Source organism: Euprymna scolopes, chromosome 28 (assembly GCF_053919585.1).
Source record: "Euprymna scolopes isolate OS-2025 chromosome 28, ASM5391958v1, whole genome shotgun sequence".
Lineage (NCBI taxonomy): Eukaryota > Metazoa > Mollusca > Cephalopoda > Sepiida > Sepiolidae > Euprymna > Euprymna scolopes.
The window spans coordinates 3,018,781-3,162,959 of NC_136509.1; the positions used below are offsets into that span (position 1 = coordinate 3,018,781).

The 144,179-nt window shown below is 33.9% G+C and overlaps 1 protein-coding gene across 1 annotated transcript; it reads left to right on the plus strand.

Moving 5' to 3' along the window:
* The first annotated feature begins 55,722 nt into the window (after window positions 1-55,722).
* Window positions 55,723-112,913, plus strand: LOC145249434 (uncharacterized). The gene is made up of 5 exons (XM_080110994.1): window positions 55,723-55,900; window positions 66,585-66,721; window positions 91,945-92,074; window positions 107,320-107,466; window positions 112,712-112,913. The coding sequence occupies exons 1-5, from the start codon at window positions 55,749-55,751 to the stop codon at window positions 112,791-112,793; spliced, it is 648 nt and encodes a 215-aa protein (XP_079967120.1). The 5' UTR covers window positions 55,723-55,748; the 3' UTR covers window positions 112,794-112,913.
* Window positions 112,914-144,179: the final 31,266 nt, after the last annotated feature.

Below are 144,179 nucleotides of genomic sequence, written 5' to 3' on the forward strand. Positions count from 1 at the left end.
AATTATCACATTTTATAATTGAGCACCCATACACTGTATTAACAAAAACCAAGACTTCAAAGAATGGGTTTTTGTTGCTATCAACCCATTCCTTGAAGTCTTGGTTTTTGTTAAAACAGTATATATATATATATATATATATATATATATATATATATATATATATATATGCATGAAATAAGTTATTTTACTCTTTTTTGCAGGCATTTAAAATTGTCGTAGACTTTTTAAAATTCAGTAGGTTTTTAATATACTTTTTTTTTTTAAATATACGTCTTTTTAATATACATCTTCTGAGATGATAGAGAATTTTTGTATTTCAGGTTAAAATAAATAGCTTCAGGATGAATTAGCTCACACCCTACTCAAGCTATATTGTAACAGCTGGTGAATTTCAATCTGGACGTGAGGACATTTTAGAAGAACGATATGCAATAAAATTCTTTTCCAAACTCGGGAAAGATTCCACAGAAACGTATGGAATGTTTCAGATTACTTTGGATCATCTTACATGAAACGAGTATCGATTTCTTTGAGACATAAGAGAGTCAAGGAAGGCGGAAAGTCTGTGGGGAATAAATCCCGAGACAACTGAGAATCTCAGCACGTGAATTGGGGGGAAAATTCATGGGTATAAACAGTCGTGTGCCAAGAAAGACAATATGTGCACAGTTTGATGTCAGTGTGGTAACTGTGCACACAGAAAAAATCCGTACGAACTGATGTTTGTCCATAAATGTTTTGTCAAATACACACACACAAACACACACACATATACGTGTTGATAACCAATTATTTGTAGGGGTTATTCAATTATACGTTATAGACTTTTATATACACACAAACTTATTATCACCTGGAAATTTAATTGAGTAATAAAGCAATTGACTACAGATCGAATGATCGTCTGTTTAAGCCTCACCATTTTATTATATTTTTCTTATTAATTAATGAGTTCAGTTCACGATAAAAGAAGAGGAACCATTTAAAATCGCCACAATTCTATGTTTGCATATTTAAAAATAAAACATTAACAAGAAGTTTCTTTTCCAAGGCATACCTCATCAAACAAACAGAGCCATTTGATGAACGGCATTGTTATTAACCTTCTTCTTCTTCTTCTTCTTCTTCTTCTTCTTCTTCTCCCCCTCCCCTTCTTCTTCTTCTTCTTCTTCTTATTATTATTATTATTATTATCTCACAAGGAGCTTTCACACAGGTTGTCGAAGATTTCTCTTGAAGCTGAGTGTCAACAAATTTCCCCTAGTTTCCAGTACTCTCCACCTTTTTCAATAACATTTGCAAATAAATTTGCATTATCGCAAAAGCTGTTTACCATTGATTTCTCGTTGGTAGCGGCTATTGGTCTTCACTGGAAATTGAGTGGCAACAAGCCTCCCCGAGGTTCCAGTTCACTTCTCACTCATCGGGAGGAGGCCTGGTCAATCCATCGGTCTTACATTCCTCCTTGAGTCTACTTCGTTAGTGGGTTTCACGTTTTTTTTTTGGGGGGGGCAGTGATGTGGCAATGGAAGGTTTGGAGTGGGGTTGTGGTTAGAGAACTTATATATATATGCGGCTTCAGTGTTCTAGGTTCCATGTAGTGTTTCATGTTTTGCCTTTGCAGCAGTTTGTCTGACCAGCGCTAGTTGCTCCTGTCTGTTAGTTTCCACATTCAAGAGTTTTTCTTAATATGTCAGCTGCTTTCATTGTTGTTGCTCGTTGTGGTTTTGCAGTCATCCTTTTGATTCCAATTTCTCCCATTTTTTTTTTCAAAGTTATTCGGGATTGTTCCTATTGCTCCTACTATTATAGAAATTATTTTCATTTTCTTCATCTTCCATATCCCTTTCAGTTCTCTGGCTAGCTCTGTGTACTTGCGCAGTTTCTCCTTTTCTTTGATATTTATCCTGTGGTCAGCCGGAAAAGCAAAGTCTACGATTTGACAGATGTTTTTTTTATTATTAATTATTACGACATCTGGTCTTCTTGCTTGGATGGATCTATCAGTTTGTATGTTCATGATCCATAGGACTTGGTGATTCTCGTTTTAAAGTACTGTTGCCGCTTATGTTTGTACCACTTGTCTGTTCGCTCGAGATGCAGTTGTTTGCCTAATGTCCAGTGTGCTAGCCTTCCTACTTGGTCGTGTCTGTTCTTGCATTCCTTTTGGATCAGTTTGCTGCATTCACTTATTATACGGTATATCGTTTCGTCTCTTGGTCCACAGAGTCTGCATTTGCTGTTTTCTTGTTTTGCCGATCTTTGCTTTGCTGTGGTTGGTGCTTATCGAATTGCCTTGTGCTGCAGTTATTAGGGATTCATTTTCTCGGCTTATGCGTCATTTTCGCATTCATGTCCAAATGTTTCCGTTATTTTAATTCTTTGTCATCCTTATGAATCTTCCATGTAGTTGTTTCTCTTTCAACTTTTCTTTTCTTGTCTTGTCCTTTGTCTCTCTATTTTCTGTTTTATTGATTTTTCAGTGTCTCTCGCTGCTATGATTATTTCTTCAATGTTTTGCATTATCTATTTTTCTAGTTCTTTTTTGTCATTTACACAGTCTACGATACTAATCAGTTCCCTCCTGCCGTCTTCTCTTTTTACGTAGAGTCGACCAACATCGTCCTTCGGGTATAGTACGTTGTACATGGTCATGAGTTTCCTGGTCTTCTGATCAAGCTACTTCAGTTCTTCTTTAGTCCACCCTATGAACGGTCCGGAGTATCTTATTGGCGATAATGGCAATGTATTTATGTCTTTTATTAGGTTTCTGCTATATAATTTGGTCGCCAGAAGTTTGCTTGTTCTCCTGAGGTATTTATTTCCAATTCTGTCTTTCATGTCTGTTGCTTTGATGGGATGTGCTTCCAGTATCTTTGGTATTTATAGGCGTCTTGTTCCCCTAGTGCCATCATCTCCGTTTGGTCGGGTAGTTCCATGCCTTCTGTCGTCTCTAGTTTTCACTTTCTTATAACTAGTAGTGCGTACTTTTCCATAAAAAATCCACTTGAATATCTTGCTAAAGATCCTGTTGGTATTTATTAATGTCTCTAGTTAATTTTGGGTTCTTCCGAAAAGTTTCAAATCGTCTATTATTATTATTATTATTATTATTATTATTATTATTATTATTATTATTATTATTATTATTGTTGTTGTTATTATTATCATTATTACTATTATTATTATTATTATTATTAATATTATTAATTTTATTATTATTATTATTATTATTATTATTATTATTCTTATTATTATTCTTCTTATTATTATTATGATTCTTCTTCTTCTTCTTCTTCTTCTTCTTATTATTATTATTATTATTAGTAGTAGTAGTAGTCGTAGTTTGCTAATTAGGTCACCGGGCAAATTATTTCTCGTAACTTATAATACTCAAGAGATGATTAATTTTATAATAATGCATACGCAATCTGCATAAATTAAAATGTCCTGTGTTAGCGTATTGTACGAGCAGACGACTCCGGGCGGTCAGCTCGTATATATATATATATATATATATATATATATATATATATATATATGTGTGTGTGTGTGTGTGTGTGTGTGTGTGTGTGTGTGTGTGTGTGTATATTAGAATTTTTTGTGTAATAAGAAAAAATACGTAAACTATCTCGATTACCAGCCATAGGAATGTGCGAATTTTACTTATTGTATGATGGATAATTGAAATTTCATGAAACTTGATTCATGAAATTGAGATTCTTAGTAACTTTATGAAAACGCGTTTAAGTATTTTCTAATGTGCTTTAGAAACTCGTTGGCGAAAACATTTAAAATAATATTGGGGGACCACTTGTTCCTGAGAAAGGTATTCTTTAAAATTTATTTTAACATACTTGCATCTTTTGTAACATTAAAAAAAACATTAAATGAAAGGCAGGTAGTTCCCATTATTTTATAATACCACATCTGTTCAAACTGAAACATGCTTATCACAATATTCTAATGTCGATCCTTATTTAAAAAAAAAAAAAAAAAAAAAAAAAACTTGTTCAACTTTGTGACATATTCGATTCTATGGAGGTCAGAAGCGAAGGTAGACACCATAATTTTATTATATCATCCTCGTTGCAGCTGAAACATATTATCAAATTATTCTTATGCGCATATATATAAAATGCCATTTTAATTTTTTTTATTGTTTTTAATTTGTATTCTTTGGAGAGCAGGTGCGTACGCAGACCCCCAAATTGTAATAACTGACAATTGTTAAAAATGTTATATACCCATTTTTACTCCGTGATACCTATTCTATCATTGTATATGGTCAGTTTTGTATAATAGCATAACATATTGTAGCCTATTCGTGTACAGACGCACACACATACACGCATATACATTCAGCTTTATTATATACAAGCGTGCGTGCCTGGCGTGCCTGGCGTGCCCGGGTGTTTGGAGGTGTGTGTTGAGCAAAATAAAAGTGGTAGTAGGCAGCAGACAGGCTGGAACCCGTACCGCGAAGGAGGAAAAGAACAGGGAAAAATAGGACGTCTTTGCTGTTACGACCACCGTCACACTGGAAGTGGCGCGGGTTAAAATAAAGGCTAGACAATCGAAAAGAGGGATTACTTTCGAAAATATCGGTTAAAAAATGGACCCCTCCCTGTAGAAAAGTGCCAAGTTGAGGGGTAAGTAATTAATGTTTTTAGCCAATTTTTCGGTATTTGTCGTCTGAAGGGTCGAGCTTCAAAACGATACTGATCTTGGACAAATCCGTCGTCTCTGTCAAAAGTTTTAGGCAGACATGCAAACATAAATATATACATACATTTATATATTTGTAGCTCAAATTTTCGACCCAAATCGATTAAAAAGCTTGCCCTATCTCTGAATACCGTTTATGTAAAATTTCAAATGTTTACATTAGAAATTGTCTGAGTAATTTGGTAGAGATCGCAGAGGTCATTTTTTTTAATTTTGACCCCTATTATGACCCCTTGTTTTGGGTTCAAATCAACTTATTATATTAGCTCCATGTCCACGGAACCTATATCTAAAATTCGAAGTGTTTAGACCCAAAATTGACGAAGAAGCTTGGTAGTGTTCTCAAAGGTTAAATCGTTGAACGTTGACCCCTTAACACATGAAAATATGTATGAACAAAAAGTCAATACGAAAAATATATAAATGCTTATATCTTTTCTGTATTTTTTTACTATGTGTTGACGTGTAGGAATACAAAAAGTATTTTCAATAAAAAACAAGAGTGTGTGAATGATGAAAATGTGAGTGTAGGGTGGGCAGGGTTATCAGCAGGCGGAGCACTGACATAGCCAATATGGTTAAGATCTTTTTGAATATGACCCTTTCAATATTTTTGAGTTGAGATGGTCAACAACTTGTGTAGCCTCTCCTCAAACCCAAGTCTTTCATAAAATTTGGAATTGGACACCCACGCATCCCACGAATACACTCGCATATGTGAACACACATATGACAGAAAGACACGTAGAAATTTCCAGGCTAGTATCTGGAGGCGCGTTTGATTAACTTCGTTAAGACCTGCATCTAGGAGAAGGAAAAACTCTGAATTACAACCTTGGATCTAACGTCTAATCTGCCTTGTGACAGTTATCTTCATCGACAAGATAGGCAGTTGTATCAAAATTGTTGTTCGTTCTGTACAAAGCGTTCGCCACTATAAGCAATTTATCCGCGCGACTTTCCAAGCTACTTTGTTGTTGTAGCCGAGCTACCAAACACACACACACACACACACACACACACACACACACACACACACACACATATATATATATATATATATATATATATATATATATATATATAGGAATGCTTAAATTTTCGCACAAGAAAAGACGACATTATTCCATTTCCGTTTGATAAAACCGGTTTTCCTTTTTTCGTGCCGACTATCTAGTAGTTTGCAAGTTGTGTACAAATCCGGGGAGCGATAGGAGCTTATATGATGCTATGAAAGTAACACAATGTTCAACGGACAAGATCGGAGATGCGCCGCTGCACAACTCATTCTCTCGCCGATTCATGTTATGACAGCAGGACTATTGACAGTATCTTCAAAATTCAAATCAGAACGGTTAAACGCTTTAGGGTACGGCTTAACGAAGTTTTGGGCAACAGTTATGGTTTTTGTGTGGTTTCAGGTGAAGGCCACATCATGCCGCTTCATAATTTCAAGCCGGCTTGAAATCAAAACCAAAGTGTTTCCGGATGGTTGGAAGAGTATGGTGATCCCCTGATGAAACCAGATGGCTATTGGAAGACCTTGGATTTGGCAGCAGGACTCGGCGCCGGCCTACACGTCCAACGAGACCCAGGTATGCCTTCAGAAGGAGTGCTAACGACTGTACTTTTATATCACGACCCCACCTACCTCCGACCTGAACCCTCTCCACTACTTCGTTTGATCATACGTCGAGAACATCACCAACATGACCTTTCACAACATAAAAGCCAGATTGATCGTCGCTATCCGCCGAGTATTCGCCGAGCTCCCATCAGCGCTTGTGAAAAAGGCATGTTCTCAGTTCCGGACCCTATCAAGGCAGTGATTTATACGGAAGGCAGCTACATTACATAGATATCAGCTCTAATACATAATTAAGGTACTTGAATTAGATTTTTCAATAAATGTTTTACAATAAACCTGTAGTTTTCGGTAGGGCGAAACATTTACCGTTCACCTCTAGGACACTGCTCAACCTATATACTTAACGGAATTTTTATCTACAAACTTATAATTTAGTATATAGGGTATGCGGACATATATAAAACATTTTAATTGGTTTCCATCCGGAAAAAGGGGTGAAAATTAAAAATCGGTCCTGAAGGGGAATATCATAGTTTTAGCTGTTTGCCAACTGTTTTATGACTACGCATGCGCAAATCCTTCACATAATATTAACAATGAGTAGGTTTAAAACACTTTTAAATGTCAAGCTTGCCTAAGGGTCATCGAACTTTACTTATTATTCTTATGTTTATGGTTTCGAACTCGTCTCGGATTACAATGATTTCCCCACATCTCAGTACCCTATATATCAAATCTCGAGTCTGTAGACTGAAAATTGACAGAGTTATTGCATAGAAAAATGTACACAGACACGCAGACACGTTCACTTTTATAGGCATATATATATATATATATATATATATATATATATATATATATATATATATATTCATATCTGTGCTTCTTGTGTGTACATCTATCGCTCACTATTTTTTATTATCTTTTTACAACGCAATGTGCATACATGTATTCATGCATGCAATTATGCAGTCTTCTCAGTAGAATATCTTCATAAATTTCTTATTTTATTCATATGTATACGCAAATCTCATTCATATATGCAAAACGGGATCATGAGTTTCCTCCCTTCTAAGGGATTCTCAGCTTGAATATAACTTTATATGTTATTTAAAGCAGAACAAACTCTATATGTTTCACGCGTTCTCATTTTATTATAAAGCAAATGTGGAAGTAAATCTCACTTGAATATTATATACACATGCATACAGCTCAGATATACATTCAATATTTTAGTATTTAAGGCGTACATAATTTATGGAGAAATGTCTTCACATGCAAACAATATTCAAATAACATGATAATAATAGCCATATTGGATCACTTTGCGATTTTAACTTAAAAATTTATCGGGGGGGGGGAGATCCACCGTTGATAAAACTGAAGAATAATAACCTTGGGCGTTTATTGAAGTGGTTTATTTAACCTGGTAAAGCCACCTATTTTTACCAACATATTATTTCAAATTTATTCTAAAAAGAAAAATCACACAATCCAGTATAGGTGTATATCATTATTATTTTAGTCACTAAGAATAGTCACACTAGCCATCATCAAAGATTTCTAATTGAGGACTTGTGGCGTTCTGACAAGTCTGAGTGAAACAAGTCTCCTCAGATTTTCAGAACTCTCCACATCTTTCGATACCATTTACCATTGATTTCTCATTGGAAGTGATCATTGATCCTCACAGGAATTTCGGTGGCAATAAGGCTCCCCAAGTCTCAGTTCTCATTGCACTCAACCAGTTCCATCTTCCTTAACCAACCTCACTTATTTGGTGTGGCAGTATTCATGGAAACACACATACGCACAACTATCGGGGGGGGCAGGGGCGCAGGTTATTTAAGTTACAATAATATAGTTTTAATTTTCATCATTCTATATGATATAGCTTTGTGTTTGAAATTTGTAGCAGTTTCTGTATATCCATTTTGTGCATGTAAATCATTTCGCATTCAAGAGTTTTTCTTAATATTTCATCTGTTTTCATTATTGTTATCCGTTGTAGCATCTCAGTCAACCTTCCCATTCTAAGGTCCTGGATATGACCTTAAACTATATCCAGTGGTGAGGCCCCAGCTTGCGGGCTTAGGGGAGTGTGGATCCACCCTTTAATTGCCTTTGCTCCCAGGTCCACTCTGACCCGGAGTGGTAGTACCTGTTAGGGTCTCAACTTAAACAGAAACCGACTTGAAAACAACAAAAGTATTCTATTAAATTTTTTTCTTCATAATCTTTGGATTCGGCATTAAATAATCAACCAATCAACCAACCAATTCTAATCTCACTCATTCTTTTTTCAAAGTTTTTCGGTATTGTCTCTAGCTCTTATACACTAAGTGGTATTATCTTGACTTCCTTCATTCCCCATATACCTTTGATATCACCGGCCAGTTCCATATATTTGTTCCGCTTCTCCGTCTCCTAGATCTTTACTCTATGGTCTGCTGGTCCGGCAAAATCTACAATCTGTCAGGGTTTTTCTTCTTGTCAACTATTATGATTTTCACTATTCTTATTTTGATGTGTTAATCCGTGTGTATATCCATGCCCCATAGGATCTCGTGACTTTCATTTTTAACTAATGCTGGTTTGTATTTGTACCATTTATCTGGGTGTTCAAGATGCAATCGTCTGCATAATCCACTTGATTGTGTCTATGTTTATATTCTTTTTTGGACTAGTTTGTTGTATTCACTTAATATGCGGTTCATTGATTCGTCTCTTTGTCAGCAGCGTCTGCATTTGCTGTTTTCCCATGTCTTGACAACTCTTCATTTGATGTGACTGGTTCTGATCGCATTATCTTGTGCGGCTGTTATCAGGGATTCAGTTTCTCCGTTTAAGTTTTCTTTTTGTAGCTAATTCGAAGTCTGTACGTAAGTCTCATATTTCCCATCCTTGTGAATCGTCAGTGTAGCTGTTTCTCTTCCCATTTTCCTTTTCTTTTCTGATCCCTACATTTTTTCTCTCTTACTTGTTTCTGTAATGTATCTTGCTATGGTAAGTATTCTTTCGGTGTTCTCCATTATGTGTTATTTATCAGACAATTGGATAATTACAAAGAGGATTGTGGTTAAACGAGTCTTATTGTAACCCAAATTTCAATTAATACCAATGCTCATTGCGGAGAAAAGTCAATCGTAAGCAGTTGTGGCGATGGTGCAAATTCATTTGCACAAATTATCGAAAGAAGTGGAGAGTATAGGAAATGAATGTTGCCAAGGACTTGGAACTGCCTGCCTGTGGCAGACTGTTCCGCTGGCCTGCTTCCATGTTGAATACAATATAATTGCTTTAAAATCCAACGTAAACAAGTTATTATCCCCATAAATAATCAAATTCTACTGGACTGCCACTTTACATCCATTAACCTAATCCTCGAGTGACCTTCAGGCCTTTACAATGTATTACTTCCAAGTAAAAAAAAATCCGGTGATGACTAATGGTCATTGAAAAAGAGAAGTCAATCGCAAGCGACCTTTTGATAACGCAAATTTCTGGGGATCGCTACTGCGTAGGGGTGGGATTTTGCTGATTGTCGAGTTTTTCAGGGTATATATATATATATATATATATATATGTAGCGGTGCAAAGGCTTTTAATTTATCGGAGCAATTACCATTAAAATACTTGTAAAACAGGCGTAGTGATACAACATTTCGTCGATGGGATAGAGGTTGAAGCCTAGCTGACACTTCGGGACTTATTATGTTGCCGACTCTCTTTCTAACCCCTGTCTAAGGATGGGAGACTAGTAACAGATGCACTAGTATATATGTGGCACAATACTCTATACATGAGCGAATGGTGTCTTTCTAAAAGTACACGATACTCTCACAATTTTAAGAACAATATATGTCGATTGTAATTCTATGAGTTAAATATATATTCATCATTATGTTTCTCAATGCGTGTTTATTGCAAAATCTGAGGCTTCGTAAGAATCTGAACGCTTTTCACTAATTTTACGTTTTTTTAAATTAAATTTCCAGCGTTTCTGTTAAATAAGTAAAAACTTGAACAATGTTATAAAATCATATTTAACTTAAAAATATTAATAACATGTCTCTATCGTATACGATAATTTTTATTTGTCTTTTTAAAATAACATTTTGGATTACATTTTTCATTATCTTGTCTCAAACAAATTTGACCACATTAAAAAAAGAGACGTTTATAATTTTATATCATATTAGTAGGCGTATATATTATAATGATGATGTCAGGGATTTCCAATCGTTGTTTCTCACGGATTAAAACAAAAATAACCCAAATATTTTTATCAACTTTATTTCAAGTTTTTTTATAAGCAAAATGTCATTTTAAGAATAAATTATAGAATTGTTGTTTGACATTGTAGGAATTTGCAACTCACAGATAGAGACGAGGTAGAAAACGAGCGAAAGTTGTCATAACAACCAAAAAATGATCACTTTTTTCGGTTTACGTTTCAAATAAATTGTCTAGCGTGCAAAGATTTCTGTAAATTTAGTGATTATTTAATAACAGAACAAAAAAATAAATTTATTGAAAAGATTTCCATGGTACCGGATGTATAAAATATTTCATACCTAGATATACGCTGTGGTAAATGCTGATGTAGAGACTGCAAAGCAGACTTTCACACGCACTATATATATATATATATATATATATATATATATATATATATATATATATATATATATTTCGCACGCAATATATATATATATTTATATATAGCCTGTGAAACACCATGTATATATATGTACCTATATATGTATACTTTTATTATATATATATATTGTATATGTGTATACATATATATATATATATATATATATATATGTATGTACATGTATATACGTGTATATATATGTATATATATAAGTATATAAAAATGTATATATGTATATAATCATATGTATATATGCATATATATTTATGTATACGTATATATATATATGTATATACATATGTATATATATATATATGTGTACATATATACTTGTATACGTGTATATATATGAATAGATAAATGTATATATATGTATAAATATATTAAAAAACGTTTAAAATAAAGTTATCGAGGTGAAGAGAATAAAAACGCAAAGAAAAAATGGCGGAGTCAGCTGATCGGTTTCGCCCTCGCTTTATCAATGCTGTATCGAGGGATTTGAGAGAAAAAAAAACATAAAGGGGAATTGAAAATATGTACAAATAAAAATAACGTTGCGTTACGTTATGTATAAGGTAAACGCAGATATACCGGAGATTTATTAACCGTTTGAATTTTAGTTACAGAGAACGCTGCTATTTTCCTTTGCATAATTGACCTAATAACATCCAACGGTTACCCATTTTTGGATAGGGTATCAGTAATTATTTTTAATTCCTCATCCAATTTTGATTTTGAGCAGATCATAAGGGCACGATGTCTTAGGGCCCAAAGTAAATTTATCTTACGCTGTCTGGGGCAAAATGAATCCAAGCGTGTATAGTCCCTTAAATTTTCCCTATTGACTCGGAAACTGCTGGGAAGATTTTTGTTTTAAATTTTACAATAAGGTACGTGATTTGGCCGGGAGTGTTCTTACGTCGGTTTTGTATCGGAATGCAGAGTATAAGTATTAAAAATCTATGATAAAAAACTGTTAAAGAAGTCAGTTCGATTTCGATCAAAGTTAACACTCTTATACAACCTAACATCTCAAGATGATTTGGGAAGTGTTATCACAGCACAAGCTGGAATATGCCAGTCAATAAACTCAACACTAGATACTTTTTATAAGACATGGGTTCGTTCAACTTGAATGTTTTTGTATAGCATAATTGAACCATGATATTTGACTTCTGTGCGTTTAACTTTCATAAAATCAAGAGTATGTTCTTTGACAAGGGTAGGTTCAAAATGAATATTTCTGCTTAGAGCACAATTGAACCATGATAATAGACTTCTGCATTTTAAACTTTTTAAAAACAATATTTATAGATAAATTTATAACAACAACAATAGATCTATTATTTATCTTTTTCATTAGCAGTTAGTATTTAATTGTTACGTTCACTATGCTCACTTTGTCTATTTACGTCACCCTTTTTGGGGACGTATTTTTTTGTCATAATTATCAATTTTATTTATGAAATGTTTTGATATTGTTTCATTCAAATATCTCGTAAATATTTTTTCATGCATAAAAGTAATCCATGTACACGTGTTTCTTTTGCCAACATGGCTAACCTTTTACAGTGATCGCATTCGTAACAGTACAATCGGCACTCTGATGTTAATTTCCGAGTAACCACACCTCCTCCAATTATATGCAAATTAGGACGTGGGCGGGACTAAAAGATAGACCAAAAGACACCATGTGCTCAAAGAAAGCAAAGTGGGCGTTGAAGAAAATTGACATATAAAGTTCAGTACGAGAATGGGCCGCCTGCATGTGGCCAGAGGAAAGAGAAACGCGTTTGAGAATAAATGGACATGTGGAAGCAAGAGACTTTTTAAAGTGGTAATAAATTCTTTGGTTAAAAAGAAAAAAAAATCGACCCAGATTTTTTTTATTTATGTTATATTTGTTTGTTCCTTCGACGCTGCGACGTTATATATGTTTATTTAACACACCATGACCAGATCTATTCTCATAAAAGGGCCAATATGAAGAAAAAAGCGAAAGAAAAATAAACGTTACTACGGATCAATGCAGTCGACAAATCAGTAAAGAAAAAGAATCACCGAAATTGTCTTGACAAACAGTTCCACGCGAATAATTGTTTGTGCAGTTTTCATCAAACTATGAAAGTTTCACACGACAGTCCTTTTTCATATTTTCATATTTTGTGTATTGATTTACACAACCAACTTATTTATTGAGATTGTCAGACTGACTTCCTCATCTTGGTTGTTATAGTCACAACGTTTCGGCCATATTGCCCTCCGGCCTTCATCGTAATAATAATAAAGGGTTGGGTTCGAGACTCCTAACAAACGGTTCCCCAGTTCAATACAAAACACGTGATGAAGGCCGGAGGGCAATATGGCCGAAACGTTGTGACTATAACAACCAAGATGAGGAAGTCAGTCCGACAATCTCAATAAATGAAAACACCTCATCTCAAAAATACAGACAATTACAACTAACTTATCTATTCAAATATTAATTTACACAACCAACTTATCTATTCAAATATTAATTTACACAACCAACTTATCTATTCAAATATTAATTTACACAACCAACTTATCTAGTCAAATATTAATTTACACAACCAACTTATCTATTCAAATATTAATTTACACAACCAACTTATCTATTCAATTATTAATTTACACAACCAACTTATCTATTCAATTATTAATTTACACAACCAACTTATCTATTCAAATAATTATTTACACAACCAACTTTGGTGTTCTTAGCCCTTCCCTCTCCTACACCTCTCATCATCTTTCACAGTCTCTCTATCTTCTATGTATATGTTATGCCACTTAAAAACTGATGCTCAATTTATGCAACATGATCCAAAAGTAGTCCAATAATTTCATATGTTTCTGTGGTGTTTTTTTCGATGTTTAAAAATATTTTTATTATATATCCTTATTCTAAAGTGGCCTCACTTCCAGATTGCATTATTGAAATTCAGCAGCTGTGACAATCAGACCTTAGTAGGGTGTAATCCAATTTCTACTCTTTCTGTTCATTTAACCTGAAATTATAAAAATTGGCCCGTCATCTAATAAGATGAATAGCAATAACATACTGAAAATTTTTAAGAGTCTACGCCATATTTAATTGCCTGTACAAAATAGAAGGAAACATTGAATGCACGTCATACTTGTCTATTATATTCGTAAATCAAATTAATGGAAATGTAAACTTTGAAAGTTTATGTAACTCAGTTGCTTTAATCTAAAATGGCTCATACAACGAAGCATCTATTAATGACCTCATCTGTTCAAACCAGATACATTTGTGAAAAAGCAGAAGAATGGAAACGGTTTTCTTTGCCTTACCCAAAAGAATATTTGAGCAAACCATTGATTTCTGAATAAACGAAATACCAGGAAAGTTGAGGAATTCAGACGAACAATGATCATTTAACAATCTTACATTGTTTAAAATAACGTTATTGGAAAAAAGTTGAATACGCATCTTCCGATTTGCCAATCTTTGAAAGGTGTGACAATTGTTGCAGCCTAAAGATTACCGATGATTTGCCTGGTAATGACCAGCTGCGTAAAATCGATTTCACTTCATGAAGAGAAAGAAAGGTAAGAAAGAGATAACATATTTATTATGATATTATATGCTCTGATTAAATCTCAGACTATTTTACAATGAAAGAATCTGTATGTTTGTGTTGTGAAAGGGAAGAAAGAGAGAACATATAATTTGCCCTATTGTCAATACAACATCGGATTTATTATCCTTAAGTGCAAAAGTGAGAAGATTGACCAAATTCTATCAGCTCGTCCTTCGGTTAACATTCACGTCTGTGGAGAATTCAATTTTCACAATATGGAATGGTTAATCCATTCAAACAAGACAAATGACGAGGGGAGGTTCTGTCCCGATTTCTCCATTGCCTATGATCTCACTCAGATTGTTCGCAAACCTTGATCACGGACGTCAATATAACCTTTGCTCGTTTCTCGCAGGGGACTCAGTCGATCTGGTCGGAATAAGTTCACCTTTGGGTTGGAAGGTCGCTGCTTCGTCGGTCTATCACACTGGAAATGAATTAATTTTCATGCAGGCAAAAAAAGACAGATACCTATTCTGGTTAATTCAAGTTATATATATATACAAAATATAACTCATATACAATTTTTTAGATGTTAATTTTGACAAAACACTTCTAAGTCCTAATTAGATTTAATTATTCTCAGTTGTGCGGTGGTGATTGTCGGGATAAATGGGGTGGCGACGACTCGTCAATTAATATAAGATTCGTTCAAAATTCAATTCCAACTGACGATTTTTGCGCGGGTACACGTTTATGTAATACGATGAGGTTAGGTTGTGTGTGTGTGTGTGTGTGTACCCGTAAACCTGTAAGCTCTCAGGCCCGTTTCTCACGATCGGAAAAGGTCAGCCCCGTGACCTCTCGGTCTGGTATTTTACTCAGTGGCCAGCCGTCCTTGACTTGGGGCACGCTGGCACCGGAAACGAAATTATATTACGTTATTTCTCTCCAAATGACATAAAATTGTCACTTTCACCAAACAATTAGATTTATATGTCAGTTTCATAAAAATAATACAATTTGTGACTTAATTCTTCCTTTCAACAGGGCCGGCTGCTGTTACCCGGGCATACACTAATACTTAACAAATAAAACAAGCATATCTGCCCGCATTCTCTAGTATCTCGGGAGTCTCAACCTCCTCTCCCAATGGAGAGCCCCACCGCTACCGGAGACGGTCAAGTTACATAAAGATACTCTATGGCTTACTGGGATAGCTTTCGTTCATTAATATCTGATCTACCTCTGCATGCGATTTTTAAAAAGGATGTGTCCTCTATAGTATCAAACCTTACGGAATGGTTACTTGTAAGTATAGACCGTTTCATACCCTTGAAAAAATTCTAGCAAAAATCTAACAACCAGTCGTGGTTCTGGCCGGAATGTGCTGCTGATAATGCAGCCAGAAATCACTTTTTCCATTGGTTCCAGCGAAAAAGATGTACTGAGACTTAAGTCGCTTTCAGGACTGTCAACAACAACTGTAAAAGAGTAATGAAGAACGCAAGAGAGTTATACGTTCAAGTCCAAAGTTTCTGAGCAGCGGCTTGGTTGCCACTAGTTTTGGCAAATAGAAACAGGATCCTGAACAGAAGCGTGCGCTCAATCGCATTCTCATTAATGGACTTGAGGTAATTCAGACAAAGCCAAACTCTTTGCCACGAATTTTGCAGCTATCCCTGTCCTTAGCGATGAAGGCCGCCAACCCTCAGTATGTCCTCTTGTATCAGAACAAACGCTATGCGACAAACAAATATATGTACATGATGTTGCACCGCTAATCAAAAACCTAGATTCTAGTAAAGAAACTGGCCCTGGTGGTATTCAAATTATAGTGCTCAAAATCTTCAACCAGAACTAACTCCCATACTTATAAAGCTGTTTAAGCGTTGTATTAAGAAGACTTGTTTCCCAACACTATGGAAACTCTCATCAGTATGCCCTGTATTTAAGAATTCAGGTGATCGGTCATCTCCCTCTAAGTACAGACCAATAAGTCTCCTGTGCGTCATTAGTAAGTTACTTGAATATGTGTTAAATAGAGAAATAGTTCACCACCTATGCAAAAATGACCTTTTTAGTGACATGCAATATGGATTCCGTTCTGCAAGATCTATAGAGGATGTGCTTACGGTTATTTCTCATAGGATTACGAAACCTTTGACGAGGTTTCCTTTCTAAGGCAATTACTCTTGATATATCAAAAGTCTTTGATAGGGTATAGCATAAATGTCTACTTCACAAGATTTCCAGCTATGGTATAGCTGGGAATATCTTTATAATTATTAAATCATTTCTCTCTTATAGGTTCATAAGCGTTGATGGGCAGAAATCAGAATATCATAGTAGTAATGCTGGAGTAACTCAGGGGGTCAATCCTGGGTCCAACTATCTATTTAATTTACATTACTTATCTTCCAAATCACATCCTTACATCATTCGTAGACATTTATGCTGATGACACTACCATCTATGTCAGCATATCAAAGACCGTAAACGACCAAGTTCCCCATGATTCTCTCTCCTATGATCTTGAGCATGTGATACAATAGGGAAAACGTGGTTGGTTACTTTTAAGGCACCTCAAACTAAGCTTCTATATTTACATCATCAACGTTCTAATCCCCATCTGGCATCAATTGAAATGAATGGCTCTCATCCTGGAGAGGCCTCATGTTTTGACAAGCTTCTAGATTAGACTTTTACTCATGATCTGAAATGGTGCACTTACATCAAATCCGCTGGGAAAAATGGTGGGATCTTTCTAGCAATTCTAGCTACCTACTGATGCAATTATCTACCTATATAAAAGCCTGTACGTCCAAGGATGGAGTATTGCTGCCACATCTGGTCAGGAGCTACTAGGAAGACTTATCATTCCTTGAAAATTTTCAGAATAGATTTTGTAGCCTAGAAGGAGATGTCCTTTTCTCTTCCTTGCAACCTTTTCCTCACAAAAGAGACGTTGCGAACCTGTCTCTGTTTTATCGTTCTTTTCATAGTAAGTGCTCGTCTGAGCTTCAATCTATGGTCACCCCTCACTAAACATTCACGAGAAGTACTGATCTGGCTGAAAATATTATCAATAATTTCCCCCTCTCTTTATCTGTGCCTAAACCTAAACGTAGATATCATGAACAAAGCTTCTGTTTTAGAACTCCTCACCTGTTGAACTCTATTCTATTTACCTGCTTTTCAGCTGACTACAATGTGGCCGTTTTCAAGTCTAACGTAAGCAACTTCTTGATGAGCCCTTTCCATTAAGTAATTTAATTTACCAAATTTACACTTCTAACGATCATATAGTGTCCTTGTACCACTGTACACTCTTTAACCTTTAACCTCAAGTGGACTCTAGGCCTTGATAAATGGTGATTTCCTTGTAAAACAAACATAGTCATCATGATATTATATGCAATGATGAAATTTTAGATTATTTTACAAAGAAAGAAGTTGTATATTTGTGTTATAAAAATTATTTTAGTTGTGATCGAATTTCGATTACGTGTTTAAAAATTCTTGAGAAGGATTTTCTGGATTTAGAATGGTTTATCGAATCTGTGCCGAACATATTGTTACTTATTGTAATTATTACCTATAGCTATATCCACCTGCAAAATCCTTTCTGGGGGAAATACAAAGTTTTTTTGGTTAGGTTTTCGTGTTATTTGATTTGATTATAGATCTTTGATCTCAGTCGACAAGTGGGATAAATGCGAAACACACAGAAGATGACGGAATATATTTCCTAAATCCAATCTCTATTTGGAGTAAATTAATATAATAATTTTGGAGACCCACGCATCCATCTACAAATACCAATGCTAGGATTTAACTTTCGTTGTTTATATAGCCATACAAATACAACGTTTATCGGGGGGACATTCTCCTAGAAATAAAGTTTTTTTTTAATGCAAAGCACTTAGGGGCCACTCTCTCTCTCTCTCTCTCTCTCTCTCTCTCTAGCTATATATATATATATATATATATATATATACATATATATATATATATATATATATATATATATATATATATATATATATATATATATGAGGTATAGGTTGTTTAAACAGTTACATAAAATTTAGCTTAAATTTGCAGTTTTTGAAAAAAAATACGAGTGTGGACGTTCTTTTTGCCTCCTGTGGTTATATATATATATATATATATATATATATATATATATATATATATATATATATATATATATATATATATATATATATATATATTATACATAACCACATATATATATAACCACAGGTTATATATATATATATATATATATATATATATATATATATATATATATATATATATAACCACAGGAGGCAAAAAGAACGCCCACACTCGTATTTTTTTCAAAAACTGCAAATTTAAGCTATATTTAATGTAACTGTTTAAACAACCTATACCTTATTTGATTCACCTTTTATTCTATAATTTTACCTGTTCATATTTGACTTTTAACAGAAAGTCCACACAATGGGCAATTGTTATTTAAATGTAACTTTAGGAAATTAATGCAACACAAATACAACAGAAACACAATGAACTAATTAATATTAAGTAAAATTGTCTTTCTGCAATTTGACAGACTGCAATCTTTTGAGAATTCCTTGAATTAGAACGCAGCAATACTCCGGGGAAAGGGCATCCCACTTTTCTTTAATTTTGAAATTGAACTTGCTTTCGTCGCTAAAAAGCACTTTTGACCAATATGAAGTCATTGCATGTGACGAAGTCCAGACGCCACTTTCTATTGTCTACAGAAATCATTGGTTTGCGTCTTGCAATATATCCTCGAACATTAAATTCTTTTAATCTGTTCTTGACAGTAGAAAGAGATACTTTTTTTCGAAAGATTGTACTGTTGTTGGATTTGGGGAGCGGTTTAAAATCTGTTTCTTAGGATGCGGATTTTGATAGCATTGTCTTCGCTTTTAGAAGTAACTCTAGTACAACCAGATTTAGGGGCATCACGAGCACTGCCGGTGTTTTAGTGCTTTTGCAGTCTTTCGTTCCGTTTTCTAATCATATTTCAATCTGCGTCCGATTTATCGATTGGATAAACCAGAAAAATGGAGATTAATGAACTCCTGACTATCACTGAGACAGTCGTTGCATATTGACTAAATGTTACGTTGTATAACCTGGAACAACAACAGTTACGATTAGAGATGCTTTGTTGCCTGTTGGTGGATATTTTAAACTTATTTAGGGGCGATAATTTAAGCTGGTTTTAAGTGAATTTATAGTTACGGACTTTCTTTTTGGCTCCTGAATTTGAAGTTGTTTTTCAAACTAGCACTAAATATTTCAATTTGAAGTAAAATAGGAACAGGAAAATTATAGAGGAATAAAAATGACTCAAATGAGGTATAGGTTGTTTAAACAGTCACATTAAATTTAGCTTAAATTTGTAGTTTTCTTTAATTACGGGTGCGTGTTTTCTTTTAAACGACACTGCATATATATTTCGCATGCCGCACAGCGTTGCCCCGTTTTAAAATACGCTTAACTATGATATTTGAATGTGCGCTGATTTTGTACATAGTATTATGAAACGAAAACGAATTATTTTGTATCTAATATATAGTCGTTAGCGTCCGGCGTGGCCTGGCCCTAGAATATACTTTAATTTATGAAGATTTCATATTTATTATCATAGACACATTGGTCTCTTAATAATTTTATTTTGTTAATAATATATGATAGTAATGATTTCAAATGTAAAAAAATATAATTTCTTTCTATCAGCTAAAATGGAATCCAAAACTCCAGCCTTATTCGTTAGAACACCATCTCAACACAGATAGATATAAAGACTGTAAAAAAAAATTACATACAAATATATTTATTTGTTCATAAGTAAATAAGTAATTTAAGTCGACTTACGCCTACCAAGTTTACTTTTTTAAAAGATTTGATCGGTTAATATCTATTTATACCAGATTAAAATAAAACCAGATTTGTTGCACATGTCCAAACCACATATGTCTCAAGTTTCAAGTGTGTAGATTATAAATTGAGAGAGTAGTTTCATAGAGACGGTTATTCACACACCGACAATGGTGTATATATATATATATATATATATATATATATATATATATATATATATATATATATATATGGTGCTCATGGATTGGTGTGTGTGTGTTAAAAGCACTCATACGCTCTAACGTCATATATAGCTTCTCCCAGTCTAATCATACTCGCGTGCATTTCGTGAGTTCTGCTATGGTATCGGGGCTCTGGTGAATGGCGAGTGTTCAGCGCCAGAAAACTGGATCCCCACTGCCTTGTGGGATAAGGTTTTTTAACCAAAGGTTAAGGGTGAGGTAACCCTGACAGAAACCTCCAGAGGAGCTTAGATCCTGTTTACTGCGGCATTCATGTCCCACTCGCATGTGGACCAGGCTCTGCTTCCCAGCTTCCTAAGTCCCAGTCATGGGTAAATAATATTAGCGAGGTAGAAAGAGCTCCTGTAAGCCGTGGCGAAGGCAATCGTTCTCGAATAGGACAAGTCTTATAAGAAATCTGCTGTCAAAGCAATTACCAGTCATCTTGCAATGGCTTGTCACTGGGCTATTATTACGGAGAGTTGGAGAGTGGCACTCGTATCGTACAAGCGCTTGCCACTTTAATACAACGACGTTCAGATGTTACTTGAGATATATCTTTTATCTTTAATCTTTTCGTATCTTATCTTTTTCTGTCGTTCATTTCTATAGCAACTCCTATGGCGATGGAGGGGTGGCAACGTGTACAAACCTGACCAGTTGGAGGTACACAGTCACAAATCTGAACAGAGGCCACAGGAACCCTATCTCAACATCGTTGTCTGCCTTTACATGACAGAGGCCAACTCCGGTGGGGGTTCCTGTGACTGAGCAGCCCTATTCAGGGAGGGCACTGTTCACCCAATGTCTTGGGAAAGTGCTAGAAAAGGTGCACCAAAAATTGTCTGTCATACTATCACTGCGGCTAAGCAGTGATAGAAGCAGGAAAAAAACAGAAATGTATCTCCAAAAAGGGTCATCAAACCGTCCAGAGCGCAGGACAGCGCTTATCACTTCAGGGCTACGAAGACTTCTTGATATATTATTGATGCTCTACAGAAACTCGTCTCTCGGGAAAGGATCAAATGACAGAGCTATCATCAGGCTACACCCTCTTCTGGATTTGTAAACTGAAGGGTATCCGTAGAAATGGTGAAGTAGGTTTCGCGATCAAAACATATTTCCATTATCTGTGACCGCATCATGAAACTTCGTGTTCCTCTCTCACATAACAGATTCATCACTATTCTTCGGTCTATCCACAAACCCTTCAAGCGAATGAAGATGACATCTTATGTTTCTACGGGTCTCTGCTACACCAATTAATGAAAAACTTGTTATACCCGTGTTAGGAAATACTATGAGACCTGGAGTGATCTTGGCCGCTATGGTATTGGTACCATGTATGCTAATGGCCTTAAGTTATTAGAGCTGTGTTCAGAAATAAACCTTGCTATCTCTAACACGTTTTCGCTATAAACTGAAGCACAAGGTACTTGGATACATCCACGTTCAAAGCATGGTCATCTAATTGACTTCATCATAACTTGAAACGCGACCTTCGAGATGCATATATTGTTGGTGTCTTACGCTATGATCAACGATCACAAGTTTGTAAGAGGAAAATTTAATCTATGAATCCGTAAGAAAGTTCGTCATAGTGGCGTTAAGGTGCCTAACCGTATTGCTTGAACGTCAACTGAGTATGGCGGAAAAGCTTTTTTTTTTGCTGGTGCTGAAGTTCTTAGCTTCAAGAGAGATAAGAACAAGGGCTTGTTTGACGACAGCAATCTGGAAATTAATCAGTTGCTGGTGAATAAAAAGACAATTTATGAATCTTTACTTCGTGATGATCACTCTAATCATACAACTAATTTGCGACAATACAAAGAGGTCAAAGCCACATTGAAACATGGGCTAATAAAAATTAAAAACCAATGGTGGATGAATATAACGGAACAGATCCAAAAGGCGTTTCATACAAAAAAATCGAAGGAATTTTATGGACTTCCGCGCAAAGTATTTGGTCATCCTACCTCTTCAATATCTCCCCTGATGTCGATAGATGGTTCTGCTGTCATTAAGTATCCAGAAAATATCTTTAAAAGATGGCAAGAGCACTTTACTGATGTGTTTCAAAATCCCTCAGCAGTAAATAATGATGCAATTGATAGCCTGCCACATTGTGATATCATATTCAGAATGGGTCGTTTGCCTAGTCGCACAAGTCAGCGGTGGCAAGGCACCTAGTTTGGATTGTGTTCCGGTGGAACTTCTTAAGATGGGTATTGCTCATGCTGTCCTTAGTTTTATTGGGGAAATATGGGCTGGTGCCCCTGTCCTACAGGATTGGATTGATGGAGTCTTGGTGACCCTGTTTAAAGGAAAGGGACGGAAAATGTTTGTGACCACTATCCTGGGATTACGCGTTTGTGAGCTGCTGGAAATTATCGCACGACTTATCTTAAATAGGTTAATGGAAGATTGTTTGTCCTAATGCTATTCCAGAGTCACACAGTGGTTTTAGGTCTTGCAGACGAATTATGGATATGGTATATTCAGCCCCGCAATCCAGGAGAAATGCATTGAACAACTGATATCGCTGTAGCAAGTGTTTGCAGATCTGACCAAAGTATTTCACACCGTGAACAGGGATGCTCTCTGGTTGATCTTAGTAGGGTGTCGTCCAACCTTTGTTAGAATATTCAAGGAACTGCATAAGGACATGAAATCTCGAGTCTCGTTTAACGGAAAATTGTCTGATGAAATCTCAGTTGACAATAGTGTCAAACAAGGTGATATTCCTGCCCCTACTCTGTCCTCTATATATTTTGCTGCTCTACTTGCTCATGCGTTTCGGGATTTCGATAAGGATGTCCTGTTAAAGTTTCGAACTGCGAGTCACATTTTTAATCTTAGAAAATTTAATGTCAGTACCATCATGCCTTAGTCAAGGAGTTACTGTATGCAGACGATGCTGCTTTTTGTCGCACTCTGAAACTGATATGCAGCATATAATGGATAGCTTTGCTGACTCTTGCACTGACATTGGTCTGAGGATCAATCAGTCTAAAACAAAGGTGATGTTTACTTCTGCACCGGACCAATCATACCTGGAGCCGAACATCATGGTCTGTGGTGCTAGACTATGAGTAGTTGATTCGTTTGTCTATCTTGGTTGCTCTTTGTCAAGGGATGTGCATCTCGACACTGAAATCCGCAGACGAATTCAGAAGGCATCTGTAGCTTTAAAAGGTTGGAGGATAGAGTGTGGTCTGATCGTGGCATCACAGACAGGACTAGGATTTGCGTTTACATGACATTTGTGCTAACTACACTGCCGTACTTGTAATCAGATCTCACATGCGTTTGGTGGGCCACTTGGTTCGAATGAAAGATTGTAGGCTGCCAATACAATTTTTTTTTACGGGGAGTTGAAATCGACTCATGGGAAGAACTTACTCTGCAAAGGCCGAAGTGGCGAAGGCTTGTACGGGAAAGTTGTGATGCTCTAGAGAAAAGAAAGCAGGCCCACAGCAGTCTGAAGCGAGAACTTTTCAAAGATATAATTTATGGTCATAATCATGCCACACAGAGCTGGAATTGCGACATTTGTGAACGAGTGCTTTTGTCAAAAGCTTGCTACGTCAACCAACTTAAGTCGCATAACACTCCCGTTCAGCTCAACTTTGCACCAATTAGTCCGAACCCAAGATCTGTCTAATATGCAGGAAAGTTTGCAAGTCTACTGCTTGCTTGTGAAGACATGTAATTGTTCATAGGAATACCCTTCAACCTCCAGAGGAAATTGTTCAATTCGTATGTCACGCATGTTTCAAGATGTGCAAATATGTGGCGGTAGTGCGGAGTCATCTGAGATGGCATGTACGACAACATTGGGAGTACTACGCTAATTCGAATGTGGAATATAACAAACATTGCTAACACATTTCTTGTTTTGATATCCATGACATGTAACTCCTTGTCAGACCATTCTAAAATTCCTGCACTGTATCTCAAAACAATGACTGCCCATGCATTCACTGCTTCATTAGGTATCCTACATACAGTTTCTACTTTGCAATTAGTTTCACTCTTCAAAGATACTCCTTCCTGACTTTCTCCTTCATGTCTCTGTTCATGATGCCTACACCCTCTAACACTCCCAAATATCTTATATTTTCTATTTGGCAGCACTATTCCATTCGAATGAAGCTTTACTCCTCTTTTCATCACCAGCACCGCGCATTTACTAATCCCAAACTCCATCCTTATGTCCCCAGAAGTTCTACCAGTCTCTCGATTTCCTTTTTATTTCTACCGAATATCTTCAAATCATCCATAAACAGCAGATGGTTGAAACGTCTGTCAGCAGATCCAAAATTATACCTCAGTTTTTCTCTCTTCAAGAGGATGCTCAGTGGCATCATTATCATTACATAAAGAAGTGGCGATAAGGAATCTCCTTGAAATATTTAATGTTTAATGCCAACCTGACCCATCTCCTCTCTGTTTGCTGTCAGCATCGTTTTGCATTGAGCCATACTTGTCTCCAAAAACCCTACCACATCAACCTTCATCATCAATAATGTTTAACGTATCCAGAAATGAGGAACCATGTCATTAGCTATTCTGTAATCGATCCATACTACCCTCAGAGTCCTCTTCTTCATCGCATCCTGCATTAATGCTTTATCAATTAGTAGTTGCTCTTTGGTACCTCTCGCGTCTCTCCAGCACCCCTTCTGTTCGTCAGAAAAAACACCATTACTCTCACGATGTTCATAAATTTTCTTCGCAAATATTCCAGTCAATAGTTTCCACATCAGTAGCAGAAATGTATTTGGTCTATAATTATTGGCTTCTGTTCCCTTTGCAGGATCTTTCCTAATCAGTGTTGTCCTTCCTTTCACAAGCCAATCAGGAATATCTCCAGATTCTACAACCTTTGCAGGGCAGCAGCTATAGGTGGATGAAGACATGGAGCCTGTTTAAGCCAGAGGCCCATTTTTAATGCATCTAAAACCAAGCTTCTCTCTGTACATAATCAACATTTTGATCTACATCTGGCATCAATTGAAATGAATGGATCTCGTCTACAGGAGGCCTCAAGTTTTGACAAGCGTCTGGGCTTAACCGTTACTCCTGATCTTAAATGGAACACGTTCATCAAATCTGTTGCCAAGGCCGCTGGAAAAATGGTGGGATCTTTCTATTGATCCAGTAGATATCTCACTGCTGATGCAATTTTCTATCTATATAAGAGCCAGGTACGTCCAAGTATGGAGTACAGTTGCCACATCTGGACAGGAGCTGCTAGAAAGGACTTGTCCTGCCTTGATAGAGTTCAAAATAGACTTCGTAGCCTCGTAGGAGATGTCCTTTTCTCTTCTCTGCAACCTCTATCTCACAGAAGAGATGTTGCGAGTTTGTCTTTGATGTATCGTTATTTTCATGGAAAGTGTTCGCCAAACTTTCACAAGAAACACCCGTCTAGCTGAAAACACTATCAATAATTTCCCCCCACTCTTTATTTGTGCCTAAACCTAAACGTAGATTCCATGAACAAAGCTTCTTTCTTAGAACTGCACGCCTGTGGAATTGTCTTCCGTTTTCCTGCTTTCCGGCTGACTACAATATGGTTGTCTTCAAACCTAACGTAAACAAGTTCTTGATGAACCATTCCATATAAGTTAACACATTTACCGAATTTCCATTACTAATGATTACTATATTGTCCAATTTCTACTGTACACTCTTTAACCCTTATCCTCGAGTGACCTCTTGGCCTTGATAATGTGGTGATGCATGTGTAAAAAAACGCAGGTGCCTTCTACTTTGTCATCCTTCATATGTCAACCTTAAGATCATCGATGGTTATCGCAACGTTCTTCATCTGCTGCATTTCTGATAGCCTTTCTCTGATCTCTCCCAACCAGCTAGCTTTCTTTTTATATCGCCCTTCGACAGACCAAATTCCACTCCAGAACTTCCTGGCATCTTTTGCATTTGGACTGTTGTTTTCCCCGCATGTTTACTACCATTTAATTCTTTATGCAGCTGAGACTGATTGTTTCGGAAAATGTTGTTCTGCTGAAACGCAACAAATTTTCCAACAAAGTTCTGAATTTTCATACCACCAGTGTGGATCTTCCATTTCAACATTGTTAGAACGCTCAGGGTTCCCTTTTTCCAGCAATCTATACCTCCTTTCAAGCTCGTCCTAAGCTTTCTGTCCTTGTTTAACTCCTTTTCTTATTTCTTTGATTCTACCAATGTCTTTCCGCCACCGTTTAATATTTTCTTCAAGCCGTTATTATTTATGATGTTGTGAATTACTCCTTGAACAATTTTTACCTCTCTTTTCACCTTCCGCCTATCACTACTCTTCATACTTGGAATCTCTATAATCTCGTCCCTAATAAAAACCTCGGTTAACTTCTGAAATACTTCTTTTCTACAGAAGTTCGAACTTCATCACAACTTCTTCATACATATGCTCCTTCCACTGGTTCCATTCTGCCTTAGATCCTTCAAACTCATTCTCATCACCTCCCATAACCAGAGGATTCCATTCCTCCTCAGTTGCCCGTCTCCCATCATCGCTTACATTTCCTTTCTGCACTGTCACTCTATCAGTTCTTTCATCAGATCTAGTTTCATCAATTTTACTTATTATCATTTCATTCCTAACCATTCGTTCAATCTCTTCTCTTGCACTCACAGAAAGTCGATTGTTATTTTTAATTTGTTTTAACTGGGATACCTAACTCGTGACGCTTCTAGCTCCTCCTCCTCCTCCTCCTCTCGATTCCCATTCTTCCTTCACTTTTCTACCAGATTCAGTACTTTCACGTACAAAGCATTCCCACAGTACTCTTTTTTCCTCATCCGTTCACGTTTTTTTTTTTTTTTTTTTTTTTTTACATTTCCTGTTCAAACTCCTTTTCTGTCATGGGACCTTGTCTGGCAATTATCACTTCCTCTATATCCTGCCACATCCTCAGAATTTCGAACAGTTGTATTATGACGAAAGGGCCCACCTTGTTGATCAGTGGGACACCTACCGGACGTGAGACCATCGCAATATGTTCCAGCCTCATTCACGTCGTTATTTTCAATATTTTGATTTGACATTCTCCCATAAATTGGGTTAGTGAATTTTAGGTTACACCACTATGGATAGTTTATCGAGACATCATCTCACAGTGCCCCCCTCACCGAAGTTAAAGATCCCCTCCCGACCTTTCTCCTCCACCACCACCACTATTACCATTACCACCACCAACAGCAATAGAAATAAAATAATAATAAATAAAATGATAATAGTAGCACTAATATCGGTAAAAATAATAATAACAACAATAACATCAACAATAGCAATAGCAGCAACAATAGCACCTACAATTACAACTACAGTAATAATAAAACATACCACCACTAATAATAATAATAATAATAATAATAATAATAATAATAATAATAATAATAATAATAATAATAATAATAGGAAAAACCAATAACATATTTTTTTTCGTTCGGTTATTAATAAATATACAAAAAATAAAACAAATAAATAAATAAATAAATAAATAATAATAATAATAATAATAATAATAATAATAATAATAATAATAATAATAATAATAATAATAACTAGCAGGACCCGTGGAAATTCCACGGTATTTAAAATCTTTTAAAACACATCAGTAAGAAATTCCTTATTGTTATATTACAAAAATGAATGTATGGAAGCAAGCAGAACAAACAAAGAACTTTAGTTTAAACTTTTATTGAAGGTCAATGTGATCGTAACTGATGCTGTCGATATAGTCAGGAAGAGCTGGTGATGATTGAGGCGGTGACAGGGACGTCGATCAGCTGCTTGGAGTGAGAATAGTGGTCAGTCAGCAGGTTCTTGGGAGTCAGACTGTGAATTAAAAAAAAAAACTGTGTGACATTGTTGACATCGATTTTGTGAAAGTTCCGATGACCCCAAGTTGTTTAATATTTCAGGACATTTTGGATTACACGTGTAAGTAATGAATAGGTCACAGAAAACTGCCATTGCATCTTGATAAAGCTGTTGTAGATTCCTAGGACTTCCTGTAAATATAGATGGTAGAATAATTGGTACACCAGAATAACCATCTTCATTCCTTGCTAAATGATCCAATAAGCCAGAATATTGAGCAGCTCTTGGTTGACTTTGATAGCTTTTAATGAAGTTAAATAAGCAACCGTCAACTTTTACATATGCAATAGACTTTTCTATTTATTTTGAATTTTATTCAATGAAGATTTGGAAATTCACAAATATTTTGTAAGTCGAATTATTGAAATAGATTTCAATTAAATAAAATATACTGTAAATCTTTTAATAAGGAATAAATATTTATTTAAACCATAATTATTGAAACAAAGTATTTTACTGTATAAAAAAACGGTTATGGGGAGAAGGGTTAACTATTTTGAACCTTCACCTAAATAACGATTTAATGAAAAAAATGTTTAAAAGGTTCTTGTATCTGTTTTATAATTTTTGTTAAATAAGAAAATTCAATAAACTTTGATAGCACTATTGTAAGAATCATGCTGAAAGCTATTCTTAATATGGGGAGGGGGGTTAACTATTCTGAAACTACACTTAACAATGTAAAAAAATAAGGGAAAATATATGTATGAACAATAAATATTTCTTCAGTTAAATAAAACATACTGTAAATATTTTAATAAGGAATAAATATTTATTTAAACCATAATTATTGAAACAAAGTATTTTACTGCATAAAAACGGTTATGGGGAGAAGGGTTAAATATTTTGAACCTTCACCTAAATAACGATTTAATGAAAGAAAATTTAATTGTCTTGTATCTTTTTTTAATAATTTGTTTTAAAATAAGAAAAAAAATCTTTGATACCGCTATTGTAAGAATCATGCTGAAAGCCATTCTTAATATGGGGAGGGGGGTAAATATTCTGAAACTTCACCTAACAATGTAATAAAAATAATGGAAAAATTCTTTAGTTAAATAAAATATATTGAAAATCTTTAAATAGGAAATAAATATTTCTTTAAATAAATTAAATCGTAAGTAATGAAACAAAGTGTTTTATTTCATATTAAAAAAATTGTTGTATCCATTTTTTATACTATTATGTCGGTGGGCATTAGAAGATGATGACTGCCTGTAAAAGAAGCAAAATAAAACGAACAAACCATAAGTAATAACTATGTAAACAACGTGAAGTTGTATAAATGTTACAAAATTACTCGATTCGGCATTAAATAACACGAAAAAGGATTGATATGCCGTAAAACAAAAGCAAAACAAAACAGAACAAGACATAAAATATGTTTTGACTCTGTGTTACTCAGTGTATTTGCGAATGGTGACTGGTGATTTATTTAATAAATTTATTCTTGACTTTTGTAACATTTATTTCTAAACATATTTTTTGTTATGTAAGGCTCACTCAAAAGTAAATAAAAAAAATTAAAAGATAAAGTGGCACAGTAAAAAAAAATGAACTCGTAGTGTTAAATGTAAAAAAATATATTTATTACTGAATAAAATAGAATAAGCATTCCGTACTACAGAAGACATCCTTAAAAATGTAAGTAAAATACTATACTATTTAAACTATGGAACGATACCTTCTATGCATAATTGTCTTTAAAATGATCCGGAACCATAAATACACAGTTCATATATATATATATATATATATATATATATATATATATATATATATATATATATATATATATATATATATATATATATATATATATATTTTTGTTCGGGAAGTTTTGGGAAATAAAAAGGTTTAATGATTTTTAACTAATAAAGATTGAACAATAAAGGGAGATAATTCACATTATGACGCGTTTCATTATTAATGTTTGCGATGATGATGACGTGACACCGTACGGACAAGCATATTAATATATAGATAATAATAATAATAATAATAATAATAATAATAATAATAATAATAATAATAATAATAATAATAATAATAATAATAATAAGTATTACATTAACTTCCCTCAAATGAAAATTAAAAAAAAAACACCACTTTGACTCCTAAATAGAGATAAATTATTGTAAAGATATCCTTTTGATAACCGAAATTGGTACTAAGTGTGGATGCCTGGAAATATTTCTCATCATTACAGACGAAATACTTAATTATTTCCAAGAAATTAAGGTTTAATACCTTGTAGAAGTATAGAATCATGATAACAGTACGGTTATTACTAGGGCTAGGACAACAGTATATTTTTTCATCGTTTTCACTCTCGAGTGTGTATTCATTGATATCTTATATACTTTTATATAGAGTGATGTAGTTCTCGGTTGATGTACTTCTGTGTCGGAAATATACTCTAGTCAAAACGATGATAAGAATATGCTGTTGTCATAGCCCTAGGTATCGCACTACTATCCACGCTGAATCAACAATTAAAATTTAGTACACTAGTACATTGCTAAAAGTAATGGCAAATAAGTATCGGTTAGTAATAAATATACATAAAAAATTATGTGTCAAGATAACATCCACAAAACAACATCTTAGATTCTGACATGAACTTTTAAACAATTATCAATAAGAAAAAAATTGTAAACTGACAAGCAAATTCACACTTGATAACGACTTTACCCTCTCGTGTGCCAGATTTAACACATTCTCCTACGTAATTAGCTGCTCGCATAATCTCACCAGCAGTGAGATGGAATTACAAGCCTCACAAGAGAAGATTAAACAAACAACATGATGTGTGCAAAATGTACGACTTAATCAAATCCAGCCTCGACTGAACTGTTAAACGATTTGAAACGAGTTATATCCAATATGGCGTCATACTAAAAAATGTAAGTCTTGAAGAAAACAAAATAAATTATCACACGCAAAGATAAGGACTGAACCAAATAATCTTTTAAAATATTTTAACGTAAACGTTACAAACAAAGAAACAAAGGAAAGAAATCAATTAAAATCAGCGTTTATTTCTTTTTTTAACATAATCATAAATAACCATTACTTTCCCGTATCGACACTATGTAAAAAGTCTCTCGCATATAACTAAACGGGCGTTTCTTTTTTTTTTTCCAATTGCCTGCTGGCCCCAGTCGAACCATTTTCGCTTTTACTTTACACGTCCGGCTTCTTCGGCGTCGACTTTTTCTTTTCGACCACGTGGTGTTCTTTTTTTTTCCCTTTCCTTTTCGCGCCATCTCGCGCACACTTCTTAATTTACATACGCGTTTAAAATTTTCTCCTGCTGCAAATACATCGCTTGCCATACATCCTTCGCAACTGCTGATATTTTCATACGCTCTCATACGCGCTCTGTTTCAAATATTATCAAAATAAATTGAACTAAAATATTTACAAGTCTAAATTGATAGAAAAAAATGTTTCTCTAGTGTTCGCATTTTTATACACTTAAATCATAGATTTGCGAAAATAGTTTCACTTTTCATATACGAATTATTGTTATTTCTGATGACATAAAGAAAAACAAACTATACTATAAATAAAGCTCTATAGACATGCTACAAGGAGGACTGACCAACTTTGATCAGGCGAAAGTTATAATAGCTGTCCAATATTAAGATTTGATGATTATTGTTTTCAAAATAAACAACTCATGTTCTGCCACACGGGAGTAGAGAGTGTAAGCCATTTGACATTCATCTGTAAGATTCCCTCTTTATTTATTCTATTTTATTCAATTTTCACCCCAAACAAGTCACAGTGCCACTTTGATGTAGGGGGCTACTATCAGGGACATAAGCTACAGGAGTACTATGTAAGGGGTTGAGCAGCAAGATGTCTGTTCACATTACACTTGAACTTCTGCATATCAGTACAGTTGGGGAAGCAGGGACCCGGAAGGGAGTTACAAAGTCTAGCACTTCTAGAGAAGAAACTACTGTAGTAGAAGATTCTCTTACATCTAGGCATCTCTATTGTGTAGTGGTGGAATGTAGCTGCTTGTCGGGTTTGTGGGGTATACTTATGTCGATGGTGAAACAAGTGCTTGCAGTTCGTCAGAGAATTCACCATGTAAAGACTTGTAGAACGGGCAGAGGGATTAAACATTTTGTCGATGAGACAGAGGCTGAAGCTTAGATGACAGTTCAGGACCTATCAGGGTGGCGTCTCTTCTTTGAACCCTGTGTAGGAGCCAGAGACTAGTAGCAGATGCGTTAGTCCAAATGTGACAACAATACTCCATGCATGGAGTATGATGGTCTTATAGAGGTACAGGATTCTTTCAGGCTTTAGTTGTCTTCTAGCACAGTTGAGAGAGAGAGAGAGAGAGAGAGAGAGAGAGAGAGAGAGAGAGAGAGAGAGAGAGAGAGAGAGAGAGGCTACCTTCTTTGCAGCGGTCCTGGCAATACTATCAATGTAGCTGTTCAAATTTATGTCCCCTGTGAACGGTAGGCCGATTAGTTTAAAGGAAATACTTTCAGTAAGAACTCTATGACGCGACGCGGTGGAGTGAGTAAACACCTTGACTTGAAAATTTGTAAAAAGGCGAATAACAAATCCTGAGAAAACAAAACAAAAAGAACAGTTGTAAATAAGTCATACACCATCATAAAGATGCAAGTCATACAGTTGAAAACCAAAACTATTAAACCTGCCATAGAGATATGGGACCGAAAGGAGAAAGAAGCAACATTAGTAAAAGTTAGTGTCCCTAATGATGCGGAGTTAAACAGAAGTGAGAGAGAAAAGAAAACGAAACATGAAGGTGTAATATACGACATGATAGAAACTAGAATCTTAGGAAGATGTTTATTTCAAATATACCCAGTGAACCATATGAAAGAAAGATCTAACCAATTAAACTTAAAATGATAGGCACACTTTTAAATATATCTCCCGATTAGATTAAATGATATATCGGTAGGATGCCCCAAATGAACTGAAGAGACTGATAATAAAATTGAAAAATATTTGACGGATTTATATAAACAACTCGCAAGTAACCCGGCATTGCCCGTTCGTAAACTAGGCTTAAATATGATAGTTTGATTAATTCAAATGTCGTATTTATTATCATATTATATTGGGCCAGATATATAGTAATGATTTAAAAAGATTGACAAAAAAATGCCATGTGCGTCGCATCCGAGAATCCAAACAAAAACGTTTAGCTCATGATTGACTTATTCATTTAAAGATAATACCTGAGCTATGAAGATATATTTGCGGCGAGGCTAAAAATTAAAACATGAACCAATATGGTTCAAATTAGTTGCAAATCTTTTACATTGAATTTCTAGGGCATCCTAAACATATTTTAGTGTATAAAAAAATTGTTAAATAATTTAAAATTTATGTCTTATATATTTCTAAACGTTTCATAATATATCGTAATAGCTGGCTTTTCCCGAAAGGCTTTCGGGCCTATTTTCGCCTCGTGGCATAAGTCTTAATAAAACCCCATTATAATTAAGATTAAGACCTCGAACACAAACCATATGTGTTTTTTTAAGTTAATAATAAACCGATAATAAGTTTGGAAATAAATAACTAACAGATAATATATAAATATATAAACATAACTGGATATAAACATGAATTTAAAAATTTCTCCAATCAACGATAACTAACTTTTTGGCTCGTCTTTGTTCGCTATTTATGCAGTCCACCCGTGTGATTTCTTGTTATATTTTTAGATTCAATAAAAAAGAAATAGTGATATGGAGAAGAAGAAACAAGAATAGATCAACGCTGACACACTTACATATATCATCCAGCTAAAATAATTCTGTAAAGATTTTGGAATTGATTCGGGATTCATTCTACAGAGGAAATTAAGAATTCTAAAACAAAAAGATGAGATTAAAAAAAACTGCGTAAAAGTAGAGGTGAATATGCTAAAAAATCAAAGGTAATAGCACGAGTGTAGAATTGAAATGATTTGAAGAGATGAAGTTGAAAGATGAGATAATAAACAAATGCAAAAATTCAAATGAACAGATAAAATTAGATTTTTTTCAGAAAAATCCATTCACTATAAAAGATAAAGTATAAACACTTATGAAAAATACGAGAACCAAAGTATGCTATGCATTTATTTTCTTAAGAAGCGATACGCAGATGTTTCTGTGTAACTCCTCACAATAATGGCAAATACTTTATTAAAATACTCAACGAAGCTTAAGGTATTTCGCGTTCATAACTGTACATACATACATACATATATATATATATATATATATATATATATATATATATATATATATATATATATATAAATATATGCACTAGCATTTCAGCCCGGCGTTGCCCGGGTGTTTGGAGGTGTATGCTGAGCAAAAAAAAAAAAAGAGTAATTTTTTTTTTTAATTTGACCCCTATTATGACCCCTTAAAATTAATAGTTTCGGGCTCAAATCACTTTATTAAGTTAGATCGAGGTTCAAGGAACCTATATCTAAAATTTCAAGTGTCTAGACCCAAAATTGTCGGAGGAGTTTGGTAGAGTTCTTAAAGGTCAAATCGTTGAAATTTGACCCCTTAACAGCCAAATTTCTGGCTGACACCCGTCACATCGATTTTCCCAAATCTCAGTACCCGGTATTTCAAATTTCGAGTCTATAGACTAAAAATTGACAGAGTTATTGCGTAGGGAAATGTACACAGACAGACAGACACGTTCACTTTTATAGATATATATATATATATATATATATATACATATATATACATATATATATATCACAAAAAATGATTCATAGACATGTATACGTTTCATGCTTCACGAGCTCATTGTTTTCCATTACTAAGTTTTAAAGAGCGAAGCACACACATCTATTTTCAACAACCTTTTTTCGTAGATAAATCCTTTTGAGATATTCTTATGTACTTAATACAACGAAAAATATGTGCAAAACAGTTATGAATTGATCACAAATATAAACATTTCATTCGTTGACTTTTTTTATCGTAAAAACGAAAGGCTTGTTAAAATGCTGCTTAAAGGGGAAACAACTCGTCTACACCAGTTGTATTTCTTACAAACGATAGCAACTTTCTATGTTAAAGTCTAAATCCTGGATTTTATATAAATCTTCTAACGATGATTATCGAGAAAACTTTATTTTATATTATAAAAATAAAATGTTAATTTTACTTTTAAACTCTAAATTTTATTTCTAATGTAAAATATATTTTAATTATGATTTAAAACATGTACATTTTATGTGCATTATTTGGATTCATTAGACCACTGTTCTCATCTTGAACCATTTTCACAATGTTTCGGTATGTGTAGCTTTTGTCCTTCGTCAAGTTTATCTTGCCAAAATCGGGAATATTTCTGCCTAATTCAGGAATGCATACGGAACTCTTTGACTTGGCCTTCGGGACAAGATCAAAGTGTAGTATCTGTTCTTCAGATGCTGCACTTCTATTTCTTGTTCTCTTTCGGTGAAGGAGAAATCCTTCACGACTGAGACAATTTTTATTTTTGTACCTTTTCTCCACGTTAAAAAACGACCCTGGTGTCTAACTCTGTCCCGTGGGGAGGCATAGTAAATAGGTACAATGTACAGTCGGTCATTGTTGTTGACTAATGCTGGGTGTGGTTGTCGAAGTTTCTGATACATTTCATCCATTTGTTAACAGTATTTCCCCGCCCTAATGGTTTTGCCTGCATTAAAACAGCTGTAATGGATGAGACCAGTTGCAGACCACCAAACAATCAGCAGGACCTTCGTCTGGTGCAACTCTGACTTCGAGAGGTTTTGTGGAGTTTATTTGGCATCTAATCACTAAGTTGAGCGTTGCCGGCTGTCTTAAAGGACACTCTTTTAATCGCAAGGCACAACCCAATCGAGAAACGGGTCGGTCACGTTGGGTAAAAGAAGAGATTATGACACTTCATAATGGAGTTTATTTTGATTCTCCTCCAATTCGTCACGCACGCATTTATCAAGTTTTTTTCTTTCCAATATATCTATTAAAGTCGATACTTTAACCACATAACACAATATTGAGAATCTTTTAATAAAGGAATCATTACTAATATCCAAATTACGGCCGGAACTCACCAACAGACTGGAGCTAGGATCATAATTCATAGTCTAACTTTACAGACGGCTTCTACCAAAGACTTATCACTACACTGTAAGCCCCTAACCCATTAGAACAGGTATACCAGTGCACACCACTCATACATCAACTCACAGTCCAGGGCCTTAGTACAAGCTAATATATATAAAGAAATAATAAAAAATAGTTAACTTAAATAACATAAACCAATATAAAGAATTGTTTTTTAAATTTAATCTAACACACCTAGTCAAACCCAAATAAACACTAACAAACACAATTAAACATACATAAATATAACCCCACAATAAAAAGCCCAAATAAATTTTAATCAAAAAGAAACAACAATACTTATCATAAGTGTGCATGAGTACATGTACGAGTGTACATATGTATATTTTATGTGAACGTATGCGTGAGTGTGTGAGTGTGTGTATGTACAAGTGCACACATGGGTGGGTATACATGTGTGTAAGTGTAAACACGTATATGTGTATGTGCATGTGTGCAGGTGAATGCGAGTGTATGTGTACGTATATGTATATGCTTGTGCGTAAGTATGCGTGTATAAAAGTGCGTGTGCGCATATATATATATATATATATATATATGTTGTGTAGGTGTATGTATGCACATAAGCGTGCATGTGAGTGTATATTCGTGTAAACGTGTATGCATGGGTGTGTGTATATATGTATATGTATATGTATGTGTGTGTATGTGTATATATGTACATGTGTGTGTATGTATGTATGTATGTGCATATATGTATATAACAAATATAATTAAATAAATCAACTAAAACCAAACACTAAATATCAAAACTGAAATAAAATATAGAGATACTTCCACTTCCATTACCCTAACTCTAACCCTAACCCTAACCCCCCGTATATATATATATATATATATATATATATATATATATATATATATATATATATATATATATAACAACAGCAAAAAAAAAAAAAACCCGAAAACTAATTAGTAGACAAACCTAGGATCAATTATCAAACACACCAAGCTAGCATCTAAAGGGCCACTTAAGAAAACAAATAAATTAAATTATGATAGCCCTTTTACTTGGAATACTCAATATATACACATATCGTAAATTTACTATCCCTAACCGTTATATATGGACAATAAATAAATAAATAATAATAAAAATAAAATAGAAAAAAGTAATATATATATATATATATATATATATATATATATATATATATATATATAATCACTTAAAGTTCTAATAAAATAAATAAAATAACATATTTCCAAAGGAAAGTCAATCCAGTGCCCCCTTCCCACCTGTCTTCCTACACCTGAAAACCACACCCACCTAACCGAAACACCCCAACAGTCGGCTTAGTGCACCTCATCCCGCACCCCATTCTCTTTCACACCCTCCTTCTACTTTTCTCTTTCAAAAGTTAACTCATGCAAGCCAGCTAGCGACCCGTGTGACCTAGATGGATCAGGTCATCCCACACAACAACCAAGGACGTAAATTAATTAAACAAATAAATGAATAACACATAGCAGCAGAAAAAAAATCAAGACAACGAAATAGCCATAGAATATAACAAAATAAAGTAAAGGTTGGACAAAAACAAGAAGTTATAAGCTAATATATATATATATATATATATATATATATATATATATATATATGTAGAACAAATTTAAAAAGGAACAAAAATATGTTTATTACTTAAACACATATATAAATCCCCTCCTTACATTTGCTGCGTGGCTCCACACAGCAATTCAATTCTTTTTCCGCTCCATCACCTAGCATATTTTGAATCGATCTGTCTCGTCCACCATTTGAAAAGGGGAATTTTTTTCCCCCGAAATATATTATTGATATTGTCACAGACATAACAAGTAAGACATTTATACTTAATACAACTGAATAAATATATGTATATATAGACATATATGTATGTACTTATTGATTTGTAAATCGCCACTTGTTTTCGTCTTCTCTCATCAACACCGACTATATCTCATTACTCGCATTGAGATAGGCTTCTAAATCTCTACTATATATATATATATATATATTTATATATATATATATATAAATATTTACTATAATAATTATTAAATACTTACAGACACTAGTGTTTCATCCGTTTGGGAATCTTCAGTGTAGGGTGTTACGTCACGAGTAACACTAATATATATATATATATATATATATATATATATATATATATATATATATATACATAGTAACATAGACTAACAATAATTAGCAATAAAATTGTGATAGTTACGATTATAAATAAAATAGGTTTAAGTTCATCAAAATTCGTATGAGAACTGTATGCAAAGGCCCATATAGCAGTCGTTAAAAATCAGTGGTAAAAGTGATAATCTCCTGAAGATTGAAAATTCAATTTTTGGTGCGAACGACCGAAAAATGCAATTGCAAATTACTTAGGACCTCTATCCAATTATGGCTGACGGAACAAGAGCATCCTACTCAGGTGAAATAAATAAAGATTCTCGTTCAAAAATCCGTCCAAATGTCCGAGATCGACAGAAACATTACCAAGTTCGACAAGATACATCTAACCGAAACGTTATGAAAATCACACTTGAGATGAGAATAGTAGTCCGATGATACCAAATAATACGAATAACCAAATCATCATCTCAAAATTTGAAAACCTAATTTTATTTTTACTTTAAAAACATTGATTGACGTTAATAGTAAAATAAATAAAACAATGGTTAGAAAATTAATCTAAACTTAAAAAGAAACAAACTATCCATGCTTGGTAAAACTGCTTTATCTATATATACGCTAAGAATCCCTTTTATTTTTGAATGTGTAGTGAGAATTGTATCTTACTTGGACTCCATATTTATTACCGTAATCTTTATTTAAACTAATAAATCTAACATACTGCATATAAATATGAATTTTAAATCTACATTTATATAAAGTATGGTACATATATTAGTTTTACATTCAATGCCAATTTTTTTTTAACTACTGTTGATTCTTTCTTTAGAATATATAAGATCCCTTGTTTGCTAGTTGCTATTTTTAAGTAATTAAACGATCCCAGCATGCGTTAAGTATTTAAAGACCCTAGGTTAAACTGTTCAAGACACTTTTAATAATTTTGGTAAAATCAGTTGACAAAATAAGAGATTACGATGATACGTTATTTGTTCACACTACATAATTCTATTCTTATGCATAATCTCTCCTTTCTTCTTTAAAAATTATACAGTAACACACTATATATATATATATATATATATATATATATATATATATAAATCTTAATACATTTTTAACATTTAATTTAAGCGTTACATGATAAGGGCTGTCCCCTGTTCATATAAGTATAAAATAGAGAGATTAGTTAAAATGAAAATAAGAGAAAGCAGAAATCGAACCCTGGACATAAGTTTTAAAGAACAATAGGTTTAAATGGAATGTCCAGTAAATTGTTAATTCGGATGAAATAAATAATAAATAAACTATTCAATTGTTAAAAGAATGTGGATAATAAAATATTGGTTAAATAAATTAGATATGTAGGTTAAATTCCTTTGTGGAAATAACACAAGAAAAATAGGTTATTGGGAAATCAATGTCGGAAACGTGCAAAGTCGCGCATGTTGAAACACGTGAATTTTGCTCACGTGGCCGGGATGCATGGATTTCTCAATATAGGAAGTGGGAGTTAGTTGGTCGCGGAGACAGTCAGAGAGACAGTCAGGAGAGACAGTCAGGGGAGACGGTCAGTGAGAAAACCCAGAGACAGGCGGACGTCTGAAGCGAGACGTCACTTCAGAAACTAAAATGTGAAACTTTGAGTTCTTAATGAGGAAATCCCGACCGGTCGTAAGGAAATAAATTCATCATGTGTTTGTGATAAAGCTCATCTTTGTGTTTGTGATTTCTACAAAAAGGTAAATTGTATTGTTATTATATGTCTGTGTTTAAAATGTCATTATATACACGTTTCGACATCTCATATCCACAATGTGAATCTACATCATATCTACACTAAGACTGCTGAACACTATCTCATCATTCTAAGAGCTTTCTTCATATCTACACGTCTAAGTTAATGAACATTTAAAATATAGGAATAGTTATAAACGAACAATCTCTCTTACAACAACATCTCTCTCTCTCTAAGATACAACATCATATGTAATAAGATAAGAACTCTCACTAAGACTCATATCTTACTAATAAGAACTCACGTAACATACGCGCACAAGTGGTATCGTCTAATAATACTACTAATAATAACTATATAACATAAGTACATGTAAAATATGTGTGTTTTATTCTGGCGACAGAAAAGAGGATAAAGCCTGGCATATAGTGCGGACTTGAGATTCCTTTCTGGATCTTGTTTATAACCAATAACATAGTGTTGGATTCACTACTCAGATGTGGCCAACCTTTTTTATAATCAATTTTCACCCCAAACAAGGCACGGTGGCACTTTGATGTAGGGGTCTACTATCGGGGACATAAGTTGCAGGTTCATTATGAAGGGAGATGAGTGGCAAGATGTTTGTTCACATTACACTTGAATTTCCGCATTTCAGTATAGTTGGGAAAGCAGAATCCGGGAAGGTAGTTCCAAAGTCTAGCAGTTTTGAGGAAGACACTATTGGAGTAAAACGCTTTCTTACACCTAGGGAACTCCACTATGAAGGGGTGGGACTTAGCTACATGTCGGATTCGTCGGGGGTAGTCACCTCGAGGAGGTACAAGTGCTTGGAGCTCGTTAGAAATTCATCGTTAAAGTATTTGTAGAACGGGCAGATGGATGCAATATTTCGTCGACGGGATAGAGGCTGAAGCTTAGATGACAGTTCAGGACCTATCAGGTTGGCGACTCTCTTTTGAACCCTGTCCAAGCATGAGAGACAAGCAGCAGATGCATCATCCCAAATATGATAACAGTACTCCATACATGGGCGACTGGTGGCCTTATAAAGGTGCAGGATACTTCCAGGCGTAAGTAGATTTCTAGCAAGGTAGAGAGAGAGAGAGAGAGAGAGAGAGAGAAAGAGAAAGACCACCACCTTCTTTCAGCAGCCTTGGCAATGCTCTCAATGTATCTATTCCAGTTCATATTCCCTGTAAACGTTAGGCCGAGAGGTTTAAAGGAAGTACTTTCAGGTAATGTGTTCTTGGTCATTGCTTTTAGTGGGAAAGAAGGTTTCTTGTAATTATTGAAGGAAACAAGCTTAAGCCATACATGGGTGAATTGTTACTTTGTATGTATATAAAATACCCTCTGATGTGAATAATTGTTTAGCACAGCAGAAAGAAGAACCTTTCTTTACAGCAGTTTTTACTTTATAACTACTCCTACGATACAGCATATAATAGTATTACATTAAGGTAAAAAATTAGCAAAGGAAAAAACTAGATTAATATACTGCAGTGTAAACACACCACAAACTATATTGTCCTCCGACTGAGGCCTTGAATTTTATGAGAAAAAAATATCCCCAAAAGTTGTGCTTTTACTCCTAAACCCTTTCCAGATGCATATGCATGTGATCTTCTTTTTGTTAATTTTAAACAAAATTTAATGGTCGGAAAAGATTCCATGCTCCGAAATGTGCTATTTTGGGGCGTTTTGACCTCTTTCGACCCCGTTGTGATGTAACCAGAATATTTTTCAAAAATCTGATAATTTTACATTTCCTTCCTTGGATAGTTGTAACTTCATGCAAAATTTCCAAATAGATGTAATGAATTTTCGGAACGAACGGACGAACGACCGAATGGACCAGGGTGAAGTCTAAGGTCCAAATAAGATTAAATCGGTGGACCAATAAATACCATGTCATGGAAACAACGTTTAAAAATTTATAAAACAATCATTAACTTCAGACAGTCTGTCATGTGATGGTGAAATTTTGATTATATGACGCATCTGCAAATCTGAAGATATGATATTCAGAAGAGAACCGGGGAATTTTTTTCTTTTTTTTTTACATTACATTACTATAAATCTCTGTAGGCCAAAACCTCAAGGAAATGTTAAAACTATTTAAATATAATATATCAGGATCTTTTTAGTATTATAGAAAAACATTTAAAAACGAAATACATATAGGGGATATCAACTTTTTTGATTCGCATATAAAAACGATTATAAGAATGCGAAAAGTAAATGTATGATAAAAATATATTATGAAGGTATAATAAAAGGTAAATTATATATATATATATATATATATATATATATATATATATATATATATATATATATATATATATATAAGGAAAAATGTGTGTGTTTGTATGTCTCGCAAAAACTTTTCGCACAGGCCACGGATTTTCGCTAGATTTGAACTCGAAACTTCCGACGACAAATATCGAAAAAAATGGCCAAAACATTTATCCTAAACTGGGCTCTTTTTTTTTTAAGGAGGGGTGGAAAAATCTTTCCTTCATGACAAGATAGCTTCTATGCATGCGCAAAAAGACGTTGTATCTTAAATTAATTTAAATATTATAAAAACAACCTACACACACACCCAAATAGCCGGGCAACGCCGGGCAACGCCGGGCACCCCCGCTAGTATATAATGAATCTCAGCTGTCTGTTTAAATGTATGCATGTATTATGTTTGTAAGTCTGCCTAAAACTCTCGACAGAGGCCATAGATTTTCACGAGATTAGTATCATTTTGAAGCCGGACCCTTCGGACGACAAATATAAAATAAAAAATGTCACAAATATTAATTTTTTTACCCCCAACTCGGCTTTTTTCTACAGGGAGGGAGTCGCTTTATTTCGCCGATATTTTCAAAAGTCATCCCCACTTTTTGATTGTCTAGTCTTAATTTAAACCTACGTCACATCCGGTTTGGCGATGCGCGCAACATCTAACACGTCACATTTTTCACTTTCTTTTTCATCCTTTGCAATACGTGTTCGATCCTGTCTTCCTACTACTTCTTTTTTTTTGCTCCTCGAAACACCCGGGCAACACCGGTCACCCAGGGCAGTATATATATATATAAAAATATATATATATATATATATATATATGTATATATATATATATATATATATATATATATATATATATATATATATATAAAGCATATGGTAAGAATAGGAAAATAAGAGGTTTAATAAAACAAAAACATTCCTTTAATATTTGTTTAAATGAAAAAATGCTGCAAACAGACATATAAACAAATATTATATGTATAGATTTAATTTTATATATATTATATGTATATGATTTAATTTTACATCCTGAATAAATGTTTGATAAGTTTACTTTGAATATAACAATCTTAAGTAAGTCCGTATATATGCGTTTGTGTTTAATTAAGTGGCTGTTCTCTTATGGGTATCGGTAGGATGGGGATACGAAGATATTCGGAAAATAGCAATTAACTAGACAATAGAAATTCGAGACGATGCACGGTACCGTTGAATAAGAATCTGATGTATTTGATATCAATACATCAAAGCAGTACATTTAAAGTAGGTTCGACGTCTATATTTTTATGAGGACTCTTATGAAAATGTCATTGGCTTCCAAGTATATTCTAAAAATATGATTAAAATGAGAAAAAATAAAACATACTCCAGGTTTTCAGCGCGTTATTCCTAAACAACCCCTTTTAAATTCATTCATTCAGAATTTTCTTTTATTGTAAATTTTACGCCGGAAATAAACTTTAAGATTTGATATAGATCGTTTAAGTTTTTGTTGATAAACAATATACAATAATAACACACGTAAACATAGATATCAAGTTATATACATAGATTTATATGCATTATAGAAACATATAATATATGCATATACTTAGATGAATAACGAGCAATTAAGAGCAAAAGAGAGAAAGAACGGGTTAGAGACACACAAAGAAATACTACGTATGTAACATAAGAACTACATATACCAAAATGTTTCAATTATTTTCTTCTTGATATTATTCATAAAATTTTCGTCAAAACAACATAAACCACATACGCTCTCACATGCAGTAAGTTATATATATATATATATATATATATGTATATATATATACACACATTTTTATATATATTTTATATATATACATATATATATACGTATATATATATATATATATAATTATTCCATGTAAAGAATATTCGGAGCATGAATTATAACGAAAATTATAGAATAGTGTTCAATACAAAGTAGGGCCAAATATACTTTTTATTTGTTTTTGCATAATATTTTAAGTATCGAACACATAAGAATGTTTAAATCCACTAGTCATAAAAAACTAAACACTTCCTCAAAAGATGCTTTCTTTCGAGAAGTTATTTAAAATAAAGTTTAGGGAAGTTCTAGTCAGAGAAACAGTCACATGATATCCTGTATATATAAAATAGGCTCATTTTTCCCCTAGGATTTTGAACTTAATAGGATTAAAAATCAAGAAATTTCATGCAAATGTACTTTACATAAAGTTCAGCATAATATCTGAGGTGTGTTACAGGAACATCACCTCTCCACTTCGTCGATAATCCTATTTTTTTCTGCTGAGAGTTAACTGCTACAATAGGTTAAAATCAATGGAAGTTGTACATTTTTTCTCTCTAATTAATTCCCCCCGCCACCACTTACACCGTCTCCGGGATCATTTACAAGGGACAGTTCCGAAGGAACACCGGTTTAGGTTTTCTTTACTTCATAGTTGCTTAAAAAACTAGAATGGCCGTGCCTTTCCGTTCTATGCTTTCTACTGAGCGAAACGCACCATAGACTTAACCAAATCGAAGGGTTATTTATGATATTTTTTCGTTTGTTTAATTTTGTAATTACTTATAAAAAACTGGAATGGAATTTTAACGTTGCTTTTCGTTCTATGCTTTCTACTGGGTGAAACGAACCATGGACTACACCGAATCGTAGTGTTATTTATGCCACTTGTTTCGCTTTTTGCTGTGCTCTTTTTTTTTGTTTTTCCGAACACGTTCATCCTTTTTTGCCTTATTTTCGCTTTTTGTTTTTCCGATTTCTTATTTAAAGGAGTTTTAAGTTTTTTCGATGTATTTTTTGTTTTAGTTTTTCCGATTTTTTAAGGAAGTTTAACATCGTTTTTTATATTTAAACAGTGTTATTACTTCGCTTATTCTTTACTTTAGCCCCCCCCCCTTACACACACCTCTAAATACCCGTGCAACGCCGGGTACCACCGATAGTTAAAAATAAAAATAAAATAAAAATAGCTGAGATAAATGAGTAATATATAACACAAAATAATAACACAACAAATAAAATATGAAACACACAAGAAGCAAATGTACAGTGTCTGGCAGGTAGCACGAGTTAGGATAGAAAAAAGGAAGGGTTAGATGAAGGATCCAAAGTTATAATTAAACTTTACATTAAACTTACCAATGACGTGTTTTGATTATTACTACAACTATAGCTTTGTTTGATCATGTTTTTGAAACAATATGATGAAGACTTAAATTAAAGGAAACCGGGGGTAAATATGTTTTAGAATGTTTTCACAAGTGGTTATAATTAATTAAAAGGAGGTGTAAACCACATGATTTTTCTTTAAATTTTATTTTAATGATATGAGGTAGGTTCGGTGTAGTCTAGTAAGATGTTCTTGTAACCGTTACCTTTCGGGGCTTTATTATTAAAGGTTTTGTTAGTGTCAACATTTCTTTTATTGTGGAGTTATTACAATTTTTACTGATTTGTTTGAGGATATTTTGGTTGGTTCGAATGAGTATAGGACTAAATAGGATTTGTAATCTCTTTTTTATCAGGTAAATATGAGATTTAAAAAGATGTTCTTTTACTAAGGTTTAATATTACATAAAAATTAAGTATTTTTACATTTGAGGTTAATACTATTTTATGATTTATTATTTTCATTTCTTTTTTGATTACTTCTTTAAAATTCTAACACATTTGGAACCTTTCGAATTTAATACTACTAGAAGCCATCGTCCATATAAAAGCAAATAGTTTCAACTTTTATATACGAAGAGTATATTTTATATATAGACAAACTCAGCCAGCAATTTCAGGTAATCCAGAGTGTGCATATAAACTTCAAATGGTTAAGCCCGATTTGTTTTATGTATTGTTCAGTTCTGCTAATAAGTATTTCTGCACTTACGAATAATGCACTTTTCAATATTTTATATATAAAAAAATAAAGTTGCAAAATCCATAACATAACAAAAATGTTCATTGGGCAAAGTTTACAAAGTCGAATTAAATAAAAGAACACTTATCCTTATTTTCTATGTTAGAGAATCAGTTGATTGCTTGAGCAGTGTTAAACTATTTATTAAGTTTATGCATATATTTAAACTGGGAATTAAATATTTGTAAGATTTATTTGCTGGTCTTACTGATTTTTTAGATATTAGGTTTAAAAACTTAGAAATGGGTTGAATAGGGAAATCTGGTTTGTGGGTTTTCGTATGCAGTACAGTGTTTACGTAAATATTATACACCAATGATAGAAATTAATATGGGGAAATTCGAAAAACAAAAGAATCTCTTAAATTAAACATCACGTAAAAAATTATTTTACCTAAATGAACGTCAAAATGCTCAAAAAATAAACCTACGATTAATGAAATATGACACGTATTGTAAAAACCTACGATTAATGAAATATGACATGTATTGTAAAAACCTACGATTAATGAAATATGACATGTATTCTAAAAATCTACGATTAATGAAATATGACATGTATTGTAAAAAACTACGATTAATGAAATATGATATGTATTGTAAAACCCTACGATTAATGAAATATTACATGTATTGTAAAAACCTACGATTATTGAAATATGACATGTATTCTAAAAACCTACGATTAATGAAATATGACATGTATTGTAAAAACCTACGATTAATGAAATATGAAATGTATTGTAAAAACCTACGATTAATGAAATATGACATGTATTGTAAAAACCTACGATTAATGAAATATGAAATGTATTGTAAAAACCTACGATTAATGAAATATGGTATGTATTGTAAAAACCTACGATTAATGAAATATGAAATGTATTGTAAAAACCTACGATTAATGAAATATGATATGTATTGTAAAAACCTACGATTAAAGAAATATGATATGTATTGTAAAAACCTACGATTAATGAAATATGAAATGTATTGTAAAAACCTACGATTAATGAAATATGAAATGTATTGTAAAAACCTACGATTAAAGAAATATGACATGTATTGTAAAAACAGTTATTGAATCAAGCTAATCACACACACCCACACAGAACGAAACTCATATACATACAAGTAAAGTACTTGCAAACATACACTTACCTGCTTACATGTGGAATATCAGCAATACATTCACAAGACATGTATATATAAAGCGTGTATGTTTTTGGTCTTTAGATTTCTGATTAATATTTCCGCTCTTTCTTTCCTTTTGCTTCTGCAAGATTTTAATGTAACCAATGGTCATAACAAATATGTATTCATTATTTGCCATTAAACATGAGAGAAAAAAAACAGATATTAATTTTAGGTTGATGATATAGATAAATTAATGAAATAAATTTGAAATTAAACTTGGATCTTAATAGATTATCACCCAGAATTTGTATCAATTTGATATAAAAAAAAACAGATATTAATTTTATTCTGAGGTTGATGATATAGATAAATTAATGAAATAAATTTGAAATTAAACTTGGATCATAATAAATTATCACCCAGCATTTGTATCAATTGTATATATAAAAAAAAAATATTCCGACACTGTCTCCACATTCATATCAAGTGGAACAAAAATTAAATAATCTTTATGTAGAAAACGGTCAGCAAAAAGTGATATGAATTCATTTCGAAAATTCTGGATTACATTACTCTGGTTGTTTTTCCTGTCATGATGGGAAACAGATATAATATTTCTAAAATTATGTTCTTGCAGCGCACGTTTCTTTTAAAGGCAACACTATATTTCTCTGACCTTATTTATAAGCTGAGTTTTACTTTGAAGTAGTGAATTTTCATGATTCAAATGCGTCACTATAGCCACAATGAATTTTAAATTTGGGAGCCGATTAGGATCTCATATATGTTTACTTTCGAAAATAACGTTGTATACATGCCGCCTTAATGTACAAAGTAATATTTTTTAAAACATGATTAACAAATATAGAACTTCTAAAACTGACAAACCGTACCGTTTTATATGCTTTTATTATTTGAAATATAAAATTCAATGCCCGCTTTTTAAATAAAAATGTATAAAACTTAATACGTACTCATGATAGATAGTAATTAGACGCCGGGGATTTTTGTTGTTGTTGTTGTTGATTTACTTTTATTCGTATTATTTGAAATCTTCAGACTGTCATCATCTTGCGTATCATTTTCTTCTTCAGGTTATTTTTCAGAATGACTTGTAAGCTAGAGAAGTACCTATTATAAGGAGTGTGGCAAAACTTTTATATTATACTGAATTAAAATAGTTCGTGCGTATATGTTTGCAGTCAGACAATATGTTTATTCTCGTAATTTGGGTGAGGTTCTACAACTTTATTAATCATGACCTTGGTTTCAACAACAACGTTTTAGATATTCGATGAACAGAGAAAAATATCCATTAAAGCAGACATGGTAATAAAGAAAAGATAATTTCCAACGACAACTGAGAATTCGCACAAAACTCGTGCAGCTGTACAGGAGCCGCTCCTTGACTCAACGGCAGGAAATAAGTCGAAGGAGAACCGGGAAATTAATTCCGTTTAAAACCGGAGAAATACGCCCCAAAGTATTTTGCCATTCAGTTTGTGTCCATAAATCATATATCAGTGGTTTTTGCACAGGAAACGAAGTCAGACGTAGATTTCTTATCTCGACCACCAATACGTATGATTACTTTATATATATATATATATATATATATATATATATATATATATATATATATATATATATATATATATATATATACGCATATTATTGCACATATTTATAGATACATATATATTTAATATATATATATATATGCATATATACATACATTTATATATGCATAGATATATACAATTCCACATATTTGTATATATGTACATGTTTTATATATATATGTAAATACAAATTTATATATACATATACATACAGACCTATAAATATATACATACATGCATACATGTATGTAATACATATACATATATATATACATATTATACATATGAACTCATACATATATATGTATATACATATATATCTTTACACAGTCACACGCGCACACATAGACAGAGAAGATTTGCATGCACAAAATATAAAAATATTCGCAAAAGCGTAATTTTCAACAACACTATACATATATATATATGTGTATATATATATATATATATATATATATATATATATATATTTATATATATACTTAGTTATAGTTTTTGAAAAAAAATTCCAGCACACTGCTTTTTAATAATGAAAAAGTTCCGAAAATAAGAGCGTATTATATTTTTTTAACAAAATTTAGATAAGTCACTGATACCGTCAGTTTCAAACTTCATAATAGGGGACCATTTTTAGGTTCCATACTAAGCCATATTCTTGATTATCACCTGAGGAGAGCTATATATTGATATCAAAAACGATCCCTATTATCAGTTTTGAAAGCGACGGTACCAGTGACTTAATTCATCTAAACTTACTAAAAATAATATATATATATATATATATATATATATATATATATATATATATATATATATATATATATATATATATATTCTTTTCGCTCTGAACGTTCTGTCATATATATGAGAGTCGGCTGAAGAGAGCCTGAGGCGGACATTAAGAGCAGTCGTCAACTACCGGGCTTGAAACCATCGGTACCGACTACCGATATAAATGTAATTTCCTGTATATATTATACAAAAAATATATTGCTCTTATTTCGAGAAAGGTTTTTTCCCTAATAATAGAGCACTGTATGGGATTTCTTTTTCTACAAAAAAGTACAAGTATATATATATATGTATATATATATGTATATGTATATATACATATATATAATTATTTTTTATTCTTTTTTAGGGGCAAAAGAACTATTATATTGTAAAAAAAGTTATTTCAGTCAGTAACAAGGGAGATGTACTTCTTCGCATTTTCTTCACGTCTTCACGTCGATTGCGATTTTCAGCGGTTTTGTCAATTATTTACTTGTTGGCGATAGCAGTATAGCAGTCACCGTTTCCTTGTCTTTGGTAAGATTACTGACTTCGTGATCTGTCTAACGGTAACCATTGCCAAAAACAGAAAATAAAAACATTATAAAAAAACAGAACGTTCAGAGCGAAAAGAAAAAGAAAAAAATCAGTAAAAATTAACAATAAAATAAGAATAACGAATATGTAAGGTAGTGGAGCGTAATAGACGATAATAACAACAAGCAAAAGTAGTTGTAGCTTTTGTTGTTCTTTATTAAGTTTTGTGTGCATTTATAAGTAATTTCACTTAATTTATATTAGTTATATTTATAGTTAATTTTATTTATATTGGTTTTATGGGTACGTGTTGGTAGTGGTGAGAAATTCTGATTCTGATTTTCTTAGTATATTTTATTTTTTTATTGATGTTTTTGATTTTATATTTTCTTTCTTTCTTTATTATTATTAATTGTTAATTATAGTTAGTGTATTTGTCCCCCTATAAATACGGTTCAGTGAATAAGAGGCTGTTGTTATTTAATTACTATAGGTCGAGTTATTTAAGTCGCCCGGTGCAGTCGTTAAAATACCTAATTTTAGTATTGGTAGTTAGAATATTTCTTATTTCTGATGATTATAGGTTTTTGTTGTGAGTGGTACGTTGTTGTTTGATAGCACTATTGTCTGCTGTCGAGAGAGTGATTTGATGGTCTATGCAACTAATATAAAATAAAATAAAATAAACTATAAATACACTCAAGCCTTGATAAAGAACAACGACAACAACAATCAATCCTGAAGATGATCGATAGTACCAATATATATATATATATATATATATATATATATATATATATATATATATATATATATATATATATATGGCAACGAAACAGTACAGTATAATGTTCCCTAGTTTGAGTTGAACATATTGGGAAGTGATAAACAAACTGCCATTAGCGTATTAAGCGATGCTCTTTGGGTAAACAAATAGAGCTTAGGTGTTTGGATATTTGAACATTGTAAATTCACATGCCTGTCATAGCAGTAGCCGAATAACGTTAGAAGCGCCAGCTGTCGTCTAGGCAGTAGAGTTTATAATCTGAGATGAGTTAGTTTCTTGTCCAGCTGCACTGATGAGCTGTGATATAGTGAAACATTATTGTAAATGGGGTACTATATATATATATATATATATATATATATATATATATATATATATATACATATATAGAGTCCTCCACATACAGTACTGTTTCGCTGTTTCACAGGTCATCAGTGCGGCTAGACAGGCAACTACCTCATATATATATATGTGTGTATGTGTGTGTATGTGTGTGTGTGTAGGGTCTGTACTCGGTCACGCGTTGCTCTGGATCAGTGTGTTTAAATAGAAAACTAAGTATACAAAGACCCTTAAGGTATAACTTTTATAATAAAGAACGTAGTTATCGAAGAAATTTGAAATGTTTACAATTTTCCTGGATTTGCGGTACATGCCACGTGACTAAAACAAACATATTTGAAGACGTAATTCATTTTTGTTGCAATATTTTGCGGTACATGCCACGTGACTAAAACAAACATATTTGAAGACGTAATTCATTTTTTTGCAATATTTTGCGGTACATGCCACGTGACTAAAACAAACATATTTGAAGACGTAATTCATTTTTTTGCAATATTTTGCGGTACATGCCACGTGACTAAAACAAACATATTTGAAGACGTAATTCATTTTTTTGCAATATTTTGCGGTACATGCCACGTGACCAAAACAAACATTTTTGAAGGCGTAATTCATTTTTTTGCAATATTTTTATCAACAAAACCTTTTTGTTTTTTTGTAAGACCGAACACACGGACACAAACACACGCAAGAGAAATAGTCACAGTCACATTAATGTAAATAGAGTACCTAATAAAAAAGTTAAGATCTATATTTATAGAAGTAAGTAAATGCGAAATGACAATTATGTAGATAACATTGTAGATTCATACACACAAACGACAATAATTACCTAATTAGCGAATGTAATGGACTGCGGGCGTAATAATATGTATAGTTGTGACGCCATGCTTTAATTATAGTAACCGTTTGTTTATAAAGGGAATAATTCAATTTTGGAATATGAGAATTTTCAAGGGGAACTATGTTTTCTGGAGATAGTTACGGTCGATATAAAAACAGAATCAGTGGAAAGTTGAGAATTCTCTATCTATATAAAAGCCAAGCAAGTCTAAAGATGGAGTACTGCTGCCACATCTGGGAAGGGGCTGCTAAAATTAGCCTATCCTGCAATGACAGAGTACAAAATAGACTTCGTGGCTTAGTGGGGGTGCCCTTTTCTCTTCCCTGCAACCGCTCTCCCACAGAAGAGACGTTGCGAGCCTGTCTTTGTTTTATCGTTATTTCCATGGCGAGTCCTCGTCTGAGCTCCAATCTCTGGTCTCTCCTCGCCCATCTCACGATAAACACCCATCTACCTGAAACAACTGTCAATAATTTTCCCCACTCTTTATCTGTGCCTAAATCAAAACGTAGATTCCATGAACAAAGCTTATTTCTTAGAAGTGCAAAACTGTTGAACTCTCTTCCGTTTTCCTGTTTCCCACCTGACTACAACTTGGATGTCTTAAAGTACAACATAAGAAAGTTCCTGATTAACCGCCCGCTTAAGTAAGACACTTTATCAAATCTCCAATACTAACGATTACTACGATACTATCCCATGTGTTACTGTACACGGAAAAACCCTTATCCCCCAGTAACTTCCGGGCCTTGATAAGTGATGATCTCCATAAAAAATTCCTTTCGGTGAACATTGGTGGCAGTTTTTGTACTAAATATACATAGGAAAAATAGCGACTTTTTCCTCTATAGAGATTGTGATTATGGCAGTGTTGCTCGTAGGATGTGATGTAGTATTTTAATTTCACCGCTTCTTCTCATTTACAAACGCATTTCGCCTGTATTGCTTCTTGACGTGACGGCATTTCTATGTAATGTTATTCAACACTTGCCTTACTCGCACTTTCTTTCCTACAAGGGTAATATTTGACCCCTGAACGTCATACCAGTTAAAATAATCTTTACTTAATGGCGCAGAATCCCAATATCAAACATATAGACATACAGATATACAGATGCACACACATGCACATATACAGATTTACATTTACAGCTATATGCATATACTTATATGCATTGTAAAGCAATCTTTAAACTTGGGTTATATTAAAAATAAAAAATTGCCGAATGAAAATACATTCTCTTATGAATTTTACTAGGACGATGAACCGATGTTGTCCGGGATTGATCAGGGATCACGGAATGTTTCATACTTCCTCTACTTTTATTGTGATCGAAATTGGTGAAATCGATCAGTTTTCAATCAAACTGCGGTGCGGCGTCAGAAAGCTTCACATGCATCACCCCAATGACTTCGTCCACAATATTTTGTAGCTTACATAACAGTATAGGAAACTACTGTTTATTTTTTTAAATTATTTTTCATATAACTTTGAGTAAACTTTTTAATGCAACGGTCCAATACCATAGTTTTATTGTGCTCTAAACAATAATATTCATTCCGAACGCACACATGTCTTATCAAACGACTTAATGTTGATTTTACACGCTTCACCTTTCTACTTGTGCGATAATAAAACTTATCAAATACAGGCTGTATAAGGGTGTACACAATATTCAAAATAAGAAAAAAATACCATCAAAACTATTCTAAGAACAGTTGCAGGCACACGAGGTACAACCGTTTCGGGGTTCATAGGGGTAGAACCTACATATACATGCACACAGGTAATGCACCTCTATGTATGAGTAGCAATTAATTTCTTAGTTTTTGATTATTAAGAAAGAAAGCGAGAACGAACGTCGTTGCGAAGATTATATAGACACATCGACAAATCTTCATGCATTGCTAGTGTGGCGATTGAGAGATGAATTAACGTAAGTCAGTTGTGTCTTATGCCCTGCAAGAAACAAGATAGACATGTATATGAAACAATCTCTGCTAAGCAGAACAGAAGTGGAAATGTCGTCGCTTTCAAAAACAACAGAAAATCTAAAGAATGATTGTATGGTGATAAAGTGAAATATCCGCTAATATATCAGTGAGGAAAACGACGAAAATCTTACATAAACGAAATTATTAAATGTAACTTGTTCAACAGAAAAAAAGGTAGGAGCTCATTGTGATGAAGGGTATACTGAAGTTGATTGCTGACATAGTCTTGACGAGTTCGAATCTTATCATTTCATGACGTAATTTGTAATATTAGTGTCCGCAAGTTTCACGTTAGTACATTGTTCTACTAATAAATAGGGAAACCCTAACCGAACAATAGAATCTAGCTGGCCAAATGTCATACAATACCGATTCACACAAAGCTACGTTTGTTAAAAATATATATTCTTTTAATATAACAGACATTCTAAAGCCTTTCAAGAAAGATAGTATAAACTATTCGCTTTATAAATAAAGCCAGATAGATTACAACGAAAAAGAATTGTATTATTAAGTAATATATAACGAGGAAAATGCCAGCTGCTGGGGATATACATTTCTTTCATGCGTTTTGTATATCTACTTGTAAATATAATCAATACTTTTATTTCTTCCTATTTCACTGAATCTAATCACTACTTCATAAAAGCAATCATTCATGCAAACAATTCGAGTAATTCCTTTTATGGACTATTAATCCTTTTTCGTTGAAGTGCATTAAACGACCATATTTTTGGGCGTGAGCCCTTTGTGCTTTTTTTTATCAAGTTTCTATATAAAATGAATATATGAAACTCCAACGTCATTTCATTACTGTCTCATGTCCAGAATGAAGCATTTTGTTTACTTTAGCTTTGTAATTATTTTATCGATTTTCCATTCAACAACAGCCAAGCTTCAGATCTTTAGCGGAGGAGGGCTTTTACTGTTGACGTCTACTACATGCAAAAAATGTCAGGCGTTACCTTTCAGGTCAGTCTTTGGATAATATCTTTGTCCTGTTTGTATATGATATTATCTTTATCGATTTTATCAACAGTTATAAGGTCCAAGTAGGGAATCCAACGTTTTCCGCGATTGAATGAAACTTAACTAATACTCTTCACTTCTAATACTATTAGTGTTATTATAATCGGAGTAACCTTCTATTTTAAAATCAGATCAATTGATTGCCTGCTTAAGTCGAGGAGCCACCGTGGTTGAAGCGGGAAGAAACTTCATATATTCTCTCGAAGTGAATAAATACACAATACATTGTATTTTACATTGCACTGTAAATAATTAAAGTTGACTGTATAAAAATATTTTTATGCAATAACTTAAACCAAAGTTTAACATGTAAAAGTATCATGCTTCAGTTTGGCTTTAAACAGAAAATATCCCTTACGCACGCGCTCCTGTCATATAAAAAAACACTGTGTATTTTATACGACACGCTTTTCTGCACTAGCGGATATAAAACCTAAATATTACATTGCACTTTATATATAAGACTAGTTTGAAAAGATTAAATCCATTACTTGGGTGTCATCAGCTAAACTCGAAACCAACACATTTATCGGTACAACCCCGGTCTCTACTGTTTAAGTTAGCGACAGATAGACAGGAGAAAATTAAATTGAATCCATTTTTGCCAAAGGTCGCTGGAAAGATGGTGGGATCCTTCTACCGCTCCAGAAGATATCTCACTACTGATGCAATTCTCTATCTATATAAAAGCCAAGTACGCCCAAGGATGGAATACTGTTGCCATATCTGGGCAGGAGCTGCTAAAAACAGCCTATCATGCCTTGACAGAGTACAAAATAGACTTCGTGGTTTAGTGGGGGATGCCCTTTTCTCTACCTTGCAGCCCCTCTCCCACAGAAGAGACGTTGCGAGCCTACCCTTGTTTTATCGTTATTTTCATGGCAGGTGCTCGTCTGAACTCCAATCCCTGGTCCACCCTCGCCAATCTTTCACGAAAAACACCAGTCTAGCTGAATCCACTGTGAAAAATTTCCCCCACTCTATATCTGTGCCTGAATCAAAACGCGGATTTCATGAACAAAGCTTCTTTCTTAGAACTGCACGCCTGTGGAACTCTGTTCCGTCTGCCTGCTTCCCTCCGGACTACAACTTGGATGTCTTCAAGTCTAATGTTAACAAATTCCTAATGAACCGCCCCCTTAAGTAAACACTTCATCAAATCTCCTCACTAACGTAATGTACTTGCAATAACCCTTATCCCTGAGTGGCTTCCGGGCCTTGATGTGGTGATCTCTGTGTAAAAAAAAAAAAATTAAGCTATAAATGGATTTGAGCATGCGCAAAACTAATAGAAATATGTCGGAAAGTAATAAACATTTTGCATTTCAAATTGCCTACACATCTATATATACGCGTTATATATTCATCTAAACAAAATATTTTATTGTTATAAACCATTCTTGGTGTATGATTACTATTTCTTGTTAATTTCAGTGTTTAATGATTAGTAGTCTGAGAAATTAACGGTTAAATATCTCCACACATACGCACGCACATACCAGCTACGGTTATATTTATATAGCTTAATATGAAATCGCATTAAATATTAGCATATATATACGCGAACATATATATAACTACTTAATTTACTCACATAAAATTAATATACAAAAGTATACATTTCTGCGTAAACTTTAAGTATTTACTTCAAAAGTGCTCAATACGTACGTAGAGCTAGTTAATAAGTTATAAAATGTATATGGCGATTAAGCTACACTGAATATTCCGCGTTTCATCCACTCTAGGACTCTTCAGGCTTATGCGCCTATATATATATATATATATATATATATATATATATATATATATATGTGTGTGTGTGTGTGTGTGTGTGTGTATAGTATGATGATTGCAACGTCTTGTCGGATGAGTGCCACTCTCTCAGACATTTAAAGTGCATGAGCCCCAAAATGACTCTTTTTTAGTCCTACTAATGAATTAACACGCTCAAGCAGGCATGGCCCTGAAGACGGCCATTGAGATCAGTTATTACGTGTGTCCAGCATTTCAAGCCTTCACGCGTCACAACTTTTCCATCGCCACAGGATCACTTTTATAGACAAATGCCTGACGGAGTATCTATACACAGATGATGTTACAGAGTCTTAGGTTTGTACGACAGCTAAGTCTCTCTCTCGGTTCAAAATGTTGAGATCTAGCAACAAGAAAGAGCAAGATAGCTAGCAACAAGTTAAACTGCAGACCAGCTTAATGCAGGCACTGGTCTCTTGCTTTATGGCTTTTTAAAATCAGAGATTTGCTTCTCCTAGAAATGTTTCCTTCACCACGGCTTACGGGAGCCTTCTCCACCCAACACAAACACACACGGTGCTTGTTGGCCGTTGACCCCGAAAAAGGGTTCATTCGCCCTTTGGAAGTTATTTTTTTAATCCTTCAGGGAGACTAGCCACCTTCGACACCAAATAAGTCTGGTGAGGAACCAGCTTAGTCGCCGGTGACCCGACAATTAGGCAGGTAGTACAAGGTTACATGGTACCAGTAGCATATGACATGACTGACATAATGTCTATATATATATATATATATATATATATATATATATATATATCTCAGTCTTTTGTTTTACCGATAGTTTGAATAATTAAAAGAAAGAAATACTTTAATCATGTATGCATACAACTGAAAATAAAGTTTTAAGCACGAAACAAAACAGACGAAAAACAAGAAAACCACATAAACAATAGCTTTTGGCAGCGGCAAAGGCACACACACGTTTTCTCATTCCCATGTTGATTCCGATGCACCAAATTATTTCTTTTTTGTCAGATTCCCGATTCCGATTCTGATTAAGTGTATCATCACTAATATATATATATATATATATATATATATATATATATATATGTATATATATATATATATATATGAAGAGAGAGAGAGAGATAGAAAGAGAGGGAGAGTAAAAAAAAGGAACAAACGGAGTTATGTGTTCATAAGCGTTTCGTCTTTATTGTGAGAGTTCCTCCGGATGTTAAAGTTAGGAAAACAAAGAGAGTAAGTTTTATTTTTATAACGTTATATATATTTTTATAACGTTATATATATATATATATATATATATATATATATATATATATATAGAGAGAGAGAGAGAGAGAGAGAGAGAGAGAGAAAGAAAGAGAAAGAGAAATAAAAAGGAACAAACCGTATTATGTGTTCATCAACGCTTCGTCTTTATTTCGAGACTTCCTTTATACGGTTCGTTCCTTTTTATTTCTCTATTTTGTCGGAATACTATTTCCATTATTTTCATCATATTTATATATATATATATATATATATATATATATATATATATGTGTGTGTGTGTGTGTGTGTGGGTGTGTGTGTTCATGCAGATACTGTATTTAATTTTATAGCGACGGTTCTTTATTTTACCTACTATATAGTAGTAGTACTATAGCGATTTAAAAAGTTAACAAAAAATATGATTGGTTTCATCAACAACCAATCGAAGCTGAAACATTTAGTACTCCAGCGGTATTCAATACAATTTGACCTTAGAAGGCATGCATATATCGTTTTAAAAATTAACGCAGGAATGTACCATAGTGCATAAGTAGTGAAGACACGGCAAGCTATAGATTCGTTAAATTGTTAATATCCTTGGATTGAATACACTCTTGTAGAACATAAAGAACAATAATTTTACATAAACGGAAATGCTTTGAATTGGAATTGAAACTGTTGTGGAGACGCCTACTAATTAGCACACGGGGATGAAAAGATATAGATAAACGTATCAAGTCAGCAAGACCAGGGAGCTGTGTTCGAACGCCGGATAGGCAAGACGCATGTGCCGGTTGCTCCATGAAAGATTTTAACACGCCCTCTGCCGGACAATCTTTCAACTGCAGTACAACGGCACCTTTGTAAATATGTATTATCTTTTCGTCTTAATATATTTGTTTTACCTTTACTTTCTGCGTTCGTGTTGTTATTGATAAAGACACAACAAAAACAAAACCTATTTTTATGAAAACATAATCTAGAAAGTATTTATCTTCATGTAGCGGCCATTTCAAAATTTTGTATAATAAATAATAGTTAGGAGATCAGACGTTGTTTGGGATTGAGTGATTATTTAGGGCTATGACAACAACATATTCTTTTCGTTGTTTTTACTCTCGAGTATATATCTTATAAAGACACAGTTAATCAACCGGGAACCACTACACTCTATATGAAAGCATATAAGATACATGTGGATACACACTCGAAAGTAAAAAAAAATTGAAAAGAATATGCATTTGTCCTCATCTTAGTGATGATCAACGAACGTTTCACATTTTTATTGTGATCGAAATCGGTGAAATCGTCCATTTTATAGTCATATCTATTGATGGCTAGCTCAAATTGGGGACACATCGCGGTGCACTAGAAGGACGCTTCGCATGCATTAACGCAGGTACTTAGTTCACAATAAAATATTGACTATATTGCACTGTAGAGAATTTACGGCTGATTTTATAAATGTTATTGTGTTAGTTGTTGAATGATTGTCGAGGCAGACACAATAACAAGTTAAAAAAATACGTATGAAACAAATGCATAAAAAGAAGTAATTAAGAAATATCTTTACTCACTGCTGGACTAGTCGTGACGATCATAGTCTCCCCGTGTCTCTTACTGGTTTTAAAATAGTGGGGGGCGTCCTCAACAGCCACCTCCGAGGATTTTTTTATATAAAAAGTATTAATACTAATTAGGTGTAGGATGGGTCATTAATTAATCGGTTACCTTTTTTTCCGAACCAACCGTCTTAGTTCAGGTTGTTTGGGGAGGCTTGAGATTGAATTTTCGAAAATAGTGTCGATCAATTCTTCCTCCAACAGTAGTGTACAGCTGATATCATCCGCATGGCATCTTCTCAATTGGTGTTGATGACATTTGGTGGGTCTGCTTCGGTCCTTGACGTCTTCAAACACCACTTGACCTTCAACCGTCCAATCCCAGGCTTTTTTCTTTCTTAAGTAACTTGTTCAGTAAGGCGCGCAAGTCATGCCTAGTATTTATGACGCCTTAGTAGTAGTTAGACAGTCCTAGATAACTTTGGAGTGCTTACACATTATCGGGACTAGGCATGTTCTTTAGGGCTTCTACCCCCTCAGGGTCAGAGTGACTACCGTTTATAAATTATGTTATCGTGGTATTTTATCTCGTTTATGAAGAAGTCGCACTTAGCTTCTTTCATTTTAAATCCAAAGTTTTGAATTCTTTCAAAAATCCTATGTACGTGTTTGCGATGTACGACTGTGGATTTACGGGCAATGAAGATGTCGTCCACATAAGCACGAGTTAGTCGATGCCGCCAAGCATGGTGTCTATGACCTATAGAAAAATCTCAGGTGCTATCTTGACCCCAGAAATTTACCTCTTAAACTTGTAGAGTCCCCTGTGCATATTTATGCAGAGAAATTTAGACATTCTTACCCGACGGGAAACTGTAAGTACGCGTCGCTTAAATTAAAAAAAAAAATATTTTACCATCGTTTAGTTCGTTTAATATCTACTCTGATATGGGTAAGGGATAGTGGTTATCCTTTTGAGCTGGATTTGGACCGTTGAGAAATCCGCGCATACACGAATCTGATTGTTTTTTTTTTGTCACATATACCAAAACTCTGCTCGATGACTGGTGCTCAATTCAATTGTATTTTGGCCTTTTGTAGACGATCCACTTCCTTATCGATTTCCTCAATTTCCGCAAACGGAAGGTTTCGTTTCTTGAAAACAAGTAGTGCGTTTTTGTTTCAGTACATATCTGTCTATAGCCTTGGTACATCTTCTGAGATTCGATAAGAAAACTTATGGAAAAGTTTCCTCTAACTCCTGCTTCAGTCGTTGTGTCCCCGTAGACACGTCACTATCGGATGACAGAATTTGGTCATAATTTGGTCCCAGAATTATAATCGCTCCATCCAATCCGTTCCGAAAACGTTTTCGGATGTCTTATGCACATAAATTCACTTTTTTGTTGTGCCATTTGAAGCCATATGGAGTGTGAGTACTTCCTATAATTTTACTTTATCGTTAATGACTTATTCCTCTTACGCATAGTTGATTTCTTCAACCTTTTCCATGTCTGTGATAATAGACAGGTCTGAGCCAGAGCCGAACTGCAACTCCACTATCTTATTAGGGATTTTTACAGTCGCGTATTTCCGCGACTTTTTTCCACTTTCCTGTCGGATCTTGTTTGTCAGACCTTGTTGCTTTTGTTTCTTTTCCAATGCGTCGATCTGTGGCTTTTCCCCGCACACTCATAGCATATTTTGTTTTTATAAAAACATCTACCCGACCAACGTTGTCCGCCGCAACGGTTTCAAAGTCTTGTGGACGAATCCGGTTTGGCGATTGGATGGCCGTTCTTTGTTTGCACCTGGTTTATCTATTCGTTCGTTTTTTTTTTCATGAGAGTAATCATTTCATCTGAAACTATTTTTCGGGAGTTGTTCTTTGTACTAACTACACGCTGACAATCCTCGGCCAACTTCTGAATAGTGAGCTTTTGTTCACCTTCGAGCCTAGATAGGACTCGTCGTCTTATCTCTGCGTTTTTTTTTTGCTAAGACGAGATCCTGTGCAAACCTTAAACATTTGAAATCGTCCGCTGATAATTCAGCTACCCGAAAATCGTCACAGTCTTTGTTAACAAAAGACGCAGAGGTGATATAGTAATTTTGAGGTTTAAGCACTTCTATCTCTTGTGAAAAAGCGTTTCGGTCAGACTGAAATGTTCAAATAAGAGCTTGACCGTTTCGGAGAATTCCACCACGCTCGTCTTTCTGGGTAAAATATAGTCAATGAACATTCTGTGTTCCGTAGAAATTGGCGGGCATTTTTAGCGTTGCTCCACTCTTGTCAACAATGAATACGTCGTCGTATCTCCTATTAAAGGTGTCAAACGTCATATCCTGCTCGGGTTGGTATTTAAATATATCGATGAAATTCCATATGATGTTTAATAGAAAATGCGGTGCTGTCATTACTGTGTTTCGTCTTAAAAATAACTTCACGTTTTGTTCCTTCTGTTGAAGTAACATTTTTCCTCCAACATAGATTAGCGCTGTGTTTTTTGGTGGGTTTTATCTTTAAAAATTCCCCCCAACTTTCGTAAGTTATCAATCTTAGCCGTTAATAATTATATAATTATGGCCGTAAAGCCTTCCATATTGGATACTTTTCGCGGGCGAACGACAAAATATTTTTTTCTGAAACTGGAAAAGAAAAATCTCGAAGAGGACCCCAAAAAGTGTCTTTTATTTTTTAAGTGTGTGTAAATGAGGAGAGGGGGAAAACCTTTTCCAAACTTTACTGCAAAAAATAGCTTCTTTGCCTGCTAGCAAAGTACATCTATAACTATAAAAGCGAAAATGCATGTATGTTTGTATGTGTGTTCGCCTTTTCTGTATGTCTACAAAAGGCTTTTTTCAAAGAAGCGGCCGGTCGCCTAACAACATTTTAAAACTTTCTATATCACATATAAATCGTAATATCTCATGGTTAACAACGAAGCTCGCATGTCTATTTAATTTGTTCGACTTTGGGAAGATAAATATTATATTCAACATTTGTCGCTCGCCGCATGTGGGTTAGTCTTTTTCCTATAACATCTTGAGACGCGTTCCCGCAGTAAGTGAAATACTATCCCGCAGTGAAACTTTACCCCATTAAATCATTAAAACGGGCACCTGCCAAATCAAAGTAATTAAATAAATTCAAACGTGTTTCCATTAGCATCTCGCGGCGGGGCAATCGTTAACGTCGCACGTTTTTTTTTTCACACTTTAATTTACAACTTTTCCTCAGTGGTTCGGGTTCGATCCTCATACTTACCTACCAAAACATTTTTACCCCACCCCCACCCCTGGAGTTTCCACACACACCTCCAAACACCCGGGCAACGCCGGGTAACCCTCGCTAGTAAACTAATAAAATAAAAACGTTCACTTCCAATCACATTCAGGACACCCAAAATATATACAAACCTCAAGGCAAGAAAAACTTGAAAAAAAATCAATTTTCCAGTTTATAGATCGTTAGAAAAAATAAAAAAAGTATTCAACAATTTAGAAGTTTTAGTTTACAATGCATTTCTTTATCAACAAGTCAACTCCGACACACGTGTGAACGTCATTTTTTTTATTCGTTCAAAGACAAAAATAATTTTTTCTTTCGACAACAAGCAAGAAATCAAAAATACATTTTCAAAAAAGTCTGTTTTACAGTATATTTCGTATAGAATGGGCGTTACTTACAACTTCGTTCAACTTTATTGCATCTAAGGCAGAGATTATTTGCGAGTTTTCATCTTTTATTCTTTTAAAAGTCCTCACGAAAACTGTTTTAAAAAGTCGCTGACACGTGATTTTTTTAAAGACTTATTTTTTCGTCACCAAACGTTTTTTTTTTGTTTTGGTTCATCATGTAAGTTTGTATCCTTGCTAGTCATGTTGTGATGTTAGTTGTTGAATAACTGACAGGGAAGAGACACAGGAACAATTAAATGTGTATAAAAACATACATAAAAGAGGCAATTGAACAATATCTTGCTCATTGCTAGACTAGTGATGGCATCCATACTTTCTGTGTCATTCTCTCTGACTTCTTTGCTAAAACGTAATGGAATACTTCATTATTCCGGGTAGGAAGAGTGCGTCCCCAACAATAAAATTACATTTTTATATATAATGACTTAAATTACAGTTTAACATTAAAAATTCAGGTACCAGCTTCAATTATACTCTTAATGGAGCATTTATTTCGGACGATCTCCTCTCAACTCAATAAACCTTCTGTATATCTTATACGACGGGTCTTTCGACCTGTGTTGTAATAAAATCTGTTAACTTAACTTGCGGTGGAAGGATGTGTAAGGTATTAACTCCTGCTCGTTCTTTAATCGGATTATTTAGATTATCAATAATCGATAATTATTAAAGATATTATTATACAAAACTTCTCTTAGAAAACTACTAGCTACATTAAGTGCCTTCGTGTAAAAGTTAATATAAATTTGCTTATCTGTCAATAGAAAACACACTCACACACATACAGACACACATACACAAATTTCTTTTTTAACAATATGATACAATCCACTCAAAATATGTCCGAAATAGAAAATATTATTAATAACTATGTACTAGGAAAATGTTATTTTCTGAATTGAAATATTGATTCATAGAAGTTGTAATCATATTAAAGTCAACACAGTAAATTAGCTCTGTGTCTTTCAATAATCATGCGTACATGCACTCCAGATATTATTTTTCTGCATAGTCACAAGGATTCTCAGTGCACTTCTGCCAGCGATGAACGATGGCTGTGCGTATGCATCCTTAGCGCGCTTTGTCCCACGAGGGTCGTTTCGAAAGTAAATCCTCTTATCTTATTTTAGTCGAGAATGTTACTATTTAAATAGGTGACCTTTTGCACTCCGGCATTGATTTGTCTACATAGTCCGCACCACTCTTAGTGCACATGTGCCGGGGTTTAATGACTCATCTATCGTTCTGACAAAAGGACATGACAGGTGTTGCTTACTTCGAGTCTCGCACCGTCAATATCTACAACAAAGAAGTAAAACATTCAGGTGACGAATACAATCACTGTAACAATGTAATTAGCATTCCTCCGATCGATACGGATAAAGTAAAAATCGGAGGCATTACTTGTGGAATCCATTTCACATGTATTGATCCGTGAAAATTGTAAGCTTCTAGTATGAACATTAAGTAAACCAGTCCTTTGCGTTTGAATCATTTTGTATACATGCAAACGTTATATACTAATGCAAGTACGTAAAATATTGTACTCTCGAAAAATCGTCTTTCTCTGTTATTTTAAACACTTTCTCTGAGATGAGGCTATTCTCTGTTACTGTAAATATATTACTATGTTATGTATACAGTAGTTTAATTATATTTGGATTGGTCTTTCTCAAACTTACTTGAACATTTTTATAAAGTGCAGAAACGTATCTGTAATTAGATTGAACCCAACCTTTTTTCTAGCAGTCTTTCCTTTCACGGACGTGACGTTGCTAGTGTCAGTTCTGTTATAAATACCTTTATTTCAGATGTACTTCAGAGTTGTCTGATCTATTTTATGATTGACTTGTTTCAGCTTGTTTTAATCATTGGTCATCTGGTCTGCATCAATTATTTGTTTTAAAACCTCGTTATAATACAGCTTCGTATTCCAGTAGTCTTTATTCCTAGAACCGAAAACTCTGGAACTCCCTTCGTGCTGACTGTTTTCCTTTTATCTATAGCCACCGTATTTTAAAGACTAAAACCAAAATATCTTACCTGTCACAGGGATAATCATCCCTCGTTCCTTCTAGCTCTTTATCTGAAGTAGCTTCACGCCGTGTCTTCAAATATTTGCATGCAAACTATTTTTATTATATAAATTAATCACACATTTAAGTGCGATATATGTCTGAATCTCTAGATTTTGTATGTTTGCAATTATTTTTAGTATCAAATAATTACTTTACAATTATGCATACTTTTATTACTAGAACGCTTATCTGACACACACAAAAACGCCTATCTATATGCGATGCTTCATTTATCTATTTATTTTCTCTTTTCAGTACTTACAAAATGTTTGATCCAGATGGAACCCGAATAAAAACCTCTGCTGTAAATATGACAGAGCTCCGGAAAAAATGCATTGAAAAGGGTATGTTCGATTTTGACAATGCCATTATGGAGCCATTCCTTCGGAGGAGTAAGTATAATAGGAACATTATTTTTTCGTTCGCTTTGTTGACCCATTTTGTAAATTTTCTTTTTTATAGGTTCCATTAAATGCGTGGGAACTATAGTGATTCTGAAATCTTTTGCATGTATGTCCTCAACAAACAGTGCGTTAAAGATTTCCAGTACTTGCCATCTCTTTCGATAATATTTGCAAATACATTTGCATTATCGCAACAGCCGCTTCGAGTGTATTACGTCGAAGTCAGAAATCTTTCTGCCAAACTTGCGAATTAGTGCAAGATGTGGAATAAACTTTTTATTTTATTCAGGGAGTGATATTCTCTCTTTTTATCATACATCGCCTAGGTGGAAGTTTTAATTCATTAATTAAATTTATTTTATGATAAAACATCAACAACGGAAACGATGTATTTTTTGGTCAAAATTGGAAATATTTTCAAATATTTATTGTTAAAGAACAGCATTTCTTTCGCTCGTATCTTTTTATTATGTTAAATTATTTTTATTTGAATACAATATAAACTAGGGTGGTTCTCTGTTATATTCCTCAAAATTGGAAACAGTTAAAAATTTCGATCGATTTGAAATCGCGTTATTTTCGCCCGAGCCTTTGTAAATTGAATCACTGAAAGATTTAATTTTTATTTTGACAACAACAACAACAGCAGCAGCAGCAACAACAACAACAACAACAAGGACGATCTCCGTTATTTTGGTAAAAATACCAAGGTCTTTTCTAATTTTCACTTTTACGGATTTCACGTTTTTTCTTTTTATGCTGAATCGCTCAAAGGTTTTTACTTTTAAATTGATGAAACAATAGCGAGAACTTTATCCCTTATTTTAGTCAAATTTTGAAATGTTAAAAAATTTCATCGATACAGAACCACGTGTGTTTTCAGTTGAATCACTTAAGGATTAACTAAACAAAACGAATCAAAAGAAAATAAAGAAAACGAAAACCAGATGGATTAGCGAACGCATCGGTTTTTCATTTGGGAAAGTAAAACTCTTGTAAGTTAGACGCGTGTTTTCTTTTTCTATATAACTAAACAAAAAACAAAAAAGTAAAAATAGGAAAGAAAACAACATTGTTATATTTTCCAAACGTATCGATTAGAGCGACGCATCAGTTTTCTAGTTAAAAACAAATGGAAGAGATGGAAGAAGATGACAATTCAAGGGAGAAAATATGATCGAACATTTGTTTCTGATTCGAGTTTCAAGGATGTAATTTAAGAAGAGCAAAAATAAATCTACACTCACTTTTGATAGCACCGTTACTGTTTCCGTTGGTCCTCACATTTCAGAAGCGATATTTCTTACAAAGAAAAAAAAATGGCTTATTTTTAGGGTCTGAATATATGACTTATAACATTCACCGGTGGAAGTACTATATTTCAAACTCTTTACATGAAGTGACTTCAAGCATTGTCTGGAACGATTCTAATAAAAATATCAAATTTGGAGTGTGGCCACAGGTCCCGCAAGTAGGTAAAATGAGTAAACGATGTAAGAACAAAATATTAACAACACCTTCTAACATTGTTATGAACGAATTTCTAAATAATAATGTTACTTTTTGAAAACCATTTTTAATATGGGGAGGGCGTTGGGCTTCGTTAACTATTATGTACCTACCTTCTATGAATGTTTAAATTTTATTTTATATTTAAATTTCGTGGGTTATTAAATTTGCTGTAACCTCCGCCCCCCCCAAAAAAAAAACACAAGGACAAAAACGCGATTTAAATAATAATAACAACGAGCGGGACCTGTGGAAATTCCACAGGGAACTCATTCCATATGTAATATATTGATGTCGGTATTCATGGCGTAAATAGAGATACTCTGATATGATTGTAACTCTTGTAAAAACTACAAAGGTATTTATTTATGCTAGCAGGGACGCCCGGCGTTGTCTGGTCGTAAAGTACGCTTAAATATGATATTTTTATTTTTGCAGATTTCGTATATGTTATCATATATTTTATGTTCTATTGACTTTTTTTATATATTATAAATTACCATTTTAAAAATAAAATAATATACCTATATAACTTGGGTGCATCAACTTGAATTCCTTCAGCTATATGACCTTACACTATATCCGGTGGTGAGGTCCCAGCTTGCGGGCTTTGGGGAGTGTGGAGCCACCCTTTAATTGCCATTGTTCCCAGGTCAACTCTGACCCGGAGTGGTAGTACCTGTTATGTGTTAAGTAGAAACCGACTTAAAAACAACAAATATATTCTATTTAAAAAAAGATTCTTCCGAATCTTTGGATTCGGCATTGAATAACCTGATAAGTGTTGATATTCCGTAAAACAAAAACAACCAACCAACCAACCTTCAGCTATAATCGAAACCGAAACCAAAATTTATGAAGAATACTTGATAAAATTATTTATAAAAATAAATGGATTACTGGAGTTCCATCAACTATAACCGAAATCGAAAGCAAAACGTCTTGGTAAAATCATTTATTAAAAACAATAAGAATGGATGACTTAAATACCATCAACTATAATTTAAACCAAAACCAAAATTTATGAAGAATTCTTGGTAAAATTACTTATTATACAAAAGAGAATCCATAACAATTACACAACAGTCACTTGGATATTATCGTGACACACAAAATAACACACACGCTATCGGATTTACATATAGTTAAATTTCTGATTATTAAAGTCTCTAATAGACGCCACATGGCCAGTTATCAAATAGGTGCGAAAAGCTTTTTTTTTTAAATCTCTGATATTTAATAGGAAAGTGAAGCCTAAAATATTTACTCTGCTTACAATAAAAAAAACCTAATAAAAACAAATTCAATTAGGTTTGGAGAGTCTACATTTGGGAATAGGTTTTCAAATATGCCTGGAATAACAATTGTACAGCCGTCCAAAGCGGTGCCATAAAACTTTAATTATTTCAGAAGAAGCCGATGAAAGACACCCCAATGTGCAGCGGGAGCCAACGAAATTTAACCTCACCCCGAGAGCATTTAAAACTTTTTAAAAATCATATCAACTCCCTCAAATGAGAACACATAGTCATTTTATCAAATAGGAGATAACTTGCCTATTGCCTTTGTAATCGTCTTGCATCTACTTGCTAAAATGACTACGTGTTCTCACTAATGAATAAAATAAATTAAAATCTGCTAATTAATGTTTAATCTGTAAATGAGATTAATAACCAATTTTGGGGTCCTTCCCAATCTTATGTTGTAAGGGAGCAACTCTTTATTTTAAAATGTTACAGAATCGATTTGGAATCTGAAATTAGACTATATTTTTCCGCTTCCAATACACCAAAAAAGTTCCCATGATCAAATCATTATTAAATGAGTTTCAACAAAAATGGTTTAAATATCACAAATTTTCTCTGTCTTCCTCTACTTCTTCTTACTATTATTTATAACTACCGGGGGGAGGGTACCGGCGTTGCCCGGGTGTTTAGAGGTGTTGGTGCTCGGGCGGGGTGTTAATCAAAACATAAGAATAAGCGAAGTAAATATTTTAAAACTTAACAAAAAAAATAAAAAACCCACAAGAAACTAACGTAAGGCAAACGAACGATGTTAAATGTAAAAATCGGAAAAACAAAAAAGAAAACGTGAAAAAGAAAATAGAAAACGAACGTTAAAACTTCTTTTAAGAATCTGAAAAATAAAAAAAAAACACGTGAAAATGGCTTAATACCCCCGGGGAGTACCCGGCGTTGCCCGGGTGTTTGTAGGTGTGTGTTCTTGGGTAGGTGTGGGGAGTGTTAATCAAAACATAAGAATAAGCGAGGTAAAAAACAATGAACGTAAGGCAAACGAACGATGTTAAATGTAAAAATGTTAAAAACAAAAAAAGAAAATGTGAAACCGAAATAGGAACGTTAAAACTCGTTAAAAAATCTGAAAAATAATCCCCTCTCCCCCAAAAAAAACACTGGCTTAAATAACCTTTTTTTAATATTAAAATTTAAAAAATCGAATAAAAAAGACATCTCACACCACCTTTAGATAATGAGGCCGCGCTTTAGCAACTGAGCTAAGACGACGTCGACGAAATTGTGTCGCTTTCTCCAATATTTAAAGTAAATCATGTTCCGACATCGTATGCCGCATGCGTAGAAGCGAACTCGTCATGAGAGGACGGTTTTTGCTGAGCCGCCCTATAGAAAACTACTGATTTTAGGGTGAAGAAATTAACGTTTTGGGCCAATTTTTCAATATTTGTCGGGCGAAGGTTGGAACTTTAAAATGGTACCGATCTGGCGAAAATCCGTGACCCGTGTCGAAAGTTCATACGAGACATATAGACTAACGGGGGTACCCGGAATTGCCCGGGTGTTTGGAGGTGTGTGTGGTTTTGGGTAAATAAATATAAAATCGTTGGTTGTTTAAAAAAAAAACGAAGCCTTGACGCGCAGTTGGAAAATAGTATTGTGAAAACAACAACCACAGGTGCCCGTTTTTGACGAGTTATTGACGTGGACGTTGAGTGCGGGACAGTGTTTTATTTAATGCGAGTCTACGAAAAAGCTTAATGCACATGCGGCGATGGTAAGCGATAGCTATTCAGCAGTTAGCATTTTCTGTAGGACAGTTTTTAATGAGGTCAATAAACCGGTTTGTTTGTTTTTAACTAACTTTGTACAAAACAGCTTCCTGTTTATTAGGGGGGTGTCTTGTCTCAAAATGAAAGAAACTGTCTGATATGACGAAGCCGACATCGATCAAACGTTACATAGATTTCTAGAGACCACTGGCCGTGGGCCAGTATTTTGAATCGAGTTTCGCTTTTTTTATACCGAAAAACGAATGCAACACGTGCAGATCTGAACATGACGAATAATTAACATTTAAAAATCGAGCAAATCAAATAGAGAGGCGACCACCGTTGTTAATTCATAGATATTATAATTTAGACGTGATATAAAAATTTTTAAAAATGAACGACGGCCTCGAGAATCCGCCGGAAAAAAAGCCTTTTGAAGGCATACACAAAAAGCGAACCCACATATATTTTCGCTTATATATATATATATATATATATATATATATATATATATATATATATATATATATATATATATATATATATATATATTACTAATTAGTATAATTCTTAATTTATTGTGTTAATTACTGCATATATAATACAATAAAATTAAAGTTTTTAGGATAAGGAAATTACTGAAGAGCAGAAATGCAGGCAAATATTAAGAATATAAATTTATGCAAAAAAGCAACATATTTTCTTGGACATATACTTATTAGAAAAGGCAAAATAATTTCTTTAACTGATCCACCTTATTATTCTATCACAATATTTTGTTTTCCTGTCTTTGTTTTTTGTCCTGTGATTTTGAGAGATTTTGAATGTTTAAAATATTGTACCATGAAACACTATATTAATTTGCGATTTCAAAATACAAGAAACTAATAATAAGCATGAGGACGATTCAGTTAATTAACATAAACAATGCGTGCTTCATCTAAAGTACTCTGCGATGCGACTAAAAATATCTTGTAAAACTCGATTATAAACAAGGTTATATTATTAACCGAATATTCATAAAAATGTCAAAATTACAAATCTTGCAAATGCAATGATTCTGATCTGAAAACATAAAATTATCCAATCTGGCAGATGAGATCAAAATGGACGTCAAGGAAATTAATAAATATTTGTGATTTAATTAAACTGGATGTCTTAACAAACTGTGAAAATCGATACCTCGTGAGTGTAATTTCTGACCTGCTTTGGAATAAAATTGCGAATATCTTTCACGCTAATGGAATCGTTGATACTTGAACAAATTTATTATGATTTACAAAAATGCTAACGTTGGAGAATGGTACCATTGCAAAAGGACCCATACTAAACTGATTTATAATGAATAGGTAATGACTGAAGAAATTATGTCAGGAGAGATGAACACATAATACTTGCACGCTTAAATAGTGGATAATGACTGAGAGTATGATCTTATAAGAAAAGAAAACTATTTCACTATCCTTTAAAGTAAACGTCTATTTGAGGGCATTTGTTCGTAACATTACTTAAAAAAAAAACCCAAAAAACCCTCAACATTGGAAAGTTTTATTTATAGACAGGAGTAATAAGAACTGACCAATCAAATATAACCATGCTCTTATAACCAACCAATCAGAAACCGGAATCACTCCATAAAATATACTGCATTCAAAATTCCTGAACTTCTCGTCCTCCATACGGAAATTTTTAAAAATTTATTTATTTTTTTCATTACATTTTCACCTCAAACAAGGCACATTGCCACTTTGGTGTAGGGGGCTGCAATCAGGATCAGCAACTACTGAACCACTGTGTAGGGGTTTGGGCAGCAAGATGTCGGTTCACGTTGCACTTAAACTTCTGCATGTCAGTACAGTTAGGGAAGCAGGATCCTGGAATGGAATTCCAAAGTCTAGCGGTTCTGGGGAAGAAACTTCTGGAGTAGAAAGATCTTTTACATCTAGGGATCTCTACTCTGTGGGGGTGGGATTTAGCTGCCTGTCGAGTTTGTCGAGGGTGTCTACGTCGTGGGGGCACACGTGTCTGCAGTTCGTCAGAGCACTCACCATTAAAATACTTGTAGAACAAGCAGAGGGATGCAACGTTTCGTCGATGGGACAGAGGCTGAAGCTTAGATGCCAGTTCAGGGCCTATCAGATTGGCGACTCTTTTTGAACCTTGTCTAGGAGCGAGAGGCTAGTAGTAGACGCACCAGCCCAGATGTGACAACAATGCTCCATACATGGGTGAATAGTGGCCTTATAGAGATACAGGATACTTTCAGGTGTCAGAAGATTTCTAGCACGGTAGAGAGAGCCTACCTTTTTTGCAGCGGCGCTGGCAATGTTTTCAATATAATTGTTCCAGTTCATGTTTCCTGTTAACGTTAGGCCAAGCAGTTTGAAAGATGTACTCTCAGACAGGGGGTCACTGGGCATTGCTATTGGTGGCAGAGAAGGTTTCTTGTAATTATTGAAGGAAACCAGTTTAGTCTTGGCACCATTGAATGTGACCATCGATTTTTGTCCGCATTCCACTACAGATTGGAGGTCATCCTCTAGTGTATTTGCCATTTCTTTAGATATGTGTTCATTTGTTTTCCTGTCAGTCCAGTGTAGTGTCATCAGTATATATACACATCTCAGAGGCAGTTTTGTCGGGGAGGTCATTAATAAATATCAGGAACAATAGAGGTCCAAGAATGATCTTCGTCTGCAAGGTTTTACAATTCAAGAGTCCTTTGAGTTCGTTTCAGGAAAATCGTATAATATAGCTTCAATATCAAAATACATAATACATTTATTCTTGGGAATTTTTCGGCTTTATTTGACCATAACCAATTATTTTTCTTTTTTATTGTTGTAAAGTATATATATATATATATATATATATATATATATATATATATATATATATATATATATATATATTGGACCATTTTGAATTACGGGATTTCCTTTGATTTTACTTGTGCAAAGGGAAATTCAATTAACTTTCTTGAAGTTATATTTTTGGATTTACCGTTATTGGATTTTTTATCTTTCACCAGACTATCCATTAACGTGTAATCACCTTTTTCTTCGACATATTCCCTCTGATTCACTTTTTTGTTATCAAGTAAGATCTTTGACTTACTTGTTGTTTCATCAAATACTTTTGCATGCAAAATCCGATTCCGCATTTTGCTAATTCCTACCCTCTGCTGAGAAGGAAAATATTTCTTCGAAACTCTGCGGATTAAGGGCTATCCACTTATCTAGTGTTTCCTTTTTAGATTAAATATGTTTTTAACTCTTTTTCGAAGTGTTTCTTAACATGTTTTATTAACTGTTTGCTTGTGTATATATATACACGTCATTTCTCGCGGTTAATGGTAGCCCTTTCTTATCGTTCAACACTTTCAGTTGAATTAAGTCGGCCAATTTAGCTCTCATGCATAGCTCGTCGTATAACGATTAGATTACTGTCTGAATGGCGTAAAGAACATTTAAAATTAAAATGTTTTAATTCAACGTTATTTCTCGTGGTTAATGGTAGCCGATTGGATACGATCTTTGCTAATCGAGTCACAGATTGCTTGTGTTGCCGGGTTCGAATCTGTCGCGTGGTATTAATTGTGAAACCTTGCACTTTAGATTCACGAAAGTATGAAACACTATTGTCTGTAGTTATTTTATTATTATAGTATGAAAAATCATTATATATATATATATATATATATATATATATATATATATCATGGACTCTCCCGTCGATTTCGACGTATAAGGCCTTGACAACGTTAACATGTTTTATTCGGTGTTGCATGCTTACGTCTACGCCTTGCATCCGAGTCATGCAAGAGATCTGCAAACAAGCCCACAATCAAGCCAAGAATGAGGATTGCACGAATGATCGGCTGGCATGTTACCAGATTCTTTGGTTCTTTGACATCTAAATCGCAGTTGGTTAATTTTAGTTTAAGAGAAATGCCTGATGTTCCTCTGACAAGCAGATATCCATTCATTTCGTTGAGAAGCAATTCATTCAAAATGACGGAAAATAATATTTGTAATATTTGCACATGTAAAATTCTTTTTCAACTTTTCCTTAAAGCGAAGCAGATGTCGGTGTCTACTTTTGAGATCACCGTACATCACTTGCTTTGGTATGAAGTCGTCTTTATTACACAAGACATGTCCTGCCCAACGTAGCTGTGATTGCATGTAAAATCTTTCAATTTTGCCAATACCACAGCGCGTGTATATGTTCGCATAGAGATCCGATTGCTTAGAGTGAAGCCACAGATTTTTATAAGGCAGTTTTTGTGGAAAACATCAAACTTCTGAATGTGATTGCAATAGACTGTCCAAGATTCTGATCCATAAGCGGTGACGTAAGCACAGCTTTATACACAAGTACTTTATTACTTAAGCTAATCTCTTTATCAGTGTATAACCGATGGCGCAGTTTCCTACACGCACTAGTTGTTTTTGAAATTCGGTTAATGATTTCATTGTCAAGAGAAGCATTCTAAATTTCCTTACTACCAATATAGGTAAACTGCTTGACATATTTCAGACCTTTACCATCCACTTGGATTGGTATATCAGGAAAGCTGTGTACTGGTGGGTGCCGCTTTACGCCCTGAACTTGCTTTAGTGTGGGCGAGGTTGGTGGATCACTTCCGTTTTCTTTATGCTGATTGTCGGACCTAAAAGCCTTTCAAGTAGCGGAAAACCTATCTACAAGCAGTTTCGCATTTTCCTGAGAGGTTGCCTTATATGCCGCGTCATCTGCAAACAAAAGCGCCCTAATGACAGTTTGCCGAATATTTGAAACGCGACTGGTGAAAGAGACCACCACTTGTTCTAAATTTGAATTCAACGCCTGTATCTATATCAGCAAAAGAATATTTCAGCATAACTGTAAAGAACAAAGCGAACAGCAGATATGGCATTACGCAACCTTGTTTGGTACCATTTGTCCGATAAAAAGGTTCAGACGATTCTCCATTTGAAACAATAGATACTTTATTTCCATCATGAAAAGACATGATTACTTTCAGCAAGTAGAGGGCTGCACGGTTCACTGTCTGTAATGTCTTTGTAAAGTATATATATATATATATATATATATATATATATATATATATATATATAGAGAGAGAGAGAGAGAGAGAGAGAGAGAGAAATATATATATACTATTTTATATAAGATGTTGATTTGCACATATAACCTTAAATGACCGATTTTATTTCAACTGAAAGGGCTCAACGATAAGAAACAAGTTTTTTTTTAAAGGTGCTTACATTATTATTTAATAGAAATATTATTAAATACCTGCAGCCACTAGTGTTTCATCCTTTCGGGAATCATCAGTGCACTGTGTCACGTTTAAGACCGGCCGATAGATTCGAAACCGGCAACAGAAGCAATCTCAGATTCCATTAGCAACCTAATGCATTTAGCCACCGTAAACCGCAAGAAATACTGTTGAAATGTAAACATTTATTTTTAAATGTTTTTAACGTCTGTCAGAGTGATCTCATCATTATATAATGATCTGAGCATACGAGTAAAGTTGAACGACTTTATTTCAACTGAACGTGCTCAGCGATAGTAAATGAGTTTCTTAAAGGGGCGGAAATAATTATTTTCTATATAAATTATTAAATACCTGCATATATATATATATATATAAGAGAGAGAGAGAGAGAGAGAGAGAGGGAGGGAGAGAGAGTGTGTTCCAAAATGGTTGACCCTATTCTAAATGTTCATATTTCGGAAAGAACTTCATGGACCTTAATGAAACTAAATATACTTCATTTTTAACGTCATAAGTTTTATTAAAATTTGTTGTTAAATTTACAAAGAAGATTACAAATATTATTTTTTCTATGATAGATTTTCATAAATGTTTAATATGAGCGCAACCTGTGACTCGGCACACGTCGATCAGGTATTCGAGCTCGTGCCAAACTAGCTGTAGCATTTAGGTAGGCATAATCAGTCCTTTTCTTGAAATGTTTGGTTCGGGGTCTTAATTTCTTTCGTAATTGGTGCCTTCTTTCCAAAATGTGTGATTAAGGCACGCTGCACTTCAGTGATTGAGTCCGGGCATGCAAAAGTCTAACATGCAAAATGCGTTTCCTTTTAAAGTGAACGACATTTCTAAACATGAAAGATAGAAATGGCAAAATAAATACACACAAACTTGAAACGTTTCTACACAAGCTGTGAAAATTTGAGGTAATTTTAATGAGAATTGTCAAAAGTATTGGCCAACGAAATGGGTTCAAACATTTTGAACACCCTATATATATATATATATATATATATATATATATATATATATATATATGAGAGCGAAATAGCGGGAGAGATAGAGGAAAATGGCACGAAAGAGAGAAAGAGAAAGAAAGAGAGAAAGAGAAAACGAGAGAGAGGTAGAGGAAGAGTGAGAGTATAATTTTGTCACTTTATATATATATATATTGATATATGTAAAATAAAAATATATAGACACATTATTACCATACGTACCTGCAGCTTTCTAAATGGATCGATATATTGTCCTTGTATCTTTATCTATTTCTCTCTTTCTCTCGATATCATTCTATAAACTACACTTCGTCAGTTTGTGTATATTTGTATTATTATATTTCTATAGTTCTCTCTCTTTCTCTTTCTCTCTATCTATCTATATACATATATATATACATATTTATATATATATATATATCTGCCTATCTCTATACATCATTATTATCTTTCTTTCTCTATATCTCTTATGACCTCATCTAATGGTTTGTAGCTGTATATCTCTAAACTTCTCAGCTGCATCTGCATTTATTGACCTTGTAAAAGCACATAATAAAATAATGCACTTAATGGAAGTCGTCATAGTGTCATTATTTTCCTAGCGAGGCACAATAATAAAATATGAACGCAGGTTCCCTATAAGAATTTCTGTTATCAATAAAAATAGGATGTGAAATATGCTTCAATGAATTCAGTTCAAAAACAATTACAAAATCCCCAAATATTAAAAGATATATCCAGCCATTATTCTTGCGTTCTCAACTGGGTTTAACGCGATCTTTCATCATTAATCATACGTGCAATGGAGTGTAAACACGTGCCTATCTTTTTTATTTTCACTTTTTATCTGTCAGTAAAAGATAATTGTTAAATATATATTTGCATATCTATATATGTAGATATGTAGATATGTATGTCTTTATGTGTGAGTTTATATGTGTTAGCAAATATATTCACGAACGCATACTCATATATATGTATACGTATTTCACTAATTGTATGGAAAAGCAATTCATCTCCTATCTTCGGATTTCTTACGTACATGTAATATATGTGATCTGATATTAAAATAGATACTTTACTCAGATGTACTGAATAAAAATTGCTTTAGATAAAATAGAATTCTCACTTTTTCTCTCTCTCTTTCTATCTCTCTCTCACTCTCTCTCTCTCTCTCTCTCTCTATATATATATATATATATATATATATATATATATTATTTCAGGTTAATATTTTCTAGGTGAGAAGTATTAATGAAGTTTTTACGAGGTTAAAGCAAGACTGCTCCAAACCATATATAGGAGGTGCCTTCAATAAGTTTCCAGATTATTTTTGTATTAACACGTTAATTGATAGTACACATATAGCACTCTTATCCCATTCGGCTGCAATGCACTTATCGTACTGTTCCAACCACTTCCATAAGGACACATGGGTGTCCCCCTGTGTTAGTGTGTCAATAACCCTTGTCATAGCCTCCTTCATCTCTTCAATTGTTTCATAAGGACAGCTTCTAATATTTTTTCTGAGCTTAGTGAATAACCAAAATTCCCAGGGAGAAAGTTCTTGACGATAGGGAAGCGATGAACTGTCTAGACGCCCGTCTTGGTCAAATAGGGTGTGGTGTTTACTGAGTACCCTTGGGGATCAACTTCGCTCAAATCATCCTCGCAAAAAACTGTGAACTTATTGACACACAAAGCCATTTATCCATGAAATTCTTTATTTGGTCAATCGAATCTAATGTTTTTACCTCTTTATTTTTCTCACACCTCTCATCATCCCCCACAGACTCTTTACATTCTTTGCAGCTTTTGTGCTATTTAAAAACTTATGCTCAATTCGGGCAAGATGGCCCAAACGCAGTTTGAAGCATTAAACATATTTCTGTGCTATTTCCTAAGAGTTAAACAGAATTTTATTGCACATCGTTCGTCTAGTGCATTTTTGAAAATCACCATATTTGACAATCAGGCTTTAATAGAGTATATTTCTATTCCTGCTGTAGCCGTTCATTTGAACCCAAAATCATAAAATTTGTCAGTCATCTTAAAAGGAATTACATACTGAATTTTGAAGTGTCTGCGACAATTTTAAATCCCTGTATAAAAAGACTAGAAACATATATATATATATATATATATATATATATATATATATATATATATTTATATAGACATATATATATGTGTATGTGTGTATATATATAACAGTAGTGTAATTTTTCACATTCTTCATATCAAGTTTCTCAGTTGGCCATTTATTGCTTTTCAAAAAGCATGCATTATCATATATTTTTGTATTGTGACTAATAAGTCTACAAAATTATGTTATTGCGGCATATTTACTCACTTACTATTAGAATATTTCCTTAAAATCTTATAAAACCCCATTTTTGACAACTGACATTGTTCAATTAATTAATTATAAATGATATTAAATAGATAATTTATAAATAAATTGAATATATAAAAAGTAGTAATTTATAATAATAATAATGAATTAATTACTTAAAGTATGTATTTTATATTTTATATTAATATATAATTTTTTTCTTGATATTATATGTATTTATTGATCTTTTTCGCTGTTTATTTATTTAGTCATATATAGTTATATTTTGTAATTTTAGATATTTTAAGTAATTAATTGTTTATTTATTGATTTATTAACTTATTTAGTTTCTATCTATATATATTAATAGTTATATATATATATATATATATTACTTAATATTGAATTAGCTCTATATATATATATATTACTTAATATTGAATTAACTCTAGGACATTTAACTATCGAGCTTATTATATATCTAAATTACAACGAGCACTTTCTATTTCCTGTATTTTAATTAAACTAGTAATTTCACTGTTACATTAAAATACACTCAGCTCTTTAGACTATTGTTCTAATCTCCTTTACATTATATATATATATATATATATATATATATATATATATATATATATATATATATATATATATATATATTAAGTAATGTGATTTATAATTTAAAAATTTTAAAATTTTTTAAAATTTAAAAATCAAAATTTAATTAAATAAAAATCAGTTTCATAAGAAGGAACAACAACAAAGTCAATTATCTGTACGATCGTTTCGGAAATCCGTGCTTTTTTTTGTGGTATACATGAAGTCACGTAGAACAATTATACATAGTTTTTTTGGTAAGCACGGTCTCCTCATCAGCAAATTTAGGAGGATTTCTATTGAATTGAAAAGACACCAAAAATAAACCTAGCATTAAAAGTAAGGCAGATGAATCTGAAAAATTGAAGTAAAAGGTTTCGATTTAAAATTTATAAGAAAATTAATAAGCAAATTGGTATAGGTTAGAGATAGAAATGAGTAGAAAAAATATATATTTTTTGGAATTTACATAATAAATTTGATTAAAAAATATATAGATATATAATTACCTTTTGGTTTTTCTTTTTTTGAAATCAGGAACTGTATTTAAAGTAGTCATTTAGATGTTTGCTATAGCTTTTTATTTTATTGAATGATGAATTTTAAAAAGCGTCGCCCTTTTAAAATTCATCATTCAATAAAATATTATGAATCATTATGCGTCTTTTCATATTATGAATCATTTTGTCTCTTTTCATATTATAAATCGTTATGTCTCTTTTCATATTATAAATCATTATGCCCCTTTCATATTATAAATCATTATGTCTCTTTTCATATTATAAATCATTATGTCTCTTTTCATATTATAAATCATTATGCCTCTTTTCATATTATAAATCATTATGTCTCTTTTCATATTATAAATCATTATGTCTCTTTTCATATTATAAATCATTATGCCTCTTTTCATATTATAAATCGTTATGTCTCTTTTCATATTATAAATCATTATGCCCCTTTCATATTATAAATCATTATGTCTCTTTTCATATTATAAATCATTACGTCTCTTTTCATATTATAAATCATTATGCCTCTTTTCATATTATAAATCATTATGTCTCTTTTCATATTATAAATCATTATGTCTCTTTTCATATTATAAATCATTATGTCTCTTTTCATATTATAAATCATTTTGTCTCTTTTCATATTATTAATCATTATGCCCCTTTCATATTATAAATCATTATGTCTCTTTTCATATTATAAATCATTATGCCTCTTTTCATATTATAAATCATTACGTCTCTTTTCATATTATAAATCATTATGCCTCTTTTCATATTATAAATCATTATGTCTCTTTTCATATTATAAATCATTATGTCTCTTTTCATATTATAAATCATTATGCCTCTTTTCATATTATTAATCATTTTGTCTCTTTTCATGTTATAAATCATTATGTCTCTTTTCATATTATGAATCATTATGTCTCTTTTCTTATTATAAAACATTATGTCTCTTTTCATATTATAAATCAGTATGTCTCTTTTCATAATATAAATCATTATGTCTCTTTTCATGTTATAAATCATTATGTCTCTTTTAATATTATAAATCATTATGTCTCTTTTCATAATATAAATCAGTATGTCTCTTTTCATAATATAAATCGTTATGTCTCTTTTCATAATATAAATCATTATGTCTCTTTTCATGTTATAAATCATTATGCCTCTTTTAATATTATAAATCATTATGTCTCTTTTCATAATATAAATCATTATGTCTCTTTTCATGTTATAAATCATTATGCCTCTTTTAATATTATAAATCATTATGTCTCTTTTCATAATATAAATCATTATGTCTCTTTTCATAATATAAATCATCATGTCTCTTTTCATAATATAAATCATTATGTCTCTTTTCATATTATAAATCAGTATGTCTCTTTTCATGTTATAAATCATTATGTCTCTTTTCATAATATAAATCGTTATGTCTCTTTTCATAATATAAATCATTATGTCTCTTTTCATGTTATAAATCATTATGTCTCTTTTAATATTATAAATCATTATGTCTCTTTTCATAATATAAATCATTATGTCTCTTTTCATATTATAAATCATTATGTCTCTTTTCATAATATAAATCATTATGTCTCTTTTCATGTTATAAATCATTATGTCTCTTTTCATAATATAAATCATTATGCCTCGTTTCATAATATAAATCGTTATGTCTACTTATGTAATGACAAACCTTAGTATATGTTTATTATTTCTCATCTCTTACAATTTTATCTGCTCTGCGTTTCTGCCGCTCAGAATATTTTTGTTAGAAATTGATTTTCAATGTTTCTCTGACTGTAAATTCACATTGTAATGTATCTTATTTTTCCTTTTGTATTTTCGCTCCGAATTTGTTAGGGGTGCTTCTTCTCATGGAGGACATTTCTCTGTTTCATTCACATAAAATATTATCTACCTAACAGTGTTTGCGTATGCTATAATTTATTTGAGTAAATAAATCCATCTTACCTCCTCCCTTGAGGCTTGCATTCACGAACATCCTTGGGCATAGTACTAACTTAGCTGATGTAGAAGCATTTCTGCTAACAAATACCCCGGATATCTTAGCACTAAGTGAGATTAACATACACCTCTCCATACCCTCTAACTACTTTAACATGACTGGATATCTTCCACTCTGACAGCTATATGCACGGACTTGAGTTTACATTCGTAATATCTATCTCTTTACTAGAGAAACTAACCTAGAATCGGACGATCAAGCCTTTATGTGCTTTAGACTTAACATGCAACACAAAATTAGCTACTTTTATTTTCTCTACCGCTCTCCCTCTACTCAGGACTGTACCATAATAAACAAAGTCACTGACAGCATAGACACAGCACTCTCCATCGACACTAGCGCACAAGTACATGTATTTGATGACTTTAATGTCCACCACAAAAACTGGTTTGGATTCTCTACTCACACAGATGCAGCGCTTCTCAATATCTCACTCCCTGTCACAAATGCATAGCTTCTCAATATCTCACTCCCTGTCACAAATGATTACGTTCCCAACCCGTTTCCCTGATCAGCAAGAACAACAAGCATAACTTCTAGATCTGTTTCTGACCACAGTTCCAGATGATTGTATAACGAATGCCGAGAGCGAACTTGGGAACGCTGATCATGCAATGATAATAGTTGAAATTGCCTTAAACTCTAGAGCCAAAACTGAAGAGTCAGTGCTCAAAACAACGAGATATTATAAAAAGGCTGACTGGGAAACCATCAGAGATCTTATCAGAGATGGCCCATGGGAAAATATCTTTTCTCTTCCTGCTGAAAAGTGCGCAAATGAGACCACTGAATGGTTCAAAACTTCAATTGAAGCACATGCGAGAATTTTATAGCAAGCCCCACTATCCTCAATAGGTTACTTCGACTTGCGCAACTGCCATTGTTCAAAGGCAGCATGCACACCGCAGATTTAACCGACATAAGTCCAGTCCAAACAGACAGAAGTACATAGAAGCTAGATGTAACGTTAAGAAAGAAATAGCGTCAACTAAAAGAGAATTTGCTGAAACCATTAAAAAACTCACCGACGCACAGAAATTAGAAACTCGTGACTTCTGGAAAATCTACAACAGTGCAGTAAATAATAGGCAATCAACAATTCCCCCACTAACCAATAATCATGAGGTTGTTTGCTCAGCAACCGTGAAAGCTAACAGGATTGCCAGTCGGTTTGCCTCAAACTCCACATTGGACCCTCTTAACCACCCCCTACCTGACTTTCCTATGCGGACAGACGACCCGCTAGGCGATCTGAAAATCACCCCTGCTCAGGTGCATGCTATCATAAAATCTTGACACTTCAAAAGCATGTGGACCCGATCTTATCCCAGCTGTGCTATAAAAAAATTGCTCAGCCGAAGTAGCTCTAGTTCTCTCCAAACTCTACAACAAATGCTTTAATGAATCTTGCTTTCCGGGCTGTTGGAAAACTGTTTCTGTGGTACCAGTATTCAAGAATTCTGGCGAAAGAACGGACGACTTAAATTGTCCCCCCATTAGCGTCCTCCCACTTTTTTCCAAAATATTTGAGACCTTAATTAACCATGCTCAAGTCCATCACCTTACAGATTGTAAACTTCTGACTGACCAACAATATGCATTTAGATAATCCCGTTCCACAGCAGACATCCTCACTGCAATCTCTGAACGTATATACTATTCACTGGACAAAGCCGGAGAGACCCAGCGGTATCTCTAAATAAATCTAAGGCTTTTAACAGGGTATGACATGAGGGTCTCCTCGGGAAAATTAGATCATACGGTATCACTGGGAAAATACTTAACATAAGTAAATATTTCTTAGATAAGAGAAATTCCAGGTTGTCGCCGACGGTCGTACAACTAAACAATATGATATAATGCGGGAGTGCCCGAAGGGTCTATCCTTGGACCTCTGTTGTTCCTAAGATTCATAAATGATCTCCCCAGCAAAATTGCCTCTGAGATGGGTATATATGCTGATGACACCACAATCTATAGACAGGCACAATAGGAAAATACCTGAAAACATATCGAAAGAAATGCCAGAAACACTAAAGGATGACCTCCAATCTGTAGTGGAATGGGGACAAAAATGTATGGTCAAGTTTAATGCCGCCAAGACTAAACTAGTTTCCGTCAATAATTACAAGAAACCTTCTCTACCACCAATAGCAATGCCCAACGACAACTTATTTTATTATTTTAAACTCCTTGATCTAACGTGCACAGGAAACATGAGTTGGAACAATTACATTGAAAGCATTGCCAGGCCCGCTGCAAAAAAGGTAGGCTCTCTCTACCGTGCTAGAAAATTACTAACACTCGAAAGTATCCTTTCGCCCCTGTATGGAGTATTGCTGTCATCTTAGGGTTGGTGCATCTGCTACTAGTCTCTCGCTCCTAGACAAGGTTCAAAAGAGAGTCGCCAATCTGATAGGCCATGGACTGTCATCTAAGCTTCAGCCTCTGTTCCATCGACGAAATGTTGCATCCCTCTGCCTGTTCTACAAGTATTTTAATGGATAATGCTCTGACGAACTGCAAGCATTGTGCCTCCACGACGTAGACACCCTCGACAAACCCGACAGACAGCTAAATCTCACCCCACACAGCAGAGATCCCTAGATGTAAAAGATTTGTCTACTCCCGTAGTATCTTCCACAGATCCGCTAGACTTGTGAATTCCATTCCAGGTCCCTGCTTCCCCAACTGTACTGACGTGCAGCAGTTCAAGTGTAACGTGAACAGACATCTTGATGTCCAAATCCCCACATAGTTCCCCAGTAGAGGTTACCCCTGATAGTAGCTCCCTTCAGCAAATTGGCAATGTGCCTTGTTTAGGGTGAAAATGTAATTAAAAAAAATTACACACTATTGCATAAAACAAATTAGTTATTTGCACTCTTTGTTTATGCTTAGATTAATATACACTTTTAAATGCCCATTGGTATCTATATCAATATAATAATAAAACTATTTTTTAACAAAATCGCGTGAAATACTGATGAAAGGTTTAGGAGATATAGCCTGGTTTCCCTGGCTCCCCAGTTCTCCAAGGTAGATTCCGCTAGTAGATATAAGTATAAAGCAATCCTTTACGAACGTCGACATTTATAACCGTTTGTTGATATGTATATTTCATTTTAATAGGTCTGTTGCTAGATGCATTGTGATCTGTGTATATCAGCATATGTTTCAGCGTCTTTGTTTGAAAATCGATACTTTTCTTCGCCATTGTTGTCAATGAAAAAAAGAAGATAAAAATCTTTAACGTTTGAAGCAGGTTAGAAGATTCTCAGACACCTAACACAAGTTGTGTTCACATCTCAAACGTAAGAAAAAGTTTGTTGTGTCCCTTTAGAGCCGAGCCGATCCACGTGTGTTCATATAAATTGATATAAAGTTGATGGTTTGTTTGGACCACAATTCATAGCTGACGGTCGTGGGACACGTCCTATTCTTACCGATCGTTTTAGGTTTCTTTGAAAAATTTGAATAATGGAAGAATAGAAAGACGTGTCCACTAGCTAGAAAAAATGAAGATTTTGTTGAGATGGCAAAGCGAAAGGTGCTTTCTAGTATCCATAGAGAAAGTGTAAACAATATACGAGATGTAATGAAACTTTATGAAGGCATGATAAGTCATTATAACAATACGATTTTCAAGTCTCTCTGATCTTTTGGGGTGGAATAACATGTGTTACTGAATGCATTGTTGTTTGTGCATATCGTCATGTGTTTCTGCTATATTTTATGCGACCCAAAAAGATAAGAGAGAATAGGAAATTGTATTACTTAACATGCATTCATGACGTGAAAGTTTCCTTTTTCTGTTGCAAATATTGGCGGCGTGAGAGTCGAGAAAAAGCAACCCTCGCAATGCGCCAGAAGCAAATATACGTCATTAACTTGCTGAAAAAAGTGCATTGAGTGGTGACTATGTAGAAAAATAAATTCTGGATCACAAATGTCCCCAGTTTTAATAGTCTTTTTACTTATTCAAACATTTCAATTAAAAAAATAAGAGGGGCTACTTGTGGTATGACCCATATGACAAAGTGAGTTCCGGACACCCTTACACACGAATCGAGAATAGTGGTGGCTTTATAGAAAAATATATTCTAGGCAACAAAGAGTCGTTCGTTTTAATGATAGTACTTCTGCATTAGTAGCCCTTTTACTTTTTAGCAAAACAAATCAAATAATTTACTTTTGAAACAACATTCGTAATGTTTTGGCTTGTTTACATTATGGATGTCTTTCAACTGATCTGATATTTGTTGAAGAAATTATTTGATCGGTTCTGCATTTTTATTATTATGTTTTAAAGAACGAAGATCTCTACCCATTTATTAATTAAATATTATATAACCAAAAGAAACGGCGTTACTAAGTGCAATCTTCCATTCTTTTACGCAACAAACACGATCCGTTTCTCGATCGGGGTGTTATTTGCGATGAAAAGCGGGGTGGTTACGACAATCGGCAACGCTCAACTCAGTGGTAAGACGCCGACGAAACTCTATGGAATTTCAGTCCTACACCAAAAGGTCATTCTGACTGATTGATGCACTGCGATCGATATCATCGATTACAGTTATTTTAATGCAGGCGAGGCCATTAAGGCAGATAAGTTCTGTCAAAAATAGGTGAAATGCATCAGAAACTTCGAAAAATTTGCTGCACGGGTTGCAACATGAGGTTTTATGAATTTTAGTCACAAAACTTTAAAAACAAACGAGATGTCAGTATGTAAACAGTTCATGTTGACAGTTCAATTAGAATTCAATGTTACAATAGAAATTACAACCCGTAACCAGCAAATACATAGAAATGCTAACGATTTTTAATGTTAATTTCTGAAAATTTCGCTAACGATTTTCTTATCTGATGAGAAGAAATAGAATTCTTGGAAACTCCGGGGAATAAGGAATACGCAACTTTGGAGTATTCTGCCGAATAATAAAAACTTTTTTGTAAAATTCTACTTTACAACTCTGTTGTTATATATATATATATATATATATATATATATATATACATGCATTTATATGTTTATAAATATATATATATATATATATATATATATATATATTATTTATCAATACTAAGTATCGACTAAGTATATCTCGTTGGATTTAACTAGTAATTAAAAAATACTTGGTTTTCTCTATTTTAACAAACAGAGAGAAAAAATAGTTTTTACATTTTTTTGTGTGTGCATGGATTCGCGTGAGATGCGTTATTTGTTAAAGTAAATGTTACGACTTAATTCTGCTGTTCATAATATTTGCTTGGATTGTTCCCAGATACATATACTTACAGGAATGGAACGTAATAATTTTCTAAACATCTAAAAGTGATAGCGTTGCTATGGACACGAATGTTTGGACTTACAAACCCAGGTCATCCGCAAGCTATGCACACGAATGTTTGGACTTACAAACCCAGGTCCTCCGCAAGCTTTGTTATCCGTTGTGTAACAGCCAACGCGTACTTTATTTTAAACGTTTCATAAAGATTAAAAAACGTTCCAATATTCAGGTATGATTTAAACAACCAAATAGGTGTGATAAATAAGTCAATGGAAGAGTGCGTTAAAGTATCCAATGTGTATATATGTATATATATACTTATACATACATATATATATATATATATATATATATATAATTTATGTATATATATATATGTGTGCGTGTGTGTGTGTGTGTGTGTGTGTGTGTGGTGTGTGTGAGTGCGTATGTGAATGGCATTCAATGTCCCAGATTTAAAAATTCGATGACTCCAACGATGAGTGCCGTGGACTTGATCTCATTCGTCTTCGTTTGTTATCATGTCTGGATCGTAATTTCTGAAGCATTAACGGCAATCGAGAGAACGCAGATAGATCCATAAGTATATAGTAAACATTCAAAACTCAAATTGCATCATCTAGAAAACAGCCTTTAAACTCTGAGTTTTATACCTGCATCTTATATAAAAGGTGAATTCGTTTGTTGCCGTAAGGTAATTTGGATTTACCAAAGCTTCCTCGTCTTGGCCGAAGTCACGATTTGTTTTGCTTCTGTGTAGAATTGGCAAGTGTCGTCAAGTGTCCCACTAGTAAAATTACCTCTGACTGTCGTTGATCGTTGCCAAACCCTCTCTACGGTCGTGAATCGGACCTTCGTCAGCTGGTCTGTCGTGAAAACGCTGCAAAACATTAGCCGCTACACACTGTTCCCCACCAGCATAAAATCATTGCCAATGCTAACGTGCCCTAAACTAAATCTAAATATATCTACATCATTGGTCTTTTTTGTAACTGCTATTGATTTACGTAACTTAACCCCCCACACGCACACACTTTCTCTCTCTGCGCTGAAGACAAATTCTGATCAAGCGTCTAAAACTATTTTTTTTTATTTATTACTAAATAGACTTTCATCCTTTTCTTTTGTTGATGATTTCTCTTTTTCTTTTCTATTTCCTAAAATTTGGATAGCATCTAAAGTATAAGTAACTTCCAATGCTCAATATTAATCATAATCAAATACCACAATTATTTTTAATAGATCATATACACTTTATAATTTGACCTCATGTAAGAATTACGGAATAAGCTTTCCATCATCAACATATGTTACGATTTAATTATTAGTTTCCTTCTCAGAAAATTCATGCATGAACATATTTAGCAAAATTGGCTATTAATCCGGATTATTTTTAAATAAGGGTAATTTGTATATTTTGAATTATTAAGACTAGTAATCTCGGTTTAAGTATGCAAAATTTAAAGCCGAATTTAATTGCCATGTATTTATACATAGTTAAAATAGAAACTCAAATGATTATTTTTTAATTCTTTTTCTTTCAAATTTATAAATGTTTTACCAAGTGGATTTAATATTTACAAGCTGGGGTTACCTTGTCATGGCGTCTTAACTATTTAGCCATGCTGACTTTTTAAAATTAAGTATGAGGAGTCAAAAGCACAAGTAAAACACATACTATCAATATGACTAAGTGGTATAATACAAAAATAATCGGAAAGAAAACTAGAATAGTAAATCACCACAAGGACAAACAAATAAAACTAGCGGATTTTGCGCATTTTATTTTCATAGACAACTGCTTTCAATGCTTAATAAAGCAATTATTTTTTTATATGTCTATGTGTGTGAAAGTTCCTTAGCATATTATTATTTTATTAAAACACTTCATATGCCTTCTATTTCACTAATATATATATATATATATATATATATATATATTGGGGGTACAGAATTTAATAATGGCTAAATACATACCAATCAACATAATGATTTTTAAAAAATAAAAATGAAAATAAAGGTTAGCTAACAGAGATAAATCGAGGAAAATACGATTAAAATTTTTTTATAAGTCATAAAGACTTTTTACATAAAGACTAAATTAAATCCTAAAAAAGTTTCTTTTTTGCTTGCAAAGAGGTCTCAAAGACTTAATAAAAATAGTCTCTAGAATTTTTAAATGATAGAGAGAGTGCGACTTACTCAAGATCGTAAACATGTAAACACTGAAATTCGTGGAACACGCATGGTTATTTATAAGGTGCTCGCAAATCGCAGAACCGTACGTATTATTTAGAACATCCGAGGGTGAAAAATTTGCATAACGAATCTTCGATGGTACATGTTGTTTCAAACGGAAATCTTATCTTTGCGATGTTCGCCCAACATAGTGCGCACCGAAACTACATTTAAAAAAAATAATAATAGAATTATTATGGTAAGGGGGGGCACATTTTTGCAAATGGACGGCAACATAGGACTGGTTGAAAATACAACACGTGGATTCATATATATATATATATATATATATATATATATACATATATAATACATATTTATAATTATTAATTTTAAAACGACTCTTACGGAAATAAGTAATAATAACGACTAAAACTTTTGAATGTCATATTAAGTGTGGAGCTCCTAATTGACAAGAAATTTAAAAATTGGAAATATGTTGTCTTTAATACAGGACTGAATTAATATATATCGATTTTATTATTTGATCGAGTATTTAGATATAGTTTCATCCAAGTATCTATTAATATACATTTATTCTAGTGCATTAACTCAATTAAGTGAGACGATACTGGCGATTTACTGCACGACACAATAACTAAGAAAAAACAATTTTTATTTAAAATAAGCAATCAATATAATTCAGTAGTAATGTAAAACTTTTGTTCAAGACGGTCAAATAGCATAATTTGGGTATAATTAAATAACACGTGTCAGTGATTCACACTTCGTGTCATATATATATATATATATAAATTGAGCAGATCTTGATTTAGATCATTAGTTAGTTATAATGTTTGGACGATTAATCGAAATTAGAATCGGGAATCGGAAAAATTGTTGTCTATTTTCCGATATTAAACACAGTTGGCTTTTTTAATTGATTTGTTTAACAGTAGATCTTCCGCTGTTTTTAGTAATGTTCAAAGAATAAATATTTATTGATTTTTAACAACGAATAACACTAAAAATCTACAAACCATCCCCCGTAAGTGTATATTTACTTTTATCTGAAGATTTAACGTGTTTTACGGTAATCATATAGTCAAATATTTAGATATTTATAAAGAATCAAGAACGGAATTCGTAACTGTATCAGAATCAGACGTTTAATATGGAATCGGTAATCGTATCGGAATCAGAAATTTAGTATGGAACTGATAATTGCATTGGAATCAGGAATTTACTATGGAATCGTAATTGTATTGGAATCAGAAAGTTAGTATGGAATCGATAGTTACATTGGAATTAGAAATTTAGTGTGGAATCGATAATTGTATCGGAATCAGGAAAACATTATAATCGTCCCATCACTAGCTAGGGATATTTGAAAATCACATATTGTAAAAAAGTTTGTACTTTTTCGTTGCAGCTGTCAACTGGTGCGGTAAGATGAGAAACACACAGGTTCGTGAATGTTGTCATCAGCGATCTGCGTGTCCTCTGAAGCTGAAACGAGGAGAGAACAAAACAGACGCCAAGAATGACAACCCGTTTGACATGTGAGTAAAGTTCTACAAGAATAGACATTTCATTTGACGTCCTTAAAATACGATTCTTTTATAAGCAACATTCGCAATTTTCTTTTTACGAAATGTTTTGTAAGTCTTTATTCTTCAAATGAGGTAGAATAAATCAATACATTAAAGTTTATTATCATTTAAATATATCATTCGAAATAGAATTTCTATTTTAAAATGAAGAAATAATAATAAAAATAAACTAATATTTATCTCCCGTTGGCAGATACCCTTGTCGTAATTCATTTGGGTTAATTACCTTCTATTATAACCTATACTGTTCATTCGTTAAGCCTTTTAGCCTTATCTTTGCGCAATACTGTTAGCGTTTTGAACGTTGTACCATCCAGTTTACAAACGATAGATTTTATTGTAGACGTATTGTTTACAATCAATATTTTCGTGAGGATCATTTTAATCAAGAATCTTAAACTGGATTACATTTTCGGCATCTCTTCGGATCAATTACAGACATTAAAGGCTTTCTTCACAATTACTTTACCTAAGATTATACTGGAGGTTACTGTCGATTTATTTTATTTCGGAGTACTATTATCTCCTTTGAATTAAGCCTCAATAATCCTGAAGTGGTTTTCCTATAATTATTCTTCCGTTTTTTATGCGTATCTTTTTATAGTTTAGTTACTTGATTCTTATTTGGGTCAGTCTCTTATTATTTCATTTATTCTTTTTTCTGCTATTGAACGTCTTCTGTGTTTACTTTTTCGCCAATCTATCATCCGGCCTCATATTTTTGTATAATACCGGCCTTTTCTCCTCTTCTGATAGGAAGCATTTAGCTGTAGAATGTTATGGCCTAAAGAGGTTCCGCTCTTTCTTCTCTTTCTTTAACCTTTATTGAAATCATAATGGTATAAACACCAATGGAGAATTTCTTCTTTATCTTTTTAGCCTATTATATAATTAGCTCATCTTAATCGAGTAGACTTTTCTTTCGGCATAGGCTTGCTTTGTTTGAAAATTCACTTTTTTTTAGGTAAGTTTATATTTATATATATATATATAGTGGCAAGCAATTTACGAAAGATTAATGCAAGCGACAATAAACGTAGTCACTGGTTTTGTCTTCTCTGCGCCAGCCTCTCGAACCAAAAGTTCTCAAGTCCTTCGCCACCCTTACTCAAGGAACACCTCCATGCTGGTCTATCTTCGGCTTGCTCCTCCCACACATTCACGTCGATGCCAAGAGCGATCAGATCCCGTTTGGCCACATCTTTAAAGCACAACACCGGGCGACCGCGGCTTCTTGATCCATTTGCAAGTTCGCTGTAGATAATATCCGTAGGGAGACGGCCATTGGGCATTCTGCGCAGGTGTCCACGCCAGCGCGATCGTCGTATCTTGAGTGTCTGAAACAAGGAGCGGTTGCTGGCACGTCTTAGCACACCTTCGTTGGTGATTCTATCCCACCCATTTATGCCCATTATATGTCGCAAGCATCGGAGATGGTAGATGTTCAGTCTTTTCTCGTGACGAGCAAACGTGGTCCAAGTCTCTGCTCCATACAGTAGGGTACTAAGAATACAGCATTCATAGATGCGGCATTTTGTGCGAGAAGTGAGGTATTTATTGAACCATGCTCTTTCACGTAGTCGGTTATAGGTTGACGCTGCTCTACCTATGCGCGTTTGTAACTCATGTTCAATGGATACTCCCTTGTTGATGTTGGATCCAAGATACGCAAAGTTCTCGACAGTCTCTAGTTCATGGCCATTGATGGTGATTGGTGATGATTCACCCTGGTGTATCACAACTGTCTTTTTCACACTGATTACCAGTGAGAACTACGGACAAGCAGTGTTCAATTTGTCAATCAGCCGCTGCAGTCCACTTGCGAAGTGCGAGACCAATGTAGCATCGTCTGCAAACAGCAGCTCAAGTATTAGCACTTTTCGAATTTTGATTTTGGCGCGTAGGCGAGCCAAGTTAAAAAGTTCTCCATCAGATCTAGTATGAAGGAACACACTTTCTTCGTCCTCGTGATTTCCAAAAGCGTGGCACAGAAGAACTGAGGGGAAGATGCCAAACAGTGTGGGAGCCAACACACAACCTTGCCTTGCTTGACTCCACTGCACACGGGGAAGTTGCCAGACATGTCATCATCGAAGAAGACTGCAGCAGTCATGTTATCAAACTAAGAAGAGTGTGTGGACAGCCCAACTTTTGTAGGATGGTAAACAGATCATCTCTACTGACCATGTCAAAATCTCTCGTGAGGTCCACAAATGGGATATGGAGAGGTCTACGTTGTTCTCTGCATTTTTCCTGGAGTTGACGCACTGAAAATATCATGCCCGTGGTTGAGCGCCCGCTGCGGAAGCCGCATTGCGAATCATGATAAACGCGGTTTGCAATCTGCTGGAGCCTTGGAAAGAGGACTCTGGCAAAAACTTTTCCGGTGACACTGAGTAAAGATATACCACGGTAGTTATTGCAATCCCCTTTGTCTTCTTTCTTGAATAAAGTTACAATATTAGCATCTTTCATAGCTGTTAGAAATTTTTCGTTGCACCAACTGGTGCAGAGGAGGTCGTACAAGTGCGGGAGCAGTAACTTATCGCATTAAGCAAGTCTGCTGGAATCTCGTGGGTACCTTAGGTCTTTCCTACATTCATGTGTTGGAGAGCTACTTCGAGTTCTGACATAGTTGGAATGTTGTCCAGTTCGACTAGGGTGTCGAAGTTCGGAGTGGAATTTAAAGCCGTGACTGTGATGTTGCGCGGTTCACCATATAGTTCAGAGTAGTGCTGTACCCAGCGTTCAAGCTGCTTCATAGGATCAGTGATGAGTTCCCCTGTAGATAAATTTTAAAGGGCAAGCTTTTTTGCGCTCAGTCCAGTTGCCTTGCGGAGTCCACGGTACATCACTCGTAGTTTACCGCAGTCAGCAGCAGTCTGGATTTCGTCGCACAGGTTGTTCCAGTTATTGGTTGCACAGTGCCGAGCTGCTTTATGAAATTGACTGCGAGCTTCTTTCTGCTTGGACAGGGTGCTGCGTGTCGGTCTGCTCATATAATTCTTGTGAGCATCGTTTTTGGACAGTAGTAGAGGTTTTAAGATTTCTGCATTCTCAGCCATCCAGTCTTCGCAAGGCGGCAGCTTGGTTTCAAAGGGTGTGACTGCAGCGTCATGCATTGCAGTTTGCAGGATTCCCCAGGATTTATCCAGGTTCACTGCTTCCGCTGGTGCAGAATCTATCAGCTTATTTTCGAGTGCAGTGCGAAACGCACTGATGCTGCCGTTGTTTTTCATTACAGCCGTGTTGAGACTCGGACATGGTCTTTGCCTACGTGGTGCAGGTTTCTTGTTCGGAAGATCGAGTTTTGGCAGCATGAGTGAGTGGTCGGTATCACCATCGGCGGAGTAGTAGGTTCTTGATCGTTTGACAGAACCGATGTCTCTTTTTTACACAATGCAAGCTCCAATTGGTGCCAATGTTTGGAACGAGGGTATCTCCAAGAGATACGATCACACATTTTCTGTTTGACCCAGGTGTTTGCAATACAGGGTCCCTGTTAGATATAGAGTTCCAGGGTTCTTTGACCCTTTTCATTTATTTTACCAGTACCGAAGTGATCAATGATATCAGGCCAGGCAGTATGGTTTGTACCAACTCTTCCGTTGAAGTCTCGGAGTACTAGGAAGTGATCGCTGGCTGGGATCCTGCTCAGTATTTCGTTGAGACAGTCGTAGAATTCATCCTTCACATGATCTTCACTAGGCAGTGTTGGCGCATAGACGCTGATGAGGTGTACTGGTGTATCGGCGCAGTTGATCTTCAGTGTCAAAATTTTCTCTGAAATGCTAACCGGAGTGTCGACTACATGTTCTCTGAGTAATTTGTTTGTCACTGCAAAACCTACTCGATGGATGCGATGTTCCTCTTCTGCTTTGCCAGTCCAGAAGAAAATATAGTTTTCTTCCGAGATGGAACCAGTTCCAGCCAATCTGTTCGTTTGTAAAGTGACAATGTTGACAGACAGCTTGGCAAGTTCACGGTCAAATAATGCGGTCTTCCGAGGCATAGCTGGTGTAGAAAGATTGAGATCCGGGTCATGCGTGAAACCCGGGCAGAGTGTACGAATTTCCAACTTCCGAGTCAAAGGGTAGTCTTTGAAATGTGATTTGTAACCGGTGAATGATTTACGTCCGTGATTGCCTGAACACCCCATAGAAGCGGCGAACGTGACGGGGTAGCATCTTACTGACCAGGGGCTGCCTGGCTTGAGGCAGACGGTAACCACCAACAGAGGCTAAATAGCCTCTCCCACCGTTGCAGAGGGTACGAAGCGCCTGGTCGCGACGTCAAATTGATCAGAATTTTAACTCGTAACTACTTTCCACCGTTACGAGAGTCTGGGCGAAGAAACTCGTGCGTTGCCCAAGCGGCACGAGTGGAACTTGACCAGAGCCGGTAGAACCCAAGGAAAGACAAGGTCGATACGTTGGTACCGACTCTGGCTGCAGAAGATGGCCGTTAGCTTATAAGCTCATCCGACCTTTGATAGGTCTTGTTTTTGGTCCTGCTGGGTGTTCCCACGCGCTCCTCACCCAGATTACCCCGGGCGGGGGTGCTGGTTTAGTCGCCGACTATCCGACCATGAGGCAGCTAGCACGGGGTTACATGTTATATATATATATATATATATATATATATATATATATATATATAGAAAGAGAGAGAGAGAGAGGGAGAGAGAGAGAGCTTGATAAGGATATCTTAAACGGTCCTAATTATCGTGCTTGAAATCGACGGTACAAATGATTTGCCTCATCCAACAACTTTCTGTACAAAAAATATTAAACTTTTGTTTAAATGTGGAGACGATTATTAACTGAAGAGAGCTTGATAAGGATATCTTAAACGGTCCTAATTATCTGGCGTGAAACCAACTTTCTGTATACAAAATATGAATACACTCTCATATTTCGGATTTTGCTTTTAATTGAACACTCTGCTGGATTTCTATTTCTTTTTCAAAAATAACAAATCATAATCATATATATATTATACACACACACACACACATATATATATATATATATATATATATATATATATATATATATATATATATATATATATAAGAATAAGTAGTTACTAAAACATGTCAAAAACATTTTGAAAAAGATTAAAAACATATTTATTTTTAAAAAGGAAACACTAAATAAGTGGATAGTCCTTAATCCGCGGAGTTTCGAAGAATAACTTTCCTTCTCATCAGAGGGTAAAATTTAGCAAAATGTGGGATCGGATTTTGCTTGCAAAAGTATTTAATGAAACTACAAGTAAGTCATCGATCTTACTTGATAACAATATATATATATATATATATATATACATACGCAAGAAAACCTGACCATTCGTCTTCATTGAAACTTAAGCGGCAATAAGCTTTTCCAGGCTTCCAGTCCTCTTAGCAGTCACCAGTGGAGGGATATTTATTGCTTTCTCTCTTCCGTTTTTCTAGTCTTCTCAATAACCTTGTATGGTGCCAGCTTATGCCAATACTATAGGTTATTAGATTTCATTTTTTTTTATTTTTTATTTATTTTTGCCGTCACTGGTCGAATCAACTCATCAATCGTGCAGCTTAAGTTTTCATGATTTTCTGTGATGATTCTATGTTTTACTTCTGTAGTAGTTTCTGTATGTCAACTTTGCTCATTTAGCTCATGTTCATTCATCTTTTCGTTTAAGTATTTTCCTTAAATTACCAGCCGTTTTCATTATTGTTAGCCCTTGCATTTGGCCCACCATAACTCGGATTTTATCTCTCCTATTCTTGTTCGGAATTGATTATAATAATAATAATAATAATAATAATAATAATAATAATAATAATAATAATAATAATAATAATAATAGTAATAATAATAATAATAATAATAATAATAATAATAATAATAATTATTATTATTATTATTATTATTTTATATTATTATTGCCCAAAAGTAAACAACAATTCCAGGAGCTACGTTTATTTCGAATAATTCTTCTGCAGAAAACTATGCCGCAGGGTTGCTTCCTAGCTTACTGTAACGTAGTCGTATTTAAACATATTGTAAATAAGTTCTTGTTGACTATCTTCTTAAATATTGAAACAATTACCCAATTTCCGCCATTACTGACCAATGTGTTTTTATCACAGTCTACACGACGCTTATGCATCGCCTTCCTCGAGTTACCCTTGAAGCGATGATCTTCTAGAAATGAAAAAAAAATTATCTGCCAATTCCGTCTTAATTGTTGTTTTCAATAAAAGGTGTCTGCATATAATCGTAACTTGTAATTAATCACGATTGATTAAATTTTATATCAAACTACTGTAATCCATTTCTCTTATTTGTTAGCATTCCATCATGTGTAAAGATTTCACTTTCCGTTTCCATATATGTCCACGATAGGCTTACCGGATAAAATGGAAGATTATTGTGAAGATCTGTTTTTAGACGTACATATTTAGGCGGATGATTATTTTGAAGGAGAGGGGCGATTTAGGGAGACATTCGTAATGGATTTTTATTTAGTGTATACACATATGTGTGCGAGCTAGAAAAATATTAGATAACAAGCAAAGAGAAAAACAAAGTGTTCCAAACCATACATTTCTACGAAAATAGTTGGTATATGCTTTATAAAGAGTTTTACTTCAAAAAGAAACTAGAGAACGTTTGTTAATATTTTTTTAGAGTTTTTGCAAAATGAAGGCAGACGTTTGAATCGATAATGTAAAGACCGCAAATTATCCACTCGAATATGATAATTATATTCATTAATAGCGGGATGTCTGTGTGTTCAATAATGTCAGCTTACGTATGCTTATAAATGGGTGTATGTGTGAGTTGGGATAGCAGCAAAAACAAAACCCGAGAGAAAGCATAGTTGGGGTCACCGGAATGCCCTGTTTTGGATTATGACGTATATGTTTATTAAAGGAAATGTGGGTTTTATCATTGAAAGAGGATCAAACGGGAATACATGTAAATTAATAGAAATGCATATCATTTGCTGAAAACGGTTAAGTTGTTACTATTATATTTTTATTAGAATAATTGCACAAAAACAAAATTAATCATTCTAACATTGGACAACAAGAGTGCACTGTGATCGCTACATATAAATAGGACTAACATTAATTTAAATACACCTAATATATAATGAAACATGAAACAAAAGACAGGATTTTTGCTACAACCAGAACGTGTAAGGTATATACAACGGTAATTCAGTTCATTAATATTTATTGATTACAAAAGTTACAAAAAATATATAAGATGAAATAAAAAGGCTCTAGTGTTTAAACAATCAATAAGCTACTATATAGTTGGAAATGTATTCTCAATTATTAAATCATTTCTCTCTAATAGGTTCATAAGTGTTTGATGGACAGACATCAAAATCTCACAATATTATTGCTAAAATCTTTCAGAGGTCCATCATTAGCCCAACTATCTTCCTGATCTACATCTATGATTTTCCCAAATCACACCATAAGATCATTCGTGGACATTTATGGTGACGACACTACCCTCTATTGAAACACTTCAAAGGCCGTAAATGATCAAGTTCTCACTAATTCTCTCGTTTGATCTTGAGCAGCTGGTGCAATGGGGAAAGATGTGGCTGGTTAATTTTTATGTATCCAAAATCAAGGTTATATATTTCCATCATCAACGTTGTAATTCTCGTCTGGCATCAATTATAATCAATAGCTGTTGTCTTGGTGAGGCTCCCTATATTTACAAGCTTCTGGGTCTGAGCTTTACTCCTTATTTGAAATGGAACAGATACATCAATCTGTTGCCTAGGTTGCTGGACAAATGGTGAGATCACTCTACCATTCCAGCAGATATCTGACTGCCGATGCGTTTCTCTACGTGTATAAGATCCAAGCACGTCCGAGGATTAGGTATTGGTGCTACATCTAAGCAAGAGCTGCTATAAGCAGCACATCCTGCCATGTCGTGGATGTAATTTTCTTTTCCCTGCAAACCTTTTCCCAATTTTCCCTGCAACCTTTTTCCCAAAGACACCTTGCGATCCTTTCTATGCTTTATCGTTATTTTCAAGGCAACTGATTGTCTTATTTCCAATCTTTGGTCCTCATTAACCAAAATGTCACAGAAACACTCGTCTAGCTAACACCACTCTCAATAATCTCTACTATTTATCTGCGCCTAAATCTAAACGTAGATTTCTTTAACAAAGTTTCTTTCTTAGAACTGCACGCCTGTGGAACTCTCTTCCATTTGTCTGCTTTCCAACTGACTACAATATGGTCGTTTTCAAGTCGAATGTAGACAAATTCTTGATGAGCTATCCCAATAAGTAATCCAATATTTAAATTTCGACTGCTAATGATCACTAAGATATTGTCCAATTGACTCCTGTACACTCTTTAATCCGTATCCTCGAGTGGCCTCTGGGCCTAGAAGATTGTTGACTGTAATGTAAAACAAAAAAAAACACATCCGATATCGCTCGTTGAACATTGTGTCACTTTCAGATATAGAAGACTCATATCGCTCTTGGGATTTATACACATCTGGCCAACTTGTAGATGGTCTGCAGCAGCAGCAGCAACAACAACAACAACAACAACAAACGGTTTTCATCAAACTGAAATGGAATCATGCCGTTTTATTATGGCTACAATTTTATCGTTACGCCCTGCACAAATATCGTAAAATTTATTTAATATCTAATTTACGTAAATATGCTTAACAAATTATATGTGAAAACCATATAATTATGAGCCGTCCTTTCAAGTAATCCAATTTCTAAATTTTCACTACTAAATATAACTACGATATTACCCCATTGCCTACTGTACACTCATTAACTCTTATTTTGAGTGTCCTCCAAGCCTTCATAAATGGTGACTCCTTTGTAAAAAAACATAAATTATTTCAATCGATTCCCGAAACTTTTCCTCTAAATATAAAGTCCAAACTTTGACAAAATTTACTTATTCTCAGATTTAAAATATCTAAAATCTCGACAGGAAAATGACAGAAGTGCATTTATTATTCCCGTCTGCCAACTTCCGGTTCTCACCGTTGCAACACCGGTCGTGAACCGTCATTGGAGATGTCAATCCTGTCCTAAGTGAAAAAAAAATATGCCTAAGAAGGTGGCGTTTTAAACAAGTGCTTTGCCATTTTGATAAATGAATCTGATTGTCTGTCATAATATTACCATCGTCTCAGTCAATGCCTAGCGGATATAATCTTGACAGAAAATGGGTGGCTTTCAACCCACACTAGACCGCTTCATTTTTATTATGATCTTTTTGTCTCAGTATTAGTAAGAGAATTTCGCAATCACAATGATTAGTCAGAGAAGTGGTCACCAATTTTATCTTACTGGTAAATATTTGGTGTATTCACGATTTAGAGTGACTACATGCTTCTATTAAGTACAGTTATCTGTTCCTGATCAATTACTATTGTAACTGATTTGGGGTTTTTGTATATGTCAGTTATCATTAAGTTATCTTTGATAACTGCCTGTCATTTACTCTAAAATTAAAATGGCATTACCGTGGATCAGCATTCCCGTAATATTTTTAAGCTCGTTTTCTAGATACTGCTTTCCAAACGACTATCCCATTCTCTCAGATACCTTAAATTTATTTGATAGTATAGGATTCTGACACTAAGACATATGCTCTTAAGCTGACTTAAACTTCACTGAGATTTATATCTGAAACAATTCTTACAATATTATAAGGAATGTTTACGTCAAACATAAAACCAAATAGCATTGATTACAATCGGATAAATTTACTCCTGAAAAAGTAATCCATAAATGTTTGATTTTGTTATTTTTTTTAATGTTTAAAAATATATTTCGTAATTTACTTTATGGTTCCCCGACAAAAGGAGGGTGGACCTAAAACTTCACTCTGGTCCATTCGTCTGTTTGTTTGACCGCACTTTTCTCAATAGCTACGCCTTGGAATTTTTTGAAATTTTGCAAATACATTAAACATGATATGATTAAAAAAGTAACGGAGCGGATTTTTCGGGAAAATTCCGGTTGCTCCTCCCAAGGGTGCCTTTTTAGTTAAAATGTTTAAAATTGAAACTTTTGTGCTTATTTAAAAAAATTGATTCCTTGGATTTTATAAAACTTTTTGAAAAGTTGTAACTAACTGGTTTCTATATAATTTTGTTTGTCTATAATTCTCGATAACTCTTGTGTGACCCCAGGGGCTTTTTAGGACCAATAAAAACACTCCATTTTTGAAGCTATTTTTCCATAGTTGCCCAAGATTTTTGGTGTATGTATTTTTAGCAGTTTTGCATGGTGCTGAACTCCAATTTATATAGGTAGAGTCCTGGGGGACTTTTGGGCCTAAATGAGGGATAATAGACTTAGTCATTCCTTTTTTTCATGAGCAGAAGTCAAATGTACACATGGCCTAAAACTGCACCGTTTGTTCATTTTCACCAGGATTTGACGTCCTCTGGGGACTGTTGGGGCTAAATGGGGGCGGAAAGGATGCTGAACTGCTGATGTAGGAAAATGCTGTAATTCTTTGATGCCTAGTTAACTGTGCAATCACGGCGGACCATGCATGCTTAATTTGTTTTGAAACCGCATTTCTGGCAAACTAGTATAACTCAATCTCTACGTTTAGCTCAAAGGCGTAAGTTAAGCTTTAACTAATACCGAACTTGATATATTTTTTAATGGACAATATTGGTTTCCCTTAACTACGGTTCCTTTCTATTTGAAGCTTTGGATAAATTACACTTTATTAAATGCACAGCCATTCTTCCCTGTGTATTCTCATCTGCCAAATTATCTATTCAAACTTAAACTGATTATTACAACGCGTCTTCATTCGTTACTTTGTTTTGATATATCATATGCACACACATATATAAGTGAGATTGTGTGTAAAGATACTCGTCAACCTATATACTAAACGCATTTTAGACATTCACACTTGAAATTTAGTATATAGGGTATTCAGATATGGGGAAACTTTTCATGGGGTTTCATCGGGAAAAAAGACTGATAAAAGGTACAAATTGAATAATTGGAACGTGAAGATGGCCTGATTATTATCTTTTATTAATTATTATTATAATAATAAGTACGCCAGCCAAAGAGTTATTGTTCTTGACTCATTGTCTTTAGGTTTCTATAGTTCGTGTAGTTCTTTTTATTTTACTTACAAGAAGTAAACCGTAAAAAAAACATAACAATCGAATGGTTATATTTCAGTTTCCGTTTAAAATTTTTTCAAGCAATTTAACGATAGGTTTAATACCGAGCAATTCCTAGCGGCTTTCTATTATATATATATATATATATATATATATATATATATATATATATATATATATATATATATATATATATATATATAAGTGAGAATGAGTGTGTGTGTGTATGTGTGTGTGTGTGTGTGTGTGTGTGTGTGTGTGTGTGTAAGGGCACTTCTCAACTAATATATTCAACAATTTTTTAATCTACGGATTTGAAATTTGGTATGTAGAGTATTAAGACAGCCGAAAAACTTTTTAATCTGTTTTAATTCGAAAAGAAGAGCTGCTAACTGGTTTAAATTGAGCAATTTGTACTAGGGGTGATCTGATTTTTATTTGTTTGTCACGAGATTTGAAAACACTTTTAAATACCTGCTAAGTTTGTCTAATGATTATTGTACTTATATCACTTTCTTTAGATTTTGGTTTAAATCTCTGCTTTGTTTTATACTAAAAAAAAGTGAACTTTTTAGAAAAAGAACATAACACCTACATGGATCTCTCTGAGTTTCTTTTCTGTTTTCTTCTCTTCCTTTTAATAGGAATTTAACCTTACATTTTATAAGGATAGTTCTTCTAGTATATATATATATATATATATATATATATATATATATATATATATATATATATATATATATATATATAGCGAAAGGTGAATAAATGTGAATTTTATTTAATGCCCACGGTTCTTTGAATAATTCGCTCTGTCCAATTTAGAAACGTTGTTATATTTTCTTGCTTCCCGACTGCTGGAAAACCGCTTCTGTGGTACCAGTTTTCAAGAATTCTGGTGAAAGAACTAACCCACTAAATTATCGCCCCATTAGCCTCCTTCCGCTTTTCGCCAAAATATTTGAGTCCTTAGTTAATCAACCCCGAGTCCAACGCCTTACAGCTGCTAAACTCCTGACTGACAAACAATATGGATTCAGGCAAGCCCGTTCAACAGCAGATATCTTAACTGTAGTTTCTGAACGTATATACCGTTCATTAAACAAGGGACGGTTGAGCGGTAGCCCTTCATATAGCTTTTGGCAGGGTATGACGCAATGGTCTTCTAAAGAAAATTAGATCATATGGAATCACTGAAGGAATTCATAATGTAATTAAATCCTTCTTAAGTAAGAGAAAAATCAAAGTTGTCCTCGACGGTTGTACATCTAAACAATATGACATAAATGCAGGAGTACCTCAGGGGTCTATCCTTGGACCTCTATTATTCCTGATATTCATAAACGACCTCCCTGATAAAATTGTTTCGGAGATGGGTATATTTGCCGATGACACCACTCTCTATAACAGATATGAGGGGAAAACAAATGAACACATATCCAAGGAAATGGCAGAAACACTAGAGGATGACCTCCAATCTCTAGTGGAATGGGAACAAAATGAATGGTCATATTCAATGCTGCTAAGACTAAGCTTGTTTCCTTCAATAGCTACAAGAAACCTACTCTACCACCAATAGCAATGCCCAAGAACGCATGGCCTGAACGTACTTCTTTTAAACTCCTCGGCCTAACGTTTACAGGGAATATGAACTGGAAAAAATATATTGAGAGCATTGCAAAGGCTGCTGCAAGGAAGGTTGTCTCCCTCTACCGTGCTAGAAAACTACTTACGCCTGACAGTATAATATACCTCTATAAGGCCACCATTCGCCCATGTATGGAGTATTGTTGTCACATCTGGGCTGGTGCATCTGCTGCTTGTCTCTCGCTCCTTGACAGGGTTCAAAAGAGCGTTGCCAACCTGATAGGTCCTGAATTGTCATCTAGGCTTCAGCCTCTGTCCCATCGACGAGATTTTGCATCCCTCTGCCTGTTCTACAAATAATTTAATGGTGAATGCTCTGACGAACTGCAAACACTTGTACCTCCTCGACGTAACTACCCTCAACAAACCTGACAAGCTACTAAGTCTCATCCCTTTACAGTAGAGATCCCTAGGTGCAAGAAAGCCTTTTACTCCAATAGTTTCTTCCCCAGAACTGCGGATCTTTGGAACTCCCTTCCGGGATTTCGCTTTCCCAACTGCACTGATATGCAGAAGTTCAAGTGTAATGTTAACAAACATCTTTCTACTCATCTCCCTTCATAATGACCCCGCTTATTAAGTCCCTGATAGTAGCCCCCTGCTTCAAAGTGGCACTGTGCCTTGTTTGGGGTGAAAATTTAATTAAAAAAAAAGTTTAAGATTCTCTATTTCTGACTAAAATAATCGTCGAATATTCTAATTGAACTTGCAGCCTCTTTACTATTTCTTTGCATATTTCGTCCGTTAATGTTTTTCTACATTTACTTGGCGATGTTTTTGAAAACTCTGAACAAACTTCTGTTTCCTATACAAAATATGTAAAGATTTCCAAATTAATTCATCATTATTTTACACGTATCGAAAATTTCATGAAAATCTGATCATTAGTTTGGATTTTTGTAAGAAAGTAAAGACCAACCGGAAGAAGAAATTAGAGAAAGTAACATTTTTAATTAAGAGTAAGTTAAAGACTGATAATGGGTTAAAACCACTTAATTTTAAGGTGAAAAAGGTATAAAATTGAAAATATCTCAATATGAACTAATGAGAAAAAATACACGCGATTTTGGAATCAGCTCCCCTTAAATCATTTTTATCAGCTTAGACAATTTGAGCACCCCCCCAAAATGGATTGGTAAGTGTAATCTAAGAGTAGCAATTTCCACTACCAAAGCTATTGTCCCAATAATGTCTTTACACACATTAACCCATATCCTTGAGTGGTCTCTGTGCTTTGATCAGTGGTAACTGTTTTGTATGAAAAACGCCCGTTTTCGTAGCTCTTCCAGTTTTTAGGTTAAAATAGAAGGCATTTTTTGGAACGATCTTCATGCAATTCCCTTAAACCTCTTGTAATTAATATTGTTTTTTAATTTTTTGTAATTAATATTGTTTATTGATTCCTTGTAATTAATATAATTTATTGATTTTATGTAATTAATATTGCCTCTTGATTCCATGTAATAATTATTGTTATTGATTTATTGTAATCAATATTGTTTATTGATTTATTGTAATTAATGCTGTTTATTGATTCCTTGTAATTAATATTGCCTATTGATTCCTTGTAATTAATATTGATTATTGATTTATTGTAAATTATATTGTTTATTTATTCCTTGTAATAAATATTGTTTATTAATTCATTTTAATAAATATTGCCTATTGATTTCATATAATTTATATAGTTTATTAATTTCTTGTAATTATTGTTATTGATTTATTGTAATTAATATTGTTTATTGATATATTGTAATTAATATTGTTTATTGATTCGTTGTAATTAATATTGTTTATTGGTTTATTGTAAATTATATTGTTTATTGATTTAATGTAATAATTATTGTTTATAGATGTTTTGTAATTAATATTGTTTATGGATTTATTGTAATAATTACTTTTGGTTGATTTCTGATAATTAATATTGTTTATTGATTTATTGCAATTAAATATATATTGATTTATTGTAATTACTATTGTTTATTTATTTATTGTAATTAATATTGCTCATTGATTTCATGATATTAATATTTTTTATTGATTTATTGCAATTAAATATATATTGATTTATTGTAATTACTATTGTTTATTTATTCATTGTAATTAATATTGTTTATGGATTTATTGTAATAATTACTTTTGGTTGATTTCTGATAATTAATATTTTTTATTGATTTATTGCAATTAAATATATATTGATTTATTGTAATTACTATTGTTTATTTATTTATTGTAATTAATATTGTTCATTGATTTATTTTAATTTATATTGTTTATTGATTTCTTGTAATAAATATTATTTATTGATTTCTTGTAATAAATATTGCTTATTGATTTCTTGTAATAAATATTGCTTATTGATTTCTTGTAAATGAAAAGAAACGACTGCGCCTGTGAATACAAGTTTGCCGATTGTCTTCGCAAGATTAAAAATGTTGTAGCGAGAAGAGTATTTAATTACCATTTTAATATATTCCCGGCGTCCTGCTTTACGTATGATCATCCGTTTATTTGTCAATGGAAAAGGTAAGCATTTTTATTATTATATGGAAAAATGCGCGCATGAAAAGTAATATTCTTAAGATTTTATTATACCTGGAAAAGTAAAGGACAAGAAATTCAACCTGGAAAAGTAAAGAACAAGATATTCTAGTAAAGTAAAAAATAAGAATTTTTTAGACCTAAAATATTGCAGCTAAAAATAAAATTTGAATATTGATAAATACTTTATTTATTATTTGCATATGTTGTTGTTTATTGTTGAGTTAGAAAAGGTGTCAGTCGCTGGATTGAACTTATTTCCCCCCTATTATTTGCATATATTTATGTAGTGAAAATTGTTTGAATAAAATTAATTCATTAGTTAGTTATTAGTAGATGGAATTAATAATTTTATAATTTACATAAAAATTAATAATTTTATTATATCATAATTAGGATCATTTAATTCTTTCTAACTCAACAATAAACAACAACATATGCAAATAATAAATTAAATATTTATCAATATTCATTTTTTTTTAGCTGCAATATTTTAAGTCTAAAAAATTCTTATTTTTTACTTTACTAGAATATCTTGTTCTTTACTTTTCCAGGTTGAATTTCATGTCCTTTACTTTTCCAGGTGTAATAAAATCTTAAGAATATTACTTTTCATACGCGCATGAAAGAGAGAGAGAGAGAGAGAGAGAGAGAGAGAGAGAGAGTTAGATATATCTTGTATATTTAAGTAACAGATCTTCATTTAGCCATATATTTTGAAACGCACATGGCTGCCCACACTAAGAATTTAAGAAAATCTTTGGTTGAAAACAAAAATCAGAGGCCTGCAGTATTAATGCTGGAGTCCCTCAAGGGTTAATCCTGGACCCAACTCTCTTCCTGATCTACATCAATGATCTCCCTAAACACATACTTAAATCATTCGTTGACATCTATGCTGATGACACGACCATCTACGGCCACACATCAAAGGCTGTAAATGACAAATCTCTATCTGATTGTGTCTCCTCTGCTCTCGAACGAGTGGTTCAGTTGGGGAAGACGTGGCTGGTTACTTTTAATGCATATAAAACTAAACTCATATCTTTACATCATCAACGCTCTGATCCCCAGATGGCATCAATTGAAATATATGGCTCTCATCTAGGAGTTTTGACAAGCTTCTGGGCTTGACCATCACTCCTGATCTTAAATGTAACACGTACATAAAGTCTGTGGCCACGGTCACTGGAAAGATGGTGGGATCCTTTTACCTCTCCAGAAGATATCTCACTACTAATGTAATTCTCTATCTATATAAAAGCCAAATATGTCAAAGGATGTAACACTACTGCCATTTCTGGCCAGGAGCTGCTAAAAACAGTCTATCCCTCCATGGCAGAGTACAGAATAGACTTCGTGGTTTAGTGGGTGGATGCCTTCTTTTCTTCCCTGCAACCTCTCTCCCAGAGAAGAAGACCGTTGAAAGCCTGTCTTTGTTTTATCGTTATTTCCATGGCAGATGCTCGTCTGAACTCCAATCTCTGATCCCCCTCGTAAATCTTTTACAAAAACACACCCGTCTACCTGAATCAACTGTCAAAAACTTTCCCCAATCTTTATCTATGCCTAAATCCAAACGTAGATTCCACGAACAAAGCTTCTTTCTTAGAACTGCACGCTTGTGGAACTCTGTTCCGTCTGCTTCTTCCCTTCTGAATACAACTTGGATGTCTTCAAGTCCAACGTAAACAAGTCCCTGATTAACCGCCCCTTTAAGTAGACACTTTATTAAATATCCACACTAACGCACTGTATTTACAATAACCATTATCCCTGAGTGGCTTCCGGGTCTTGATTAGTGGTGACCACCTTGTAAAAAAGAATAAATAAATAAACATTATATACAAAGACGATGAGGTAAAACGACTAAAAATTCTAGAGGGTTTACACATAAAAAGAAACATTTAACGATAAATGACATTAATTACTAATCAATCCAGTTATTGAATTAAGGATAAGAACGCAAGGGGGAAGAATGTAAATTTGAATTGTAAATTTTATCATATTGTAATTTTTTTAATATTGTACATACATTCAATTTTTTAAAATTACTTTTCACCCTAAACAAGGCACATTGCCATTTTGGTGTAGGGGGCTACTATCGGGGGAAACAACTACTGGGGTACTGATAGGGATTTAGCAACAAGATATCGGTTCACGTTGCACTTGAACTTCTGCACGTCAGTAGAGTTGGGGAAGCAGGGACCAGGAATGGAATTCCAAAGTTTTCGATACTTTCATACAAATAGCCACAAGTTTTAAACCCACCAGACAAAATATGACCCGAAGACGATTAAGATTTCAGTAGAAAACGCTAGAGAAAACAATACAACAACACATAACATATGGATCCTACATAAAAACAATCGATAATGCTACAAATGATTAATACGTAAATTGGAAAAAAAACAGAAAGTCGTTAAACAAAGGTTCCATGCTTTTCAACAATATATATATATATATATATATATATATATATATATATATATATAAATATTCTTGTTAATCCGAATTTTACTGGGTCTATACAATTAAGTAATCGTTCATATACCAATAAATTTTGAGCCAAAATGAGATGACTTAAACTGTAAGTTACAAAATTATCATATTTCATAATTGAGCATTTATATATTGTTTTGAAAAAAAAACAAGACTTCCAAGAATGGGTTGATAGCAACAAATATTGTATTTCATCGTTATTTACAATTGTTTCAAGACTATTCGGACAAATTCAAACATTATGACGTTTGAAAAATTTTACAAGTACAACCTTTCTTCAGACTTATTGAATGAAAAACACTTTAAATATAAAACATTATAGAAACCATTTCCCTTATAAGGAAGAGAAAAGAAGCGAAAATGTTTAAACTATATCGTATCCTTGTAAAGAATTCTTTAAAAGAATTGGGAGATTTTATTTGCTATTTTGTGATTTATTATTTTAATTCAATGTTTATTTAAGTCTTTGTACAAAACGCAAGCTAGAAAACATGAATGGGTAAATGGAGGAATGTACCTGATATCATTTTACTTGATTAGATGCAGAATAATTCACGTTGGCATGTTTGTTTCCGTTAAATCACCGAAGTTAAGAAATGTTGGACCTGGTCAGTATAAAAATGGGGGACCATTCATGAATTTAATTTGTTGTATGTTATCTTCGCTGATCTCGGCATTGTTTTCAGGCGTCTATCATTTCTTTTTGCCACTGGACTGAAGCAGTGCCGACTCAGATAATGGGTAGTTTGGGATTGCTGCCTGACAATTACACATGCAGCTACCCTTATTTACCAATTTTTAAAGACTGAACAGAAGCAACTAATTGTTTTCACTTTTTTGTTTTCTTTTTGCGAATAAAGTATGTCTCCTACAAGAAACGTATCAATAGATTTGGTGAATAAATTTTTCATATAAAGGAAACATATTTTGGAAGCTGTAATAATTGATATTCATATTTCTTTTTTTTAATTTTATGTGTTTAAATAAGATTAGATCATATGTATTTATCATGGAGTAGCGTAAAATCGGTAATTAAACTAAACATATGAAGTGATACACGATTATATAATTTTTGTTATGATATGAATTACATCACGAGTTAAAGTAAAAATGTACGATGATTACAATTTATTTGTAACGCTAAGAAACGAATCATTTTTGTATTCTAACAGTCTATGATATGGCAATGAAGGAGAATGTTTTCCAAGGAGAGAATGTATATGTGTAGATTTAATGTTTAGTGTAGTATATTGATATTAGCCAGAAGGAAAATATGAAACAAGGGTAGGCTCCATGTTTTGACAATCTTCTAGGATTGACCCTTACTCCTGATCTGAAATGGGAAACGTACGTCAGGTCTGTTGCCAAGGACGCTGGAATAATGGCAAGATCCAGAAGATATGTCACTGCTGATGCAATTCTATATCTATATAAAAACCAAGTACGTCTAAGGATGGAATACTCCTGCCACATCTGGACATGAGCTGCTAAAAGCAGCCTATCATGGCTTGACAAAGTACAAAATAGACTTCGTGGCTTAATTGGGGATGCCCTGTTCTCTTCCCTGCAACCTCTCTCCTACAGAAGAGACGTTGCAAGTCTGTCTTTGTTTTATCGTTATTTCCATGGCAAATGCTTGTCTGAAGCTCCAATCTCTGATCCATCCTCCTCAATCTTTCACGAAAAACACCCGTCTAGCTTAAACCACTGTCAATAATTTCCCTCATTTTTTATCTGTGCCGAAATCAAAACGTAGATTCCATGGACAAACCTTTTTTCAGAGAAGTGCACGCATGTGGAACTCTCTTCCGTTTGCCTGTTTCCCACCTGATAACATCTTGGATGTCTCCAAGTCCAACATAAACAAATTCCTGATAAACCGCCCCCTTAAGTAAGACACTTTATCAAATCTCCATTACTAACGATTTCTACGATATTATTCCATTGATTACTGTACACTAACGCGTGCATCCGAGTGGCGTTCGGACCTTGATAAGTAGTGACTACCATGTAAAAAAAATAACGAGGTGTTTTAATCGAGAAGCATTCTATAAGGAACAATTACCTAATGAATCAGGAAGGGTAAGTAGATTTTAGTATGGGGGAAAGAGTGGCAACTTCTTTAGCGAAAACTGTATTTGGCGAAGCCACATATGTCGAAATATCCAATAATTTCTGAAAGTGAAGGAAACGAATACACATTCTTTTTAAAGACGCATAAATATATGGTGAAAGTTATTTACAGATTAGTATATGAACGGTTTGGTTAGAAAACAAATGAAATAGAGTAAAATCGTATTTACTCTATTGTAGAACTTGTTCCTACCGTGTGCATTTCTTGGGAGTTTTATTAGTAATTTCTGGGGGCATAATATTGGTACAACAGCAAATATGCAAATTAAATATTTTAGATTAATATTAAATAAGATCCACATTCATGAGAAATCAATTGATGAAAAAGGTTTCACAAATATTATAAGAAAACTTGTTCAATGCCTCGTTTAGCTCCTATTAGATATTTTATACTATTTTAAATATTTTAATGTCAGATTATCTTCGTGTAGATGAAATAGTTTACTTTTTTAAAAATTTAATTCCTTTTAAACAGATAAAAGTCGAACTTAAAAAACAAACAAACTTTTAAACCATAAGAAAATAGATAATGCCTTCAAATATTTAATTTCTTATTTTATGAAAGTATATATGAATTTTATTTTGTATTTTTCAGTGAAACAAAGAAAAAGGAATGCTTCAAATCTGTTGAAGAACCGCCAAAATGGCAAATCCGAAGGCTTAAGGATTTCGCTTAGGTGTCGCGATTTAAGGACGCGAAAACTGCACCAAAGATTGTCATAACATCAAGAGCGAAGAGTATTAAACACGAATAATAAATGATGTTTGTTAATAAATAATATCAAAAAGAATTTCATTATCAGATTGTTGTAGGTTCTTAACTAAATCTTTGAAGATAATTGCTTGATTCTTGCTGTATTTATTTCTTTTCTGTTTCCTTAAGTTTTCAACATTAATACATGTCAATCCAATGTAGACAAGTATTTTAATGCATATCTCCTCAACACGGATAAATCTGTAGGTTTTGTCTAGGTACAGTCAATAAGGAAGGGGGAATAAGTTTTTTTTTTAAGAAGTCCCTCTTTAAAAATCTAACAAAAAATCAAGTAAGTCTCCAATCATTACGAACTTTCAACCAACTTTCAAGTTAACAATAAACTTTATAATCCTGTACATTTTATCATAATCACTATATATATATATATATATATATATATATATATATATATATATATATATATATATATATATATCTTTTGTCTACAAAATCCCTCTCTATTTGTGGTTACAATTTTCTTTATTTGTGGTTACTGTACTGTCTGCACAAATAATTAACAAGACCATGGAAAGTAAAGGTATAACAATAATATATTAGGCAGAAAAATTATATACATATTTACTTGTCTTCAGATATACTTCAGGTGGATATATTCCCCCAGGTGGCGTGTTGCATGTCTTACTGGAGGCAACATAGGCGGCTTGCCTATTGGCGGTCGTTGCAGAACTCTCCCGGTATTGGTGATTAATGGTTTTTATATCTCACTAACGTACCTATGTGAATTAGTGAGCGTCTCCACAACATTTACAAATATGCTTAAAATAATCAGCCGAAACTGAACGAAATGCATTGTATTTTAGAGAAGGTGAAAATTGTAGATTAAACAAACAAAAATACTGTGGGCGTAATAGATTTTAAGGTTGAAAATCCGAATTTTGGATGTGTTTAATTTTTCATCTTTTGTGTTATAAAGTGACAAATTCATTGAATCTTAAAAATTATTATCTTTCAGTATGTTTTTAATTGTTTTTTACGAGGAAAAGTACTTTGAAAACTTTTTTAGAAATTGAAGTAATTAATAATTTTCTTTTTAATGAACTAATATTGTTAATATACCATTAAATCGTGTCGATACCAAACAAAAAATGATAAATAACTGCGTATTTTGCTAAAAATTCGATTATTTGTTTTGGCACGTTGTTGTTATTTAATATTAACTCACCTATGGTAAACTATAAAGGCCCAAACACAGTTGTTCGTATTTACAAACAGCTCTTATCTCCTCTTTTCCTCATTGCTGTGACTTGCGTTTTATTTAGTTTACAGTGTGGAGGAATTTTGCATTCTCTTCTCCAGAAATAGTTGGGCCTGATAATAAAACAAATTTAAGGCGACCAAGCGTGATACTAGATGCAGGAGTTTTCTCCAACACCTACGACACCTAGCATTCCCAAAATCTTTACGCTGAGTTAAAATCCAGGTAGTTATGTTATGATATTTTTACATACTCTTATAGCAAATCACCATAAATCCTATTTAGACAAAAAATTATTTACGCCAAAAACATTTAAAAAAAATATTTAAATGGTTTATCCATCGACATAACAATGGCGGTGAATACGGTTTTGTTTAGGGGAAATTACATTTTAAATTATATTAAAAAGAGTAGAAAAGATTTATATTATGCTTTGCATATGATAAGATTCAGGCTTTTATCTTTCTGCAAAAATAAAAATAAAACAGTTGTGTATTTTAATTCGTAAATAAAAACAAATTTGTTTTTCTTCCATTTTTTGGCTGTGCCCGGTTTAGTCCCTGATACATCAAATATATTGCAAGGTCGATGAAAAAATGGTTGAATAATTCTGCCGCTCCAATGCAATCCTCCACCTGTATGAGAGCCAAATACGCCCAAAGTAGAGTACTTTTGTTACATCCGGAGAAGCGTGTCTTGAAGCTCTTATCCTGCCTTAACAGAGTTCAAAATAGTCTAGTAAGGAATGCCTTTTTCTATTCCCTGTAACCCATTCCCCACGGAAGAGAGGGTGTGAGCCTGTCTGTGATCTATCGCTATTTTAATGGCAAGTGTTTGTCTGTGCTCCAATCTATGGTTCTCCATGGCAAACTTTCACGAAAAACACTCGTCTATCTGAAACTACTATCAATAATTTCCCCACAATTATTTGTGTTAAAACCTATAAAGCATCCCATGAACAGTTTCTTTCTTAGAACCGCACACCTGTGGAACTCTGTTCCGTTTGTCTAGATTCTAACTTACTGCAAAATGGTCGTCTTCAAGTCCAACGTAAATAAGTTATCTATGAGACGTCCCATTGAATAATCCAATTTACCAAATTTCTACTATTAATGGTTGCTACCATATTGCCCCATTGACTATGCTCGAGTGGCATCCAGGCCATGATAAGTGGGGAATCCTTTTTAAAAAGTAGAATATTTACCTACCTTTACTTGCGGCAGATATAATCCCTTATTACGCCCTTTAGTCTTCATATTATACGAGTAGTTTTTCTTCCAACGAAGAAGATTATGCTGTTTGGAGGTCAGAATCTACTTATTACTACTTTATGACCTTAACAGTATGTTTGGCCTTTTACATGAAGTGGCTTCATGCTTGGTCTGGAAATATTTTTTAACAATTTTCTGGTGCAATCAGTACACAGTCACGTGTATGCATCATAGATAACGTCGTTGGATATAAAAGTATTGTAAAGAAATTTTGAAAAGATTTTTCACACACACAGACACATACACATATATATATATATGTTAAAAAACAAGGATTTACTTTCTCTTTATTCTAAATGAATATAATTTTGACATTGTTATGATCGTTTTGATAGAGGCATTGAATTCTATATCTCAATCAAGATTTGAAATGTTTACTTACTTTAAGAGACAAACTTACAATAGAAATCAATAAGCTAATGAAACAGAATTAATCCACTTCGTTAAAGCAGTATTGTCAGTTAAGACCAGGAGGCACAATCTGAAAAAAAACTTTTAACAGAAATGAAGAAATTAAAATGACTCGTGGCTGTTCTTTGAAACAAACATTGATTGATGGACTAAAGCGACAACAATTTTATTTCAAAATTCTGTTTAGTATTTTTATTATATAATATTATTTCCAAATTATGTTTAATATATTTATTATATAATATTATTTGAAAATTAAGTTTAATATTTTTATTATATACTATTATTTAAAAATTATGTTTAATATTTTTATTATATAATATTATTTCAAAATTCTGTTTAATATTTTTATTATATAATATTATTTCAAAATTATTTTTAATATTTTTATGTATTTATAATAATTTAAAAATATTTTAATACTTTTATATTTAGTATTATTATATCAAAATTTATGTTTATCATTTTTATATTTAGTATTATAAGTTTAAAAATTTGTTTAGTATGTTTATTATTCTGTATTATTATTCCAAAATTATAGTTAGTATTTTTATATTTAGTATTTTTATTTCCAAATTATTATTTAGTATTTTGATATTTAGTATAATTATTATAAATTATGTCTAATATATGAGAATAAGTATTTATTTTTCAAAATTATGTCTATTAATTTTATATTTAGCACTATTATTTAAAAATAATTTCCGGGTTTTCTCAATATTTAGTATTGTTATTTTAAATAATGTCTTGTATTTTTATATTATTAATTAAAAATGATGTCTAATATTTTTATAGTTGGTGTTATTATTCCAAAATCATTCCTAGTTTTTTGATTTAGTATTTTTATTTCAATATTATTTCCAGTATGTTTATATTTTATATTAATATTTCAAAATTATTTCTAGCTTCATATATTTAATATTATTATTTCAAAATAATTCCTATTTTTTATGTTTATTATTTTTATTTCCAAGTTGTTATTATTATTATTATTATTATTATTATTATTATTATTATTATTATTATTATTATCTATGTATTAATACAGGAGCGTGTGTGTTTCTTTGTGGATATCCCCCTTACATTCGAGTTGTTTAATTGTTATGTTCTTCTATTTCTTGTCATAAATAATTTTACCAAGAATTCTTTATAAGTTTTGGATTTCCTATCGACTATATCTGATGGCACTTAATTAATCTATTTTTTAATAATAATTTTATCAAGAAATCTTTATAAGTTTCGGTTTCGGTTTCGATTATGGCTGAAGGAATTCAAGTTATATATATATATATATATATTTGCACTATATATATATATATATATATATATATATATATATATATATATATATATATATATAGTGCAAAGTTTTGTTGAAAATTACAAGATTCACGTTTTCTTTTTAATAACCTTCGTTTATTTCCTGGATTTTTCCATTACAGCTGTTTCATTAATGAGTGGCAATTTTACGATTTATGTTTCCGTAAAAATATCCTGTCCCCACCACCTTTTTTTACAACAAATGGTATATTTTTAACATGCTGGACATCGTATTTGGGTAAAAAAGATTTCCACAGCCATGTTTCCTCATTACCTCTATCTATCTATATATATATATATATATATATATATATATATATATATATATATTGTTTTCATAAAAAAATTTTTCGGTTTCGATTCAAACTAATCTTGATCCTCCTCTATCATCTATCTTGATAATTTACACTTTCCTTTTTTGGGTGAGGTAATTACAATTATTATTATTATTATTATTATTATTATTATTATTATTATTATTATTATTATTATTATTATTATTATTATTTCTAAAGAAACTGGCAAATTATAGACTACTCAGTACACTGGGACGGGAATGTTAGGGAGAAGGACAACAAGAACGAGATGTGGAGCAATTATGTTCTATTATATACGGGGTTAAAATACAAATGATCCCAATGATCTAGGATCTAGGAGTAGTATCAAGTCGTCTGGGAGGACAATTTAAAAAAACTACGAATCCCTGATGTCTTAGGCGGCCTTCAGACCTCTGCTATTGTAGGTACCACCAACATCCTTAGGAAAACCCTTGATCTGATTTGGAGCCGAGATTGAGGGAAATCCTCTGGAAATTGATTCGGTGTCTTTTCAGGAGTTTAGAGTTGATAAACGAAATCGGAATTATTATTATTATTATTTTATTATTATTATTATTATTATTATTATTATTATTATTATTATTATTATTATTATTATTATTATACAATTTAGATTGTGAATGCCATTTCATCCAATATCAATCTATTTACGATATTTTTATGCGCTATTCAAATTGAATGTTTTCGCATCACTAACTATTCCTATACTATTGTGTGATACTGAACGTCATCAAAATGCGTGTTGTCAAGTTTGGCGATGTTGGTATTTTTAGATAAGTTATATATGGAATATTGTTAAATTTGAAAATTAAAACTTAGTGGTTTCTTAGCTTGCCGGGCATGCAAACAAACAAGCAATTGGATGGATAACAACAGAAACAATTGAATAGCTACTAATTTCACAGCTTTGAGACGGAACAACTAAACATATCTCGACCGCATTTTTATGAACAGAATCAGAGTGTAAAAAGCAATATCAAAATTACGTCAGTTATTGCTTCGTCTTATAATAATCGATAAATCAAACACCTAGTAGAATTCTATTATCGACTCATCAGTTTTTGTTCCATTTTTCTTATGTAACGTTATCACAAGCAAAAAAATTCAAGACATATATTTTCAGTTGATTTGTTAGCAATTTCTTCAGAATAACCACTTATTTATTTTCGTTACCGATGATTAAAGATTTTACCCTTTTCACGGCGTATGGATCGTTAGCATGCTTCATTGATGGATAACTTAAAACATTCTCTTCAGATTTCGTGTGGATTCCCGGATCTGACAGAAAGCTATCCAAGTTCGACAGAAAGATTTATGAGTTCGACAAAATACACCTGAAAAAGTCGGAGAATAAATCAACAGAACCATTGTGGAAATAAGAGTAGAGGAGAAAAGTAGTTCGAAAAATCAAAGTAATAATCCTCATCGAAAAAAATCAGAAATATAGTAGGACATATTTTACCTGATTGAGATCCTACGATAGTGTGAAATGAGTAGGTTAATTTTACAAATATTCAGTTGGAATAGCTAAGTTTAATAGATACAAATAAAATGTTTGATACAGATAGAATTTGAAAAAAGTGGATATCGGGTGCATTATTACAAAAAATACTAAAATTACAGTTCAAGAGCAATGAAAAATATGGGCATCGTTTTTGAAAGCGTCAAAGATAACACAATTGTTGTTTCAAAGAAGGCCAGTTTACAAGACAAAGATACATAATATTATGTAGTAAACAAGAATGATAAATCATTGTCAGAGTCGCTTGATTGAACAATGAACTCTTCAAATATGTCGTCCACGAAGTTTTGAATTCAGTTAGAGGATTGTTCGCCTGGCGATAGCATCGGCTCTTTTGAGCTCGAGAAGTCAACACATTTTATAACTTTAGATGTAAAGATGAGCAAGGAGAAATGGGCATCTTAAATCCGATCACCACGAAATTATACTGTAATAAAATGTATGCCGTGTTATTATGTGCAAGCTCACGTACAAATTAAATATTAGACGCATCTTGGTTCCAGCGTCCACAAGACGAGTGAGAATTATCATCCAGGATCGGCAACAAAGACAACAGCAAAAAGTTAGTCCTGTCTATTTGTTTATTATAAATATTTATAGAACTGTACCTGGGTATTTAACATTGAACAGTTGCTTCGAATATTTTACATATATATTTATGTAATAATATACTCAGTATATATGATACACAATTTTGCTGGCATGACTAAAATGGGAAATAGGGTTAAATTGCCCACGCATTGTAAGTAGCTAGACCATAAATGTGGATAACAAGGTACAATATTAAGTTATCGGTAGGTGTGAAGTTTTTAGTATGGAACAGTAGTAATTAAACGGTTGTAATAAGACGATTGGAATTAGAAAGTTAAAATGAGAAATTATAACGAAAATGTTTGGCTCATACATAAAACGTCGTATGAGCACGACCGGAAATATATAATTAGAAAGTTTTAAAAGAAATGTATTATCTTAAAAGAACAGCTACTCAATGGTAACTACAAAACGATACTTAGACGTCCATAGTTCTCACATATCCGTTTTCCTTTGTTTTGAATTCATATCGACATTAATATTTACGGATCAAAATACCCGATATAACAATTACAATAAAAACCACTCCTGAAATTTCGTAAGTAGCAAAACATCGGATAGATGCTAACTACATCCGAAAGTGCATCCTTTCACAAATGTCCGACAAGAAAATATTTATCACACCGCTGCTTATCATATGATACTAGCAGGAAAACCAGACGTTCCCTGGGATTGAATGATGATCAAATAATGTTCCACATTTCAATACCTTTTTGTCATCGAAATCGGTTAAATCCCTCATTTTCAATAAAATCAATTAATTGACTCTAAAAGTCACGAACCCACTTTCGCGAACCGGGAGGAAATTTTACATGCATCTCCGTAGTTACATGGTTTACAATACATTGTTTTCGACTTTGTGCTCTAGAGAACATATGTTGATATTATAATTTTATTTTTACTTAATGGTTTAAATTATAGTTTAAAATGTAAAAATGAAGTCTCATGCTGTAATGCTGCTTTAAACAGAAACATTCATTTCGAACACGCATCTATCTTATTAATGAATTTACTATTGATTTTATGCACGAGCCACTTCTGCTTGTGCGTTGATAATACTTCTGATGTAAAGCTGTATAAGGGTGTAAAATGTAAAACTATTACATCGTAAACCTCTGTTTTCAGCTATCGATTTTCGATATTTATCGGAGGTAATCAAGTGTAAATCCTATTTAAGAACATTCCCATACACATAAAATGCATTAGACTGAAATTCCAATAAAAAAGTGCCCAGTCGTATCGGACTCTATAGGGAACAAACTCACACACATAGACACGACAAGACACACAGACACATACAAAGTGCTTTATATATATATATATTTATATATCTATTTATATAAATAGATAGTAGAGGTACATATACAACAACGGGTCCGATTAAAGTGATTTCAATCCCAGTTCAAACACTTGTGTTTATTTATATTCTACTGCGAATGTCCTTAGATTCCAGAAAGCATTCTAAACTAATACTTTTTTCTTTCAGTCAGCCAGACCTTAATTTCCTTAACAGGATAGAGATGGAAGATAATGGAAAAAAGCCATTAGTCCCTATATAGCTGTAAGAGATGTAATAATGTTGGCTACGTTTATTTAATAGTTTACGATAGCTGAGTATAATCGCCTATTAGTAGTCTAATGTATGGTTTCAATTCATATAAAAAGAAATACAAAAATGTTACCATTTATTCTATACTAAAACACAACATTACAAAGACTAACACACATACACACATACACACATACACTTATGAACGGTGGGAGAAAGTGTGACCAACGTTGAAATTCTGATGTCAGTTTATAACTTTAAAATGTAGATTCATCACTCTCACTTGTAATCTCTAACAACAATACGTAAAAAAATGTCTACACAATGTATGCCTTGAAATTTTATACTCTGTGTTATACTCTGTGAGTTTAAAAAAAACATTGTAGAAGCAATTTTGTAATGTAAGATATTCGGGTGGGCATTAGTAACGAGATTAACGGTTCAATCCGACACAATTAAAATGAGTATAAAAAAAAGAAAGGAGCAAGAAATTGCAGAAAGGGAAGATGGTGAAGAATAAATAAAAAACAACCTGAGATATAAATATATAAAACGATAAACTCCTGATAGTACGAAAAATACGACAATTTATATACTTAGATAAACAATGATTAGGGTAGTATGTGAACGATGAAAACGGTCAGCAAACAGAGAAGAGAATTTGAAGCTAATAGATAATATAACAAGAGAATGACAGAAAGAAAAAATAACGAGGAAAAGACGCAACAAATAATACGAGATAAAGAAAGATAGCGAGAGAAGTACAAGTACATATATTTATAAAAAATAATTCTTTTCGTATCCTTTGCAAATGATTCAAATTTTAGTATGTTATTATGAATGATAACAGCTACCATAGTAATTGTCTGTATTTTTGAGATGAAGTGTTTTCATTGATTGAGATTGTCGGACTGACTTCCTCATCTTGGTTGTTGTAGTCACATTGTTTCGGCCGTTTTGCCCTCCGGCCTTCATCAGGTGTTTTGTATTGAACTGGGGAACCGTTTGTTAGGAGTCTCGAACCAAACCCTTTATTATCATTACGGGGATACCGTGTTCGGACTCCAGCTAGGCTCTGGGACATACTTGCTGATTCTCTGTTTTGAATATTACTTTTCACTGCCTTCTTTACGGATTGAACTCAGCACCTTTGAGTAACTGTAAACTTTGATACAACGTCTAGGACCACTCGGCCATATGCCACTAGGAGTCCGAATACGGTACCCGCGTAATAATAATAAAGGGTTGGGTTCGAGACTCCTAACAAACGGTTCACCAGTTCGATACAAAACACCTGATGAAGGCCGGAGGGCAAAACGGCCGAAACGTTGTGACTACAACAACCAAGATGAGGAAGCCAGTCCGACAATCTCAATCAACAGCAACCAGTTGTAAAAATTTCAGTTTTTCACAATTGTTATTTCTAACAAATATTAGGTTTTAAAATTTTGTCCCTCAATTTTAGCGCTACTGTAAAATACAGAAAACGGAAAATGTAAAAATACAGGAATGGAAAAAAATATAATAATAATAATATGACACACGTTGATAGAACAATAGCGATGAAGCAAAATATAAGCAATGGAAAACATATTAAACATATTGAAACTTTAGGGTTTAAGCTTCTTACATATAACAAAAAATATTATAATAATTATGATCTTGTAAATAATGGTAAGTCATATTCTTGATTCAGTTGTCCGAGACGAAGGCGCAAATCATCCATTAAATAGATCCGAGAAAGGTTGGCCAGAAAGATACGCTAACAATGCTCGGATATTTTTACGGCACGAGAGTTTAATTTCTGATATATCTGGTGAGGGAATAGTCAAGCACAAAATCAGAATATACATTTTAAGTTCAAAATTTATCATTAGTTGCAGGCCGTCCGGAATTTCCCGGTCTTAAAATACGCTTAAATATGATATTTTTTATTAATGTAGATTTCGTATTTATTATATTATAACCTAATATACAGTTATGATTTAAAAAAGTTTAAAAATGATTCGTCCAAAACCACCGAAAATAGAAACCAAAACGTTTAGCGTACGATTTATATTTTCCTTTGACGTTAATGCCTAGACTATGAAGATATGTTTGCTGCAAGGCTAAAAATTAAAACATGGACCAATAGCTATTACGTTTCGCATGCATATTTGTAATAACGTAGTTTGACTTTCATTTGGCAAATTTCATTCTTTTTAATGTTCCAAATTTTGTACAGATTTTCCCCGGTTAACGCCCAAATATAAAGTTTCGCATGCGTTTGAATACCCTATATATTAAGTGTCATGTCTGTAGACCGAAACTGACAGAGGAGTTTGGTAAGCAACATTTACAAAAATGTATGTACGCATATATATATATATATATATATATATATACATTTATATAAAGAGGTTTGTGTTTACTATGATTTTTACGCAAATATTACACAAATATAAACTATGTAGAATATCTCTATGAATATAATTACATGTAATAGTTTACTAAAGATGATCATACTATGAGAAAATCGAAAAAAAATAATAGGGAATGTATTAAAATAAATGTATAAAAGGATATGCAAATTGGCTAGATTGTTTGCAAATGAATGCAGTTCCATGACCTATATATAACAAAGCTTTATTTGTTTATATAATATATAGAAAAAACGGTTTTTAAAGATGAATATCAAAACACAAAAGAAAAGAAACTTAGAGGAGCATAGATATAAGAAATTCCAGTTTTGTGTATAATTAGATATGTGAGAAAATATTCTGTAAAAACTAATGACGACCTATGGACGTCTACGATATTTAAATCGTGAGAGTTCGGACAGCAAAAGAATTGTACAAAAATACAAAATAATCATAGATAGTTAATGAAAAAAATTTTTTTTCATTCTAAAATGTAAAGAGAGAAAGAGAGAGAGAGAAGAAAAAGAGAGGAGGGAAAAGAAATGATATGCATAAAACTGGGGGTGGGACTGAGTATCCCACGTTTTGTATATTTAGACGTGAGTTATTCTTCGTCTAGGAATGTACAGAGGATAAGTTATGCGATGGATAGGAAGGATTGATGCGGTTAGATAGAAAGATTAGAATATTTAAAGATATTTAGTTTAAAACTTAAACAGAATTGTATTAACTAAATGCAAGCTATGGATGGCAACATTATCTGAGGTTTTAAAAATATATTTTAAATCGAATAAATTTTGGTTAAGCTATGTTGAAGTGTGAAAAATGATGAAGGGGGGGGTAAATGATAAAAAAAACAACTTCTAAACGGAAAGAGATCGAGAGAGAAAGAGAGAAAGTAAAAAGAAAAAAAGATAGGAAGGAAATGAAAGGATATTCATAAAGTTATGCGGTGGTTATGGATGATGGATGGGGTAGATATGAGATAAGATGGAAAGATTAGAATATTTCTATACATTTAGGTTGTAATCAAAAAAGAATTGTACAGGGTGACCCCCTCAAAACGGGCCCCAACTCTTATTAGGCCCCGTTTCTTTGTGTTTTGTCCGAATGAAATGAAACTTTGGTCATAACTAGTTTATTATATTAAAAACATCACATCAAAACACTACGGTCTTTGGACTTTTTTTCTCCGGTGACTGTAAAATGCTCAGAAAAAACAATTGAATGTCCTCCAATTTTGGGGAGGGGGTCACCCTGTATTACCTAAATGCGAGCTATGGATGGCGACATAATCTAAGTTTAAGAATAAATGTTTGGTTAAGCTATGTCGTTAAGTGTGGAAAAATGGTAAAATGGAGGAGCACCGGAAAGGAGAGTGGGCTAATAAATATCTAGATATTTGAAATTAAGTACTGTTTGTAATAAATGGGAGTAATTCTTAGGGGTAGCAGAGTGCTATTAATGCCATGGAATTATTCAACGACGTTTACATGTATTTATTGTCTTTGGGTTCGTCTATTCGTCTATTTGTTTTTAACTCTCAGAATGAGATAGCTTGAAAGATAAAAAGAAAGTATTGTAATCTTCCAATTATTGAATATTATCTCTATGCAAAGTAGAATGAAATACTCATTCAAACTCGTTATTGAATGAGAAAAGAAATATCGATGCGGGTTGGCGACTTAGTCCCCCACGTTTTATATGTGCGGGTCATGTCAGAGCTGTTTGATTTTAGAATATTGGCAACGTTTATGTGATACGTCCTTTGAGTATCTTGTTACTTAAACGACACAGATGTCGACAAATTGTAATTAAGCAATAATAAGTGGTTCTTTATTCATAACAATTGAATATTAAGCTTGGAATGGAAACCGCGTTTCACAACGAACAGAGTGTTCATCTTTTGCCCATATATTTTTCCCCTGATTATTTTATGAGTTTTAATTATTTTATGTGATATGAAATTAAAAATTAATTTAAAATCTCATCCTACAAGATATGTACATCTATGTAATAAATTACATCATTCATGTTCAAACGTATTCACTAAAGTAACTTTTAAGAACATGCTATCATTTGAAACTTCATCACAGAAATTTGATATCTTAAGTAATTCCATTTTTTCTTCCAATCTTCCAGATTAAAATGCTTCTATTATTTAGAATGCGAGCATTATTAGAATTGCATTAAATATTAGTAGCTTTTAGTATCCATATCTTTTTTTTATCTTTGAAGCTTCTACGTGATGTACAAAATGTGAATAGGAACAATCAAATAATTACAAAATATTTCCAAACAGAATACAACAATTCAGACAAGTTGAACTTTTTAATAGTTTAAACAAAATGATAAAATTAATCTTGGCACGTTAAAATAAAATAGTGTTAGAAAGGATTTAAATTATCAAATAGACAACTATGTCTTACTCTAATTTATAAAATAAAATAAAATTGTCATAAATATTAATATTGCACAATTTGGGAACTATTTTCATCCAATTATTTTATAAAAATAGAATAAAACAACATTATTTAGACATTTTCTTACAATTAATAACTATTCTATTCCTGGCATTAAAATCCTTTGTATTTTCCTAGTAAGATTTTTGCGAGAAAAACACCAAGTACTTACGGAGAGGCCCACGAGAATGTTGCTACCATCCGAAATGAAAGTATTTTTCTCCAATGAACTGGATTCGAACATGGAACACCCATATCGCCAGCCCGTTTTGTTAACCACTAGACCAGCGCAACTTTCTAATATAATCGTAAATAAATTGAACTTAAAAATGAAAATTTACAAACATTTTTATAGTATAAAACAACAATTAAAATAAAAAGTTGGTGGATATATCTCTAATTATTTATAAAACAACTTTTAAATCTGCATTTATTACTTCCCACAATATATAAAATACTATTTCCAATAATTCACTACAAACCCCACTACAAGAGCGTGTGGAATTCACTGCAAACCCGACTAAAAAGGCGTGTGTAATGTAAAAGTATTAATGGCAGCTTGGAGAGTAGAGCAAATTGTTGATTTTCAAGAGAGGGGATATTAACTTACAGAATACAGTAGAGTTACATTAGAATTTAGAGCTTCAAGTAAAGTTTAGTTTGGAAGAAAAACATTTTTTTTTATTTTACATGCAAGTTAGACAAAGGCTGTTGTCTTGGAGGTAAAGTGTATATTGTATATACAAAGCAAGCCAGCAGTGGTGTTTTTCATTTATGAGAGAAGCAATTAGTACATAGCTAGTCGGAATTCGTATTTATAGGCAGTCATTAAGGTCAGGCACAACGCATTGTATATATTCAGAAATCGTCCTAGTTACGTAACTAAGATCACAGTTACAAACATAGTTTAAAATAAAATATAAGGTACATTCTGTGGTTTGATATCAATAGTAAGAAGCCTACTTTTTAAGAGAAACTAGCATATGATAAGCGTAGACATTAAGTATATTACTTAAATAAGGTTATTCTGATATCTAACATAGAAAAAAATATCCCTGTTTGTGTTTAATTTCAGAAATCTATCTTGCCTAAGCAATTCTATCACTCGTTTTCTTTAGTTCAGAGCATTAGAGTAAAACATGAATGCTGGAAGAGAGAAAGTGAGGCGAATTTAGACTGAAGACACGAGGAAATTCACGAGACAAGCAAAGATAAACACAATAAATACATATTTTTTTTTTTTAATTACATTTTCACCCCAAACAAGGCAAATTGCCACTTTGGTGTAGGGGGCTACTATCAGGGGCAACAACTACTGGGGTACTATGTAGGGATTTGGGCAGCAAGGTGTCGGTTCACGTTACACTTGAACTTCTGCACGTCAGTACTGTTGGGGAAGCAGGGACCTGGAATGGAATTCCAGAGTCTTGCGGTTCTGGGGAAGAAACTATTGGAGTAAAAAGATCTTTTACATCTAGGGACCTCTACAGTGTGGGGGTGGGATCTAGTAGCCTGTCGGGTTTGTCGAGGGTGCTCGCGTCGTGGGGGCACAAGTGATTGCAGTTCATCAGAGCATTCACCACTAAAATACTTGTAGAACAGGCAGAGGGATGCAACATTTCGTCGATGGGACAGAGGCTGAAGCTTAGATGCCAGTTCAGGGCCTATCAGATTTGCGACTCTCTTTTGAACCTTGTAAAGGAGCGAGAGACTAGTAGCAGATGCACCAGCCCAGATGTGGCAGCAATACTCCATACATGGGCGAATGGTGGCCTTATAGAGGTACAGGATACTTTCGGGTGTTAGTAGTTTTCTAGCACGGTAGAGAGAGCCTACCTTTCTTGCAGCGGCCCTGGCAATGCCTTCAATGTAATTGTTCCAACTCATGTTTCCTGTGAACGTTAGTTTAAAAAAAGCAACAGAAAAATAAGCATTTGTTAGGATTAAGATGAATTTAAAATTAACACTTATCGTCTTGTTTTTTGAGACTTTGAGTTGAAAATCAGGTGCATGTTCTCATAAAAAAACCTTGCTACTTCAAAAGCATGTGGACCTGATCTCATCCTGGCTATGCTATTACAAAAGGCTCCGCCGAAGTAGCTCCAGTTTTCTACAAATTTTACAAGAAATACCTTAATGAATCTTGCTTTCCGGACTGCTAGAAAACTGCTTCTGTGGTACCAGTTTTCAGTAATTCTGGCAAAAGACCTGACCGATTAAATTATCGCCGCATTAGACTCCTCCCACTTTTCGCAAAAATATTGAGTCCATTATTAACCAAGCTCTAGTCCATCACTTTATAGATGCTTAACTTCTGACCGACCAACAATATAGATTAAGCCAGGCCCGTTCCACAACATATATCCTAACTGTAATCTCTGAACGTATATACCATTCAATAGACAAGAGGAGGGGAGAGCGGTAGCTCTAGGTATATCTAACGCTTTTCACAGGGTATGGCATAAAGGTCTCATAAGGAAAATTAGATCATATGGTATCACTGGACAGATACTTAACATAATTAAATCCTTCTTAGATTGGAGAAAAATCTAGCTTATCCTCGACAGTCGAACATCGAAACAATATGATATAAATGTGAGCATGTCTTAGGGGTATATGCTTGGCCCTTTATTATTCCTAATATTCATAAATTACCTCCCCGACAAAATTGCCTTTGTGTATATGTACTGAAGACACCACGCTCTATAACAGGTACGACCGGAAAACCAATGAACACACATCTAAGTAAATGGCAGAAACACTAGAGGATGACCTCCAATCTGTAGTGGAATTAGAACAAAAATGGATAGTCACATTCACTGCTGTCAAGACTAAACTTGTTTCCTTCAATAATTACAAGACACCTTCTCTACCACCAATATCAATGGCCAAAGATTCATTATCTGAAAGTACTTGTTCACACTCCTCTGTCAAAAATTCACAGGAAACATGAGTTGGAACAATTACATTGAGAGTATTGCAAGCACCGCTGCGAAGAAGGTAGGCTCTCTTTATCGTGCTAGAAAGCCCTAAAGTATCCAGTGCCTCTATAAGGTCACCATTTGCCCATGTTTGGAGTATTGTTTTCATATTTTGGCTGGTGCATCTGTTACTAGCTTCTCGATCCTGGACAGGGTGCAAAGAGAGTCTCCAACCTTATAGGTCAGGAACTGCAATCTAAGCTTCAGCCTCTATCCCACCGACGAATGTTGCATCCCTCTGCCAGTATTATAATGGTGAATGCCCTGACGAAATGCAAACACTTGTGCCTCCACGACGTTACCACCCTTTACAAACCCGACAAGAAGCTAAATCACACCTCTTCACAGTAGAGATCCCTAGATGTAAGAGAGCCTTCTACTCCAAGAGCTTCTTTCTCAGAACCGCTAGACTTTGGAATTCCATCCAGGTCCCTGCTTCCCCAACTGCACTTACATGCAGAAGTTCAACTCTAACGCGAACCGCCATCTTGCCGCCCAACTCCCTATATAGTACCCCAGTAGCTTATACCCCTGATAGTACCCCCTATACCAAAGTGGCAATGTGCCTTGTTTGGGGGAAATGTAATAAAAAAATTCGTTTTCATTGTTTTGATATATCCGCCACAGTTAAGCCACAGTTAATCAACAGAAAAACACATCACGTTCTCGAGAACAGGATTTTAGTATCTGCAGATCTATTTTAAGCACATTGTAATTTCCAGTTTGTTACACCGGAAATACATCAGCGGAAACGTGGTTTTACTTTTAACTTTTCTATTTATTTTTCTAGTAATTAACTTTAAAAATTTTTTTTTTTTTTATTCAATTTTCGCCCCAAACAAGGCACAGTGCCACTTTGAAGCAGGGGGCTACTATTAGGGAATTAATTAGCGGGGTCATTATGGAGGGAGAAGAGTAGAAAGATGTTTGTTAACATTACACTTGAACTTCTGCATATCAGTGCAGTTGGGAAAGCGAAATCCCGGAACGGAGTTCCAAAGACCCGCAGTTCTGGGGAAGAAACTATTGGAGTAAAAGGCTTTCTTTCACTTAGGGATCTCTACTGTACAGGAATGAGACTTAGTAGTTTGTCGGGTTTGTCGGGGGTAGTTACGTCGGGGAGGTACAAGTGTTTGCAGTTCATCAGAGCATTCACCATTAAAGTATTTGTAGAACAGGCAGAGGGATGCAACATCTCGTCGATGGGACAGAGGTTGAAGCCTAGATGACAGTTCAGGACCTATCAGGTTGGCAACGCTCTTTTGAACCCTGCCAAGGAGCGAGAGACAAGCAGCAGATGCACCAGCCCAGATGTGACAACAGTACTCCATACATGGGCGAATGGCGGCCTTATAGAGGTATATGATACTGTCAGGCGTAAGTAGTTTTCTAGCACGGTAGAGGGAGACAACCTTCCTTGCAGCAGCCTTTGCAATGCTCTCAATATATCTTTTCCAGTTCATATTCCCTGTAAACGTTAGGCCGAGGAGTTTAAAAGAATTACTTTCAGGCAATGTGTTCTTGGCCATTGCTATTGGTTGTAGAGTAGGTTTCTTGTAGTTATTGAAGGAAACAAGCTTAGTCTTAGCAGCATTGAATATGACCATCCATTTTTGTCCCCATTCCACTACTGATTGGAGGTTATCCTCTAGTGTTTCTGTCATTTCCTTGGATAAGTGTTCTTTTGTTTTCCCCTCGTATCTGTTATAGAGAGTGGTGTCATCGGCAAATATATCCATCTCCGAAACAATTTCATCAGAGAGGCCATTTATGAATATCAGGAATAATAGAGATCCAAGGATAGACCCCTGATGTACTTCTGCATTTATGTCATATTGTTTAGATGTACGTCCGTCGAGGACAACTTTGATTTTTCTATTACTTAAGAAGGATTTAATTACGTTATGAATTCTTCCAGTGATTCCATATGATCTAATTTTCCTTAGAAGACCATCGTGCCATACCCTGTCAAAAGCCTTAGATATATCAAGGGCCACCGCTCTACCCTCCCCTGTTTTATCCAATGAACGGTATATACGTTCAGAAACTACAGTTAAGATATCTTCTGTTGAACGGGCTTGCCTGAATCCATATTGTTTGTCAGTCAGGAGTTTAGAAGCTGTTAGGTGCTGGACTAGGACTTGATTAACTAAGGACTCAAATATTTTGGCGAAAAGCGGGAGGAGGCTAATGGGGCGATAATTTAGTGGGTCAGTTCTTTCACCAGAATTCTTGAAGACTGGTACCACAGAGGCGGTTTTCCAGCAGTCGGGAAAACAAGATTCGTTAAGGCATTTATTGTAAAGTTTGGACAGAACTGGAGCAACCTCGGCAGAGCATTTTTTTAATAGCAACGCCGGGATGAGATCTGGTCCACATGCTTTAGAGGTGTCTAGGTTTTTTATAATAGCATGTACCTGAGAAGGGGTGATTTTCAAATCGTCAAGTGTGGCGTCTGTTCGCAGAGGAAAATCAGGGAGTGAGTGGTGTACCGAGTTCAGTGTGGAGTTTGAGGCAAACCGACTGGCAAGCAGATTAGCCTTGTCAGTTGCCGTGCAAGCAACCTCATGATTGTTTGTTAGTGGGGGAATAATTGACTGTCCATTATTAACTACGCTGTTGTAGATTTTCCAAAAATCCCGGGTTCCTAATTTCTGTGCTTCGATGCGCTTTCTGGTGGTTTCAGAGTAATCTGACTTAGCTGTGTCTATCACTCTCTTACAATTATTTCTAGCTTCTATAAACTTCTGTTTATTTGAGCTGGACTTATGTCGGTTGAATCTGCGGAACGCATGCTGCCTTTGACAAATGGCAGCTGCACAAGCAGAAGTAAACCATTGGGGGGGGAGTGGGGCTTGCTATAGTATTTCCGTGCGGGAACATGTGCTTCAATAGCAGTTTTGAACCATTCAGTTATCTCATTTGCACACTGTTCCGCTCGAAGAGTAAAGATATTTTGCCATGGGGCATCTCTGATGAACTCCCTGATGGCTTCCCAATCAGCCTTTTTGTAATACCTCGTTGTTTTGAGTAGTGGGTCTTCAGTTTTAGGGGGAGAATTTAGGCTGATTTCTACCATTATCACAGCGTGATCAGCAATCCCGAGTTGGCTGTGGGCATTTGTTGTACAGTCATTGGGAACCATTGTCAGAAAGAGATCTAGGCACGTTGATCGTGCTGGTCTGGGAAACGTCTCGGAAATGTAACCAATTGAGATAGGGAATAAGATATAGAGAAGCTATATGTGGCGCTACCAGCTACGTCTGTGTGATTTGAGAATCCTAGCCAGTTACTGTGGTGGACATTGAAGTCACCAAATACATGTATTTGTGCGCTAGTATCGAGGGAGAGTGCTATATCTATGCTGTCTGAGACTTTGTTTATTAGGGTACAGTCTTGGTTTGAGGGAGAGCGGTAGAGAAAATACAAGTAGCTTATATTGTGTTGCATATTTAGTCTGAAGCACATAAAGGCCTGGCCCTCTTATTCTAGTTTTATTTCTCTAGTTAGGGGGAGGGTGTTTCGAATATAGACTCCAAGTCCATGCATTGTCTGTCCGAGTCCTTACGGTAGAGTGGGAGATAACCAGGCATGTTAAAGTGGTTAGAGGGAATGGAGGAGTGAAGGTTAGTTTCACTTAATGCTAAGATATCCGGGGTGTTTACAAGGAGAAATGACTCAACATCATCTAAGTTTGTTCTAAGCCCGCGGATATTAGTAAATGCAAGCGTCAAGGGAGGAGGCAGGTTGGTTTTCTTTGAGTTTGGTCCTGGTTTAAACGTAACTTTTGCTTGAGCTGTCTAGTCATTTTATTTTATTTAAAAGTTTCAGTTAGGGTGGATGAGTGAGGGGGTGCTGGACAAGTAGTTGTGCAGAATACCAGACATGCAATACAAGTAGACCATCAGCTGTCCTCACCCACATGATTGTGACCTCAGGAAAGCCCACCGGGGATGAGTGCAGGGTCCCTTTCCATGCGCGACATGGCACTACAAACATCCCGATATTTTACAACTGTTGATTGAGCAGCCGCTCTAAGCGCTACCAAAGAGTTAGGGCTCCTGTACTATCAGTCGGAAACAGCAGCCAGGAACTGTCAATCCGGTACCCTCAATCCATTAGGCAAAACCAGCCCATTCCAACTGCACCGACATATATGGCACTGAAGCACCCCACTGTGTCCAGTTTAGGGGGATGGGATGTGGCGGGAGTGGGGAAAAGCGGTGTTCATTGCCCTAGTCAGGAAACAAGGTCAACCACTGGGTGATTCAGACGAGTCCCTGTGATAGTACCTCTACGCCTGGCCAATAGGCAAAGAAGGAGTATGAAAGCCGGGCGGTAGACAGAGTCTATCTCCTCCTTAAGCAGTTTAGGTTTGCCAACCGGTGATTTGTTTGAGTCACCAGCTCTAGGAAGGTTGTCGTCCAGGATTGAAGAGACCTCCCTCCCCTAGGGTTAATTTCAGAGTTTTCCTTCTCCTAGACGGATGGCCTGGGAAGACCTACGGGTCCATCAGCTCCGAGGGGGTTTGCCCCGCGCCTGGGTCCTAATCCAGGTATTTCTGCGACCCTGCATGGGTAGTTAATATTTATTGGTTATTTAGGTTAATATCTCCTGGAAAAATCGGGCATTTAGGTTAGCTTCTACAGAAGATTTTTACTCCTCAAGTGTGGTTTAGAAAAGTGCATTATTATGCTGTCCATTTTCATTTTTACTGAGAGAGGGTATAGGTAAAAATTCATGCAGTGGAAGCAGCTAAATTTGCTACAGTATTGGATCGAGAGAGACGAGTTAATGTATGGTTAGATATAGTTTTGTAAGTTTAGCAATGTATGGTTAGATATGGTGTAGTAGGTTTAGGAATGTATGGTTAGATATGGTTTAGTAGGTTTAGGATTAGGATAAAGTGTTAGAGTATGATCTACTTTCTATTAGAAAATCTGATTTGGTGCCCAAACCGGACATTTAGTAAGACTGAAAGATTAGATATGCTCAGTATAGAGACAAGAGAACATTTGATATGGAGTACAGTTATACCTGATAGATATAGGTTATTGCATATTCTGTAAGTATAGTTAAAGTATAGATGGATGGATAAGTAGTATTGTATACGAATGCATGGAATTTTAGACAATTTGAGTAAGTTGCCTTTAGACTACAACGAAGGATAATGACTTCGCCTTTCTCTTAATATCCGGAAGTTTTTATTTCAATGAGTACCGGTTTAGTTTGTGTAATAATTATTGCAATACTATCTCTTAATAAAGATATATTAATGGTTACTGTTCATTATAGATTACTTTAAGTCAATGTATTGGACTATGGCTAGTAAGTATTTTCTTAGAAGCTTGGTTATGGGTTGGGAGTTATAATCAGGAGCATGCCTAGGAAATTTTAGGTGTTAATGGGTATCGATTTACGAGTTTGTTAGGGTCAAGGGCGGAGAGCAAGGACCCCTCTAAGTTACGTGAGACGGATTAGGTTTAGTGTCAACTTAGGAAATAGAGCAGTTTTGTTTTGTTAGTGATCAGGAGAAAGAGAATTTAAGTAAAAAATAATAAGGTTTGTCATGCAAAACAGACAAAGCAGTCATATTGGAGGTAAAGTATCTATAGGAGGTACTTACTTAGTATACAAGCAGCAGTATTTTGTAGTTTTGAGAGGAATTTTAGGTACAATAGTTTCATGGCTTATTGCACAAGTCCGTAGTCAAGGTGAGGGACGATGTACTTCTAATATTGAAACTGGGTTTATCTAATTTTAAAAGTAGTTGACTAGAGTGTTATTAGGTGTTCTACTTAGCTTACTAACATTAAATAAAAATAAATTTATTAATTTATTTGCTTAACATATTCTTTTCGAAAATTTTCGTTCATTCAAAGATCATCGCAATCTTCTGAAGAAAAATATCCTTTAATATCTATGTAGATCTCAGTTGTAAAGTAATACTTGAGAAAAACAAACACGGGGCTGAGCTTCTGCGAATGTTCTGGCCAATGTAATTCACGGCGTAAGGAAATCGGATATTGAACTGATCTTCTTGCTGTGTGTGCAGTGGCGAAGCCATATTTGCTGATTACGAATCTCTAGGTTTACTTATATCGGGCAGATGGTAAAGTATCAAATTGCTTTCTTTCACCCTAAAGAAATAACAGAATGAAACAAGTTCAAATCTACGAACGATAATCTTACATGTTCCCCTTTTAAAAATATTTACTCAATATATCTTGTCTAGGTTTCAATCAAATAACAAAAATATGGTTGTTGACAGAGCTGATGAGAGATGAAAATGAACGTCAAAACTGGTGCAAAGAGCATCATTTACGAGAACTCTTTGAACGGCATTCTCAATACATGACATCTTATCCTAATGTAGGCATTTATATCTTTAGACTTACCCGTCTACGCCAAATATAAACGGCCTTGTCTTAATAGATATACTGGATAACTTCTAAAACTAAAAAGGAAATTAAGGAGTTGTATCTAATGTAAAAATTCCCCCGCCTAAAAAAATAAAAACACACGCCGTAGAAGCCGAAAAGTTGAAAACGTTGTGGAAGCCGAAAAGTGGACAAAAACAACAGAAACAGTCCCACTCCCCCAAAATTAGTTCCCGTAAACTCTAATATGCACTGTTTCCTCACCCTCTCCCTAAAAGAACTCTGGACAGACAGTATGGAAAGCCCCCCCCTCTCTAAAGTGAATAACGTGAAACTTGGGTTGTTTTACTTTATTATTTAGTAGTAGTAAATGTTTGTTACTTTACAAGTATATAAAGACACACACTTAATGATCATTGAGAGAGAGGGAGAGAGGTAGAGAGAGAGAGAGAGGGAGAAAGACAGAAAGATCTTTTTTATACGTGCCTCCACACGATGGCATGGTTAGACATGAGGTGGATTTTTAATCTGGGGGTGGGTGGGGGGCTAGCCAGCTCACCAAAAAGGGGCATTTTATTTAGTAACAAAAATAAAAAATGTATCAATCATGAAGTATTTCACCGCCATTAACAAAGACAAAAAACTGAGTGCAACCGTCATAATAAAAAGACTTGGAACACGATTTTTTTATTTATTTAGATCATAACAACCTTAGTTTTAAGAAAACGTTCTTATATATTTTAATCAAGACATATAGAATGTCAATATTTGAAACATGTCATATTGCACCTACCCGTTATTAAATGTAGCCCCCCCCGCCTTAAAAATATTTGATCCGATTAAGTGTAATTTTTGTTCGGAGAACTTTTTTTTTATTATTACGTTTCCACCCAAATCAAGGCACATTGCCACTTTGGTGTAGGGGGCTACTATCAAGGGTAACATCTATTGGGGTACTATGTGGGGTTTCGGCAGCAAGATGTCTGTTCACGTTAGACTTGAATTCTGCACGTCAGTACAGTTGGGGAAGCAGGGACCTGGAATGGAATTCCAAAGTCTAGCGGTTCTGGTGAAGAAAGTACTGGAGTAGAAAGATCTTTTACATCTAGGGATCGCTAGTGTGTGGGGGTGAGATTTATCTTTATTTCATGACAGCTATGTGTAATATAACTTTTTTTCAAGATGTTACTTTAAGAGAGAGAGAGAGAGAGAGAGAGAGAGAGAGAGAGGGAGAAGGGAGGGAGAGGGGATAGTGCATCAAATTTGTTTTTATAGCACTATGCGAAAAATTCAAACGTCTCACTGACTAAAATAAAATTAAAATTCGGGAGAGAGGGAAGAACACACACACACACACACACACACACACACATATATATATATATATATATATATATATATATATATATATTAGGTCAGGTTATTTTATAGCAGTTAGCGAAGAAATAAAACGCCCATTACTCTAAAATAAAAAAGTAGTGAGAGAGATAAAGAGAGAGAGAGAGAGAGAGTACGAGATAGATAGAGAGGAATAGTTGGCCGTGTTCGTTTTTTATAGCAGTTATAGAAAGAATCAAGCAGCCCAGTCTCTATAATAAAAAAGTAGTGAAAGACAGAGACAGATAGAGTGAGATATGTGAGCGCCAAAATGATAACAATCTGCATGTAAAGACCATGTTGTGTATGAACAGTGTGCGTTCGTTATTTGTGTAAGGTGTAAATTCTGGATTAAGAGAATGAAAGCCTGTAGGCAATGAGAAATGGTGGAATTTACGGAGGAAGAAAGCAGTATTTGTTAATTCACCAGACTGGAAGTAAACGATATGTCTATGAGTTTTTGACTCAGTTAAGTATGGTGAAGGGCCAATATAAGGCTACTGTGGATAATGTTACGTGGTATAGAGTGGTGATGGTGAGAGCAGTTGTAAAGTAGAGGGAAAAATTGAAACTGCTTTTTCTAATGGTAATGGCGATAATTATGATGCCACTCATCGGATAAAATCCAGGGTTTTATTATAACGAATGAATGTGTCAAAAATGTCGTTCTATAGTTACATAAAATAGTTACTAATAGTGTAGACAGAATGAATTCGTATGTGGGATCTGCTGCTCTAAATCTACTGGATTTTGGTCCAGAGGGAAAAACTGACACTTATATATTATATATAGAGATAATTATACTTTCATTGTCATGCAAACATTTCATAATAAGTCAAGCCATTGTCTCTATATATATATAATATAAGTCTTAGTTTTTCCCTCTGGACCAAAATCAAGTAGATTTAGAGCAGCAGATGCCACATACGAATTCATTATGTCTACACAATTGGGAACTATCTTGTGTAACTATAAAACGACATTTTTGAAACATTCATTCATAATCATCCCTGCATTTAACTTTATCGTTCTCTGCATGAAATATAAGCGCCTTTGTACTTTGATTTTCATGGAAATGTTTACTAATAATTCAATGATAAAGTTAAATGCAGGGATGTTTATGTATGATTCTTATATTTTTAACTGGTAAAAAAGTATACATAAGAATTAATAAAAGAACAAACTAAATAAATCAAACATAGTACACATATAGCAACGAATAATTAATCATTTAATGAAAAATATATTCCAATATTCCAATATTTTTTATCTGAAAAATAGAAGTTATTCCAATCACACCTAATTACCCTCCATTAAAGCAGGGTCGGGTCAGCCGGTGCTTTGTGAAAAATTATCTATTAAAAAATTAACTATTTGAAAAAATAATTTTCATGCAAATATTTCTGAGTACTTCAACTATTAAACTGAATCCATGCATTAAATAAAACTGCAGCGTTCAATCTTCTGAATACCAATTGTAAGTGTGAGCGATTGTGCGTATATTGATTGTGGCAGGAGTTGCGCAATCTTACACCACACCGTTTCTTAGTTTCACTGTTTTAATTCTAGTGGAAAGTAGAGATTCACGACGATTAAAAACATCATCAGAAGAGCGGACACAACGCGAATCTACTAATATTCTCAAACGGTCCTTCATTTGCTACTAGTTGGACTTGTTGTTGCTAAATGTCGGTTATTTTACGAGAACCGGCGTTTCAACGTGATTATCTCGTATTAAATCATTTATTTAGTACTCTTAAATTAACTACTGCAAATCAATACACAATATAATATAGTATCATATAATACGTGTATATGCAAGAAATAATAAATGACACAATCATACACACACACATAAATATATATATATATATATATATATATATATATATATATATAATTCAAGATATTGTAGAATTAAATTTACATTTTTCTTCAAAACATGGAATACGAAATAAAGGCGAAAGAGTTTCAAATAAAGGCGAAAGAGTTTCAAAGAAAGGCTTTCCTACTAAGAGGAAATACGTTAGCAAAATTATCTATTTTTGCTGGATAGCTCAATTTAAGAAACCATTGAAGAAACAAATTGAAAGAAAATATAAGTTTGTAGATAAAATGACAGAGAATACTTCTATAAGGCCACCATTCACCCACGTATGGAAAAATGTTGTCACATTTGGGCTGGTGCATCTGCCACCAGTCTCTCGCTCCTAGACAAGGTTCAAAAGAGAGTCGCCAATCTGATAGGTCCTGAACTGTCATCTAAACTTCAGCCTCTGTCCCATCGACGAAACGTTGCATCCCTCTGCCTGTTCTACAAATACTTTAACGGTGAATGCTCTGACGAACTGCAAGCACTTGTGCTCCCTCGACGTAAATACCCTCGACAAACCCGACAAGCAGCTTAATCCAACCCCTACACAGTAGAGATCCCGAGATGTAAGATAGCCTTCTACTCCAGTAGTTTCTTCTCCAGAACAGCTAGACGTTGGAATTCCCTCCCGTAGAGAACTAGATTTTAAACGAGACAATTGGCAAGAAATGACATCCATGGTCAATATAAATTGGAAAAGAACGAAAGATTGAAACTTAAAAGTGAATGAGGTAAAAGCAGTGAGGGGTGTTTTACTATCACGTTATTGATGCATATACAAATTTGGAATTAAACAAAACAGAGAAGAATAGTAAAGGGGAGCGAATATAGGGCAGCCCGAAGTAGGAGGTGCCAGGTTATATGGTGGACGATTTCATTCAGTGTTTAAATGGCGCATAGAGCATTATTCAGTTATTAAAACTTTGTGAAAAAATAAATCCTTAGTTATCATTAGACCAGATAAAAGTTCAAGGGTTGTAATATTAGATCATTATGATTATGTCGACAAAATGTCTACCATATTGAACGACACGGATAAATTTGTAAAATTTGGCCCTGTCGCAACTCATGATCGTACAACCTCTTTAGAATCTAAATTTCAAAAGAGATTAGTTAAGTGGGGTAAGAGTGGTGTACTGCTATCGGACATAACTAATGAGATAAGGCCCTCAGGATCGATCCGCCCTAGATTGTATGGTTTACTGAAAACTCATAAAATAGGTATTCCCTTAAGGCCTTTTTTGTCTATGGTAGGGTCATACACTTGCAAAATGCATCTTAAATATTCTTCGAGCAGTATTGAAATATTACAGTAAATACTGTTTGAAAGATTTATTTATTTTGCAGACTTTATTCAGAGGTCTAAGGTTTTTAATAAACTTATGTTTTCTTACCTGTTTACTTGCGTCCCGATTTCAGAGACTATAGATATCTGTACATATTTTTTCATATCGTAGTCAGATATCGCCTCCTCTTATTTCTGAAAGTATATTAGTTGAACTGATGAAATTTGCCACTACATCAGTTAAATTCAGTTTCAAAGATATAATGTATCGGCAAATAGAAGGTGTGTCGATGGGCTCAGTTGTGGGGCCGATAATGGCGAATGTTTTTGTGGGGTTCCATGAAGAGCAATTGCTTTTTGAACCCATCAAACCATTGATTTATTTTCGCGATGTGGACGACACATTTTATCTCTTCGATAACCAAACAGGCAAATAATTTTTTCTCCTTAATAAAATGCATCCCGCGTTACAGTACACTTATGAAGGAGAGTCTAATTCATCCCTAGCTTTCCTTGATGTATTGGTAACAAAAACATCATAAAGTTACCGTCTATCAATATACCGTAAAACCAGTTCACGTGACTGCATACACGTTGCGATTCATTTTGCCACCGAAAACGTAATTTGGACCCTAACACATGGTGCCCTTATGATCTGCTCCAAATCAAAATTAGATGAGGAATTTAAAATAATTACTGACACCTTCTCCAAAAATGGGTACCCGTTGGATGTGATTAGGTCAGTTATACAGAGGAAAATAGCATAGTCCTCTGTAACTAAAATTCAAATGGTCAATAAATGCCCAGTGTGTCTGCGTAAATGAGAAATTTTCCTTCAAATGCACGTGTTGTGTTCTCTACGAGAACGTTAATGCCATCCTCACAAAAAATGTTCTACCCTCCCATCATACTAAAAATTTAATTTACAATTTTGAATGTAGTTGCAGTACCAACTATGTGGGTCGAACAACATTAAGGTTGGATGGAAGTGTCCAACAACACGTACCTACCAAATCAGAAATAGGACATACCAAACAACATACGTGGGATCTCCAATTACTGACCACATTATAAAAAACGTGTCTTGTGCACGAATTATTTTATAATCTTGAGTCGTGCTTGCTCATTATTTCAGTTAAAGATCTTGGAGACTGTTCACATTCAGTTGAGAAAGCCTTCCCTATTATTCGTGCTTATATCTCTGAAACAGTGTTTTACGCTTTCAGAAAACTGGTTCTTTTTTCAATTATAAGTAGAACTTTGTAATGACCTTAAACCAATATTTATACGTATTTAGACTAAACCATTTATAACTTTATTGGATTGTTATTTGTCCAGTTCAGAATGTTCGCTTCCAGATGTGTCACTTATATTTTCAGGACGTAAATTATTTTTCTACGTCATATTCAAAAAAATTCTCATCTTAACGCAAACACACAATCACATTTCCAACAATCGAGAATCTCCAATGAATCTCTAAGAGAATTTTAACCGTCGCTCGATATACATTACAATGTCAGTATAGAAGGTTTTATTACGTTAAAACTTTTGTTTCAACTTCAGTTCATGTGTGTGTATATATATATATATATACATGTATATATATGTATATATATATATGCGTATGTGTATGTGCGTATCAAGTAATATACTTTGACAATATATATATATATATTGTCAAATTATATTACTTGATACAAACATACACATACGCATAAATATATTATAAAAATACTTATCGCAAAAATATATACGTGATACACTATTTTATAATATAAATAACAATAAGTAATACATATGCATATGTTCGTACATTTAATATTCGCACGAAACCATCTACATGTCAGTATACTGATTTATGCACGTGAAACCCTAAAAAACGCTGAAAGTAATCATATATTTCTGGTTATCGGTGCCTTTTATATCCTGGTGTAGAATTGTCCTATTTGTTTTAGTGTATTATTTTTATTATTTCCTCCTTACATAAATATACATGAACAGAAACCATTTGACAAGAGGTTTGCATTTTCATTTTATAACACAAGATAAAGAAGCAATAAAACACACATAGCTAAAAAATAAATAAAACATATACAATAAATTACATATAAAAAGAACAAACCATATACTTGAATATATTTGAACTAAGAACTTACCAAAATCAATCGACCCGTTTTATGTTTAAAAAGGAATGCATTTTTATATACATTAATTTTCTCAGTAAATATGAATAATACTGATACCTACAGACACTAATGTTTAATGCCTACGCAAATGTCAGTGCAGGAGATAAATATTGCTGCAACCTAAGTCAACTAAGTCATTTTTTTAAAGTTCCATTCCCTTCGGCAATAAGGAACTAGCACATAAATGAACACATATTAGGTTTTAATGACACGATGTAAGTGTTTTGTCATAATTCACATGACAATAAAATTATTCTAACAAACAGAAACTGTAATAATGATGCACGTAGCTAATCTGAGATTTTTCCCCATTCACTACTATATTAAAGTTATCTCTCTTTGGCTTCTATACTTTTTTGTACATAGCTAATCTTAAGTGGCAAAATCTATATCAGGGGTGTTTACTATAAGAACCGTCAGCTGGTCAGCAATAATTAAGGTGGCATCCACATGAGTGTAAATAATAAACAACAATTTTTTCATGTAGAATGAAAAGCAATCAATTTCACATAAAATTTAGCAAGTCCATACATACATAACATCTCAACGCTCACTGTGCGCGACCCATGATTCCCGAAATATTTATCATTTTTACCTTGACTAATTGTACGTTATTGACCACTGCCCTATTTCTGTCTCATCATGTGAGTTTAATTCGTACGTCGAAGATGCAAATAGTTTACTTCTTTTCTTTAGCAGTTTAAAACAGCATGAGCATAGATCACGTGCTAGTTTCTCAGCATAATTTGTAAATTCATTTATTGCCTTTGGTGTATACTTTTACAGTTTTTGTTTACTAATTTATGATGGCTCGACTTAGTATCGGACACTTTCCTGATAAGAAGGTTTGCGTTCCTGTGCATGTTATAATGTCCCTTAATAGATATAAAAGTTATAAGTTTTTACCAATAAACATAATACACATATAATTGTGACAATCGCTTCTCCCGTGTTTCAAATCAAAATCAATCAATTCAGAAGCGTTATTTTTAGATTATCTAAAAGAAAAATGTTTGTTTTTATTTTAGTCATTTCGTGATTCGATTCTAAACTTTGCGGATCGTCGGTTGGGAATTATTATGGTCGCTAATGTTAAAAAAATATATAACACCGCCTACCACAGCGACTGGAGATATAAAAGTGTTTGTTTTTATTTTGTTCTTTTCGTTATAGTATACTTAACTCTGTGGATCGGGGTTCGTAATCCTTAGCGTTGCTATTTAAAATAAATTCAACAATAAGATTAAAGTAAAAACCAAAAAAAAAAAAAACAACAACAACACAGTTTACTTTTATATTGGTCATTCCGTTATCCGCTTCTTTACTCTGCGAATGGGCGGTTAAAAATCCTATAGAAATAGAAACGTTCTATGAAAAACTGTAGAAAACGCTGAAGCAACTGAAATCATTTGATATCAAGATTATAATGAACCATTTAAATGCAAAACTTGGAGGAAATAGAATTGAAAATATTGTTTGTTCACATGGACACGGTGAACTTAACAAAAGGGGAAAACAATTAGTGGAATGGTGAATGGTAAATGATTGCAGCAAATACCTGGTATGAGAATCCTCCAAGAAGAAAGTAAGTATAGATGAGTCTATGCGATAGACAGCGCAACTAGTTCGATTACATCTTGATCCAGTCCCGATTCTGAAATGGAGTCAAATCAGTAAAATCTCTGCCAGGATCAGACTGTGGTAGTGGCCATATCTCTATCGTGTGCACCCGCAAGTTGAAGTTGAGCCCTCTTAGAAAAACCAAAAAGAGTGGAATGGGGACAAAAGTGGTTGGTCGCGTTCAATGCTGCCAAGACTAAACTAGTTTCATTCAACAATTACAAGAAACCCTCTCTACCACCCATAGCAATGGCCAACGACTCTTTATCTGAGAGTCCATCTTTAAAACTCCTTGGCCTAACGTTCACAGGAAACATGAGTTGGAACAATTACATTGAAGGCATTGCCAGGGCCGCTGCAAGAAAGGTGGGCTCTCTCTACTGTGCTAGAAAACTACTAACACCCAAAAGTATCCTGTACCTCTATAAGGCCACCATTCGCCCATGTATGGAGTATTGCTGCCACATCTGGGCTGGTGCATCTGCTACTAGTCTCTCGCTCCTTGACAAGGTTCAAAAGAGAGTC

What these genes read in the sequence shown, in the direction of transcription:
- LOC145249434 (XM_080110994.1), top strand. Translation starts at nt 55,749, where the DNA reads ATGTCCAGAATGAAGCATTTTGTTTACTTTAGCTTTGTAATTATTTTA. An exon ending in GGAGCCATTCCTTCGGAGGA is followed by an intron (nt 66,722 to 91,944) that starts GTAAGTATAATA and finishes TTTTCGTTGCAG; the next exon opens with CTGTCAACTGGTGCGGTAAG. An exon ending in TTTATTTGTCAATGGAAAAG is followed by an intron (nt 107,467 to 112,711) that starts GTAAGCATTTTT and finishes TGTATTTTTCAG; the next exon opens with TGAAACAAAGAAAAAGGAAT.